Consider the following 144,179-nt stretch of genomic DNA (forward strand, 5'->3'; position numbering starts at 1 on the left):
TTAACTTAATATTGTCATCAGGAATGTTTATTTCATAGATACTCTCAATATTAGGATCATTATTGCTTTCTTTTGGTAAAAAAAAAAAAAAAATTTAAAAAAAGTATTTACTTTTAAATTGGTTGAATATAATTATACCAATGTGTGTACCTAAGTTAGAAACAGCAAGTTGTTCTTCACAAATTAAATTAATATTGTCATCATGGGTGTTTAGTTCATAGACATTTTCATTATCAGGGCCATTATTGTTTTCTTTTGGTAAAAAAAAATAAAAAACATTATGGAAAGGTTAAAATAAATTTAAAATTATGACATCTTTACCTAAACTGAATACTGGTGGTATAAGTTCAGTATATGTAGTTTCATTAAACATATCATGGTCATTATTAATATGAATTTCTAAAATAAAGTAGAATTTTATTAGAGGTTAAAAGTAAAATATTTTATACAGACTAGAAAAGAAATAGTAGGTACCTGATTCTAATCCTAAATTTGAGCAAAACTCTGTGTTAATGTTATAGGTTCTTTCCAAAATATTTTCATCATTATTATAACCAGTGTCAGAAATATTATTTAGATATAAATTACACTAAAAAAAATTAATTACAATTTATTAAAAATAAGTAGTATAATAACAGAATTATTTAATTTTACCTGAAATTCATTTTGTGTTGAATTAAGCCAATTAAGTACTTTATTATGATCATTATAATATACAGGCTTAACTTTTTTTCTCTGATACTGTCTCTGCAATATTATTATTATATCATTATATTATACTATTTTTTTTTCTTTTATTATAAAGCAAAATGTTTCAGCACATTTTAAAATACATGCAATAACAACTATTTAAATTATTTTTAGTTTCATCAAAATAGCTTAGTTTTTATTATACTTACTGAAGGGTTTGCATTATTGTGTTTTGTTGGAATATTTTTTAAAGATTTCAAAAAAGATGATCTAGAATTGAAGTACATTTTAAAAAATAACAGCTAATCACCAGTAAAACAATAAATTATAATATTAAATAATGAACATTTCTACTAGAAAAATCTATTGATATAATATAATATAATAAATTATTATAAAATGTTGTTTATATTAATATAATTCTCTAAAAATAACATAATAATATTATAAACATTGACATATCAAGTTTTGCCACCATGTGTTTTTTAAATATACCGACTTATCAATTATACTAAAGACATATCAATTTTTGGCATCACATAGATGATTATATAATGACTTATCAGTTTGGATACTTGCTCATAGATGGCGTAATATGCGAGAGAGACATATAATATTTTGCTATCATATAAAACACGTGATTTCTAAACAATTTCCATAATAATCTAAAAATCGACAAAAATGACATATCAGCTTCTGCCATCACACCACAGATTTCTTGTTATCATGTTAGATACCTAACCTAACCTATCTCACCCACAGCACAGTTAGATAATAATTTAATTGTACTTCCGATGTCTTATATTTTATTTAAACAATTTAATATAATCTTAAATATTATTCACGTATGTAACATAACAAAATAACCCATTTTATGCCAATTGGTACAAATGGTTAAAATTATAAAGCAATAAATAAAAATAAAAAACAAATAAGAATATAACAAGATCGTATACTATTATCATTATCTGTCATTGACAATGGATCGATCACACATTGTATATATTTATGAAACAAAATACAACGGTCAAATAACTGTGAAACGTATAACCCAGCATTTCCCAAAGTGAGCAATATCGCCACCTCGGGGGCGATAGTGCTGTTCAGTGGAGAGATGAAAGAACTATTTTTATTTGATGGTGATCATATAATAAAATTATAATTACATAAAATAATCAACTACATTTTCAATTTTAGTTTTTATACATCCCTATGTTTCTATCATTTATAGTTATGTAATATATAATAACAGGGGTGAATCGTGATTTTCCCGGTGGGCTTCCGTCCATACTAAATTATGGGACCCCCTGTTAAAACCTTAAAACCTTGTATTTTATATTTAAAAATGTTATTACTTATTAATAGGGCTCGTATTTTAAAGCATAATAAGCAACTAATAAATAAAATTGTTTTTTTAAAAAAATATATATATTTATTAAAAAAAAAAAAAGAGCATTACTAAAAATTAACATTAACTAGTTATAAAAATAAACAAAAATTTTTTAAAAATTAATTCAAGTAAAAAAAGAATTAACTCACGTGTATTACCCTCGATTTGCATTTTGCAGTAGTGAGACTGACTCTATTGTCCGACAGAATATTGAACATTTAATATAGAAAACGAACTCTACATCCATTGAAGTGATCGGTGTATACTTCATACAAGAAGTTTTAAATTAAAACACTAAATCTTAAATTTTGAAATGGTCGATATCGATGTTAAAGACATACTGACCGTATTGGTGAAACAGATTACCACTGGGCGCGCTGTAATCGTTTCAAAATGACTGATGTATTCGGGTACCAGATTATTAACATATTATCATGATTATGACAAAACATTTGAAATTTGAATTATTATTATTATAAATACGATATTATTATTATGATTACCTACTTTCCTTTGTACCTGTATTATGTATTTGTTTTATGTTAATTATTTTATAGTTAAATATTATTATTAACGTAGGTAGGTACCTAATAAGTAATTTTATATCTTAACGGCTATTAATACCATACTTATAACTTATATAGTTATATAGTTATATGAAATGGCATTACTTTTAAGTGATATTTTTTCCTATGCTAAATGCTCAGTCAACTCAAAAAATGCAATTGAGGGTGAACAAGTTTTAAATTCGAAACAAATTGTGCTTTGTGGAAAATTAGTGAAGGTAAGTTTTTAATTAAAAAAATATAAGTTGTATTGGAATTGGGTTCATATTTTTTATTGAATTTCATTAAAATAAATTATTGCTTAAGCATGAAATGAATGATGATTTATGACAATAGTATATTAATTTAAACAGCTTTAATGTAAATATATTATATATTATATCAATATATGCAATATGTATATTGTATATGTCTGTTAGCTACTTTATTTTTATATTAAAGTACATAGGTAGTATTTACTTTTTAATTAAATAATTTTATATTTTACTAGGAACAAATAATCACTATAAAAGCACTAATTATTCAAACATCTCATATTCGAGAAATGCCACACGAAGTGAGTGGTAATTTTAAATCAGGTGTTCAATTAGAAATAATTCAAGTAAAATGTACTTGTGCAGCTGGGGCATCAGAATGTTGTAAATATGTTGTAGCAATACTTTTATATTTAAATAGGTAAATTAATTTTATAATTTATTTAAATAAATAATTATTAGTCTTACAATGATAATTTTGAATGATTTTTGTTAGAACTCCAATATCTGATATTGATACATTATCATCGACCGATGTTAGATGTGAGTGGTCACGTTTAAAGGAACCATCTTTACAACAATATTCTCCTGTTCCCATTAAACAATTTTGTTGTTGCAAACCAATAATTGTTCCAACCTGTAATAGAGAACTATCAGGTGAAGACATTAGGTATGTAACTAAAAATAAAAAACTAACATAATAATGAGTACCTATTATTTTTTTTAGCTTTTTCTTTTGTGCATTGTAGATCAGCTTTTGTTTTTGCTTCGCCACTTTCAGCTTTAGCTTTACATACTAAAGGTAGAAATTTAATTTGTACTGAAGAAGGGAGATTAAAGAACATTGATGCTGATTCTAATATTGAAATTGTTTTGACACCTAATAGTTTGCTGGATATTGTTCATAATTTTTCTGTAAATGAACTTAAAAATTGCTGTTTAGCTAGATATTCCAAATTATTAGATAAGCCTACAGAGTATATAAGAAATAAGTCTCTTAAAGATAAAGTCTATTGGAAAGCTGTAAGACAGTTTAGGATTACAGGTAGCCGGTGTTATTCACTATACACCTATAATAAATCTCAAAAAACTGAAAAACAGTGGGCACTTAAGGCTAGTAGATATTTTTGGCCAAAAACATTTACCAATAAGTTTGTAAAGCATGGCATTGAGTTTGAAAGTATAGCAAGACAATTTTATTCAAAAACTAATAACATAAAAGTTTATGAATGTGGATTTATTACCCATTCAATAACACCTTGGTTAGGGTACTCACCTGATGGTGTAATTTTAGATGCAAACAATAATCCTATAAAACTAATTGAAATAAAATGTCCTTTTAAAGGATCATATCAGAGTCAATTAGATATGCTTAGTGACCTATCTTACATAATAAAAAAACCTAATGGTAAACTGGACTTAAAACAAAATCATGCATATTATGCACAAATACAGCTTGGGCTTGTAATGCTAAATGTAACACATTGTGATTTTATAATTTATAGTAGCTTTGATAACAACTATCATGTTATTCCTATAGATATTAATTATGACTACTGCAAACGTATGCTTTTAAGTTTAAAAAGTGTTTATTTTGACAAATTATTGCATGAAATATGCAAATTATCAAACAATAGATAATTTTATATATACAAATATACTATCCAATATACTGATTTGGTCAAAAATAAATCTTCTGTTGTACTTAAAAATCTACTTTAGTCACCTTACATCTGCAATATTTCTCAAGCTTTAATCAGCTTAATATTAATACTATTCTAGTAATATATTTATAATAATAACACTGTATTGCTGCTTAAAATTTTATTACATAAATAGTATATTAGTACATATCATTTAGATACACAAAAAATGATTCAAATAATATAAATACTTATTATTTACAGATGTATATATTATTATGTGTAATTTTCTGTGCCTAAATAATTTCAAATATATAGAAATTGATATAAGAAATGTGTAAATTATTGTGTATTTTTTCCAAATTACCTAACACATTTAATGCAAATACATTATACAAGACTATATTTATTGTACTTAGTCAACTGAAATATTACTAAATTTATCATTTGAGAAAATTGGCGGACTCAGATTACAAATGTCTCCAATTATAACCATAATATCTGAAGAGAGATGTGCATGAGCCCATGGAAACTTATTCTGGAGTATTTTAAATGTTTTTAGACGTTGGTTTATCCTCTCAATGTGAACTCTTGCACTTGCGATGTCTCTACTCCGTAACGCTTCATCCATGGAGAACTGTTTTTTGTTTTTTAAAAAGGGAGGACGAATAATTTCAATTGTTTTCTGTTTGCATAAATCATCTATCATAAATCCTTTATCCACCATAATAGCATCTGGATGTTCTAACTTATTCATCAATCCACTTTGTTCAAAAATTGCTTTATCTGATGCTCGCCCACCAAATGGCTCACTAATAAAGGTAATTAAACCACCAAGAGAAATACCAATTAAAAATTTCAAAGTAAATGTAGACTTATAATTACTGTATACTTTAATACGACAAGTTAAGCATTTTGGCCGTTGCACAGAAATTTCTGTGCAATCTAATACAACTCTAGTGTTCATAAATTTTTCAAAGCAATATGGAATATTATTTAAAATTTCATATCTTGATGGCCAGTAAATTATATGTTTTAAAATACTAGCTATTAAAGGAATATTTGTAACATAAATAAAACGACAAGTTTCCGCACTAAGATTTTTAAAAAAATTTGACAAGATTGCAAATGATAAATCTTGTTTTAGTTTTAAAAAAATTAGTATGATTCTTTCCTTAATACTGAGATTATGAGTTCTGGTGTCTGGATAATGCCTACTAAAAACCTCTACAATTTTTTCCAAAACTGAAAAAGAAGTTATTCCAGTCATAGTCACTAACTTTTTTTCAGAATCAATTAAGTTAATGAAAGGCACAAATATATCACCAACAGAAACTTGAACTTCCTTATCGTTCTTGTATTCCAGTATTCTTTGAACGTTTTCAATTTGGTGCTGATCATGGTCATTTATAGTTTCTACCAATAGAGGACTAGTAGACTTGACATTATGATGTGATGTGATACTGGATAAATCAAGTTTCTTTGGGCTCTAAACAAAATGTCTTTCATTTGATTTAAATGTAGGTACAGGTTTTAATACTTAAAAATATGTGTATAAAAATGTATGGCATATTATGATAAATTATATTAAAATGAATAGTTTACTCATTACACTTACTACTGATATTTTTTTTTTGGGAGAAGCAATATTTCTTGAAGATAATCTTTTCTTAGGAGAAATAAATGGAATAGATGACTTAGGTAAGTTCATATTTGGAACTGCATTTTTTTTTAGGCATTTTCTCTCTGCTTTTATTGAACTAATAGGTATTAAAAAATAAGATAATTACCTACATTAAACAAATTTAAATAAAGTTAGAGAGAACTTTCCTAATACTACTGTACTCACCTAGGACAGAAATAGTTATCTTCTGTAAAATGTCTTGAACATATTTGCAATCTTTTTTTTTGTAAAGTTTTTTTATCCATTCTTAGATTTATTGCCCATATTCTTCTTTTATCAACAAGTTCCTCAACTCCAAGTTTATTCAACCACATAATTTTTATTTCATTTTCTTTCGGAAATTGATGAAAACTAATGCCTTCACAAGTTGAATACCTTGAGTTACAACTAAACACAGAGCAAAAATTATGACTTTTCTTTTGTTGTGTCATAGTTAAGTCTGAAGAAAATAATTTAAATTCGGTAAACATACAGTTAATAATTATTATTGTGGCATTGACATAATATATTTGTCATGATATTTTAAAATATAATAATATAGGTAATATGTAAGTCCTAGTGGCTGGTACTAATACCTACTTAAAGTCTTGAACATAATAAAATATAAATTAATTTTAACCATTAACCATAATAATATCAATCTAACTATAGAAAATATACTCTACTATCATAAAATGTTACCCGAATAGGTTAGTTCAAATTTAATACACCAGAGCGCTCGTCGTTAATCTGTGATCCCAATAGGTATTGCAAGATATAAGGATGTGAAGATCGACAATCTATACAATTAATAAACAAACCGATAATGAAAACATATATACCTATACATATAATCCAATATAAAAATTTAGTTCACATTCTAGGTTTTTACGTTTCTTATTAATTCAATTTTTCTAGTATTACTATAGTTGTATAATAAATTTGTAAAAATTCTACAGCTGAAAAAAGCAAAAAAAAAAAAAACATTTACATAAAAATTGCAGGAAAAAGCAAAAATAATCGATTTATTTGCGATGAGATTATGAGAATGACGTGAAGCGAATTTATGTCCCTATAACCTAACCTTAGGTGAAGAATCCGGGGGTGTCCAGGCTTATCGTAACCCCCCCCCCCCTTCGTACGCTATGATAAAAATATAATGTTAGTTATGGTTAGAAACTTTTTCGTGGCTAAAAAAGCTATTATACAATTAAAATTGAATAGATTAAGTAATACTTACGTTCCAGTAGTGTCAAGTAATATCATAAAAAATTATGAACACGGTCAAGTAAGACTGGAGAGAGGAAAATACACCGTGGTAGTATACTGATTGTATAGAGCACGATTTAAGATATTTTTATTACTCTACGTGTCCATGATGCGAATCGTTATCAAATATCAACAGAGGTAAATCTCGCCATTACCACCACAGAATATGTTAAATTTAACCCGTTTTACGGTTTAAGCTGACGAGCGAGTTTCAACCTTCTAATGGCACTGTTCGTATCGATTTCATCATTAAAAAGTTATTATTCTGATGCAATTTGTGTAATTATTAATTGTAGTAGGTAATTATACTTATACCAGTGGCGGTTTTAATTGTATTTTTTTAGTAAGGCAACTTATGTATTTTACCCCCCCCCCTCCTTCATAAAAAAAATTAAACTAATATTGAAATTGGTTTCATTAGGCACTGTGACAATAAAAACGGTTTATGATTATCTATATCTATGTGTTGTTGTTGAACGTGCCGCGATCACATCTACGGGTTGGCCATAATACCTATCACATCTATTTTTAGTACTCAGAGGCGATGAAAAACGAGCCTCATGACGATCATTGCGCATGCACAATTTCGCTTGTTTAATAGTCGCCTACATTCGCGTACATACGCGCGCGTATGTGTGTGTAATTATAGTACAAAAATCGATCGGTCGATCGGACCGACGTTGGTGTCTGGTACACCGGCGATGTAGGGGTGGCAGGTCGAGACGACTGCTTCGGATCGTCCACTATATATTTTCGGAAGGGATTTGGGATCTCCGGTGTCTCCGGTGTACACCTTCATCCGTCCCATGATGCAAGGTCTGTAAATTCGAATAATCGACAGTTAATCCATATACTCTCAAACTTTTTTTTTTTTGCACCGCAGACCAAGAGGAAACTACGTTAGTATTCCGTCCTCCTGGCCGACATCGTTTATTAAACAAATACAACAGTTATTTAATCACGTAAAGGGACAATCTCCCTGTAGTGACCTCACACAGTTTATATTTTTTACAAAATGGAGAGCTCTATCCCTCCTACTTTGGCGTGTTGGCATACAAAAGAAAAAGACTTAACTACTTTTCAGCTTGCTTTGGTTGATGTTCATACTCCACCTTGCTGCATTCCCCTCTCCTCATCTTCTCTTAGCCTCGTGATTCTAGTGAAGAGCATGCAGATTCTCTATGAAGAACTATGAAGAATGATAATAACCTAAACACGATTCTCCTGTAACTTACGTCGTCCCAATAAGCGCCGACCTGCTTCCGGAAGACGCTCATTAGGACGAGCGTGATAGATCGTCGGGATTCAGTACCAAAAATTTTCCCGATTGCCGCAAGGGAGGCGTTCAATGGTTTTTGTATTTTTTCGGGGATTTTAATGCCAATGTGGAGCACCATTTTGTTATTATCAATTTGAAATGAGCAGAACGGGCAGTATTTAGTGAGTTGAAAAATGAAAGTTTTATCTCAACGCTACTCGCTTTAGCGTGTAAATATAACAATTACCCGTTGACTAATACTACATACGTCCCGGTCGGAGATATCCCGGAGTCGTCCCCAGGAATGCCTCATAACTTGATTGTCCTCGTCATTATCGTCATTGTCGGATAACCGCAGAGGAGTCCCGTCGCGCAAGATGGAATCGTCGGTTTCTGCGACAGCAAAACGAATACGCACGAACGTAAAAAGTTCGTTCGAGGGTTTCCTCCGGACAATCTGCTCCGGATGTTCGTCCATCGGCTCTCAAAACTCACCACTGGAGTTTTAACCGGACGATTTTGATTTTTTTTTTGGGCAATACTGATTTGCTCCGCACGGAGTTGGTAGGGGGGTGTTTCTACCGCATGCGCGGCTTCTTGCGCCACCTGTTCGGTTGACCTACGTTTTTCTTAGGCCAATTCCCGCTCTAAGCGTTCCACGCTCTTGCTAAGTGTAGCGATCGTAAGTTGCTGCTCGTCGACCGTCGCTTCTACCCCCTCCAACCTATCCAACATCTGTTCCATGAACTGATTTATCAAATCCTTTTCGGAGTTGACCTCATTACCGCTGTTCTGGATATCCGTTCTACTATCTTCTGGTACCTGGGCTGACAACGCGTCAGTAACCCCAAACCGTACTAATCTTGGATTCATGTTTTCCTTAGACCTAATATACTCCTCTAATGCTAGGAGCTTATCGGCCTTGGACTCCCCGGTCTCAACACCACGTATCGACAGTTCCCCGTTTAATATCTACAATATTTAATTCACCAATGCACTTGCCAGCCATAGTAGTAATTAAATTAATTGCTATTATCTACCTAATTAAATTACGATAGATACGAGATTAACATAAATCGGGCTATCGCTGGTGGTGGAGCTATGTAGGTACTTTCCAACCTATTAATAGTCTAACTCAATTTTAGCACTGTAGGAATTACACTAAATTTCGCAAATTCTGCCAAAATTTACCACCCTAGTTTAAATAAGTACTTAATATTCTATTACAACCAATTTTAAAAATATATATTAGGAACCGGTATGATCAGGACACCTATGTAGGTTCTTTTAACCCGATATGTGCTAATTTATTTTAATTTACGTAAAATAAATTGTGTAAAAAAAAATTTAGCACTTACTTTACTCCTTTTCCAACTGCACCAAATGTAGGTATCTGGTTGGGAATGTTAAAACACGTTGCGTTTCTTACAGATGACGGCACTTTATTATAAATATTAACACGTTCATGACCGCATGCAAATTGTGTATCCTTATAAATAACCAAAAATAAATTTTTGGAAAAATTATTTTTTTTTTTTACAGAAATAAATTAATTTCACTGCTTAAATAACAAAATTGATCATGTACAACTTTTAAAAGCTCTAATTTTCATGTCGACTTATGTTGACACCGGTTTTTTTTAAGGATACTCATTATAAAAACCCACTTGTCAACTATGATTGACATAGAAAATAATATAAAAATACCAACAAATAAATAAAATAATAGTTATAATAATTTAATTAGAAAATTAAAATTGATACAGTCCTCATAGTCTATGAGTTATAGTTTGAAATTATATAGTTTATATATAAATCTAAATTAAAACATTTAAAAAAAACATTAAAAAAACCAAAGCCTTTTTTATATTTATAAAGAAAAAAACTGCATAAAAATAAATTATTTATCAAACTAATTTGTATGATACATTTTGAAACAAGGATCTGCACATAAACCTATAGGTAGTATTTTCTTTTTCATCTTTACAAGTGTCACATATAAATAAAGTTGTGCTTCTTTTTTTGTGAGCATGGCATACCCTACATCTTTTTCGTTTTTGAACTTTTTGTATATTGTGTAATGGTTTACTTTGAGTTTCATATATTGTTAAAGATTTAGGGCTGCATGATGGTCTTTTATTTAATGAAACATCAAGTAAAGAACTTATAATACGTCTTCTAAATTCTAGATGGGAAGTTTTGATACTTGTAAATGATATAAGTAGTTGGAGTTCCATAAACAGATATCCACTAAATGAAAAAATACTTTGATATACCAACGCATACACTTTCTAGGCATTGGATAGTAGCTCATCATTTTATCAGCTCTATCTATTCCTGACATGTGATTATTATAGTCAACAATCACAGTAGGTTTGAATTTTTGTCTACCAAATTTATCAGTTACATTTTCAAAACCTAAATTGTGTTTTGTTGATATCAAACACATTTCCCTTTTATCAATCCATTTTTTTACATGTTCATTATTTTTTTGTGCATGGACTGCTTCACCTTTTTTTAATTTTTCAGCAGTAATACTAGGATTTTCTTTTCTTTTTTTCCTAAGGTTCCAACTACATGAGTTTTATTTTTATATAAATACCCAGCTAGTTGTACACTATTATAATAGTTATCCATGTACAGTGTATAACCTTTCTCCAAATAGTTCCTCATTAGTTTATCTACAATACCAAACGTCACTCCTCTTGAATCTGTTACTGCACCTTTACCCTTATAAATAATCAAATCTAAAATGAACCCATCATCAGTACAAAGTTCAAAAATTTTTATTCCATATTTATGTGCTTTACTAGGGATATACTGTCTAAAGCTTAACCTTCCTCTCTACAGAAGCATAGATTCATCTAATGACAAACTTTCTTTAGGATAGTATTTAGTTTGAATATTGGAAATTATACGATCAAGGACATTATTAATTTTGTGTAAACGATCAGACTTATCTGTTGTAAATGGATCATAAAAGCATAAGCATCTCAAAATAGTTTCATAACGATTTCGACTAAGAGTTTGGCCTTAAATTGGATGATAATCAACTTCTGATTGTGACCAATATAAACGTATAGCAGGGAGTTTATGAATACCCATAAGTAAACTAAGACCAATAAACTTTTTCAATTCATACGAGTATGAATGTAGATATATCAATATTTTACCAACTACTTAAATTTGAGTGTTTTTTTACACCTCGAGATCTTAAAATATTTACTTTCAAATTTACCCAAGTCACTATATTATTCATAATTCTATCATCAAAAAATAAAGAAAAATAATCATGAGGATTGTTACTTGATAAAGCGCATTGCAATCTAAAATTACCAGTAAAATATAACTTAGGAATAGTATTTATATCTGCAATTTCAACGTCTGTATCCGAATTTTCAATAATTTCATCACTATTATTGTTATCTGAATATTGTTGGACATACTCATCAGAACTATAATCATCGTCAAACGAATCTGAACTAGTCAAGTCCAGCAGATCTGAGATTTCATTAGTATTCATCGCGAAAAATGAAACTGTAGTACGATCTTTTGAAAAAATTCTATTTTATTTGAAAATGTATTCATGTAACATAATAATGTGTTATAATATTATAATAATATCAAAAATTCGTAATTGATTACAAACGTTATCAGACGTGTAAGCAAATTTGTGTACGATCGAGAAACCCAGAGTAACAGCTTGCATTTATTATTTTTGTGAATTAAATAAACGCGATCTAGTGGAGCTATTCAAAAACCAATGATACCGAATGATAAAGAAAAATGTGTTGAATAAAACCATACAATTTATATGGTTACAAAATAAAACCACGTATCAGGAAACCCTATTTACTTAAATAGGCCGCATGTCAACTATAGTTGACCGGTTATTTTAAAGAGACTCCATGTCAACAATAGTTGACATGCGGTCGTAAATATGTTAACAATAATATCACAATATATATATATAATACGAACGTTCGGCGACCGTCGTTCAGACTAGACTGCTCGTCCACGGTCGCCGGCCGGACCCAGTCCAGTTGAGTTATCGAGGACGAGAATAGAGCAGCCGCGGTCGTTGCGATAACGACCGCGACAAATCTATATAGTTTTCTTTAATATAATCCATAAATTCGTTGAATTTTTCATGTTTCGGCATTATAGATATAAAATCTTCAATAATACAGTTTTCTACATCTTTATTTAATAATGGTATACCAAATATACTTTCAATAATAAACCTATTTCTGATTGGTCTCAACTCCAAATTTTGAATGTAACGATACCAATCACCATGCTTGCCCCTAATAGAAACAACATTCTTTAATAATTGTAGTTGGCCAAACTTTTAATGCACCAAGATAAATAGATAATTCAAAATATTTCAAAAATATTCAAGGTCTAGAATAAACTTAAAAATTGAAGTTAATGATTGCTGCATTATCGTTATTTTGACGAAAAAATCAATGACAGTTCTTGATTTTGTGTTTGAAAACTCTTCATTTTAATCTACGATTAAAATTTTCTTTCAATTTTTCAATGTATGTTCGTGTACCCATGGTTTCGCAGAAGACCACAGATAATCGAAAGTATGCTGCAATCCAAATACTTTTAGGTAATAACTAAGTAGAGATAAATTGTTGATTATTATTTATTGGTAATTAACAATAATAATTAATAAGTAATAACTTATTACATTTGTTACAACAAAAACCTATACGTTCAAAATATTACCAGATAAGGTGAAAAATTCCAAAAAAATATTTTAGTCATTCGAGTCCACCTAGTCTCGACGTAAACGAGAATACCGAGGAATAATCGAATATTCGATAATCGAACAAAAAATTACTCATGTTGGAGCAAGTTACAATTTCTTTTTTTAACTCCCTGAGGGTGGTGCAAATTACAAGACCTTACTTTGGTGCAAATTACAAACACTACTTTCGACTACATTCAGTGGTGAAAATATCGTATCTTTATTTTGGTGCAAATTACAAACTCCCCCTAATGTTAGTAATATAGGTTAGGCCGTTCTATTAGTATAAGGTTTATGTTTATAATCATATAACCATACTGCATTAATCAATAGTATTGTGAGGACTGAGGATGACTTATTATTTGCATGTTTATTTCTTTGGGTTTGGTGGTTCGGAGTTATATTGGATTATAACAATTAGGTATGTAGTAGCCAAACGTATGAGCTGTAAAAAAAGAAAGTTAAATGTGTTTATCATATTATTATTAAGTATGTCAGAATATACCTTAACGTTTAATATATTAATAGGTAGGTACTTACTGCGTGAAAAAATGATAAATTTACTGAAAAAAAACCACTCGCCGAAACTTTAACTTCTCTGTTCGTGATTTGGTATGTGAATGAATTGATCTAAAAAAAATTATCTTTATGAAACATTTCATATTATTTAATTTTATATTATATTATAGGTATTAGGTAGGTATTCATAATTCGCAACAAACTAACACAACAGATGTTCATAAGTATGATTTATATTTATATATTTAGTAGTTTTACGATAACAATATATTATAATGATTATATAATTCAAAAAAATATTAATATGAAAATTAAGTAAAAAATAAATAAATAAATTTAAACGAAATTTAAAAAAAAAAACGATACTGAAGCATAGTGCTCTAGAGTGCAGTCTTGTACCATAGATATTCAAGCGATATTTTATAGAAACATGAACATCATATTTTAAGTTGAAGTCACGTAAATGTAATATGTACCTATGCGATTGCTAATGATTATAACTGCTGTCTTTCAGAAAAAATTGCTTATCTGTTACGTCATAGAAACATCCTAGTAACATTTTAAAAATACATTAATATAATATTTCATTGAAATGTATTGAAAACATTTAGGAAATTACATACCTTCTCAACAACCATGAAATATTACAGATCATTTGTAGGAACCTACTTTATTATTACACAACAAATATTCCTGTATAAATTTAATAGGATAATTATAATAAATTGCATAAGCTTAAAGAGAAGATCAATGAAATCTTAAGCACACCCAAAATATCCCCCGTCCTTCAATCTACTTTTCAAATTTCTCAATTATATAATTGGAATAATAATTGGAACTACCACCTCCAGAAATATTTTATAAGGAGTCATACCAGATGGTGTTTGTGAATTTAAGAACTCTGCAGGAAAATGTACGGATTCTTCACTATCAACAAATATATCGATAGAAAAGTAACCCATTTCTAGTGCTTGAAATCCATTAATCATTGGCGAGTTTATTGAGTCAGCTCGATTATTTGTGGTTGTCAAAATAACGCATTTGCATGACTATCCACTACTTGGATTTTTCAAATTTAAATGACTAGGCTTGCATTTATTTAATCAAATCGTGTTCCTCGTAATGTTTGTCAAATCTCCCGCAAATACTAATATAATGTCTTCCATAGTTTTATCTGATGACCAAATATCTCGTAGTGTTTGATCTAAAGCCTCTAAATCCCATTTATAAGCAATTGTGTACTCATCCCACACAATTATTACATAATCGGTTAATACTTTTGCTAATGGTGAATTTTTTTTATATTAGAAACTGGGGTTTTGGTAATGTGCAAGTCTAATGGTAGCTTTAACAAACCATGGTTACCGTATTTCCCGTTATTGGCCGACTGCTTGTTATTATTAAATGAATATATAATTATACAAATTACACGTAAAAATTTATTTTAAAATTAAAGTTTTGTAAATTGCGACGACGCGGTAACACCTAGAAAAATGTTTAAAACAATTCGGTTAAAAAAAGATTGGAAAAAAGTTAAATAGCGTCATCACAAAATAGATACATAAAAAAGGCCTGTTCTTTTATTTATATTAGGATAACATTTTATTATTAATGATCAAATCACAATCATTTTCATTAAACATAAACAAATAGACCAATATATATTTATAAATACATAGGTAGGTGTATGCATTTTAATTTTAATGATAAGTACTTGCCTTCAATTTCATTTTCAGAGTCTGGTATAACATTTTTTGAGAAAGGACTCAATACGATTTTTCAACTTAATAGGAAAATTGAACTAATTTAGTATGTTCCGAATGCTCTCTTGATGAATGGAATTGTAGGTTTTTTAAACTCCACAAATGAAATAGATACAATTTTATTAAATTCCCTTGACTTTTTTATAATCTGTCTTATACTAAAAATGTGATCAGTTATTGATATATTTAATAGATTCTATTAGGTCTGAAACCACCTTTGGTAATCTCCCAATATCTCCTCAGATAGTGTTTTAATTAATTATAACTGCATTTACTTCAAGTGCAGTTATATAGCCAGCTATAATTATGATCTATTTAGATTTTAGACTTAAACATAAATTATAGTTATGACTTCAGTACTCATTATATTCCCTGCTTTCATGCCCCATTAATACCCATTATTAAGCAATTACTTCTTATTTATTTCCAGAATTTTTCATTCAATGTCTGAAATTTTAGCTCTCGCGCTTACTCTTTATTATAACTTTCAAATTATGTTTACAAATTGTTATAATTACCAGCATGATAGTGGAAAAATCTAAATTGTTGTTTTTCAGTACATTTCTTAATGATATTAGAACTGCATTGACCGCCTGTTAAAAAAAAAATAAAAATATTTATATATTCCCAAATAAATAATGATAAGATTAATGTCATTATTTCTAGTTTACGAAAAAAAAATATGTTATAGAAGTGATTAATAATTCATTTTTATCTTAAATATATTAAACGAAAGCTCAGAAAAAAAAAGGAATCTACAGATATCTCTTATCGCCAGCCTATTGTAATTAATACTTATACATCCCGCGAAACACAATGTATCAATGAAGATAGGTATTGAAAATACTTGAGTTTCAAAGAAGATATAAATAAAATTTAATTGAATTCATAATGTAGATTAATATTCTTACCATAAATGATTATAAAATATTAATAATATTATAATAACTTATAAATATAATTGATAGTGTTCATTCGATAATGAAAATTAGTCGTGTAAATTTTTATTTTTAAAATAACACATAACATACATTTTAAGATAAATTTTCAAATAATAATTTAAAATTGATGGCAGAAGTTAAATGTTTAAAATCTCACTATATACTAGTAAAATAGTGCGGTTATGGGATAAAATTACTCCGGTGTGTACCGCTTACCACTTGCTTGATCCTCTCGGCCCGGTACGATATAAATACGATTCGGAACGAAACGCATAATAGTTGACACGCCAGAGCTATATTCCAGTAGATGACGCTTGTGGAGTTGTTGTGCTCTATAGTGTTGCCGTGATCTAATGAGTTAAATGACGCGTAAACCGAAATGAGCGTGACGTACGCGTACACGACAAAGTACAGCATACTGGCGGTCAAGTTCACTGCCAGGTCTAGCCCATAACACGCGGACAGGCCATCCACCAGCTGACAACCACGCCAGTGATCACGCCACGCAGCTTCCAGCTGCCAGTGTAGCGGCCGGTGGCCACCTCGACGATCGGCCACCGGTGGCCGTGCCGCATCGAGTGCTATCTTATGCAATCGGTGGACGACGTCGTGGCACGTGTCCTCTGCGGTCACGCACATGTACACGATCACGCATTCAACAACTACCGTCACTATGACCGCCGGTAGGCACAGCAACAGTACGTCGACGATCGCAAATCTGTCGGGTCGGGCTATCATTACGGCTACAGATCTCGCCAACACGACTGATCCGGCCACTGTGGCGTACACGCCAGCCATGGTAAATGCGTGCTGCTGCCGTAGTATTCCCCCACCTGTCATGCGTTTGTTCATGCCACGGCTCATCACGTTGTAGGCATTGTTTAACAGGTGTGCTGTGCTCGACTGACGGTGGGCAGCAGCCGTGGTCACAGACACCATCGCTTGCGCTGCGCCGGCAGTAGAGACGATCCACTCGACATTCGACGAACACGATACCGCGTCGCCACAAGACCAATCGCCCACCAGCGATGTGCATCGACGTACTGTCCAGTAGAACCACATTATTATCAGCGCACTATACGCCAGCCATCGTCGGTCTGGTGCAAACACACCATCAGACCGCAAACAACCTCTACCAACGTTGTTGGAACCGCCGTCTACAAGGACAAAATATAACTGTGACCTCTGTACTAATTATCCTACTCACTATTTCATCATCATTGATGTCGTCAACAATGTCTTTTAGTAATTAATTTCAATAAATTAACGTAACTCCTACTAATATATAACAAAACTAACAATAGATAGCTAATAACTATATTCAGTGGCGTACATATTTTTCATTAAGAGCAAACTTTATTTTATATCTATATTATATCCTATTATTAAAGATACTTAGAGACTGAATATACCTAATAAATACATTTTGTTTTTATCTCTATAGTTAATCGTTTAAAAATATTATATTTAACAGTTTTCTTGAAAAATAATTCTTACAAATCTAAAACGCCTATTTGATAATATTTTTCAAATAAATTTAAAAAATATTAAGTGGGCAGGTACCCCACCCTCTCACCCCTCCAGTTTACGCCTATGTATGTGTTAGAACTTATAATATTATAAGTTAGGTATAACTCTATATCAAACTCTGAGAACCTCAATAATGTTTAAAATAAATTTCAATCAAACGTTTCCATCCGTTTGCCATTTATATAGAAGTTTAATATAGATGAATAATTCATAAATTTAACTAAACAGTTTTTGATTCAGAAATTTATAACTAACCAAGCTAATTTAAAATTTCGCGAACTGCAGTTAATGGTTTACTAAAAAACTTAAAAATAAATTATTCTTTTAATTTTCTATCACTTGAAAAATTATTAAGTTATAATAATAATACCCATGTCAATTTTAAGTATTCCAATTTATAAATCTAAATAATTTCACTAAAAAATTTAAAATACCTTATATAATGCAACTCAATTTTTCTATGATTCTCTAAAAACGATTGTTTTTTCATAGATTTATCGAAGGCTTTTGATACTATTCAACATGCTATTCTATGACCAATTTTACCAAATGTTGGAATAAATAATAAAAGTCTCTTTTGATTTAAGAACTACCTCTCTAATAGACAACAAATGGTAAAATTAAATGATGTTATTTAATTCAAAATTATATTGAATATGGTATCCCGCAGTGTTGTGCTCTAGGTTCCATTTTGTTCATAGTATACATTAATACAGTTTGTGACTTAAATATTGATAGCAAAATAGCGACCGATGCTGATGATATTTATCTGTGATTATTTTTTTTTAGAAAAATCATGGGAAGTAGTGATGATCAAAACAAGACCAAGACTCTTGCAGGATTCTTGCTATTTTTAAATTTATAATAAACAAATAAATACCTGTTACAGATCTGTATAGGTTTTTTGCTACGACCAGGTAAGATGAAGTTAATTTGTTTTTTCGCACAATTTTTTAAAGCCCAGAAATTTCATTATTCAAATTTTAATTTCAAAATAATTCCTAAATTTGCTTTTAAAACGGTTTATGTCATATGTACATGATGAAGCCTTCTTTTATAATTTCATATAATCTAGGATATTATAATTGTTTTCTACTACACTACCACATTAAAATATCCAGCTGACGGCTGAGCAGGGTTTCACTCAAATACTTATCCAGTTCTACAATACTCGCTACCAAAAAATTTTTTTTACCTACAACTGAACTGACTAAATTATGAAATTTCTTCCAAATACTTAAAGACAATTGTACTAAAAGAGGTATTTAAATTTGCTTCATTCATATAATAATTTGGAATATCAGTATTTAAATTTTGTAATTTTCTTGGTAGAAAAGATATTCGGGTTTCAAATTTATCTTCACTTAAGAACCCGTACTTTTTGAACCTGGGCTTGAGAAATATTAAAACCTCTATTTTATGTACTGTTTAAAAGACAAATTTCATATCCATAATAGTAAACTTTCATCAATAGCTAAGTTAGGAAAAGGTATAAGAGCATTTTTAAAAGTTTTTTGAACTTCAGATATTACCATTTTTATTATTTTATTTAGTAGTTCACATAAATTTGTTAGTTATTATCTCAAAAATAAATTAATCGGAGAAGTAACAAATATCTACCTATCTTCATTCATTAGTTTACCTAATATATTTGGATGTAAGAGTTTATTAGTAGACCAATAATCTAGAATTTCTAATTTTTTATTTCTAGCCATTAACATATTATGTGCTAAAAATATAAACATTTTAACAATCGATGTATTTTTGAAATATCTAATCTGGAGTGCTCTGAAAAAGTTTGTTGTGCCATATCAATTGGTTTCAAATACAATATTTCCCATGAGCTTTGGTGTTATGAAAGTTTCAAAAAAGTCCAACACTGGAGAATTTTCATTTAAACCAAACTATTTTTTTTTCTGTATTTCAGCCTAAAGTATTGGATTTCATGAAAATTGATTAACTGGTATATAAAATAAAAATTACTTTATTTAGAGTAAATGGATGGATTTTTGGTTCAAAATTATGAACTCTCTTTTTCTATTTCAGTGGACCAAATTGTTTTAAAAAAATACAATATAATTACCTACAATACTAGACAAAATTGAATAGTACCAGTAGTCTATCATTCTTTTCTACATATTGCTGATATTGCTTTGTATGTTTTGTACTGTGCCTATAAACAACTATAGTTTATACTTGATACGAATTTCAAAAACTTGACTCTATAAACATATACAAATAATTTGAATAATTTAGAATAGTTTCATTTATTATTCTTAAAGTACCATGTTAAATGTTCGAAAAGAAATAATGGAAGACAAGTTCAATAACAATGAATGCAGTCATACCTAATGAATAACAGTTGGATGGTAGCTTTTCAGAGACATTACCTCCTATCAATCCTCCTACTTCTTCAACTCAAAATAAAAGCGTACGTACAGAAAGACAAAAAAAAGGTTTCTAATATTGACAAAGATATTAAGCATTTAAATAAGAATCAAAAAGTAATTGCTAGTTCACTTGAAGCTATTGAAATGATCATGATGAGTCTCGTAAAAACAGTTAAAACATTAATTTCTCCAAAAAGACAAGCTAACGCAAAACAACAAGTTTCAAATATCATTTACAATTTAGAAATAAATAAAATCGAAGAAAATGAAAATAACTATGGCTCCCATCCAACTAACCAGAATGTGGTTAATTATTTTAATTACCATTCAAATAATGATGTGATCCATCATGAGGACGATTACCCTGGTATGAAAAAAATATTTTTTTATGTGAACAATTGTTAATCATATGAGATTTTTTTTAACAGAATTTTCTAAATGTAGAAAATAAGAAAACAATTTTGACAAAAAAAAAATAACAAATCAAAACATATACACAAATGTAATATTGGCCTTAAGAAAAAAAAATATAAGTAATACGTATATTATAAATAACGAAATAAATGAATATAAAGGTTGATCAAGTTGGTAAAGTTTTGCTGTACAGTAGGTATCGAGCGTATCTTGGACATAGAGTAGGTGAATACAATTTATTATATATTAATGAAACTGAAAATAATGTAAGAATGAATTATGTAGAGGTTAATACTACATGCATTGAAGAAAATATACTATTACCTACAGAGATTGAAAACTGTAACATGGTTAAATACGGTAAAGAGAATTTAAATACTAAAGATAATTTATTATATATTGATATCAATGAGACTAAAAATAAAATTTCAAATGAAGAGACTGAAGATAATGTAATAGATCTAACAACAAATGACCAAAAACATTTAATTACCAACAAAAGTAGAAATTATAAATGTAAATCAATTGAAGAAGCTTGAGAAAAACATTTATTTTGGCCAAGGCCAGATACTATAGATTTAAACAAAAAAAAAAAAAAAAACAAACTAGAATTAAGCTACCCAGTGGAGAAAACATCACTTTAAGATATAACAAGCAAAATTACAAAAGGAAGGGAATTATGTCTCAAAAGATAAAAAAAAACCAAATCAGAAAAAAAAATTTCAAGAAATATTAAAAACATGCTGATAGTTTTGAAAATGATTCTAGTTATTTATATTGTAATAAGCTATATAGCTTAATATCTAAAAGTAGAGGGTCCTGGATAAAATGTTGTACCCGTACAAGATGGGCACATGCGCTTTGTACTGGGATTGAAATAACTGACAACTGTTACATTTATTTGTGATATATGCCGTTGAATCTTACCTTATAACTTATAAATCTCATCATTATGTATTAGTTTACTACTTATTTATTTATTTTTTTATTTTAAAGTGTTTATGCAGAGTTGTTTTTTAATTGTTAATATTGTTATAATGATATGCCTTACAATATTACCACGGTGGTGTAATATTTTTTTTTATTAAAAATATTTTACAATTTTAAACTATTTGTTTTAACTATTCAAATGTTTATTGCTATGAGTTATAATGACACTATGCTTTAAACTGTTACCGGGGTAATATTTTATAAATTATGTTTTTGTTGTGTTATTTGTTTTGTATTAAACCATAATTTGTTTTAAATATTTTAAACTTGTTATTTTTGTTCCCTAATAATTTATTTGCTTTTAAACATTTACAAAATCGTTTAGGCAGTGGCGTATTTACGGGGGGGGGGGGGGGTGGTTTCGGGTTCACCCCCCCCCCAGAACAAAAAAAATTAACTTGGTGTTAAATAAATATTTTATTACGGGTTTTCTAATAATTTAACGATGTAGATAGACATAGACTGTCTATATAACTATCTATGACAGGTTAGTGTGGTTATTTTGGTATGGATTATCTTAATTGTAATTTGTGTTACTCAGATGGGGTTTTTAAAATTTGACCCCCCCCCCCACTCCCAAGAATTTATTGAAAATACGCCATTGCTTGTAGGTTATACATTTTTATTGTTTTCGGCATAACTAATTATATAAATTCCAAGTGTTCAAATACTGCCTTTAAAATTTCAATGACTAGATGAGACTGTTCAATTACTAGTATTTTACAGATTTTTTTAAATTAACTAATTTTGCTGAAATGTTTTTAAGTTGTTAATCTAATAAATGGGTTTATTACAAAGAAGATAGATCAAGAAATTACTTTATCTGAATTAGTAGAATTAATTATAAAAACTGAATTTATCAATGAAATTTAAAGGTCACCGATTTCTAAATTATTCAATAATTGGATTGGTTACCCTAATATAATTGTATACGAAAAACGATTCTGAACGGAAATGATTTGTCAGCCTAGGGGTTTAGATATATATTTTCAATTCAGTGGTGAAAAAGGTAGTTTATGTTTTAATGACCCTAACACTCCAAATTTAAATCTTGTACAGAAAATGTCAATCTAAACAACTGGTGTATATTTCGAGTTTCTACGATTTAGTAATTTTGAACTATCACAAAAATCTAAAACTATTTGATAGTAAATAATTTTTATTTTACGTGTGATATGTGTGTTACTAACGATATATTTATTTTGAATTTACCAATCCTCAACTTTTAGAATTATTATAAGATAAACTTATGGAAAATCTTGTATTAAATTTTCAACTCTTAGCTACTTATACAAAATTTTTTTATAAATTTTTAACAACAAAATAATTTGCAAATTTTTACGATTTTAACATATATCGTAAAAATTGAACTTTAAACGCTTATAAAAAAGAATTGTGACGAACGATTTTTGATTTTTTTTTAACTACAATAAGAACAATTTATAAGAAACCTTTATTAAATTTTCAAATGTTGTTTATCGACATTTCAATAAAAAATACTTAGAAAAATCTAAAATTTCAGTTGTTTATAATTAACTCAAAAAACCCGAAGCATATTTTAAATTTAACCGTTTACAGATAACACTTATAGGTATATAAATATTTTGTGAAAATGTTAAGTTTTTAAAAATTAAACATTGATTTGTTATCGAGTTACTATTATAAACTGGTTTTGCGTGAAATTTCCTGTTTTCCGTTACCTTTTTGTCTTTTTGTAGTTTTTAGCGATTTTTTGTTTTTGAAAACTACTGGTAAGTTTTTACTTTTGATATCTATACAGCATTAAGGATATTCACTTTGCTATCGGACAAATAACATACACACAAAAAAAAAAAACACATCATTTTAAAATCAATATATTCGTCACTTCATTTATAATTTAAAATTACGTGAAGATTTTAATAATTGTTAAGGTACTTGATAATATTGATAATTTTATTATTATTATTTTTTTATTTTATTCGATTTGATCAAATTATATGAATCTTACAATTTTTTTGAAACGTATAACCTATCAGGACTTTTTTCGAAGCGGACTTTTTGCTCTCACGTGAGTTACTTTCCTAATTTAATTTATAATATAATACAATATAATATAATGTTATACAATAGTTTTAAATTGTTTTGATTTATCCTGTCCAATAAAATATAACATAATACAGCAAAATAAAAAATTGGTTTTTTTTTCATCTATCAGAATAAACAGTTGTAAAGAAATTACCTGACTTGTTGAGGTCTAAGTAGTACCTATATAACGTATATGAGCTAATTTGTTTTATAATACCTATAATCATTAGAACTCATCAACTTCAACTTACGAATCAACAACGTGTGGTTTATTTTATCGAATGCTTTAGTAAAGCAGCTTTACTATACATTACATTTTCCTAATTTATTTAATTACTTTTCCAACAGTACCCATCAAACATTTAAAGCGTGAAACTAATTTTGAAGTTATTGATTTATGCAGGTAAAATATAACATATTATGTTTGGAAAAATAGAAGTTTTTTTTCTTCATTTTTAAAGTCACTGTAAATGCTATTTTAATTTTAAATTCAATAATAAGTCGTCGCACATAAAAATTGATTCAGAATAGAGACATGTGTCTGCTTCTATTTCTAATCATGAATTATAATTATTTTAAATTACCAACAGTAATAATTATTATGCTAAATATTTTTTTCTAAGGTTACTGTTTGAAAATTGTTGTAAAAAATTGAACATAAAAATGTAATTTTAATATTTTATTTGCTTCATAAAAAAAATATGAAAAACTATAAATTTCTATTGAATATTTAATACTTATATAATATACATAAAGAAATGAACAAAAACTGTGAACACGTATTTATAATTTGAAATACCTATATATTGTTTGATCATTTAAGTTTAACTATATAATATAGGTATATAGGTAGGTATGTATATTATCATTAGTAGTAGTAGTACCTACATCAAATAAATAAATAAATAGTAAGGATTTAAATTGAATTAAAATAAAATGATGATTATTTTTTTAAAAAACTTGCCTTTTTTGGAACAAAACACTTTGTTATAAATTTCTTTGACCAACAATAACCCGAGCATCTGAGAAATAACGTAAAACGGACCCAACGTCTTGAATCCAAACGTTTTGTTCGTCGATACCATAATATTTTGATTGATCCCCAAATTTGTATAAACAATTAAATTCCTATTAAAGTACAAGTACTTAACTATGATGTTTGGCTAAAAATTTAAGTTGAGTTATAGCTTTTTTCGAAAATGCCGAGTTACTTATATATCGTATCGTGAAAGGCATTGACATTACTATTATATGTACCTACCTGTCAACAATAAAACAAACATGATTTTCGGCGATAACATATAATATTGTATTGATTCGGTATAGGTAGGTACTTATTATAATATCATAAAATGCTTAGTGAACGAAAAATATACATCATCTAGATAACGGGACACCTGTCATGTATTGATAAGCCGGTGGCAAACATAATTATTGGGTGCGATAAAATATTTTTTCCTCGACTCTTAAAAATGCATTAGTGAGAAGCGTTTTATTAAGTTTTATTAATTATTGATAAAGCGTATTTTAGTATAATACAAGTACATAAGTATAATAATATATAGGTACCAATATCAAAATGTTTTTTGAAACAATATACCTAATACTATTATTTGTAATAATAATAGGTAGGCACCTAAGTACTTTATATTCTACTAAACCATAAATAACACAGCTACAAGATAAGCTCAACTGAGTGAACAAAATAAAACACGTATATCATATAATTTTGATGTGCATACCGAGTAACATGACGTGTTTTTTTTTATTATAAAATTAGTTATAAAAGAAATCAATTTAGCGAACTGTACCGTCTTAAAGACGTTCATAAGATGATTTTAAATAGATATCTATCATAGGTATAATACACATTTACACATAATATACAGTGCTTAAGTAGTTCAGGATTTAGTCCAACAACCGTTTATTTAATCGTTAAGCATGGTTTTTAACTTCAGTTATAACTATGGGTCTATGCAATTATAAATTAATTATAATATTAAAATGAAAATGGGATCATTTTAATTCAGAAATACATAAAGACCCCGACATTTTTTAATAACAATGTGTTTTCAGTATAAATTAACAAAAAAGTGAGCAAGTGCCAAGTAGTTATGTATGTTGGTGTACGTAAGGCAGTGGTTCTTAACCGGTGCTCCGCGGAACACAGGTGTTCCGTGAACTTAATATAAGTGTTCCGACAAAATTTTAAAATCAGTAAAAAAAAAATTTACTTAGTATTTCTATTTTCATTCTCTTAACATTTTGACTTTTAAAACAAAACACAATAATATAAGTAAGATGTTTTACAAACATATTTGCAAACGGTTTTATGGTATACATTTATTGTTTAATATATTAAACAATTAAAAAATTAATATAATTACTGTTTTATTTTACGACCGTGTTCCGCAAAAACCTCATAAAATGTTAAGTATTCCATCATTCGAAAAAGGTTAAGAACTACTGGGTTAAGCAATAGATCATTATTTATCAAGGAATTTATTTATTATTGATGCATGTTCTATAAAGAATAATAAATATTTGAATAAACGTGTGCCTAAGTGTTTGAAAACGTAAACAAACTATGACAAGCACATTTTGGTATCCAATTCTGAAGAGCTGAAAGTTGTAGTAGTGTAGTATTATAATTTATAACCTAACTTGAGGGGCGACAATGTAAAACATACAATTTCCATTTTTTGCTTTTTTCAGAAACATTGATTTTCTAAAGTAGCTTATCAGAAAGTCATAGTAAAAACATTAAGTATTCAAAAAATACATAAAAAAAAACTGAACCTACTAATGATTTTTGTTTATATTTAAATTTAAGTTTTGGTAAATTTAAACGTCATTTCATAAAGTGGATCGTGCCAAAACGTACTATTTCCACCACTTAGTTCGTTTTGTCAAAATTCAATGGAAATAGTACGTTTTGGCCATATTTCATCATAACGTACTATTTCCATTAAATAGTACATTTTGATACAATTTAACGATTTAAGGTAGGTAGTAGGGTGGTCTTTAGTTGTAGATGATAAAAAAAAATATTATTGTTTTTATTGCTGGACCCTTCCATTTTTTTTAAAATCATATAAAAATTATATGTAAAAAAATTGAGCAAAATTACTCATCCCCTTCCCGTGCCCCAAGTGACTTAAAAATTGGACAGAGGGTAGTTAAACGGTTTTTTGTATTTTATTCAAAAACCATAAGATTTATCATAAAAATGTATTGAACTTAAATTGTAGAACAAATTAAGTACTATAAAAAATGTTATTACAAAATTTTCGTAAATCTATTATGCTATATAATAAATAATAAAATATAAAATATTTGATTTATTTGGGAAAATTCATCACCTTTTAACATTATTTATATATTATTATTAAATTTGGTCTGAAATAATTATTATCATGGGAATATTGTACATACCTTTTAGTTAATATCTATGTTATTGAGTCCATTAACTCAGTTATCTTATCGATTATTACATATTACGATTTATCTATGGTATAGTTTTCATAGAATTTATGAATATTATTTGTTTGTCAACCCGTGATCGTCGTAACGTCATGTGCTGTGTATGATATTATTGATATTTTATTGTTTCTATATAAAGTTAAAATTTTAAATTGTTTTTTATATTTATTAAAATAAAATTTTCGACGTTTGTTAAAAATGCCACGACGAAAGACAATATATTTGATTGGATCAATGGATAGTCAAATTCTCGGCAGTAAACTACCTACACTAAGAAACTGTATGAAAGTTTTATTTTTTAATATGCGAATTGTGAAAATGAATTTGTCAGAAAGTGCATATTTAGTTATTGATAAATGTATTATATTCTGGAAAAAAGCAAGAATTCCAATTAAAGATCGAGCAGATTGCATGAAGAAATTAAAAAAGTCGTATGAATTATAGCGAAATCTTGAAAAACATAAAGAACGGAAAAGCGAAACGTATACATCTCAAATTAAAGAGTTTGAAAAAAAATTAGACAACTTATTTGACATAGCACATGCAAATGCATTTAATATAATGAAAATTGAAATTGATAAAGAATTTTTACGTTCACAAAGAATGCCAGGTCGTCCGGGTTGTTTGCTAGGAGTTGACATGCAATTTATGAAAAAAGAAAAAAGACAAACTATTAGAAAAAATACAGAGGCAAGAAAACGACAAAAATATGAAGCTGAACTTTCAAATATTGAACTAGGTAATTAATACATTTTTAATACTGAAAAACATTCAATTACCTATTGTAGCTATCTATTCATTGATCATATTATAAATTATTTTACTATTATTTTATAGTTGAAACACCGGCATTCACTAGTTCCGAGGAAGAGGAGGACATGGAATGTAGTATTAATTCAGAATATGAAGAAATTGAAGATATACCCGGTTCATCTGAAGTTCAAAGAGCAACCAAATCAATCATGACATCTAGACTTTCGGCAGCTTTAGATAAGTGTAAGGTTAGTGACAGGGACGCAGTACATTTATTAACAGCATGTATAGAAAGTCTTTCTTTAAATCCGGCTAGTTATATTATTAATAGAACATCTATTAGAAATAGCCGAGAAAGTATTCGAAAATAAATCGCAGAAAAAGTTCATTCAGATTTTGTTAGTTTAAATGTAGATTTTGTTATTGTACATTGGGATACAAAATTACTTCCTAGCTTAACTAATCAAGAAAAAGTTGACCGTCTTCCAGTAATTGTCTCAACACCAAATGGAGAACAACTTCTTGGCGTTCCAGAAATCCCATCAGGAACAGGAAGTGAAATATCATCAGCCGTATATGATTCTTTAGAAAAATGGTCTTTGCTTGATAAGGTACAAGGTTTTGTATTTGATACTACTGCGTCAAATACCGGCAGACTAAATGGGGCATCTACACTTTTGGAGCAGAAATTGAACAGAGACATTATTTATTTTGCTTGTAGGCAGCGTTGCCATCCGTACGATAATTATCGTACACATACGATAATTTGGGCCAATTGTACGATGTACGATAGACACTTACAAGAAAATACGATAATTTTACCATGGTACAATAAAATTGATAATTTTTAAAATCACAGATCACAGATATGAGATTAATTCATAATCCTGTGCTAAAATATTATGCTTCATTTTTATCAGATTTTTTCATTCTGATATTGATAATATTATATTATATTTTTATTGATAATTGATATTTATAATTAATAGCATCGAGATAGTTAACAATTAAGTATAATCATATACCTTATACTAGTATAAGGTCTATGAGCATAGATATCTATGGTCTATGAGTATAATTTATATATTATACAGTAATCCCTCGTTATCCGCGGAGGTTACGTTCCAGTAAATCTGCGCGGATAACGAAACCGCGGATAACGAGACCATAAATTAATGTAAAAAAGGAGGTTATGTTAAATTTTTTTAATTTTAAAAATCAATTAATAATTTTTTATTCATAAAACTAATTTATTTATTATCTATTATTATTATTATTATTATTATCTATATCAACATATTAAGAAGGATGGAAAAAATTAGTAATAGATGTTTGTTTCCTTTTATTTTCTACGTCTTTGCGAATTTCTTCGTATGGCACCAACAGTTCTTGGATTCCCCTTTTGAACTTTAATGCTCTTTCAGTGAGTGGATCTGTCTCAAGAACTCGTTCAGTCAGTTGGTTTGCCAATGAAAAAATCTCATTGATTGATTTAGAGGAAAAATCCAGCTTCACAGGCTCTTCTTCCTCTTCTTCCTGGTTAAATTGTTTTGGTTCGTTTTGGATTGCGGTAATTTCTTCCAGCTCCTCCAACGTAAGTTCTTGATCATAGTTATTCATCATTTCTTCTATGTCGTCTCTATTTATCTCATCAAAACCTTCTACGTCTCGAGCAATTCCTACGATTTGATTCACAGTGGTGCTCAGATCGTCAATTTTATCGAAAAACACAACTTCCGGCCATAACTTTCGCCAACAAGCATTTATAGTGGAGTGTTGAACTTCGTCAAGTGATTCTTTGATGTTGACAAGACATTCGGCGATGTTATAATTTTTCCATCCTTGTGTGACAGTGAGTTTTGGATCTTCTTCCATGTTTTTTAATAAACGTTTAAAAGTTCTTCTTACGTAATAAGCCTTAAAAGCTGCGATCACCCCTTGATCTAATGGTTGAAGGAGTGAGGTGGTATTTGGAGGCAAAAACATGACTTTAATGTTAGAATGCTGAAGTTCTAATGAGGAAGGATGGCCTGGGGCATTGTCAGTCAGTAATAAAGCTTTAAAAGGGAGATTTTTTAATTTTAGGTACGTCTCCACTTGAGGAATAAAACAGTTCTTAAACCAATCACTAAAAATCTGTGCTGTAACCCAAGCTTTATTATTTGCTCTCCAAAACACAGGCAAGTGATTCATATCTTTACCTTTGAAGGCTCTTGGGTTAAGTGACTTATAAACGACCATTGGCTTCATCATAAAACCACAAGCATTGGCACAAAGCAATAAGGTTAGTCTATCTTTAGCAGCCTTAAATCCGGGTGCTGTTTTTTCATTTTTTGATAAAAAAGTTCTTGATGGCATTCTTTTCCAAAAAAGACCAGTTTCGTCTGCATTGAATACCTGTTCAGGTGTATAACCTCCCTGTTCAATAACATTTTTCAACTCTAACGGAAAATTCTTAGCTGCTAAATGATCTGCAGAGGCAGACTCGCCGACTAGCTTGACATTGTGAAGGTTACACCGATTTTTGAATTTTTCAAACCAGCCTTTGCTTGCAAGAAACGACGAGTTTTTGCCGTCTTCCTGCGATGAACTTGTAAAATGCTGATGAATTTGTTTAGCTTTTTCCCGTATAATTATAGAACTGAGAGGAACTTTTTTTTGGGTCTGGTCTTCAATCCAAATATTTAAGGCTTTTTCAGTTTTCTCCACCATAACATCACGCGTAATAAAACACGTTTTATTGGAAATAGGAGCACTTTCCATAACACTGCGTCGTATTGTTTCTTCATTTTTACGTATTTCTCGAACACTAGACTCATTCATTTTGTACGTTCTAGCAATTGACGCTACAGTATCACCATTTTTTAATTTGTCCAAAATTTCAATTTTTTGAACGAGTGATAAAACATTTCTTCTCCTTTTTATTGACATTTTACATTGAGAAGCCATTTAAAAATATTTTCGCTACTAAATTTATTAAACACTGTTGTACACGTGTCACGCACAAATATCACCTTACAACTGAGTAATTGACGATTATTAACGTGCATGTGTAGGTAACTTTTTGTGGTTTATCTGCAATAAGTATATATAATGTATATGTGTTATACCTTTAGCGATATAACAATAATTATCTACAATTGTCAAAAATAAATTTCTACAGTGTTCGTGGAATAATGATTATCGCATTATCGCAATCGCATTAATAATATGTTATCGTGGACCCAACCGCGGATAAAAAAACCGCGGATAACGAGGGGTTACTGTATATACTTTATTCTGTGTATATACAAGTAGTCTTATCTATCTCAATGATGAATAGTTATATTTGCACGGTTTGATCCACGGTTTATAGATACTAGATAGTATTATTTATATTTAATATTTATATCTTAAACCCGTGTTATTACAATTGGTTTACCCGTTTACCTCAGTATTAGACTTACTTCTTAGACACGATTTAAAAATCTTAAATCGTGCTCTTAGATCATATTATAATATATTTTAATCATATGTATATGATCTAAGATTAGACTGGACGATAAATTATAAAATACTGTGATAGGTATATTGTAGTTTTAATCTTAATTTTTTTTTGGTATTGCGTTAAACATATAGAATGCTTTTATTATTGTTGTCTCAAATCTGATAATTTCTAAGCATTGATTTAAATTATTTGATAGGATAAAAGTAGGACAAATGAGAAATTCAAAATTTTAAATATAACATTTATTAAGAGACGCTATTAGCAAAATATAATTTTTCTTTTTAAAATTTAACACTGAAGTTAACAATAATCACAATTTATCCAAATAATTTTGTATGAAAAAGTTGTAGTAGGTTAACAGTTTTAAAGGTGATTGATTAAATTGAAATAGATTCTTGAGATCTGAAATTGAAAAAATATAACAAAAAATTAACTTTACACTTTTTATTACATTTATAAGAATAACGTATATTATACAATATTTATCACATAACAACTATATAAATAAATAATTAATACTAAAAAAATAGTCAGTCTGTTTGATACTATAAATATATAAGTTTATAACATGAATCAAATTAACAAAAACATAAAAAAGAAAAACATTTAACTTATGGACAAAGCAACAAAATCTAAGTTAAAGAACCATATTAAACCATATAAAATAAAACAATAGAACTAGAAAAACTTAAAAATATAAACACATTAAAATTAATCTATCACAATGGTTTTCATTAGTCTTCTTCCTCATTATCATCAAATCTTAAAGCAATAAAAATATTGTCAGTGGTACCTTTGTTGTCATTAGTCTTAGGATATAAAATGTTTTTTGTCATTCGACTAAACATTTCATCGTTTGGTTGGAAGTTAACACACGTTTTACCACTTTCCCTTCCACCTTTTATGTGCTGCTTTGTATGAAGGGCCCCGTTTATGGTATCTGTGTTTAACTTATTTCTGAGTTTTGTCTTCATGCAGTTAACTGTTGAAAACACCCTTTCACAATCAGCGTTGGCATGTGGTAAACTTAAAACCGAAAGTGCGAAATCAGCTAACTCTCCATAGTCACCAATGTGTTTGACTGCTGACCTAAAAATGTAGTTATTTGTTTAGTATGTTAATACCAATAGGGATTTCATATTGTTATGAAAAAAAAAATTACCAAAAAAAATCAGGATACTTGATATCAATATAATCTTTTAAACCAACTAATGTAAGAGGCAGTCTACGCCACTGGCTGTCAATAGATTGCATAAGTTGTGTGTTATCCTCTGGTAAAATTCTTGGCATTAATGATGGTGTTTCATCTCTGAAGCTTAATGAAATAGCATTGATGGGTTTTAACATTTTTAACTTCGACAATACAGGGTCGCTCATGTTATATCGTTTTTTTATTTCTACAGTAGCCGACTGTAAAAATTGTCTACACCTGAAATGAACAAAGATTACATAAAAGAAAATGTAATAATTAATAAAAAAAAAATAAATAAATAAATTACTTTTCATAAAAATCTTTCAAACGAGATGGATCATTAACAATTTCTGCTTTTTCTTTATGTCTCAATACATTTATGCCCAAGTATAGTTGGCTATTTATCAGTTGGTATTGGCCGTTTTTAGGATTAATGTCATTTAGCGGAGTTCTAAATACATAATCTTTTTTAAGAAAACATTGAAGAATTTCAGTATACAGTTCAACTATCATCTCGTGTAAGTCATTCACAACAACTTCCTTGGTTTGGAAAAAACTATTAAATCTAAAAATGGAATAAATTTAAAGATAAAAATTAATCTTCAATACTTAAGTCACTGTTTACTTATACTAACTTATTGAACATCGGAAGAATCCAATCAAGGAAATAATAGAATAGTTTCATAAACGGATCATTAAGATTGTGGTAAATTTGCACCGTTGCTATTAACCGTTGTGCCAAGTATGCATCAGTAAAATACAACTTTAATGCTTCCCACTGCTCCAAAAGTCTTGACACTACAGCCCCAAGCGATAACCATCGTGTTTGCGATGGGTGAAGGATTTTGTGGGGTTCAATATCCATGAATCTTTGAAATTGAACAAGTTCACTTTGATGTTTGGAACTACTTTTAAGAAAATTGTAAATGTTTCTTGCCAAGTCTTCACAAGACCTTGGCAAATATTTGCAGGCTTCACTCACGCAGAGATGTGCAGAGTGACATACACACTTCATAATAAATATGCCTGGGCAAGAGTCTCGTAGTCTAGAAGCAACTGAGTTATGCTCTCCCATCATAACATTACAGCCATCGGAACCAAAACCAATAATATTTGTCAACGGTATATTAAAATCATGCAAAGTTTTTAATAACCCATTATATAAATGCTCAGCATTTGCCGAAGATGGATTATTTGAACTAAAGACATTATGCAGTAACCCTTTAGTATACTAGCAAGTTCATTCTTCTGTGTGGCGCCTATTACATTTTTGATGATTGCTGTGGTCTTTGTACGCTTCATCGATATTGATTTAGCAATATCTGTTATACATAATAGAATAATAATACTTAATCTAAAAAATAACTTATACATATAATGTTAGCAAATCCAATTATTAGAAAAATAAGTGAAATTTTCAATTTCAAAACCTTAGGTATGTTTAATGAAACAAATGCTTAAAAATATAATACCTGAATCGGGGAATAAGTCTTTCAACAAATCCGTCAAATGATCCGATGCTAGGAATGGAATATTATGTTCTGCGAAGTAACCAGCCAATTTAATTTCGGCTTGTTGCACAGACTTATTGATTTTATTTTGAACTATAGGGGTTTTAGATGTAAAACACATCATTGATTTTTGTTTTGACGCGTTACTTATAATGCTCGTGTGTTTTTTTCCTTTCCAATGGTTTTTGATTACAGTTAATTCGGCAACCATAGATACTTTGCAAAATTTACACCTTGCTTTAAGCTCGTCGGCGTCTTATTCAATCCAATCTCTAAGTCTACTATCAGTTTTCCATTCTGAACGGAATTTTTGAGTTCGATATTTGAAGATAAAACTACTTAGTACTTAGAAATACACCTTAAACTATTTCGTTTAATATTACATAAATATTATTAATATTATATGTATAAAATAAAACCACTGTAAAAAATTAAATTTTGTGAAAAAAATCAAAAGAATTCATTTTTAAGAGGGAAATATTAGATTTACGAAAAATGTTGTAAATATATTTTTTATAGAAAATAATTTGTTCTACAATTAAGTTTCCATACATTTTTATGATAAATCTAATATTTTTCGAAGAAAATATAAAAAACCATTAAACTACCCTTTGGCTAATATTCAACCCTCTTGGGGCAGGGGAAAGGGATGAGTAATTTTGCCCAAATTTCTACGATATAACTTTTATATGATAATAAAAAAAAATGGAGGGTCCAGCAATTAAAATTCAAAGGTGTGAAATTAAGGACCACCCTAGTAGGTAGATATATTTTTTTATTAGCTATTTGTTTAACAAAACGACCTAGAATTTTATTTTTCATAATCAAATATTTTATGAAAAAACAAATACTATATATTTTTTTTTACTGTTAAATTGCTACAATGGTTTGTATTATCTTTATAAATAATAAAACTTTATTTTATAATCATTAAAAACGAAGTTCATAATCATACAAATAAAAATAAAAACAACACATACTTTAATTTTAACATAGTTTATTTATTTTATAGTTTATAGTTTGAGTATCATTTTTTTTTTCAAACCACATGCGGTCATTTTAATGGTTCTTGAATTGAACATTTTAAATACCTAATTACTAAATTAACTTGTTGCAAATAAAACATTAATAAATAGTACATACAATTATTAGTAGGAAATTTAAACTATGAACCAGTAAAGAAAACAGTAAGTGAATTGTATTATTATAATACCATGATAGTCATCCTACAAACTTTTGGTGGGAAAAATTTGAGATAACCATTCCACACCAAAACATATACTGAATTTTATCAGTTGCATCAACTAATAAATAAAATAAAATAATGTAGTCCCATATTATATCACCATGAAATAATTAAAGAAATAATTAATTAAATTGAAATGTAAACTTCATTTTTTACTCTTGGAAATAGTACGTTTTGCAAATAATTAATTTAGAACAGCTACATTTTAACATGGGAAATATAACGTTTTGCTTCAATCTGGAAATAATACGTTTTGCACATAATTTAAAAAATAGTACGTTTTGCTTTAATAATTATTAAGTTAACACTAAATAGCATGGGAAATAGTACTTTTGATGTAATTTGGAAATAGTTCTTTTTGAAACGATTTTAGCGATGGAAATGGTGCATTTTGCAGAAATCATGAAACTCTAAGATTAAATATATACAGGAAATAGTACGTTTTGGCCAAATCTGAACACGCCATTCGATTCCACGTGGTTTTTACTATCAGAAATGATGTATAACTCAATTTTGATATTTTTTGCAATAGCACGTTTTGCATTGTCGCCCCTCACTTAACCTTTGATAAATAAATAAGTCTATAAATTGGTATAATCAAGACAATTTTTGTATGATAATAGTACTTAATTTAGAATTTTACCCAAACCAATTCCTTACATACAATAATAAGTGCTACAATATTTATTTTATATCTCGTGAATATCTTATTGCTAAGATTAAAGTTTTAAAAAGTATTCATTGTTCCAAGTACATCAACTAAATTAATGTATTCTGGCTAGATTTGTAAAAAAAAAATTTAGATTTTGCTACTATACCTGTTACAAGTTATTAATATGATAGTACTTTTTGTTTTGTCTTTAAAATAGTATAACTTGTAAAAAACTCATAATTACAAATAGGAACGACTGGTAAAATAGCAAAATCTTACAAAACTTAATAAAAAAAAAAAAAAAAAAAATAGTATACATGAGTATTTTTCATTCATGAACTTTAACATGAAAATAATTATTTAAGCCCTGGTTATAGGAAACCAGGGCTTCATCAGTTCAAACAAATAAATCCTAGGAAACAAAGATTACCGAAAAGAATTTTCTTTTCTATGTATTTGTTTAAACAAATCAATTATTATTTAGGTTGAAGTTTATTCTTTAGAAAAAATTAAAGATTATAATATTATGTTAAAATATTTTAGTACAAGTGTTTAACTTAAACATTAATTGTGAATGAGGCCAAATGACATTAATTAACATTACTTACATTTAATAATTACGTCAATTGGCAAAATTTTCCTCATTATTAAATTCACTATAATTTGGTAAGCAATATAAATAATTAATAAGATTTTGTTATTATCTACCATAATTATGTGAACGTTTTTTGTTAATATTTAATTAATTTCATTTTAAAATTTTTGAAAACTTGTATAATCATTTTTTCAGTATTAAGGCAAGTATACTCATATATGCTATGCAACTAACGTGTTAAAATGAAATATAATTAAACTATATTAGTATCAAGATCATTTAAACATTAAAAATTTACTGTAAATAATCATTATTTCATGTGAAATTATAAAATGAATAAAATTACTTATAATGTATCATGTACGTATAAACAGAAAATCAAGAAATTTGTATGTATTTACAAAATATTATTCCCTATTTGTAAAAGAGATTCTTTTCTCTGTTTAAAGTCTATACACTCCTATGATTTAGCATTTCTTAATTTATTAGTACAGTTTTTCTATTATTATTTTTTTTTATTTTATCATATGATTTCTTTAATCTAGATTAAAGAAATGGCGAAGACAGAAGATTTAAAAAAAAGCAGATATGGTCGAGTATCTAATAAGAGGAAGTTTAATGAAGAGCTCGATTTATCTTTGGGTGAGTCTTATAACACAATAAATTTAACATTGAACAAAAAAAGCAATGGAAAATCCTCTCCAACAGTCATAAATAATTCCAATAATTGAAAAAGAAATGGATTTAGTATTGGAGATATGGTGTGGGCTAAGACCGGAAAGTATCCGCTATGGCCAGGAATTGTAATTATGGTCCCAGAGACAAATAAGTTTACTACAAGTATGTTTAGTTTAAATTAAGTATTTAATTTAATTAAACAGTTGTAGCTTTAGTTATTTATGGTTATGTCTTAGATAACAATGTGGTTATAAAAAAATGGTTGTAGATAAGTTGAGTCCCGATAAAAAAAGGTATTAGGTAAGTTGAGTCCCAGAAAAAATATATAAATTAAAATATATGCGGTTTTTATAATATTATGTTCTAAATAAATAATATAATATGGTATAAATGATTAATTTAAAAAATGTTAATAACAATGTTAATGGTATAAAACATTATGCTGTAGGTAAAGACTTAAATGATAAACATTTAACAAATTCTAATCGAATTATTACATTATTATTATATTTCATCAATTTTTTTCTTAAGTATTTTTCTTTACCGAGCTCGATTTTCTTTTTTTGTATTGTACTTTGTAGTTTATAATATGTGTCTCAAATTGTACTTGTAATAGTTCGTACACAAAATCTAAAATATTAGGATGGGGACTATAAAATCTTCGGTTATGTACAGCATGATAGGATTCACGACTATTTGTTGTACGCACAGTGGTGGCTGCAAATTTAGACCAAATATCTTTTTGTTGTGCCTTATAATCTTTCCATTGAAACAAATCAAAATAACTCATTTTTTTAAGTGTACATTTCCTTTGTTAGACGCTCCTACTGCATCAGAAAAATCTTCAAAATCATAAGTTTTCTTTTAATGTTTTAAAGATAGTTCCACTTGATGATGACAATTATCGGCTGATATAAATGTGTGCCCTACTTCAAAATAATTATAAATAATTTCTTGGGCACAAATATTACTTGAGTTAACTATATGTATACAAAAAATGACAATAAACACCAAGCAAACCCAGCTGAATTGCTCCAAGAACAAGAGGAATTCGTCGAGCCAATAGAAAATCGAATGGATGATGAACAATTCAATCAAGCTCTCCGTGCCATGAATATTGTACAACAAGAAACCTTGAATCTCATCACAAGGAGTATTTTCGAACAGATGGGAGGAAGTAACAACCGGTTGCACCTGTTTATAACCGGTCAGGCAGCAACGGGTAAAACTTTCCTATTTAAACTGCTCAAGGACCAGGTTAACAGATGTTACGGTAAATCAGTAGTCAAGGTCGGTGCTTTATCAGGAGTCGCAGCGAGACTAGTAAGAGGATCGACTCTGCACAGTATGCTCAAATCACCTGCGTAGAAGGACTGTAGAATCGTACAAATGCCACTATTGTCTGGTCAATATCTTCAACACATGCTGCTAGAATGGAAAGATGTCGAGTTTATCTTCATTGACAAAATTTCTATGGTGCCATACGAAATGCTGTGCATGATCGAGTCTCGACTGCGACAATTGAAGAGTCCCGAAGTAATGTTCGGAGGAATTAATGTATTGCTGTTTGGCGATCTGATGCAGATACCGCCAGTGAAGGGACAACCAGTTTTCCGTCAGCCCAGACACATGATACCGGCTACACATTTGTGGGAATTATTCACTTTGATTGAGCTGACGCAAAATATGAGGCAGCACGGTGATACAACTTTCATTAAAGTTCTCAATGCGCTGCGAATTGGAGAGCTAATGACAAGTCACAGGTCCGTGTTGATGTGTCGGGTTAGTACAGAGACGGACGGGGAATTCTCTGTAGAGAAGGCTATGCGCATTTACCCGACCAACAAGCAAGTGGAGGCCCACAATAATAAAGTACTACAATACTTTCAAGAAAAAAAATGTCAAAATGTTTACTATTCGAGCTCAAGATTCTTTGGTCAATGCCACTAGGCCGTTAAAAAATTCAATCGACACCGTTATATCGGATGGCATCAACAAGACCGGAGGATTGCCGAAAGAGCTGGTAATATTTGTGGAAGCAAAAGTGATGCTCAGATCTAACATCAATGTATAAAAAGGCTTAGTCAATGGAGCAATAGGTATTGTAACGGAACTGAAATGGGCTGGTGGCTTCCACAGAGGTCAGATTTACAAGCAGGACATACCGGACGTAATAGTAGCGTGGATGGGATCCACCTGATCAAACCAAAATCAATACAATTTCCAGCAAAATTCAGTTACGGAACTGCCGAGCGCCGTATGCTGCCTTTAATAAAACAACCCGTAAAATGAAGGGCACCACAGTCGATTATGCTGTTGTTTACTTGGGACAGAAACTATTCGTACAAGGTCAAGCGTACGTCATTATTAGCAGAGTTCGTAGCCTCGATGGACTTCGTATCGAAGAATTGGACGCTTCAAAAATAACGGGAAAGATATCCTGTGACGTTGACGCGTTGGATGAAATCGAAAGAATGAAAAATATCAATTGCAAAAAAAATATCAATTAAAAATCTTTAAAACAAAAATATAATCAGTACAAATTTACTTTCAACTAAAAATTAGAAAATAAAAAAATAAAAAATAAAATTTTTAAAAACACACTTTTCTATAAAAACATATTAAAAAAAAATTTTAAAATTGCACTAAAAAGACACTTAAAATAATACTTAAAAATAATGAAAAATTTACTGATGACAAATTTAAAAGTGTGTGGTGCTCTTACACTTGACATATACTCCCAGTCTCTATCTTATAAATAGGATTGAACAAAGAAGTGTATGTGAGACTTTTCTCGGCTTTAAATGTTTTGTATGATGCACCACACACTTTTAAGGATCTGCAGCTTGAGCAGATATATTATTTTCGTACCTTGACTTCCTCGGAGATGACTTTGCACACCCGTTATCGCCTATCTGGAGGTCCGTGTCCCAAAATGACAACGGATTATTGTATAGTCATCCAAGACCAAGGTCTATACTAATTTTCAGAATTTTTCATCTTCAAAAAGTGCCTCAAATCGAGCGCACAAGATTTGATTACAGACAAACAAACGTGAAAGCGAACTTAACCCTTTCAGACGTTTAACGATAACGTGATCATGGATAATGTTATTATCTGTTGTTGTCAAATTTTTTCAACCGTTACAACGGGAACTACTTTTAGATTTATTTCCTCAATTTTCGGTAAGTAATTTATATTTTATTTTGCTTGCAATTACTTTTTCTTAAGTAAAACACGCAGATTATTCTAAAAGTGTCTTTAGTTTAATTGTTTTATTGTTATTTTGGCTGTTACGAGAATGTTATTTGATGATTCCAATTGGCATCATTGGTTCTATACGAGTATATTTGTTATTGTGCATATATTACTTTTATTTTTTTTAGTACATTTCTACTATGGCTCTAAATGATGCTGAAATAGAAAATCTCCTTAGAGGAGATATGTCTGATATAGAAGATTTTAATGATGATGATCTCAATGAAGAACAAATTATTACAAAACATATTGCTGAAAATTATATTATAGAGTTTATAGATTTGATTAATGCTGAAATGGACAATTTGGGAAATAAATTGTAATTTTTATAATGTTCATTTTTTCTTTAATATCTTTTAAACTTAAGGAAAGAGAACAATGCCTCTTAGATGGTGAAATATCTTTAACACAAGATTTATTAAACCAAAGTGACAATACTGAAGAAGCCGATGTTGAAAAAGAAAATGAAGAACAGTTACCAGCTAATTGGGTAACAGGTTCTTGGGAAAACCAAAAATATAATCCATTTAATAATATGATGTCTGCTCCCCCTGTAGAACCATATACTCCATTGGAATATTTTAAACAGTTATTCGATTCAAAAATTGTAGAAAATATTGTTTACCAAACTAATTTGTATTCTGTACAAAAAAATGGCAGTAGTATCAATACAAATTCTAATAAAATGGAACAGTTTTTTGGTATGCATATGTGTATGTCTGTAATTAAAATGCCTGCTTACAGAATGTATTGGGCACAGTATACAAAATATTCTATGATTAGTGATACAATGTCACGTAATCGATTCACTGCTTTACATACACATGTACATTTTAATGACAACACTAATTGTTTTCCATCACAGATATTAGACATGACAAACTTTTTAAAATTCGGCCATTTATTGATGCTATACAACATAATTTTAAATTAATAGAACCTGAAGAACATTTGGCAATAGATGAAATTATTATACCTTTTAAAGGTAGAAGTTCTATGAAGCAATACAACAAGTCAAAATCACATAAATGGGGCATCAAAATGTTTGCTTTGGCTTCAAAATCAGGTATAGTACATGATTTTGAAATTTATATTGGCAAAGGGACAGTGAAGTCAAATACTAATCTTGGGCTGATTGGAGATATTGTGATTCATTTATCTGAAATAATACCTAAGAACAAGAACTTCAAGCTGAGTTTTGACAATTGGTTTACTTCTTACAATTTGATAGTAAGTTTAAAAAGTCATGGGATTTTAGGTGTTGGAACTGTCAGATCGAACAGGTTCTCAGGGTATCAGTTTTAAAATGATAAAAACCTCAAAAAGTCAGGAAGAGGATCTTATGACACAAAAATCGATACCACAAATGCAATTGTTGCATGTAAATGGTTTGACAATAAAACTGTGCATTTAGTTTCGAACTACATTGGTTCAGAACCTCTTGGTCAGGTTCAACGCTGGTCAATGGCAGATAAGTTAAGAATACCAATTGAAAAATTACAGGAACTGCTCCTGCTTTTAATTTTATTGACTACCTATTCTATCATCTAAGATAGTCTCGTCAAAAAGTAGAATATCATTCTCCTCAAAATTCAATTCACACACAACACCTTTCTGTGACATAGGCGTGCGCAGGGGATATGCAGGGTATGAAGCTGCATACCCTGAAGCTCTTTGAGGGTCGAAAATCGACACAAGAAAAAAAACTTGTATGCACAAGAAAAGTAATAAGTACATATATTAAAATATTTATAATGATAAAAAAATGATAGAAATGATATCAGACTAACGGCAGTGACAACGTTTGATTCACGTATTAAAATCATAATAAGGCGATTGTTATGCTAAGTTCCGTCGGATGTATACCTATGGCCGGGTGCTATTAATAAATTGAAATATCTAGTTATTAATTATTATTTTATTAACTACCAAGTATTTGTGTAATACATACTTTTTATATTTTGTCATAGTATATGTTACAATATTTTTTTAATTAAACAGTAAGACTTTTCAATATTTGTGTATTGTGTAAGTATATAAATTATTAGAATTTTACATTCTTAAAATAACTTTTAGGGCACACCAGTGGCAGTGTTTTGCATACCCTGAAAAAGAGGCCTGAGCACGCCTTTGGAGAAGCATTTTATTTTTTCTGGGTATAACTCAAGCTCTGTATTTTAAATAACATAATACGTAACAAATAATCAAATAGGAATATGATAATCAAAAATTATATTGAGATTTAAAAAATATTTTTTTTTAATTTAGGTGCTTTAAATACACTTATTTTTTTTCCAATTTTTTTTTTTTTTTGTTGTATGACATAATTTAAAATAATTTTTATTACCTTTTATTTTGTATGTTTATTTAAATATAATAATTATAATCATAAAACTACAGTAATTTGTACTTTTGTATTTTTGTACCTACACATTAAAAACAACAAAAAACAATTTAATTAAAAAATAAAAGTTAATATAAAACACTCAAAGTAAAAAAAAAATAAACAAAACATCTTGACCTTATTTATGAATAATCGTTTTCTTATTTAATTATTAGTTACATAAGCACCGAAACATAATAATCAGTGCCGTCGCTATATTTTGCGAGGCCCTAGGCAACAATAAGTTATTTTTTGGTGTTAAGTGTATAATTTTTCACGATTTACATTAATATTTTTGATTATACATAATGTTATAAATATTACTTACTAAAAAAAGATCAACTCAAAAATATGTGATAAATTTATTTTACTTGTAATACAAAAATCATAAAAAAATCTTAATTTTATCAAAACTCAAAACATTCAAACATAATATTATATAGAAAACAAGAGTATAAAACTAATATACTTATACATTTTACACAACTTTTGAAATTATAATTTTATTATTTCAATATTTGTGTATTAATTAAAACGTTTTATTCTACTTTTTTTACTAGCAAATTCATCAATCAATGAATTATATTCTTCAGATACTGCTAATTTGTGTTCTATTGAGATAGTTGCCAATGAATTTAATCTGTTTTGAGACATCGTACTTCTTAAGTATGTTTTAATAAGCTTTAATTTAGAAAAGGATCTTTCTACCCCAGCGGAAGTAACGGGGATAGTCAAAAGAATTCGAAGAGCAATGGAAATGTTTTGAAAACTACCAGGTGATTTCTTTATCAACGTTAACGCTTGAAGAACTGTTGTATTATCATCAATAATATTTCGAAATATAATTAATTCTGAATACATATCAACTGAATCTAAATCTCTTGATGAACCATCAGTTAATAGAATTTGAAGATCCTTACAATGTTTCATTAGTAATTCGTCGTCCATATATTTTAATTTTCTAATATTATATAAAAAGCCAAAATTATTTTTGTACCAAGTAAATTGAGTAAATCGTTCTCTCATTGAAGAAATTGCGTGATCAATAAGTACATAAAAATAATCATATTTAAATACTAATTCAGCGTCATTAGTATTTTTGTCCTTTGTTTCTTCATATTCAAAAAAGGTCTTGGTTTTTCTTACTCTTTTTATTTTGAAAGTACACTCAATATTTATCGACAATGCAATTTCCTTAGCAGTTTTTTTCGCTTTTTCAAAACCATTTTCTCTATAATTTTCTAAAAAAGTCATTAATCCATCTAATAATTTTGTGCCTATTTCCAAATCTATATTCTCACTTTGTAAATGCTTACTAACTATGTTTACTTCCACAAGTATTTCGTACCAAATCACTAAACTCAAAATAAATTCATAACTTTCGAGTTCGTTTACAACAAGGGAATGTGCTTCATATTTAGTTTTTGGGTCATTTGTTGTTTCCGAAACTTCTTCTAATGCTTCAATTACTTCTGAAATTTGAAAACGAATAGCTTTGACGCTGTTTACTCGGCATTCCCATCTTGTTTCAGATAATGATTTTAATGTCAAATGTTTACAGTATTTTTTTAAAATGTCCCATCGGCTAGTTGATGATGAAAATACACAATAAATTTTTTGAATCACTCCAAAAAAACTGATAGCTTTTACAGAACTCTTAGCTATATCACCAAGTAATAAATTCAAATTATGAGTTGCACAAGGTGTAAAAAATGCTCTTGGATTCTTTTGTTTTATACGTGATTGAACGCCTTGATATTCACCTTTCATATTTGCCCCATTGTCATATCCTTGACCTCGGCAATCTCTTAACTCAATTTTGTACTCAGCTAGTTTTGAAATAAGAATATTTGACAAATTTAGCCCAGTGGTTGATGTACAGTGTATAAACTCTAAAAAATATTCTTCTACGCATGGTTCAATAGACTGATTTTCTGTATGTAAATTTACAATTCTCAACATAATGGATACTTGTTCTTTGTGACTTATATCTGGCGTACAATCTATCAACACTGAATAATATTTTGCATTCTGCACCAAACTAATAATTTTTTTTTTTATTTCATTAGCCATTAAATTAACCAATTCATTTTGTATTTCAGGTCCAAGATAGTGGTCAAAAGTCTCTTTACATTTTATTCTACGAACATGTTCAGAAATGATTGGATCGAATTTCTCCATCATTTCAATTAATCCTAAAAATTTCCCATTTTTTTCTGTATACAATTTATCAGATGATCCTCGAAAAGAATCATTATGTTGCGCCAAAAAATGTATAGCTGCTAAAATTCTTTTAAGAACACTTCTCCAATGTAACTTTTCTTTTTCAATTAAAGCTAAATGCGCTTTATCTATAACTTGATTAGTTTTTAAACGATATTTTAGGTCATTCCATTTTTTAAGGGCTTCATAATGAATCATAGAATTTTCATGATGCTTTAGACTTGTTGACAAATTTTTCCAATCTTGAATGCCATTAGAAATAAAATTACAATTTTTAACATAATGGTTAAAAAGCTTACAGCAAAAACAATACACACAATTGTGTCTTTTAGAGTAAATAAGCCACGGACGATTTACATTTTCTCCATTTGGCATTAGTCGATAATAGTATTTTTCAGTGAACCTTCTTGCTGGTTTTTCATCATTTTGGGGAAAATCGTAATTATTAATTTGAATTGGTCCTAAAGTTACAATAGTTGCTATAATATCATTAGAAATAATAGAAGGCCAATAACCAGGATCATCTAATTTACCATTCAATTCACTATTATTCATTTCTATATCTCTCACTTGGTCATTTTCATTCGTCAACATTTTCACTTTTACTTCTGTGAACATATCTACGCTTCTTATAACACTATCAGTTTGATTTTGAACGTTGTCGTTGTGATTAAAAATTTCGTCAGATGTCTGCACTACATCATTTTTAGTATTTATTTTTACTTCAATTTCTGCAGGATTTTTTATTTCACTAGATGAAACTTGTTGTAGTCGAGAGCAGTTAAAAAACCCTAATTTATCTAATGAGCCTCTTTGTTTTTTAATAAATTCTTCTCTTTTTTGTTTTTTTAATCTTTTTTGGTGACCTGAAGGGAACGATCTATACTGATCACGATCTCTACTCGCCATCTTGCAGTAAAACTATATTGAAAAAAAAGAATAGTCAAAAATCGTTTACTTGGGAAATATTATAGATTTTATTTCATAAATATTAAGCATATTAACAATGCCATTGTTTTGTTTTTATGTCATTAAAAAGGCTAATAATATGGCTATAATACCTATGCCTTAAAAAATATTAAAATATGCACTATAATATGTTTAATAAACAATCACTATATGTGATTGTATAGTCGATACTCGACGTACCACGAATAAAATATACTATTTTTTTATAAATACTAAATTCACAATATTTATTAACTACGTATTCGTTAAAGAATCAATTAAGATATGAGATACAATAAACATGATATCTCCCATATTACTGGAATATTTTTATCTATAAGTAGATAATCTTATATATAAAAATGAATCGCAAAATTTAGTAAGCGCATAACTCAACAACGCCTGGACCGATTTCGCTCATTCTTTTTTTGTTTGGGTCGTAATTGTCAGGAGAAGGTTCTTACGGACGAAAAATTTGAGAAAGTTATCGGGTTAGAGAAATATGACGAGGTGGTGATGAAAAAAGAGGCGCCATCTATCCAGCAAATAGTCAACTAAATTATTTTTGGTAGTCAATGGCAACCATTTAAATAAAATAAATCATTTATTTAAAATGTTTTTAAAAATGCATGCAAATAGACATACAAACAACGCAAATGTTCGCAAATGTTCGTTGAAGTCCAAGGATAGTTTTTACGGCTAGAAAAATTAGAATTATTGCTGGAAAAACCCTAAAAATAGCCCTTTTCTTTTTAAAATAGCCCTTCCTATAATATTTATAATATAATACTGATCGTATCCATGGCAACCAACAATCGTGTTTTGTGCAGAGTGTTTAGTTAGTTAGTGTTTGTTTAGTTCGTGATTAGTGAAAAAAAATTTATATTTGATATGCCTCCTATAAGACGAAGCAATTTAGGTAGAAGAACCAGAAATGCTACAAACCAAGCTAATTACCGATCTAATTCACAAACGCGTGAAGCGCGAGCAAGTTTGAATCGAGCTGCTTTTAGTTACGATGTGTCAATTGACTACAGTAACTACCAATGTGTTGTTATTGGTTCTATGAACTCGGTTTGCTCACACTGTAAGGCATTAAAATACAAAAACGAAGCCAATGGATTGTGTTGCGCAAATGGTAAAGTGAAATTGATACCATTGGATCCACCACCAGAACCATTGTACTCATTGGTTTCAGGAATAGGAACAGATTCTATACACTTTTTGACAAATATCCAACAATATAACAATTGCTTTCAAATGACTTCATTTGTGGCAACAAATGTAGTTCGGGAAAATTTTATGCCAACTTTCAAGGTATGTATTATAGCAGTTACTCATAATTATTTTAGCGAACAAAATTTTCTGTCACCAAAGTTAAGATGTGTCACTAATCTTCAATTTCTTAATCATTACGAAATATATCACTTAGTCATCATATTATATTATGGTGTTTCAGTTTCAGTGACACTTTTATTATATTTTATATTTGATAGATATTAGTTAAAACTAAATATATACTTTTTAAGATCAAAATTATTTAAGTTTGATCACCGACAATCCATTAATTTATACCACACCATAATATATTTTTTTTATTTACAGATACAAGGGCAAATATATCATAGAGCAGGTTCACTGTTACCAGTGTCAGATAGCGACAACAAATTCCTGCAAATTTATTTTATGGGCAATTCACCACAAGAAATTGATCTGCGTTGTGCACATAACAATTTAGTAAAGAGGTCTATTGTAGAACAATTACAAACTTTATTTCATCAGCACAATCAATTGATTATATTGTTTAAAACTGCCCTGGATCTGATGCCATCCGATAATCACAAAATTGTAATCAGAGCTGATAAAACACCTGCAGGTCAACATACAAGACGTTTTAATGCACCAACTATTGATGAAGTTGCTATCGTTGTAGTTGGAGAAAACTTGGAATCCCGTGATATTGTTTTACGTCGTCGGAATGATCAATTACAACGTATAAAGGAAACACACCGCTCATATGATGCACTGCAATATCCCATTATATTTTGGCAAGGTGAAGATGGCTACGATTTCTCAATAAAAATGATAAATCCCATTGCAGGTAACTAAAATATTAGTTTAGCTATGGCGATAATATCTCAGTCATTATATTATGTATTTTAATTTTATATTTGAATGTTATTAAAACAAAATCTATTTACAGGTTCTGAAACCAACAAAAAAGTCAGTTCAATGAACTATTATTCATACCGCCTAATGATTCGGGAAAATGAAGATAATCACATATTGAAATGTCGGCGATTATATCACAAATATGTTGTTGACATGTATGTTAAAATTGAAACGGAAAGATTAACATTCATCAGGTTGAATCAAACCAAACTCCGATCTGAAGAGTATATTCACCTTCGAGATGCGATTAATACTGATGGAAATGCACAGAATGTCGGTCGGATGACTATTCTTCCAGCAACATACATCGGAAGCCCTCGGCATATGCACGAATATGCTCAAGATGCCATGTCGTATGTTCGTCATTATGGTACAGCAGATTTGTTCATCACATTTACATGCAATCCGCAATGGATAGAAATCAATCAGGAGTTATTCTCTGGGCAATCACCCATTGATCGTCATGATATTACAGCCAGAGTCTTTAGACAAAAGTTGAAATCTTTAATGGATTTCATCGTAAAACATAATGTGTTTGGTGAGACACGCTGCTGGATGTATTCTGTGGAGTGGCAGAAACGAGGATTGCCACATGCACACATTTTGATTTGGTTGGTTGAAAATATAAGGCCAAATGAAGTTGATGCAGTGATATCAGCTGAAATCCCTAATGTACAAGTAGATCCTGGATTGCATGAGGTAGTTATCAAAAACATGATACATGGTCCCTGTGGAACTCTTAATCAAAATTCACCGTGTATGATGGATGGTAAATGTTCAAAACGATATCCACGGACATTAATATCGGAAACAATTACTGGTAATGACGGTTATCCATTGTATCGTCGCAGATCGACAGCAGACAATGGAAAATCAACAATTGTCAAATTAAATCAACAAGATATTGAAATAGATAATCGTTGGATTGTTCCATATTCACCCATTTTATCAAAGACATTCAAAGCACACATCAACGTTGAATCTTGCCATTCAGTGAAATCTATTAAATACATTTGCAAATATGTAGCCAAAGGGAGTGATATGGCTGTGATTGGAATTGGTGCAGAGAATTCCAATGATGAAGTTACCCAATACCAAATGGGCCGCTATGTCAGTAGTAATGAAGCAGTTTGGCGAATATTTTCTTTTCCTATTCATGAGAGACACCCTTCTGTTGTTCACTTAGCTGTGCATTTAGAAAATGGACAAAGAGTGTATTTTACAGCACAGAACGCAGTACAAAGAGCTGCTCAGCCACCATCTACTACATTAACCAGTTTTTTTGAGACATGCCAAAACGATGATTTCGCACAAACATTGCTATATTCTGAAATGCCAAAATATTATACCTGGAATCAATCCTCAAGGAGATTTATACGACGGAAACAAGGAAAACCAGTTCCAGGATATACAGATGTATATTCCACCGATGCGATTGGCCGGATTTATTCAGTACATCCAAGCAATGATGAATGTTTTTACTTACGACTGCTATTAGTCAATGTACGTGGCCCAACATCATTCCAACAGTTACGAACTGTTGATGGTGAATTGTGTGTATCCTACAGAGAAGCCTGTCAACGTTTGCAATTGCTTGAAAATGACGCTCATTGGGATCAAACTCTCAATGATGCTGTAATATCATCACACGCTCATCAAATACGAACATTGTTTTCTATAATCATATCTACATGCTTCCCATCAAGCCCAATTGATTTGTGGATCAAGTACAAAGATTATATGTGTGATGATATTTTGTATCAAATACAGAATAGAATGGGAAATCCAAATATACAAATCAGTGAAGAAATTTACAATGAAGCATTGATTTCAATTGAGGACATGTGCTTGATAATGTCAAACAAACTATTAATTCAATTAGGCCTGACCGCGCCCAATCGTCCAATGCATGACGCTTTTAACCAAGAGTTGCATCGAGAAAGACTGTATGATCTCAACGATTTGAAAGAATTAATTCAAACAAATCTTCCACTGTTAAATGAACAACAGAAGTATGTATTTGAAACTCTTATGAAAGTAACAAATGATGAAACTGGAGGGATTTACTTCTTAGATGCACCTGGTGGTACAGGAAAAACTTTTTTGATTTCATTAATATTAGCAACAATTCGCTCACAAAATAAAATTGCACTTGCACTCGCTTCGTCGGGAATCGCGCAGCAACTTTGCTTGAAGGTGGTCGAACAGCCCATTCAGCACTAAAATTGCCATTAAATATGCATAGCAATGAAACTCCAACCTGCAACGTTTCGAAGAACTCTGCAATGGCAAAGGTTTTGCAGCAATGTAAATTGATTGTTTGGGATGAATGCACGATGGCACATAAAAAATCTTTGGAGGCTTTGGACAGAACCTTAAAAGATCTACGGAGCAATAATAACCGATTTGGTGGTGCAATGATTTTATTAGCAGGAGATTTTCGTCAAACATTGCCGGTGATTCCACGATCAACGCCAGCTGATGAACTCAATGCATGTCTAAAGTCCTCCAGTTTGTGGAAACATGTCAAAGTACTTCATTTAAGCAAGAATATGCGTGTCGAGTTGCAAAATGACCAATCTGGAAACATATTCTCTAAACAACTCATTGACATTGGTAATGGCAAATTTCCTATAGACATGTTGACTGGCTGCATTAACTTTCCTCTAAGTTTTTGTCAGTTAACTCGATCAAAAGATGAACTTATTCAGAAGGTGTTTCCAGATGTTTCTCAAAATTACAGAAACCATGATTGGTTGAGCGAACGAGCTATACTGGCTGCAAAAAACATAGATGTAAATGAATTAAATTTCAAAATTCAAGAACAAATTACAGGCGAATTGATGATATATAAATCAGTTGATTCGGCTACTAATCAAGATGATGTAGTCAACTATCCACCGGAATTTTTAAACTCGCTGGATTTGCCAGGATTGCCACCTCACAATCTTCAATTAAAGGTTGGATCGGTGGTTATAATGTTGCGAAATATCAACCAACCGCGTCTTTGCAACGGTACACGGTTAGCGATAAAAAAATTACTAAACAATGTGATAGAAGCAACTATACTCAAAGGAAAGTATAAAGGAGAAGATGTTCTCATACCGCGCATCCCAATGATTCCGACTGATGTGCCATTTGAGTTTAAACGACTACAGTTTCCAGTGCGTCTTGCTTTTGCTATGACTATAAACAAGTCCCAGGGGCAATCATTAAGTGTTTGTGGTATTAATCTAGAAAACCCATGTTCTCACATGGTCAATTGTATGTTGCCTGTTCCCGTGTTGGAAAACCATCAGATTTGTTTATCTATGCGCCAGTAATCAAACAAGAAACATCGTATACCACAAAGTACTACAATGATAATAATAATAATTATGATTCACATGATTAACAATAAAGCGATTACTTACTTTTAAATCATGACAGAACCGTCACCCTGGTGATAGGGCGTTGTGAATAAAAAATAATTAAATAAAACTATAACAGTTAAAACTATAACTACTTACTTTTAAATCATTATATATGTTTTATTTAATTATTTTTTATTCACAACGCCCTATCACCAGGGTGACGGTTCTGTTCAGGAGAATTTTTTAAAATACGTAGGCACAAAAACTGCCACATTACAAATCTTTCGTCGTGAATTCAACGTAATATTAGCACTATCAATAAGATTAAATTAAAAATTAACACACGGCATACGAAAATGCAAAAAAAGAAAGTAACACACGGGCAACGCCGTGTCGGGTCAGCTAGTTAAATATAAAACACCTGGCGAGTTGCGGCGTGGTGTTGATAAACTTGGTTTATCCGTATGTAAAGCAGCGTTTACTTTATAAAAGCGAACTAACGAATGAAATAGTTTTAAGGTCGGATTGGCATCCGTACTGAACAGTCTTAAGAGGAAGTGATACCCGCATGTGTTGTCTCTGTCTTATACACGCGTAACATAGTTTTAAGTGTTTTGCGCGGGACAACATTACTCATTTAACTCAAAAAAAATGTTTAAATATCATTTAATATTAAAAATAAAGGCATAAATATTCCAATATTTTTTAAAATTATTGTTATATTATTATTATAAAATATATATAAAAACCACCAGTAAATAAATAAAATAAAATAAAATAAAAATATTAAAAATACTTGATAATATTATTGCTGCTAATGTTATCAACATAATATATAATTTTTATTAATAATTTAAATAATTTAATATTTACCCTTAATAAGTCTGAACATAAACAAAAATAAGTCCGCAAAGCTGTAGATATTAGTCAGGAGTTGTTAATTTGTTCGATGACAAAAGACAAATGCCTATTTAGTATTTTACGTCAAAACTTTGTTCAAAATAAATGATAAAAATAAAAGCAGAGGTTCGTCAGAAACAGATAAGCGTCATTTCATTATTATCCATTTAATCAAATCTATTTTAAACGCAGACTATATAGATTTTATGATTATTGACTATAATGTGTATTTAGTATAGGTGTGTTACCGATTAATTTAAAATAATATTTCGTTCCATATCATATAATACTATAGGAACATTTAATTTTATAACTTTTAAATTTTTAAATTTTTTTGGAAACTTAGCGAGGCCCCTAAATATTTTTACTTTCGCGAGGCCCTAGGCAATTGCCTAAGTTGCCTACCCGTTAACGACGGCACTGATAATAATAATAAAGAATCGTACCAAACGATTACAATTATTGCAACAATTACAATAATTACGATTACATAAATCGAGAAATTTCTAGAATTATAATAAAAACATATGAGACGTGCAAAATATGTACAGTAAGATTTCGTATTTGATACGAAAAAACAAAATCGGTTTTTATCCACGTATCGGCAGCAGCGCTAGTGTCGTCGATGCGCATTCTGTCGAAACGTTCACAGTTTCACACTCCATGTATCGTCGGCTGCGGTTATTTTACATTTATCATTGACCGATATTAGTGGTTAGTTTTATTACGTGCTTTTTCCGACGCTGTCGATGAGCAAAGTCAATGCTGTTACTGCAATAACATGCATTTTTACGGAGCACTCGTTGACCATCTTCGTTATTCACGTGTTTTAGAAATAAATTCGTTTGTGGTAAAATGAACATTAAAATTTGTCGACAGCATTCTCTGTGACGTTGCTGTATACCTGACGATTTTTTTTGGGTACACAGAATGACTATTGTCGCAAAATGCGTACTAATTTACGACCGTCGTGCACGGATTATAAACCAATTATTATTGTTGTTGGAATATATGTACGATAAACAAAAAAATTACGATCGATGCATAAATGCTGCGTTATTTTGTTTTTGGACGCCACTGACGTTTAAAAATGTCAATTAATTATTATCGGTCCACAACTGTCGATTGATATTGTGAATAGTTTGTCACGTCATGTTAAATATGCTTGTCAACTAGGTACCTACCTGCAATAGCTGTATTTTTCGCTCAGTACAACTTTAAAATATACGAGCGTCATGACATAAAAATATTATTTATTATTACCATAGGTAGGTACCGGGTAATTTGACGGAAACCATCGTAAACATTAATGTATGTGTTACAGTGTAACTGTTATTTATACACTTCGTACAAGTATAATTGAAGTATTTATTTCTTTAGTTTGGTCCTCGTTAACGTTTACTTTGAGTTAAGTGAACGCTACAGTTTCTTTTGTTAAAATAAAATTGTATTGTCATACAATAACGTGCAGATAACGTACTGTTGTTTTCCAAAGAACAGATATAGTTAAAGTTTTTAACTTTTATAAAAGTTATTTACTTCATAATAACATAATTGAAACTAAATAAAATATAAATATTCAGTCCTTATGAAAAAGATGAAATACTTACGAATAGTCACGAAATCGTGGAGCGATCCGGTGGATTGGAGGGTTGTGGAGCTTTACTTTTCGCTACTACACAACCTTTAGCCATACCGACAATTATTGTAGATCTCTTAGAAGGCATTTTGTCAATTTTAATGCAATAAAACAAATAAAATTATCGAATACAAAAGTAAATTGGAAGGAAAAAAATATTGCAGCGCAATCTACAGTGCGTTATGCAAATCAATCGTATAAAAATTAATTAATAATCGAATAATAGTGCGATCGACATGCTTGCACCATTAGGCCCATGGCTAAATATGCAGGCATGTTCTGCTGAATTCTAGAATCACTATCACTGCGTACTTGCCCAAGGTGACGTCACGTTCCCGTCGAAAACAGATCTTATCAATATTCAAAATGAAATTCAAATTATACATTATAATTAAAGACCGGATTTATATGTTTTTACACATTGTTACTGGGTCTATGCAGTCTTAATATGAGAGTAAAAATTTGGACGATTCGTTTAATTCTGAGTTCGTAGAAAAAGTTTTTTTTGCATATTTGAGTATATTTCATAGGTTAGAGAATATTAATTGCATTTAGCATATTTTAGAGTATTTAGTAAATTGTGAGAAAAATATTTATTTATTATTAATTTTAATGTACGGTACCGGAAAAATTGCTTTTGAACATATTTTACACATTTTTTTATCATTGTGACAAAAAACAAATTATTATTTGTTAATTCTGTAATAAAATTAAAATAATAATTCAAGTTTCTTTTTTATTCTTCAGAAAATAAATATTTGCCATTGCATACACCAAAGGAATATTGTTTTTTTTATACATATATTATATACCTTTAAATTGTAATTTTATACATTTAAATTGTAAAAAAAAAGAAATATATTATTATTAAAACAAGCAAGTTGTATTCTACAAGTAGTAATAATTTACTTCTTGCCCTTAAAGTTTTTGGTTTTTTTTTTATTGAAATAAATAATAGTTTTATTAAAACTAGTTTTTTATTATTCTATGCACATTAAAAAGTTTTGATACTGTATATTATTATATTTATCACAATATATGTGGATTAGGTTTCAATATTTTAAAGAGAGGCCAGAATAGTGTTTACAGTGTAGAAATACTACAATAATTTGATATCTATTAGTTTTTTTTTTTTGTAAAATCTTTTATTAATATTATTTATTAACTTTTGTGAGAGACTATGCATTTTTATTCCTACAATTAATGTATACACATCTTATGTATTTATAAAAAAAATAAATTAAATTAAGTCATTTATCACGGATATATCATTAAATTTTACACAAATTGTGCACAGTGCTGTGATTCATAACTGAACCTTTAAAACACCGATATTTTCACTGATAGTGCATGGTACGGATTAAGTTAATTTCTAGCTAAAACACGGTTATAGCACTGACCTCCACACCAATCGATCACAGTGTTATGCATATAAAAAATCGGTATTCAAACCTGAACCACATTTGCACGGAGTTCAACACTTACGTTTCAATGATATTTTAACCATCTCTGCACTTGAATTGCTACTCGGGTACCTATATAGTAAATTATTTGGAATGTTGAGTGTTATTGTTGAATATTGTAAAAAAAAAAAAAAATGTAAAAATGTATATTAAAGCATATGATATTCATTGATTATTTTTGCATATTTTTAAGAGAATATAATGAGAATATTTGAAAATTTTTTTAGAGATTATTAGCATCATATTTAAGGTATTTTAAGAGAATATAAATCCGGTCTTTAATTATAATATATTATAATAATATACATTGAATAAATTTTGACATTTGTATTTGAAGATAATTGTTAATTATACTTAATTCCAAAACATATATAGTACAAAATATTCCTCATTACTGTATTACATATTTACATATTATGTTTTTGTTACCTATTGAATAAAATTTTGCACCTAATAACATTTGATTTGTTTATTTTGATGACGAATTATTCATAGCCATTGCTAAATTTAGCTATTTAAATAAGTTTAATAACAATTCCCTGATAAGTCCTGACCACGTCCTGATACATGTTCTGTACTTCTGTATGAATGTAGAAAAATTTAAAAAAAAAAAAAATAAATAAGAATATGAGATAATAGAAATATAATAGGTACATAAAAGTTTGATGGGAGGAATCACCCTGTGGTAACAATGCCCTGCTTGTTTGATTTTTTATTTTTAATGTTTATTGTTATACTGAATTTACTTATTGAGAAGATCATGGCACCATTTTCTTTTGAGCCTCTCTTAAAAAATAAATTTAAATTTTTAAATTTTTGATATTAATATCTCAGTTCTTATACAAATAATTTAAAATTTTAAAATTTAAAACATTATTTTTTAATTTAATAATCATAATTTTTTTTTATACTTATAATTATAACAAATTTTTAAGAATGAACATTTGTATCATTAAATTGAAAAATGTATAAGATAATTTAATTTAACTTAAATAAGAAGTAATAAATAACATATTAATTTTGACATAATACAAGATTCTTTAATCCTTATTTTTAATTGAAACCAAAAAGAGGTTAATTACTGAATAATAATAATATTAAAAAAATGTCAATTAAAGATTCATAAACAATAGAAGCTGCTGAATACCTTTTAAAGCATTTTCAATTTTTCAATCTTTAATCTTTAAATATTTATTGGTTTAAAATAAAAAATTATATTTCTAGTTACATTTTAATATAAAAATTTGTAATATTTTGTTTAAAAATTAAAAAAAAGAAAAATGTTGATGCATTTTTTATTCAACTAAAATCTAATAAAATGTTTGTATTAAAATATGTAATATTTTTTAATTTAAAAATAAAAAAAAAAAATACAATTTTGAAGCTTTTTTATTCAAGTAAAATTTTTAGTTAAATTTTAATATTAAAATTTGTAATATTTTGTTTAAAAATCAAAAAAAAGAAAAATGTTGATGCATATTTTATTCAACTAAAGTCTAGTTAAATTTTAATATTAAAATTAATCATTACTTTAGTTAAACTTTTAAAAACTTTTAAAAAATTTTGAAATATCTGTATCCATTCTCACTAACCACTGCTTGCCAAGAACGATCAGCCAGATGCCCAGACATCGACAAGTTGAAGAACATCTACAACACAAAACAACTAATTATACCATCCACTTTTATTTAAATTAATTTATATTTATTTATTTTTTTGTTTTCTATAAATTTAAAATCCATTTGCTTTATTTATAGTAATATTCCTTACTTTTAATTAGTGATAGGTTGAAACGCATGCTTTTCACGCGTAACAATTTTTGACATAAAATAAAGTTGATTCGGTCCGTTTCCATTTCTTTCGCTTGACGGTTTATAAAAGACGACGATTTTCTTACAAAAGGCGCTGGCTTTTTTACTTTGTAGGTTCTCTCCGTATACAAATGTTTGATTTCTTTCTTCTGCATGATTCTAGCTTTTCTTGTCAATTTTTCAGTCTTTGTCGTTCAAATTTGTAACTATTGTAGTTGGTATCACCGGTGCAGGTTATACATCGGATTTTCGCATCGTCGTCTGATAAACTTACGTGATTTGTGTCACCATATGCATAATGGCATGGGTGGAATTTATTTGCATCACCATTACGAACTTTTAATGAACAATTTTTTATATTTTCTATAATTTTGTCATTCACGCCTTTTTGAAGTTTATGCTCGACAATTCTGACTGTAGTTTTTTTGACTACTGGTGTTTAAATGGAGTCTTTGTACAATGTGGCAGGTGTAGCCTTCGGGTAAAATGCATGACCGGACATGGCTTTTCTCGGGGTACATTAGACCCGACCACCAAATGATTTGGTATCCTTTGACAATTCTTTATATTCTCTATTATTTTGTCATTCACGCCTTTTCGAACTTTGGGCTCGAAGCTATTGCTCTCAAATCTTTGGTACAACGGTGTGATATCTTAAGGCTCTTTGATCACCGGTTTTAATGGGCGGCACAATATATTTTCAGTGTACTTAATTGGTTTTTTGCACATTTCAGTCAATGGGATATTTGATGTCCGGTCATGTATTTTACCGAAGGCTATACCTGCCACATTGTACAAAGACTCCATTTCAACACCAGTAGTCAAAAAAACTACAGTCAGAATTGTCGAGCCTAAACTTCAAAAAGGCGTGAATGACAAAATTATAGAAAATATAAAAAATTGTTCATTAAAAGTTCGTAATGGTGATGCAAATAAATTCCACCCATGCCATTATGCATATGGTGACACAAATCACCTGATCAAATCACCATCTAACGCCTTTGTAATGATAGAAGCTTTTTCAGGAAAAACTAGCATTTTATTTTCTAGAACATTAAATTGTTTCACAAGAATCCCAAATGCACATTCTACTATCCTTCTGGCTCTTGATAAACGATAATTAAAAATTCTTTTTTCATTTGTTAATTTTTTTCTTGGAAAAAGTCTCATAAAGTTGGTTTGTAAAGGATATGCTTCGTCTCCAACAAATACAAATGGAAGGTTTTCCTTTTTGACGGTTTGTTGAACGTAACTTAATTTTTCTCCCAAAAGGTTTATCAGAATTAACAATATGTTCATTAGCTTGTGTTACTATGTCATCTTCAGTATCTTAAAAAATGTAAAAATTCATTAAAATATTATAGTTTATAGTTTATTTAATTTTATAACCTAACCTGTAGTATTATGGGATGTTGCCTCTTGTAGTGAACCATCATGACTTCTACATTTGTACTTACTTCATAATCTGTTTTCTTCAGGTTTTTCTATTTTATCTTTAGTTTCAACTCTTTTCTTTTCTTCAGATATTTCTCTCAGTTTGTGATAGTCAGTTTTTACCTTTGCTTTTAAAGTTTTTTTCATTTTTTATTTAAATACTACGAAACTCTCAAGTATTTTAAGTATACTAAAATTTTAAACAAGAAATCAAAAAAAAAAGGTTGAAGTTAACTTTTATTACTTTAGACAACTATTCAAACACTTACTTTTATTATATTTGTTTATTATTTGATATATATAAATGTATTAATATGTTGTTTCAAGATATTCTTAGGTAGGTAATTAAAATTTATCACTCTAAACTATAAAATGTTTTATGATATGTTATTCAGTTCTGATTAATGACATAAACTGGGGCAAGTAACTATGTACATGATATTTAGTTTTATATATTTGTTTATTTTTGTTGCTCGGATAATTCCATCTGTTTTATATAATTCAAAACTATAATATGTTTATATAAATTTGAAAAAATATGAAAAAAAAAATAAAGTACATTTGAAAAATATGTTTTTACATTCAACATTGCACAAGAATAATTTAAGTACTTGTACAAGAATTTATGATTAACAATGTCAAAAAATTTTAATTTTTGAAAAAAAAAATATGTGTATTAAATATCTATAATATTCGTACATATGATTATATTATAATAATGCTTGCAGGTATACAATAATTTTTGTTTTTCCTTTTGGACTGTATATATAAAATAAATTTTGAGGATCTCCTCCCCGCGAACATGCTACTTACAATTTACCGTGTGAAAAGCATGGTTCTTCAAATAAAACTCCAGTACATTTTAATGATTGCCCTTGTGATTTACTTATTGTAAAAGCAAACGCAAATTCAATGGAAATTGTAATCTATCAAACTTAAATGGTAGATCCGTTGGCCTAATGGGTATTCTAGGAATATATACATTTATGCCTTTCCCATTTACAGTTAATACAGTTGTTCCCAGTACATTCTTATTTAATATTTTTATACATACACGTGTACCATTGCACAATATAGATGGTTGTAGATTTCTTAAAAGCATGACAGGAACTCCCATTTTCAAAATTAATTTATGAGGTGGCAAACCAGATATTTAAAAAGAATTTACAAACTCCATTGGATAATTAATAGCATTGTCTGGATCACTCATATTATCGATTGATTTATATTCTATATTTCTTCTTGCAGTGAATTTAATATATCTTCATTCAGTTTATTGAATTTTGTAATTTTTGGTGCAAGAATAGCCCTTTCACATAATCATTCCTGATTTACATGATTTTTTTGTATATCGGGAAATACTTTATTTATTAAAACATCAATTGTTTTTACAATATTACAAAAATTTAAGGGAAATGTAATGGATCCATCTGCCATACTAATTGGCCATTTTCCATCGCCAAGCTACAGCATTTGTTTAGAAAACATTTCCAATGCAGGATTAACAGTTAAAAATACTCTCATGTTTGTTTTTAAAGTAATTATTTTAATATTATTCCAAAGATATGAGTTTTTAAACATGCATCAACTTGATCCACTGGTGTTCCATGTGATATAATTGGTAACGTTTGACGAAAATCACCTGCTAATATTACTGGTACCTTACCCATATAATTATTATTTTTTTTTAATCTTGTAAAGTTTTATGTAAAGCTTCAGGTGCTTTTTATTTAGCATAGTACACTCATCCCAAATAATGACAACTTCAATGCCAACTTCTGAAGAAGTTACTGCTAAAGCAATATCTATCATGGAGAATTCAAATTGAGTTCACCGCAAGGACCGTGAATCATATTTTTCTTGACAACTTCAAATAATTCAGGATCAGTAATTTCATCTGGAATTTCAGCTGATATAATGCCTATCAATTTGATCCGGTGTTGTTTTAAGAACCAGCCATATCAATATATGTGCATGCGGCAGCCCTCTCTTTTACCATTCGATCGAGTACATCCAGCAACGCACCTCTCCAAATACTCGCAATTTAATAATCAAATCCATCAGCGCTTTCAATTTCTGTCGAAATACACGTGCTGTTATATCGTGGCGGTATGTTGGTGTCTAACCTTCAAACTGTGGATTGCATGTGAATGTTATGAAGAGGTCAGGGCGGCCGTATTTGCGAACGTACATTGCATCTTGTGTATATTGATGCACGTGACGCGGACTGCCAATATAAGTCGCTGGTAATATTTTTAAACGTCCAATATTATTGACATTGCCATCATTCACTATTGCATCTTGTAAGCGTATGTACTCTTCCGATTGATTGAATCTAAAGTAATTAAGACATTCTGATTCAATCTTCGCATACATGTCCACAGCATATTGATTGAATAATTTTCCAAACCACAAAATAAAGTTGTCTTCTTGTGGACGAACCATGAATTTGTATGAGTAATAGTTCATTGCACTAACTGTCTTGCCTGGTATGCCGCGACCTGTAATAAATACAATGATAGAAAATTTAAATGTCTGATTGTTTTAAAATTAATACATTTTCAATTTATATAAATATGTTACCGGTTCGTGGATCTATCATTGATATATTGAAATGATAGCCGTCGTCACCTTTCCAGTGCAATAATGGATACTGTAATGCATCATAGCTTTGATGAAGCTCTGATACACGCTGCAATTGCTCATTTCTTCGGTGTAGCACAATATCACGAGATAGAAACTGCTCTCCAACAATTACAATAGCCACTTCATCAATGGTTGGTGCATTGAAGCGTCTTGCATGCTCCCCAAAAGGCGTTTTGTCGGCTCTTATTACTATCCTATGATTATCGGATGGCATAAGATCAAGAGCGGTTTTGAACAATTGAACTAATCCATTGTGTTGATGGAAAAAAATTTGCAGGTCCAAAATAATTTGACGCCTTGCACTTGAAGCAATTGCACAACGCCGATTCAATTCATCATTGCTATTCCCAAAAAAATAGATTTGCACAAATTGAGATTCAGTGTCAGGGAATGGCAATAATGAACCAGCTCTATGATAAATCTGGCCTTGAATCTGTAATATATGAGAAATACAATTTGACATTGGATCAGAATTCGTGAAAATATCAAAATAATTGCTGGTCAGGTTGCATTTTTCGAAAGATAGTCCTTATAAAATAATTACCTTGAACTTCGGCATAAAACTGTCTCTTATAACTTTCGTCGCACCAAAAGAAGTAATTTGAAATAGCGTATTATATTCTTGAATGTAATGAAATGCAGCAAATTCCATGGCGTGTGCACGACGTGAAATTCGTGACGTTCGTCTTGATGCTGGATTTGTTGACGGACCTGCAGATATAGTTTGACGTGGGTTTCGTACTTGTTGAAACACAATTCGTTGTGATAGTGCCTCTTCACTTTCAGATCTAAATATCTTAATTATATTATATTTTATTTACACTACAATAAAATTATAATATTTTATAAGTTATACTGACATTTTTGGTAATTGGTGTATAAATAAGAAGTGCAGCACTGGACTTACATAATACAATTTTATATATTGTGAGTTCCAACTATCCAACTACCATATTGTAATTTTAATTATCGCCTCTGTAATTTCATCACCACCTCGTCATATTTTTCTAACCCGATAACTTTCTCAAATTTTTCGTCCGTAAGAACCTTCTCCTGGCAATTACGTCCCAAACAAAAAAAGAATGAGCGAAATCGGTCCAGGTGTTTCGAAGCTAACCCGTAACAAAGATTTCCACTTTGACTTTTATATATATATACTAGCTGGCTCCGTGCACTTCGTTGCCCGTTAAAAATGCCAATTCTATATAATATGATTCGAATTTTGATTAATTTGTTATTTAATATTCGGTTTAACGGTGTTCAAAACTTATATACTTTCATTGACCGTTTTGATTCTCAAAAATCTTGTGAAACCACCACTTTAATATGCGAATTTTGTAAAATGCTTTCTTATTGCACACTAAATTTGTGGTACGATTTTACGAATGTACCGTGTAAATTTTAAGCATCGATCTATCATTGTTCAGGCTCTACGTTTATTAGTCAGTGAGTTACTCAAGTCATAATATTATAGTCATTCTGCTTGCCGTTGCCGTGAGACTCTCTTATGATTATGCGAGCAGTATATTATCATGTAGGCAATCTACACATGGTGGATTGCGGACCCCGCGAGATGTGTACGTAAGCTTATAATTTCTAACACTTAAGTTTCAAAGTTATATCGTTTTTTTATTTTACTACGGTGGGTAAAATACAATAATGTGCCATCTCGTAATTTTTATATTGTTGCCTGTTGGTAAAACAATAAAACTTGGTATAACTTGTTATGTTAGTTTATTGCTGTGAATTTGAAATTTACTGTAGACATTGACTTATTTTGCTAATTCTTATTTTTGTTGTTTTGGTTTTAACAAAATATAACAACAGGTCTATAATTATTATATTCAATCATAATCAATAGTGACCTTAATATAGTTTATTTTCTTGCTGGACTGCAGTGACAGTTGTTGTTTTTTTACATCCAGATTCCGAAGTTTTCTGGTGGATTTTACTAAAATTGTACTACATAACTACATAAGCACCTTCTCTTGCGATCAATAGGAGCGAATCATCAGTGAAAAATGTTACAAAAATGGGGAAAATAAATAATAATAACAAAAAAATTGTTACCATGATTACCGAAAATAAAATAGTAATAATAATAATAATAGTAATAGTAGTCATCGGTATTTTTTATTTTTCATTGTATTTTTTTTTTAATTTTCCGTGCAATTTTCTTAACTTTTTCTTACATAAGAACCTTCTCCTGGAAATTACGACCCAAACAAAATAAGAATGAGCGAAATCGATCCAGCCGTTCTCAATTGATGAAATGTTATACATTTTTGTCTCTATTTTTATATATATAGAAGATAGAAGATAGATAGATTATCGTGAACTAAAAAAAAATTCACTCAACAAATTTCAAATTTCCAAACTAAAATAACTATAGAAACCATAGACTATATTGATTGTACATCGAGCTGATGTTTAGATGTCTACCATAGAGTAAATAAAGACAATGGTATCGAGTTCAAATCCCAGACATCAATGAATAGATTTTGCACTTTTTCTGCTTATTCGGTTGACTTTTTAAAAATTTTCTTTCGTAAAAAAAACCTTCTCCAGACAATAACAAATACTCCTAAAAAATAATTAGCGAAATCGGTTCAGCTGTTCTCAATTGATGAATTTTTATATATTTTTGTCTCCATTTTTATGTATAACGATTTTTAATTTCTTTTTTTACTATGACAACGATTTAAGTTTGTATGTCTATTTGCATGCATTTTTAAAAACATTTTAAATAAATGATTTATTTTATTTAAATGGTTGCCATTGACTACCAAAAATAATTTAGTTGACTATTTGCTGGATAGATGGCGCTTCTGTAATTTCATCACCACCTCGTCATATTTCTCTAACCCGATAACTTTCTCAAATTTTTCATCCGTAAAAACCTTCTCCTGGCAATTACGACCCAAACAAAAAAAGAATGAGCGAAATCGGTCCAGGCGTTGTTGAGTTATGCGCTTACAACACTTTTGCGATTCATTTTTATATTATAGATATAAAGATAACTAAACGAAAATTTACTTATTTAATAAATACAATATATTTTAATATTAAATACATGGAGTTTGTTTTACTTATATACATTTTATTTATAATTATAATATTAGTGGCGCTAATTACAATTTTAGCAGGCACACGATGGCACAGATTAGATAATACCTTTTTATTTAATTTTATTTGGCGCAAATTACCAAAATAAATTTTTAGATGTAGCGCAAATGATATATAATTTTTTTTTTGGGGTGGAGGGGGTTGTTTTTGGCGCAAATTACATACACCCGAAAAAATTATTTACCTATAAATTTTTGTTAATTGATAACTTACTTTTATTACGCCAATTTCATGATAACTATTCCAATATCAGATATTTATTAGACAAGATTGTCATAATTCATACTTAAATACACACTACCTATTACTCCAATTATTAATATCGTTATGTCATTAATTATGATTTGATATGATTAGTATACAGACATACAGTATAAAACGTATTTTATTATGTGTTCTATACAAACGTATAATACGTATTTTATACTTAATATTTTATTTTATTAGAACGAAATACAAATATTAATATTACTTTGTCACTCGTTATGATGTGTGGTCTTTGTTACAGACCTGATATCTACAGAGCGTCACTGAGTCAAAAAGAAATAATATATTTTTTTTTGACGTTTACGTAGTATTGATCGGTTATTCAATCGAATAGAGCGGGTTATGCATTGGATGGTGTAAGATTCAAAATTATTCATTACAATGTTATCTATGTTATATCATTATACGGTTGCTGTGGGCAACACTGCACACAGCTACGCAGTTAGTTCACGACGGCGATGTGATGAACATCTCCCATCCCGTTTTAATAATTAATAAATATTATACTATAACGTCTGGTATTCTTTTATTTATTTACTTGGCGCTGTGAACAGGGTAAATAGCGCGAGTTGCTTTTACGGGAACATTCCTTGATCCAGTCGATAAGCATGTATCAGGGGTATCGAATGTCCTCTCCAAATCAGTATTGAAAATCTTATCGCCTCTCACAATACCAACAACAGCATTTGTAGTTCCCGTTAAAATATTATTGTTGCCAGTACTTCTACCTCCTTTTAATATATCTCGCGACCTAGTAGATGCAGACTTTGGAACACGTACTTTCTCCGCGGCACTAGTCGACTTCATAAACCCAATAACAGATGTCTCCCACTCTTCTCTTCTCAAAGGTTGATATCCATTTCCAATCGCATTATCATGCAATTGCTTAACGACATGCTTCATTTCAGTGCTAATATCACTTGACGAGTAATCCATATCTTTCTCGCTCTGCGTGGTCGCTAAATATTTATCAGGGCGACCATATCCACACATAACCGGAAGAGTGAGTAACATTGACAAGAAACGAACCTACTCTCTTGAAGTAGGATCAAACTCTAAATACATAAATATTTCCGATAATTCACTAAAATTCCTCATACCACGAAACGACTCAAACATCTCTTTTCTTATATCGGATAGAATTTTACTATCCTTATACGCTAAATTAGGATTGTATGAAACTTTTAAATTCCTAGTTCTTATAAACATCTCTTTTGCAGTTTTGTTTAAGTTGTCACAATAATATATTGAGACGAATTCTGAAGAAAAGCATGCAAAATACTTTACTAAATTAGTCATATGTGATCGCAATAGTCCGTTTTTCATTTTTGGCCAAGGCAGAAGGAAACGAAAGTACTCTAATGAAAGCCAAAAAATTCACTTTACATTCCTTTTTTGCAAATTTCTCTGAGTTTTCACCTAACAATTGGAATCTAGCTTCAAAAGAGAGCAACGACGCTTCAATCAAGCTTTCTTGTAAACAACATTCAATCTGTGTCGTGATAATGTAGTTACTTCTCAGAATAGAGAAATTATATACCTCTTTCAACTTTCTCTCCTCTTTACATAACACAGTCGTGGGTGGTTGGGTTGTGCAGCCTGATGGGTGTTCCAATTCCCTCTGTTTTTTAAATAGGTGATCTATATATTGTTAACTCAACATAACTGCCCTCAAGACCGGCGGTGTGGAATACAAAGGCGAGTTCGCGGGACCCAAACCGGTTTTATAAAATGCCGTATTTGTTTTTGATTGTGTTGAACAATAATGCGGCTACACAGTTAATATTTATAAAAAATAAATAAATCGCAACTCGTAAATGTTATAAAATTTTACATGAGTGTAAAAGGATGTCATCGATTGAAACTATAATAGTCAAGAGTTAACATAATTTTACTTGCACTAACCAAAATGTTTAAAAAACATTTTATATAATTTGATATTTTTTTATAAATGCTAACCAAAAAAATAACATTTATAACAATAGTACATAAATTTAGATTTTATAAATAAGACTCGAGCCACATCTGACTATGACGTGATCAACATGCGGTTTGCGAGCAACAATTTGGACGTTCTCGCTATATATAATGTGATGTAAGTTAATATTATTTAGGTAAAGTATATAATATACTATTATGATATGATTATTATAATCAACTTATAGAAGCATACAAATAAGTGACGTTCTTTATCATTTATAATATTTTAGGAAATGTAGTTAGTGTATATCTATAGGTACTTATTATTTATAAATAATAGTAATTTGACATATATAGTATTGTGGAACTGCGTATCATATACGTTACATTTTAATGACTAAACAATGACGTTTTAAGAGTTACATTTTTAAGTACGATAGACCCAACTATACCTATCATAGTTCATTTAAAGTTAAAACGTTTCATTAGTAGGTAGTATTATTTGGTAATATTATAAGTTATAATTTATAGACTATAACTATAATCAACAATTATTGTTACAGACTGCAAAAGGAAAAAATAAAAGGGTTGTCATACAAATGTTTACCAATTACTTAATTTAATACTTATTTTTTAATCATAAGCAACATGTTTTAACATACCTACCAATATTAATACAATTATACTGTAAATCTTGTCTACAAATTGAAAGGAAAATATTGATTTTGCAAAAAAATCTCCCTAGACCTAATTGAAATACGAATGAAAACTATAATACCATGTATTACGTAATAAAACCAATATCAAATACTTAAATATTTAGGCCGCAATTAACGTAATTCACATCGCTCCGTGGCACTAACATAATTATCAACGACCTGACAAATCAATATTTGGCGCCGTTTGTGGTTCTTTATGTTAAAAAGGAACAAAAAAAAGACCCCTATGACCTCCCGCTGTTCTATACTCATCTGCTTTTAGATAGCAGCTGGACGTCGGCGCCATCGAACCCAATCACCTAGTGTCCAAATAATAAAAGGGAACAGTCGTGTATTATTCGCCATAACATTTTGTATAAATATTCAATAATACTGCGCAGTATTTTTCTCCAAGTGTTATTATTTATGTCGTCTATAGAATATGAATATAATATTATATTTCAAATTTACCATACCACAATAATATTTTACCAGATCTACGCTGACTGACGTTAGTCAAATTCGATTTTAGTGAAAATCGCAAACGTCAAAATCTAAAATATTATTTAATATGCGTTATCAAAATCCAAAACGATGTTATTATGAACTCTTAAGTCTTAATCACAAACGTATACGATGTATGTTATTGTTATTAATACAATATTACATCCACGACAGTCGCTACACAATTATCATTGTGATGTATACATCGGATCGTCTCTGGTGTGACGATATTTCTAAAAGGATTAAAAATGAAAATGATTTAATCTAGACTACGTAGGAGTGATGTTCTGGTCACCGAGTCTTCACAAGTATTTTGCGTATGGGTAAAATGTAATACATAACACCAGGTACGTAGAGACAACGCTTGTCACATTTTTGCGTCTCTCTGTAGATTTCGTACGTGAATTTTTTTTTTTCAATTTCGAGCATCGAACGCGCGTTTAAACGCTCTGCGGGTAATATGACGCATTATAAGAAATATGCGTTGTACAATATTATACCGCGACCGCCAAGAATTCGGGTTCCAGAAAATATCCGAAAACCACGCCCTGCCGGCCATCGACTTCCCCACCATCGGTCCCAAACCGTCACTTCAAACACTCGCACTCGGCGCCCCGACGATTACCCGCCCGTCGTCGCATTCAGCCCGTGCGGGCGTCCGTTCGTCTCCAGGTTTCTGACGGCTCGGTCGGTCGTTCCCGCGTGCACTGCTTGAGCGGCCCGTACGTTTTATGTTATACCTACTCGTACAATGGACCAACAATACCCTCCGAAGACCCTGCGGTCGTCATTTCGCCGCCATCTCATGTGCAGTTTGGTCTTGTGTTTGTGCGCTACGAAAACATCGCTCGCGTCTCGTACGCGTTTACTCTTTCGTTTCGCGAAATAATATTATTGTTGTACAACGATTATATTAGTACGCGCGCCGGATCACGGTCAATCGTCGTCTGCACGTCTTCGTGTTAACGACGAATAGTGTACGGTTAGTCGGTTTGGATGAACGGCTAAGTGCGCGTCACACAACGTCCGTTCGATGTTCTGAATCATATTATATCTATATCACTTATTTTGTCGTCGATTCGTTCGCATCCGCGCACATTCTTCTGCTACGACGTCATCAGGCTCGTTAAAATCTTTTTTTTTCATCGTTAATCAGGTAAGCCGCGGTTGCGTTGTTTATTTATTACTATTTATTAGATAGGAATGTATACAATAATAATAGTACACCGGGGTTTGTACTACCTACCTATGCACGATATTGCACAGCTACACATACATATTGTAACTAGTATAATACAGTTTATATTATTTTATAGACATCGGTTTTCTTTAAATGCAGATTTAAATTTTAACTAAACAGTAAACATACTACTACTATATTGTTATATTGTCGATAAATTATTTGAAAAATGTTATGAATATTACAAGTTTTAATCTTTCGATTGTATTTTAGTCTAGTTAGCAGTTTGTTTACTTAGTACCCACGCCTGTACGATTTTTACTGTATAATAGTGGCGCCGCAGGCGATTGCGGCGGCCCACTCGTTTAACAATCCATCTTCACTAAACACAATAATAACTCTATCATATTTATACTACTTATGTAAACAGCTTTAAATTATCAAAAAAAAAAAAAAATACACTGGAGTATGGGCTCATATACCCACACATATAAATAATACGAACCGCGTCGGTTATCTTACTATGCAGACGATTTTTTTGTATCTACTTACTCAATGAGCATTTAAATAACAAAAAAATAATACGTTTTTGTAAAATGTATTTATTAGGATCAACTAGATCAAGCAAAAAAAGCGGGCAAGTGAGTACCGCTCTGCTGTACATTAGGTGCCGTATGAATCATTATTATATATTATAGGAGTGTTAAATTTGAATCCAATGATAGTTATCATTGTATACGAAAAACGATTCTGAACGAAGATGATTTGTCAGCCTAGGATATAATTTCTAGTGGTTGGTGGAAAAGGTGGTTTATGTATTATGTTTTAATGGCCTGAATACAACAAAATTTAAGTTCTTTTATAATAATTGTAAGTTAAACTTATGAAAAACCTTGTATTAAATTTTCAACTCTTAGCTACTTATACAAAAATTTTTATGAAATATACCTACAAAATAATTTGCAAATATTCATGGTTTTGGCGAATTTTTGTCAATATTTGAGCTTCAAATGCTAATAGAAAAAAATTGTGCCTACGTATTCTTATAATTTTTTAATCACTATAATAATAACTTATGAGGAACTTTGCATTAAATTTTCAAGTATTTTGATAGGGCCAAAAAGATTTTATCGACACATAAAAAAACAATTTTCAGAAAAATTGAAAATTTCAGTTGTCTATAAATAGCTCAAAAAAAGTCAAAATATTTTGAAAATTAAATCACGTAAAGAAAACGCTAATCTTAATAACTGGTAAAATTTTCAAGTATCTACGACTTATACTTTTTGAATAATAACAAATATTTAATATCGTTTGGGGATAAATCGTTATTTAGCGCGGTTTTGTAAAAATTTAAATTTCCAACACTCATAAAAATTTTTTGTCTGAATCCGGTAGAGTTTTTTTTACAGATATTTGAAGAAAAATGTATGGAGAACCTTGTACTAAATTTTCAAAACTTAGTTATAAAAGAAAAAAATTTTATGATTTTTCAACTTCAAAATTACTTGCACATTTTCGCGTTTTCGACAGATTTCGTAAAAATTTGAATTATAAACTTTTATAAAAAAAAATTGTGAGACACTTTAAAAAAAATTTCTCAAAAAAATCGAAAATTTCAGTGGTCTATAAATAACTCAAAAAAAGTCAAAATTTTTTGAAAATTTAACTATATACAAATACCACTGACATTAACATTTGGTGAAAATTTCAAGTATTTTCAGAGATTATTTTTTGAATTACAACCATAAAAAAAAATCGATTTGGTCGAAAACTGGTTTTGCGTAAAAATTGCCCCGTTTTTCCGTCATTTTTTTTTTGTTTTTCTCGATTTTTTTGAAAACTGTTGGAAAATGTTAACTTTTTACCTCTATAATGCACCAAGGATATTCACTTTTACATCGGAAACCACCCCCATAGTTTGAAATTTGAGCATTATTTCGACTAGTTATGCTGTACACAGACACAAAAAAAAAAACACACACCATTGTAAAATCAATACATTCATCACTTCGTTCAGAATCTAAAACATCAAAATAGGTACATGACAGAAGTTATTTTCTTAAATTGAAATATAGGTACGACCTCTAATTTTGTGTAGAGGTACACATTATAATATAATGAATTTATGTATAATATACACCAAATAAAAAAAATTGAAAACGTAACATCCTTTATTGAATAAAAATAGTTGTATAGAGAATAGTAATAACTTATAATAAATAATAGTATTAACAACAAATTTGTTTGTTTGTTTTATTAGTTATACATTTGTCGTCAAAACAATTTTTGTAAATGTATGCTTGAGAGAAGAATGTTTTTTTTGAAAACTTCACGCATATTAAATTTCTTTTCAAGTCTCATTTTAACGTTAATACATTTTTGACAAATGCATTTAAATAATGATTATTTATTACTATGTGTGTCAAATTCAACATCAATAGGTTACGAGTTCGAAAAAAAATATTTTCATTCAATATACTTCTTCTAGTATAGTATTTTCGGTAATTGACAATTTTACGTCTTATGAAGATTTTTTTCCTTTGTAACTACAGTTTGAAAAGATTTTTCAAGTTGTTATAAAACTAATTATCTTTAAAAAATATTATTAATTTTCTTCGATTTACGGAAATTGTAAAAGATGAATTTTTACTGTATTCGTGATCTAGTCGATTTTCTATAAATAGCTGAACACTAAATTGTTTAAATGATACTTTCAATAATATGACCACCAATATAATCTAAAATATATTTAATATAATAACCCAAATTAACATCGTCAAGATAAATCAAATATTTTTAAAGATCTTTATCAGGAGTTATATTCAGTAATAAAAAAATATTACAAAACGAATGTTATTTTCTATGGTTGTTGTATAATATAGGTATATTAAATAATACATATTATAATAACCTAATTTCAATAATATTGACTTGTTGTTTTAGTTTTCAAACCTAACCTTACTGTAAAAAATACAAATTAAAATAATTTATTCTTGTTTGTAAATAAAGAAGATACAATTGTTTTGTTTTTTTTTTTATGTCCTGTGTAGCTATATAATTGGACGTACATATTTGTAATGATTTTTTTTTTAAGATATGCCTCACTGTTTGTTGTTTATAGTTATTACCACCAATTTTTGATAATATTTATTTATGAATTTATCTTATACATACACATTTATCTAATTTTTAGAATCAAAGAAATTATATATCTACAATAGAGCTTAATTATACATATGTATATATAAATTCACAGTAAAATATAACTGTTCGTGTTTAATAAGTAATTATTGAAATTACTTACAATTTGATTGTATAAATTGTTGTCGTCCATTAAAGCTTCTTTAAAATTGTGATTAGATCACAATGATGATCGACTAGTATGCGAATGCTAGCGATCGAACCAATGTAAACGGTTTACCCCAGCGGTTCCCAAACTTATTCAGTTCCGAAGCCTTTTTTTAAGCAGAAGTTTATTGTGGAGCCCCAAGAAATATTTAACGTTAATTTGTATTTGCCTATGTTCTATGAAGCATAATAAACACGAATTGTATACAGACGGGAGTCAAAATAAAATTATATTTATAAATAAAAGAAACAACAGTATTTAAAGAACTGGAGAAAATATTATTTATTTACTATTGAAATCTACAAAAAATTAAAATAAAACTAGTTAAAAACATTTAAAAATTAAGTTTAAATAACGAACAATTTAGAAATGTTTAAATTTTTTGTGGTGTAACGGACGGAGCCCTTGGGAAACCGTTGCGAAGCACCAAGGGCTCCGCGGAGCACAGTTTGGGAACCGCTGGTTTACCCAAACACGAAAAATCGTTCGCGTTCGGAAGCATTTGCCTTAAGCAGTGGCATATTTAGGAATTTGTCATGAGGAGGGTCAAGAAAATTTTCATAATACTGATCCGTGGGTGATTTCGCCCCCACACCCCCCCAATCAATATATTTTATTAAATAAATTTATCATATTTTTATGAAGAAATTCAATTTTTATGTTTATTATAGCAGAATTATTTTAAACCATGATAAATAGTCAAATTAAAAATTATTCAACATATTTTATATATAAAACGTAATTTAATTGGTACATCACAACTATATAATAAAATTATTATTATATACGTATATTAAAATAATGGTTTATTAGGTAAAAAGACCTACCTCCGGTATATCGGTGTCAAACAAAGCGCAGGTATCTCATATAAAATACTAAATATTCAAAAAACATTGCATTTTAATGTTTTAAACATTTTATAATGCTAATTACATAAAATATAAATGTTTCAAGTTGTATTTTAACGAGAGTAAATCATTGAAAAAGTGTTTTTTGTGTCTAATGAAAAACTACAAATACTGAGATACGCACTGTTGCAGTTTGTATGTCCGAATGAATAGTCATCATAGATATCCATTGAGTCTCGTCTACATAATAATAAAATTAAAAGTAAACAAAAACGAATATTTCAAATGCCTATAAATAGCATTAAAATAATTGAAATATTTTGAAAATTAAATCATGTAAAGAAAATGCTTTCAAACATCTACGACTTATACTTCTTGAATAATAATAAATATTTAAAATCATTTGCAGATATACGCGATTTTGTAAACATTTAAAGTTCAAACGTACATAACTTTTTTTCCTATTATGATGTTTCGAGTTTTTCTATAGCTATTTGAAGGAAAATTTATGAAAAACTTATACCCCGTTTCAAAAGAGAATATACTAAATTTACGTAACAAAACCGGTTTTTTCCGTGGCCTCCCGGTGTGTTTTCTATTGAAACGGGGTATGGTGTTGAATATTTTAACCTTAGATATAAACACAAACAATATTATGATTTGTCAACTACCTACATAATTACTTGCAAATTTTCGCGATTTTGACATATTTCGTAACATTTTGAACTATAAACGCTTATGAAAAAAAATTGTGACTAACGATTTTTGATTTTTTGAAGTGAAACTTCTATACGCACGCTGGGAGTAGAATTTCAAGGCCGCGATACACGAGTTATAAGACGAAAATCCATCCCGTCACGATTTATAATTTATTATTATTATCTGCGGTCGACGGCGTCGGTATATTATCAATGTAACTGTACTATCACAAAGGTATGAAATGTGATTTGACTTAAATAATGATAACGGCATATCGAGGAGCCACCGTGACACGATTTAAAATTTCGCCTCCGGTTCGACACAGAACACGGGACCCATAGACCTATTAATTAAATGGACTGCGCCTTCTACATCCCCTGCCTACCAAACAACTCAGACAACATCAGATAAGCAAAAAGGGGTATTGTGGAAGAAAATATTAATTATATCTTGTTTCTTCCATTTATTATATTTCCCGCCTATCCATTAAAAAAAACAACCATTTAGAATATATTTTATATTATTGTTATTATATTGTATTTATAATATTAATTATAACATTTATACAATCTCATGAACACAATTAACTAGGTGGGAATCAACTGGTTAAAAACTCATATTTACCTCATGTTTTTTATAATATTAATTGAAATAAAAATGAAATATACCTACATAAAATATTAGACTATCGTGATTATTAGGATTATAATTTTAGTTAAGTCAGTAGTTAATAGCTGAAGAAGTTCATCATCCAATAATGTGTTGAATTAAGTTCTCATAGTTTTTATTTGCGTGTTAAGTCTTCTTTTTTAATCAGGTGATATAATCACTCTATGACAATCTGCATTATTTCAAGTTGTACCTTAATTTATTGTGTGTGTGTGTAATAGACCTATATGACCAAGTGGCGCTTAAGATTATAATGCTCTACCGACTGAGCTAGCCAGTTAGGTTAGTTTATATTATTACAAACAAAGAAACACATTTTTATACACTAAACAATTATATATTGTTAAATTTGTTATATTATAAAACACATTGTTATAATAGATAATATAAAAAAAAATAGTAAAAATAATAATAATAACAAATATTTTAACTTTCATACATGTACATGTTAAATAAATATATGGGACCATCTATTAGCATACAAAATTTAATATTTATTGGTTTCTGAAATGTACGAGTTTGGTGAAATGAGAACGTATTCTCTCTTTTGGCTGACTTCTTGAGCTGTTAAAATGGTGTATCCGTATATTGAAGTAGGTTTTGAAAATGTCTCTGATTAACTGGATTAAATGATTATTTATTGGATTTTGATTGTATATGTGGTTAGAAATTTTTAAAAAGTATTTATTGATATTTATTTTAGAAAATGATTTGATAATGAATGTTTCTCTGATATTCGTTGCACCGCTGGTTGTATATACTGATTGTTGAGTTCGAAATACATTTTCAGCGATTCGACACAGCTCAGTCATATCACTACTTGGCTTAATTAGCCTACCTCGATTTTTTATTGATATTAATGGTGTAGGAGCTGTACTGGATTCAGATAAAACTTGAAGACATTCTGAACATTTTGTCAATTTTAGTAATGTTTTTGTTACAGCTCCACCAATGTATTGGGTCGTGTCCATTAAATATGATACACATGGTGAGTTCTTTAAGTCCATATACAAATTAGTATCCTCAGCTGTCCCAGCTACACAGGTCAGCTCTAAATGGTTAGAATTTTTTTTTTTTTTTGGTGCACTAGTGGTTGATAATGTTACAGTTGTGTCTTGTGATATACAATTTGCTTGAGAAGAAGTTACTAATTCATTGTGTATTAGTAATCTTTTGTATGCCGCTTCAAATTGGCTGGCTGTTGGGTTATCACAAAATCCACCACGAGATCTTATAGCAAAAAAAAACATTTCAATATGGTCTTGTGAAACTTTGTAAGTTAAAATAAATTCTAATTTATTTGATTTTAAAACATCATCAAATAACTCGCGAAGACTTCTGAGGCATACTATTAAGCCATTGAAACCAGTTTTTCTTCCAGAATTTATTATTGGAATAAAATTATGTGATTTCGACACTTTATTATATACTTTGGTCTGTAGGGATGATAGATATTCAATAGACGAAGAAATGAAAGGCTCATTTTTTAACTCATTATTTAAGTAAAGTGGTCTTTTAAATTGAGTTTTACCCAAATAATTTCTAGTGTTTAGAATATCAAAAATGTCATTTATTTTCTTGCAAAATTCTGAAGTAGCGTTGTTGTTTTGAAAATTAGAAAAATTTTGTTCACTACAATACGTCAGGGCTTTAGCAACAGATTCACTCAATGTTTGAGCCGCAAGCTTGACCTTCGTTTTTTCTTTGAAAAAATTGATATGTCTTGATCTTATTTTGGTGGCCAAGTGTAGTTCAGCATTTTCTTGTAAAATTACCAACTGCTTAAATAAGTCCAATTTAATCTCTAGGCCATCCTTATCGTACAATGTTTGCCAGTTACCAAGTGTATTCCGACATAGTTTCAACATGTGACATGGATCCAAAAATATAAATATTTTTCATCGGCGATTGGGTGCAAGATATATGTTTTTACATCTGGAGGATACAGTTTAGCTCCTAATGAAGTAGCCATTGAAATATTTGAAATATTTGAGGCGGCTCCATAAAATGTTAAGGTCTTCACCAGAACACCGGTATCGTGGACAATGGTTAAAGCAGTTTTAATTAAATTTGCTTTTTCTTCTCCAGATAAACCATTAAGTAAAAAATAGCCGATTGGAATTTTCCAATCAGAATTAATAGCAACTAGCATAATGACGAGTGCTTCTTTTGCTAATGGAAGAGCATCAGTATCATCATTTATACCGGTTCCTAAACTTATATAGCCTTGGTTACTTGTGCCATTAAAATGTGTACCCTGTTTAATACTGACTTCGTCCATCATCATACCACATACTAATATTTTGTTTTTTAATTTCATTTCCGCCACTTGAATTTCTAGAGCATTCATTGATTCTTTGGTAAAGCCAGGTGATCCATTGATTACAGCATACCATTTGCGTAACGTTGATGGATGTGGAAGACAATTGTTAAAAACTTGTCTTACATATTATTAAGCTGCAGATGAATAAAAATTAAGTGTTAATGCAAAAGTCCTAAGTTTAGGTGAAATTTTCCTTTCAGTGTGACGTTTCAATTGTTTCATAATCATTTCTCTCTGTGCAGTAGGAAGATTCTCCTAAAATAAATCTTAAGATATTGTACAATGTTAACAAAATATTTAATTAATTCGCTATTTCTACCTTAAGGATAGTGAAACAGTTATTTTCACTTAACAATTTTTTTCTCTTCCTTAAGATGATTAATCAACTGCGATAGATTTTTTATCTTCTTTCTTAGCTATGCATTTTTATTCTGCAGACTATTTGTTTTTATTTTGAAGTCTCTTACAGTTGCTTGAGATACATTCCAATATCGTTTGCGTTTTGTTGGAGTTCTTGATCTTCAACATTAAAATCACCAAATAAGCTTTTTCTTTTCCTAGAAAATTTTAAAATTAATTTTAATAAATAATATTACTAAATTAGAGAATAATTAGAAGGGCTTATACGTATTTTGGTTAAAAAATAGTAACTTTAATTATAATATCATACTATCAAAACATTTATTGTTAAGAATACAATGTTTAACTTCATAAATTAATAAATAAAACAATAAAATATACTGTATATTTTTATTTTTTATTGTATTCTTATAATGATTTATGTATTAACATTAATTATAAATACTATAATATTTATAATCAATGGTATTCATTTTTTAATGAAGAATGGCATATTTATTATTTTAATATTACAATTTATATTTACATAGTGCTGGCCATTTTTTTTGGAGTAACTTGAACATTTTCACTAGGTTCACAAAGTAAATCCAAACTGTCATCTATTGTTGGTATAATTTCTTTTACAGCTTTAATGTGAGATAGCCCTGTAATATTCAAACTATCACCTTGGAGATCTGATTGTGATAATGTAATAACACTATCGCTCATATTTTCTGTCGTATCTTGAACAACTATGTGGGATGGTTCATGTGTATTCGAACTATCATATTGTTCTTTGTTGAAAATATAAACACATTCTTCAACATCAAATAATGAGGGTACTGCGCTATTAATAAGTGAAAAGGATTGAGATCTTGCAGTTTTAATAAAATAAATTTCCCTAAAGTGTTTGCTACACACAAAACTGCTATGGTTAGTTTTAAAATTAGGGTAATATGATTTTATACACTTTGCCCATATATTTCTGAGTTTTTCGTCAGCTGGAAACCTTTTAACAAAAATCATAAATCTATGAATAACGATACAAGTGAAACATATATATTAATATCTTACTTGTGTAGTTTAATGTTGCATTGTTTTGATGCAGCACCTTTACAAAGTGGAAACGAGCAAATCTTAACCATTGTGATATACAACCAAAGACAATAATAACTAAAACTAAATATACTCTACACTAAAAGTAATTAGTACAGTTAAAAATTCAAATATTATGAAGTCAAAATTCAATTATCGCAAAATTAAGGACCAGTCACAACGACAGTAGAACACGAAGTCCCGAAGTGATAAATGAAAACAAACAAAATTTCAAAACAATAAACACTGCGCATAGCGCGTTATTACTTACTGTTTTTTTTTATCAGTCGTTATATTCATGGAATAAACGAAGTATATGTAATATTTTCTTCCCTGATACCCCTTTTTGCTTGTCTGATGTTGTCTTATTAACACGTTGACGGACATGACTGCTATAGCAGTCATGCACCTGGCTGTAGTTTCATCATCAGTTTTATATCTCATTAAAAGTTGCTTTATATAAAAAATGAGTCAGAGCTTTTTTTTTTTTTAATATAAAGAAACCAAAACAATGAAAATAGAAAAAAACTCAACTGCTATAGCAGTTGAAGCCCATAGAGGACTTTTTTTCTACGTGTAGGGTCATATGACTGCTATAGCAGTTAAGTAAATAACATTTATATTTTTGTTTTGCCATTAGTATAAATAACTACATAGTTTACGCAAATCCTTTTTATTATAACAATTAAAATTATATATAAAATATAAATTAAATCAAATAAGTTCTTTGAGTATTATATATAAATATTAGAAATAAAACATTATGTATAATAAGGGTAAAATATATACATTTATAAAATAAAATATTATAGGCATGTAATTTATGAGTGGTAATTTGTAAAGCATGGCCCTGGGTATAATAGAGGTTTTGATGGACAATCTTTGCACCTCCAAGACGTATTTTTTCTTATTTTTTGTTTATAACATTCACGACAACTCAAAAAGTATGTTTTTCTTGACCACCCTATAGTAAAATTAAGCAAAATAAAATACATAGTTAATTATTATAAAATGTAATATACTCATACTACCTTCAGGCAATGGTATTTTCTCTTGAGAGTGACTTGGAATGTTTGAATTAGTGCTACTTTTTCCTTTGTCTTTTTTGATCAATTGATGTCCATTTGTAATGTCAGTTGGTAAGTGAATAAGCTTTGTGACGATTTCCCGATGATAATCAATAAAGTGTCCTTTGTACTGCCGAAATTTTTTTTTATAGATGTAGAATGAGTTCCACAAAGCCATGTCTAGAAGATAAAACATTACTTTTTTATACCACCTGATGGTTTTTCTCGGACTTGAATAATACGATAGCATTTGATCACAGCGATCTATACCAGACATATTTGAGTTGTACTCAATTATTTGTTTAGGCTTTTGAATCTCTATCCCTCTTATATTTTTTATGGTGACCATTTGAGGCTGATATCCGGTAGTTATAGTAAAAATATCTCTTTTGTCTTTCCATCTACTTACATAAATAGGCCCTTTTCTCTTAAATATGTGGTCTCCTTTCTTAAGTCTTATATTTTTACCCGTTATTTGTTTAGGATTTAATTTTCTATTTGATCTTAAAGTTCCAGTTGTATGTGTTTTATTTTCTAGTAATATTTTCGATAAACCCACACTATTATAAAAATTATCCATAAAAAGGTGGTGATCCTTATTTAAAAATGGTTTCATTAATCGTATAACTAAATCATTTACTTTAGATGATGAAGTATTTTCTATATTTTTTCATTTATATATTACTGCAGAAAGTACATACCCATCAGGAGTGCAAAGCTCATAAAATTTTATTCCGTATTTATGTCTTTTGTTTTTGATGTACTGACGAAATATTAAACGGCCTCTCCAGAGCATCATAGATTCGTCAAGTGACAATTTTTTTGATGGGGAGTAGGATGATTGAAATTTTTTTATGATCATATTAAAAAGTGGAGATATTTTGACGAGTCTATCATTTGCTTCAACTGGAACACCTTCAGAACAATTTAGAGCCCCTAAGATTTGTTCAAACCTTCTCCCGCTCATTGTGAAGGAAAATATAGGATGATAATTTAATGGATCTTTTCCGAAACATTGCCTAAGTACAGGTATACCAAGTTCCGCTCTCAATAAACACAATCCAAAAAATTTTTGTAATTCGATCAATGAAATCTCTTTGAAATGTTGTATACGACAATTTTTTGTGTGGGTGCGTTTTAATTTTTTCAGTTTTTCTCCATATTTATTAGACGAATTCAAAATAAGTTGCATTACCTCATCGTCCCAGATCTTAATGAAAACGTCATACGGAGTAGCTTCATCGGTTATATCTAATTGCACACCAGCACCAAATTCATCAAAATTGAAATCTTCAATATCATTGAAGTCGTCTTCCCAATCACTGCTTATATCTTCGAAATCGATGGATAAGTTATCTATACTAGCATTATTTTGTCGCCCGTCACTATCCTTACTACTCGGTGAGTTAATTTCTTCATTTGAAGAAACGTCATTGTTCAAATTATAAGTAGGATCATCAGCTGAACCGATCGATTCTTCAAATGAGTCTATACAAATAAAAATATGTTTTAAAAAAAGTAAATTTATTTTTCAAAGAATAACATAGAGTATTATTGACGTGCTGGTATAGACAAACATTATTATAAATACCTGTATCAGATGAGTCATAAAAATCACTGTTTGATTCGTCCAAAATCTGACGAATATTTTCGTCATCATATTTTTTTCGTGTATCCATAGTGAGACCAAATAATTATAAAACAGAACGCAAGGACACACTATTACGAATAAATCTGAAGACATATTAATGTGTTTCTATACACGACGTATTGGTTGACAAGTAACAATAATATTGACAGATAAGATATTAATATTATGCATAATATAACTATACGAGTATATTTGTAATGTCTACAAAAAATTAGATAAAAAAAACATAAATATGTAAAATGGTAAAATGAAAAATCTATTTTTAAACTTCATTTGATTAATTTGCCTGACCAGATTTTAAGTCGTAAATGAACATTACACTTGTCTTAGTACGATAAACCCATAACTAACATGACTGCTATAGTGGTTATGCCACTTTACGACTTGCAACTGTATAACTGCTATAGCAGTGACTGTCCGTCAACGTGTTAATTATTGCCAAGGCGCAGTCCATTTAGTTAATAGGTCTATATAACATACGTTTATCTGATACAGCTATAAAAAATACGTCCCTATAAAGGGTACGTACTCCGCTACCCTGTGGATGAATTTAGGAGGGTAACAACTGCGATGGATGACGACAGGGAGCGCATTACCGCAGCAAGTCCGTGTAAACTGCACCATGCGGACACCGTATGCTAAACCTTAACTTTGAAAAAATATTAAAAAATAACCATAACCCCTACAGCTATAAAAAATACGTCCCTGTAAAGGGTACGTACTCCGCTAACCTGTGTGACCCTAAAAAAGTTGTGCATTTGGCCCTAATTTTATTAAATCGGGCCCTGTCTATATTAATGTAGCAGATAAGTGTAAATTTTGGTAATTACAATTGAAATGACACATTTTGGTAGGTATACAACAACAATTTATTGTGGATAAAATTGTAGATATAAAACATAACATTTAAACACCTTCTTATTTTACGTTTTTAACATAAAACATCGGTTCTACAAACAATGGTCCACTTGCCATATTAATACTAAGATATAATAATAATAATTATACAAAGAAAAAAAATTAATATAATAATAAAAATAAAATAATAAATAATAAAAATATTAAAAAACATAATGTTTTTTTATATAACTCCTTAGTTCAGTGTCGGTGGAATAAAAGTCTGATTGGTTTTTTTTTAAATTGTCTAAGTTATATGTCTGTATGTTATGTTGAATGTCACTGTTTGTATTAATTGTTGGTTGTTGGTTGTCGGGTTGTAGTACTAGGTCAGTAAGTTCTTCAATTGTAAAGGTTGAGTCATGTTTTTTTGTAGTTAATGTTTGTAATTGTGTCTGTAATAGTTGTTTGTAACTGTGTAAATGGTTAGTGTAGTCAAAGTTTATTTGTTCTGGAGTTGTTTCAAGTGTTATTGATATATTGTGAATTAATTTTTTTATAAACAGAAATTTCTTTAAAAATTGTTCAATAATGTTATTTTTATTACACGATGTCTTCATTTTATCTATTTTATAACATACTACTGTTGGAAGCTGAAACAGATGACAAAACATAATTAAATAAATTATTTGAATTTGTGAATCGTGATTATTGCCACTTACTCCATGAAACAAAGCAGTCCCAATATATGTTTCATGGGTTATATTTAGAATTTTTCTTGCCGTTGAATTTTTAATTGAATTTATATAAATAGTTATTTTGGGAATATCATCTATGTAATATATTGTTTTGTTAGATATTTGGTTTATTTTGATTAGCTGTTTTTGGTTTAATTGATTTAATATGACTTTAAGAGATGTTTTTGATGGTATGAATCGTATATTCAACAAAACCATTATAATTTTTATATGATTAAAAATGTTACCAATCTAAAATGAAAAAAAAGTGTTATAAAAGTGCTGTCAAGACGGTTCAGTTAGGACATAGCGTAAAAGTTTTAACAAGTACCGTATTGTCCTGATGTGAGACAGTAGAATGTGCGTTATACGTATATAATGCACAAACTACATACAATTCAATTTTTTCTTGTTGAAATAGATTGAATTCAATTACAGAATCGTTGTCAATTATCACATCGAATGATTCGTAATCTTTAATATCTGGATATCTGTTAAATTATACATTTTACGTTGATTATTAATTTTTTTTATTTTTTACTATTTTAAATTTAAGATTTTAATTAATTATTGTTTTAAAATATACGTCATACTTACAACACATGTGTATGGTAATCATTAATAGTTCCATAATGATGCCACCAATTATCCATTAAATTAATGAACTTCATAAATTCCACATCAAGAGATTTTATAACGTTGTAATTAAAGAACTCCTTCATATTAAATAAAAATTTATCATCCCTTATAAATGTTTTTGTTTGAATGAGAAATATATATACATAATTTTTAAGAATCGATAATTGCATTAATTTAGCTTTGCTATGAATAATTCGTTTGAAAGATCACTGTATAATAATAAAAATATATATTTTAATATATAATTATATTAATATAATTAATATTTTTATACTTACTCATCAGTAGATGGAACGGAGTTAAAATTAAATAAATTGGTTATTTTGAAATCCAAATCAGAAATTGAGGATGATCCTAGTCTGGAGAAATTAAAATTTAGTGAAAAAATATTATCTGGGGGGGTCCGAAAAAAATTTAAAAAGGGAGCCAGAAAAAAAGAATTGTTAGAATTTTGAAGATGTGAAGATTTTAAAAATTTACAAAAATAAAAAATTGAGTTTGAATGGCATAATTTTGAAGTTTCTTTTATGAAATGACTAATTTTTTTTGCCTAATTTTTTACTGTAAGATTTATTAACGAAATTTTTAGAAAGAATTAAAATGTTTTTATTATTCTTCTCCAGAATAGTATCAACCTCATCTGTCGACTTTATATATTCAATTAAATTATTAATATTTGTGTATCTTGATAAGCTCTGTAAATATTATTTGTATATTATTATTATTGTTACTTTTTTCAGAATTGTTACATACTTCAGAATTATTGGTAATTTGAAACTGTATGTCAAAAATTTGGTTCGTAATAATTTGTTTAAGGTGATTTGGGTCCACAAATTTGCAGCCAAAGCTATTCAAATAGTAACACAACTGATCAATATTACAATGTTTTAAGTCCTTTATGGCAATCGAAATTTTTGTAATCATGTCCTATAAATTATTAAGAAAAATTAATAACAAAAACCAATATTGTAAAAATAGTTAAGTATGATTAAAAAAGCAGTTTTACATTATTTGCAATATATTTTCTTTCCATTGGGGCTTTTTGGCAATGGTTAGTTCTCAAATGTAGTAAAAATGTGCCCTTTGTTGAAAATTTTTTTGAGCACAGCGGACAAATAATTAATAAAAATTTTGCATTTGAATTATCTATATAATTATATAGAATTTTTTTATCGAAACCAACTGTAAAAAATAAAAAACAAAAAAATAAAATTTCATTTTAAGCGGAAAGTAGGTAGATATACATCAGCCAGGAACAAAGTGGGCATGGAGAAAGCTTGACAAGGGAAAACTGGTACAATACATAAATTCAAGCAACGTCGGTGAAAAAGCAGTAGATCCTATAGCTGCATATACTGCGCTGGACAGGTACCTTGTGGGGGTGTGTGGAGTGGTGTATTGCTAAAAATATTTGTGGGTATACGCCTTCTAGATCTTAGGTTTATTTAAAAATATCTAAACCTAATCAAATACAATTCGACTCAAATAACACAACATTATATTTTGTAAAATTATATAACTGTTAAACTTGTAATAGCATGTGATATGCTGACACATTTTAATATATTAAAAAAAAAAAAAAAAAAAGATCTTAGGTGTCAATGATATTGTAACTATAAAAATAAATCAAAAAATTTTTTTTCTCGCTTCACTCGAATAAAGTAACAACCAAATTCTATTCTAATTATCAGCTTACAAATATACAAATACTAATATAATGATAGAAAAACTAATCTCATTGTGCATTGTTGGTACCGCGAAATCACCCGGTGTTTCATGCAAATACATTATAAATAAATTAATTAAAAATCGAATAATTGTTTTCTGGCGGAGAAGTTTAGCGGGCGGGGGGTCGTGCTTTGGAAAATCACGTTTACGAGCTGTTTGCCGGGAAAACCGTGGGAGATATGACGAAAATCAATAGAGATTAAATTGTTGTCCGTAGGAATCTGCATAAGTTCTATTATTTAGATTTTTCTAAAACGTGTTATTTAGGTTTTTTAAAAACATCGTATACGTCAAACGCCATTTAAAAAATAAATAATGACTTTTTGGAAAAACGAAAAACTGGTCCTAGTGAAGAATCCCTCGGAGAATAAATCGACCTCTATGCAAATTGTACGTCCGGCCATCGGTTTACCGGGAAAACGCGAATGAAAACTGACAATTTCGTGCTTTGGAAAATCACGTTTACGAGCTGTTTGCCGGGAAAACCGTGGGAGATATGACGAAAACCAATAGAGATTAAATTGTTCTCCGTAGGGATCTGCATACCTGGCATTATGCGGCAACCGTATGCTAAACCTTAACTTTGAAAAAATATTTTGATTTCAGGTATACTTGATTTCTGCAATACAACATTTGATTTTGCTAGGTCTACAAGAGATAAGCTACGTTTACTCATATTTAAAGCACAAAAAAAAACAAACAACTATAAACCAACGAATTCAAAAAGTTAGAGCTTCAAAAAATGTCAGCACAGAGATTGCGTAATTATAATACTTTCCCTTCAATTTTTTTTTGTACCTGATAATTTTATTTGTTATAGTTGGAATCAGAGTGCGTAACATAAATACATGGATCTGCATAAGTTCTATTATTTAGATTTTTCCTGTGAAAATATTTTTAGGGATAACATTTTAACTGATAAGTGATTTTCCAAATTATCATAATCATCATTATTATACGTTTATGTGATACAGAGTATAGCGACTCGTGCGTGCCGTGCCGGTCTGCAGGTTGTCCACGGCGCGTTATTCACGGACCCATTCTCACAGGTACTGGCCACCGCCCGGCGTCTTTGCCATGTTCTGTTCCTAACTTGGCTGCTACAATACCGCGGGAAACCACCGTTATTGCCACCTTACACCCGCAATAACCAATCACAAACAACCATGACAATTAAGCGGCCGAGATCAGGTTTATAAATACGAGTGCGGAGCACAAAATCATTTCGGTGTTCTACACAGCTATTCTGTGGCAAGACCCACTCGGTTCTTTTTCTTTTCGATCGCCGCGCTTAAAACGTGTAACTTGAATTTTATATCATACAAAAATAAATAGTTATAAATACACGATACATAGCTACACAAATGTGCCTTGGAAATTTTTTTACTTAATCCAAAATCTAAACATATATATATTATATTATTGTAATGAATGACGATTTAAAAATATTGTTAATTTATCATTTTGTATTTGAAATTTCAATGTAAATTTTGCATCAGACACTTCGTAAAATTTTTACAACAGCAACTTTATCTACAAATGAGTAATGACCGATATACTTCAACAACAAAATTATTAAACATTTCATATAAGACTTCCATAACTTTAGTTCTACATCCAGAATTCGTCATCCCTTTTAATCCTCTCTACTTAACACGTTGGCTACCATGAAGATCACGGGCGACTCTCACATGCACTATCCTAGCGTACCAGACGCGATAAGAAAGAACTGCTCTCATACACCATAGGAGTCACGGGTGTCTCACGTTGCACGATTCTCGATATACCATGTGAGTTACCTGTGACTCTCACATATTTTCCACTTTACGTGGTCACACTGGCAAATCCAAACAGCTGTTCTCAATAATTCTTGGACTAAATTATTGTTAAGTGTGTTATCATTATATGATTCACTTGGGGTATCACCAGTGACTCTCAAAATCAAGAAAACAAATTTAAAAGAAAAATTTTTTTTTTGTATTCAAATAAAATAAAATAACACTTCTTTCTCAAGTAATGATCAAACTACAAACAAAATTAACAAAAAAAAAATATTAAATGACTTGAAGTAACATTAAAATAAATACTATTCTTTGTGTATAGTTAACAGTTCATAAAAAGTATAATAAAACAACATAAAATAATTATGGAAAACACTATAACTTTTAGTGCTATATAATAAATTGAAACAACATAATAACTAACAATGTAAGATTATTTATGATTCTTTTGAAAATGTTCTAAACACAGGTATGGTTTGTCTTCACATGTAGAGCAATAAGTATATACTTGCTTACATTTTTTTGTGCCTCTTCTCTCCCAAATACTTTACTCAAATTGATATAGCATTTACCACATCTACGGCGTTTTTTTCCTATTGCCATTATTGACTTCTGATCCTATCAACTAAATAATGTTTTTTAGTTTGTGAAGATGGTGTACTTATGTCACTCAGCTGACTCAACTCTTGACTAATATTTTGAATGAATTCAGATATTTGAATATTCTTACCAGATACTTCTTTGTATAAAATTAAAGAATTAACCACTGCTGTACCTAACAATAAGTGAAAGGCTAGTTTATGGTACCACCTTATAGTTTTTCTTAATGGGGTATAGTAACTTGCCATTTGATCAGAAATATCAATACCTTGCTTGTTTTTATTATAAAATATAACTGCTTCTGGTTTTTTAATTTCTTCACCTTTTCTATTTTTTTTCCCAGTATTTAACATTTCAATTCCATGTCTTGTTGACAAAAATCTTACATCTCTTTTATCCTTCCATATACTGACAACAACACCTTTTTCATTTTCTTTTCCTTTTATTTCACCTACTCTCAGTTTTGCATTTAAAAAATCCTTAGGACAAAACTTAACATTTTTCTAAGGGTACCTACTATATGAGTATTATTGTCTAATAAAATGTGAGCAATATGAAGACCTGTGTAAAAATTATCTACTATTAAAGTTCTTCCTTCATTTAAATAATTTTCCATTAATGACAGAACAACTTTACCAGCACAAGAAATATTACTATTAGATCTGTTAGTATCTTTACCACTGTACACACTTAAGTTATATGTATAACCTATGTTGTCACATAATTTATATAATTAATTCCATATCTTGCTGCTTTATTTGGAATATATTGCCTGAATACAATGCGACCCCTAAATGGTACTAATGTTTCATCAATGACTACATTTTCTGCTGGGACTTTGCTTGTTTAAATGAATTATTTAATAAATCAACTAAAGGTTGAATTTTTCCTAACCTATTCCCTGGATTATAATCATTATTAGAAATATGAAAAAATCTAAGCAATGACTGAAAACGATTACGAGCCATAATTTGGTACATAACTATTTATGTAAAAAGTTTGTTGACTCCAGTAGTCAGATATCTTAGGATAACCAACCATACCTGTGTACATTACAATACTTAAAAATTTTTTAATTTCTAAACTGTCTGTGTCTATCCATTGTCTTTTGTACCTTTTAGCTTGCCTTTTGTCTCAGTTACAATCAAATTCAATACTTCATCATTCAAAAATATGGTTAAAAATATCAATAGGTTTAGATTCTTGGTCAATGTTACATTTGATACCATTGTCTCCAGTAAAAATAATATTTTTTCGAAAATCTCCTAAAAACGAATTACATTTTTACAATCATGTCATAGGCTGTTCAGAAACTGACTACTTTACTACTTAACTTAATACTATTTTACCTGTAACATTAAACCATTCATCAGATATGATACTATTTTCCTGTTGAGCTAAATTTTGGGTATTTTCAGTATCTGGTTCTACACTAATACTCTCATCAGAATCTGATTCGTATAAAACGTCATGGGACTGTACTCACTACCTGAGTCTTCAAAATCAGAGTCATCCAGAGCAGAAAGAATACCATCAGAGTCCATTATGCTTATTAAATGACTAAATTTTAGTCGTAAAAAACTATAATTTTTATTGCGATTTGCAATAATAATTAATATAAATATTATAGTGATATTATATTATCATGTACCTAACCAGTAACCATAGCATTAAAAGGATAATATCTATGTTGTTATGTAGGTAATATTTATTATCTATGAATTGCTTACAAAACTTAATTATTATTGACTAGATACTGGCAAATTATCACTAATAAATAAAAAAAGAAATCGAGAGTCACCAGTGATACTCAACGCATAATACACTTAATTATATTAACTAGGTACCATGAGTATCACCGGTGCTTCTCATGAAAAAAAATGGATAATCGTGATCTAACTGTTATTTAGAAAATTATTTATATAGAACATTTTTTTGTAAGATTTTTAGTTTCAAAGATATGGACTCGGTACACAGAGAAAGTTATTTGAAATTTCTATTGGTACACTAACAAAGTCCGTGTGAGAGACACCAGTGACTCTCATGGTACACACGATTAGATTTTTGAAAATAGGTCTAGTAGCCAACGTGTTAAGTCCTAATAAATTTTATAGGTAAGTCGTAGGTATACGTATTATTATAATTTAAAAACAAAATAATTGGTAGCTAGCAATTACGGTGCGGCGATACTGTAATAGGAGCATATTACTTGCGTCCGAAATTATTATCATTGGGTGAGATGCTTCCCACAAAAAAAGATTCAAAAAGGGACATAGCTTATTTGCGTCTCGGTATACTTTTTTTATAACCTAATTGAGTCCCAAAATTACCTATGTAATCGATATCAATGTAATATTAATAAAACACATTGATATTTATTTCAATTTATAATTAGGGATGGGCAATTCCCGGGAACGTTATTCGTTGCGAATTTACGGGAATCTTAAATAATTTGTGAGAACAAATTATAGTGTACTAATCATATGACTAAATGATAATGTATTACATATTATACATTATCATGATTTTTGTTAAATTTAGTTTAAATAATTACTTTACCTTATAACAAATAGCAAATATCAAATTAATAAAATACATAATATAACACCCTTTTTGCATATACAACTTCAAAAACTTATTAATTAACATTAATTAAATATGACAAAAAAAAAACCAAAGATATAATAGTAAATAGAAATATTTATTAAGCCAAATAAGCTACTCTTATTAGGTAGTTCAAATACATAAAAACAATTTATAACACTCACTGTTCACTTATATCAATATTTAAAGAAAATATATACATCATTTATTTATATATTTGATCATATGTTTTCTTTGGAAAATCAAGTTTGGAAATGATATCTGTAATTTTTACCACTGATACATCTCCATCAATAATTTTAAAATGTGTTTTAGATCCACCAACTGATTTTAGATCCTGAACTTTAAAACCAGTTTTAAGAATACTTTTAACTTTTTATGCAGTGATGCCAATATTGGTAACAGAAAATAACGTACAAAATTATTTTATTGATAATACCTAATAAAAATTTACACATATTTATATAATACAAATTTTGTTTTTTACTACTTTTTGTAAAGTGAAACAATGTGGATCGCGAAAGATTTTTCGGGGGAAATTTGGGCCGCGATACTTAAAAGATTGAGAACTACTGCAATATGGTATAAATTTAAACGAAACGTTTATTATGAAATTTGATGAGGAAATTTCGTTTTTTTTTTAAACTTAATTTGTTTTTTGAAGAATTCTAATTTTTAATGATTTGTTTCTATAATATGTGTTTGTAGTATTAATGCTATTAATTAAGACAGATGAATATGAAAAATATAATTTTAGAAGAATTAAAAATATTGCATTGATTCTAGAAAATTTAGTTGGATGGCCACTGAGGTCAATATTATTATTATTTTAAAATTCATAAAATTAAAATATGAATTAAAAGTGATCAATTTCAAGAGAGTAAACTCTCAACATCGGGAGACCCTTCTTTCAAAAAAATTTTGAGTCTGTTGAACGACTTACATTTATAAAGATCAATTGAAATATCCAGAGAAAAGCGGCGCTATATAAAGCATAGAATAACGAAAAAAAATACACTCTTATAAAGTCTACAAGTAAACTTAATGATGAACTCAAATATTATTTGATTATTTAATTCCAATTACTAGAATAGGCATTACAGTTGGCAAAATATAGGTGTATTTTGGTAGAAATCATAGTCAGGCGGAATCTCCTTTACATCAATACTTTCTCAGTAGAAATTCACATAAAAGTAATAGTCGTGGTGCGTTAAAAAAAAATAGTAATAATGGAACCATTATTCCCAGATTTATTTGATTACTGACTTCTGTCTAGTATTTATAGTATGATGGAAAATCAATTAAAATATAATAAAATAATAACCGTAATGACTAATACAACAACATTGCAATATTTTATTATAGATGATTACTTTAAAAAAAATATTATTTAAAAAGCAGTCTTTTATGGTTATATTTAAATTTTAACTAATAAGTTACATCTTACATGCGTATTTCATATTCAATTAATGTTAATAAACTAATCAATTGTCTTAAATTTAGAAACAATGATTGTTATACTACTGTTGTTGACTATACTACACACTGGATTGGCGGCAATCGCTGGATACGAGGAAGTGGAAAACAGTTTTCTTACAAAATTAGGTAAAATGTTTATAATATATTTATTGTTGCAATTTTTAATTCAAGAATGATTGAACAATACAAGTGATTTTATTGAAATATCTTTATATTACTAAGGTTTAAACCGAAGACCTGTGGTAGAGAAAAATTTGAAGATACCGTCTGCTACAATGGACCTATATAATTCAATGTCAAATGCGATGACAACACATTTTCCTCTTCCTGGTTTGCACACAACTTCCGCTAATACTGCCAAGACATATTACAATAAAGGTAATAGTTTTTTATTTATAGATACCTACATTTTATAAATTTATTCAAATCATAAATTACTTATCTACGTATATTACAAACAAGTTATAATATATGCTTTAAATTTTAAATTGTATACTAAAATAAAATAGATTTATACTAATTAATATTGAGTATTATATAATTTATTATACTGAGCTAATATACTTAAGTAGTATAGATTATACGGATAATGAGAATAATAATAATTTGATTATATTTGTATAGGTTCGGCTCCACTTAATACTAAGTCTAAAAAATATAGGCTACAGTTTGATATAGATTTTATCCCGGAAAAAGAACAAATAAAAGCTGCTGAAGTTCGTTTTACTATGTTAAACAATAAAGTTCAACGAAATGAAGAATTTATTCATGTTATTATACATGATATAATCCAACCTGGCACGAAAGGCGTATCAAAACCAATTCTCAGGTAATTATAAGTAAACAATTATATAAAGGTGTAATAGACTTTAAATTCATAAACTATTTATATTGTTAGAATTATCGATTCGAAATCAATTAATATGTCAAAAGTTTCAAAGTCAGAAAGTTTTGACGTAACACCTTTCATAGAAAGACTGTCGAAGAATAAGTTTAAAGAAAACCATGGTATACTAGTACAATGCGTTACATTGTCTGGTAGTCAGATACGTTTGCTCAGCGTGTTTGATTTTGTGTCACCTGAAAAGACTTTGCTACTTGTCTACACGGATGACGGAACAAGTAATAATAATATTACTCTAACTATATGGTTAACTGGATATTATATTTTATGTATAGATAAGTAAATAAAAAAATACCTAGTTTAAATGCAATACATTGATATGATGGGATTTCTCAAGCGCAAAGTTTCTCTATGTTTTTAAACGTGTTACGTGCTCTGATATCTTATATATTAAATATAATACATATAGGTACCCAAACGTAGATCCATCCTGATAGTCAAATATTTATAATGGATACTATTTAATTAAATTCATTAACAAGTGCGTTAGAAACATTAGAGTAGGTAATGACCAAGTACGAATCGGTGATTTTATGCCTAAAAGTGAAGGGTAGAACTACAAGTCGTATGGGAAACAAAATGTAATAACCACACCCAAATGAATGAATGGCTTATAATCACGGATAGCAAATATACAACTTTTCTTGGAAACGCTGGCGGAACTAGTAATATTACATTATATTATATTAGGTATAATATAAATGAGATCAATATCATCGCATGCACGCTTACGATCCGACAGGATGTCATAGATATATGTTTGACGCACATTATCGCGCGGATGACGCAAAGGCGAGAGAATAGCGGATGCGTGTGCACTGACCAGCAGGGACATACCAGTACCGCGGAAGTCTCTGGACGATATATAAGGGGGTCCCGAATAAGCACATTTTAGACGTGATTTACCAGAGTTACCAGAGTTAACCTTCACGTCTAGCAGTTTCATATTTATGTCTCCTTGACTTAGAATATTTTTCATAGTTTAATTAAATTAATTATTTGAACTTAGAATAATTTTTTAATAAAAAAAAAACTTAGCAATATTTCATCGGCATTTAAATTATTTCGAAATCTCTTCATACTAAATTTTTACGGTTGCTCATATGCGGCACGCTACAAACGCAATTCCTAATTGCATTAAATCCTAATTTGCACCGTTCAAGCGCATTGTTTCGTTAGTCGTCAATTAAGGACAAACATTTATCACGAAACATGACAATATATTGTCACGCTATAATGTGATAAATTATTAATTATAATTAATAATATGGCGTCTTCGAATGGCTTTGCAGGTGAGAAGAGCACACTGGAACGAATGATGCGGCGCAGCAAACGGTCGGTCGGCCATTCGCAGAAGAGAGCGAAAAAGATCTGCCAGCGATATTCGATGTATGTGGACTTCAAGGAGGTTGGTTTCAATGATTGGATCAAGGCGCCGCTGGGGTACGAAGCGTTCTACTGCCAGGGCAAGTGTTCATTCCCGCTGGCCAGTCACATTAACGCGTCCAACCACGCGGTCATGCAGACGTTGATGAACAACTACAACCCGGCGCTGGTTCCTCTGTCTTGCTGCGTACCGACCAAGCAGAGTTCGCAGACGTTGCTGTACGTGGACGTCGATGGAAAGTTGGTGGTGAAAAACTATCCGGACATGTCCGTGGACGAGTGCGGGTGCAGATAAGCTCATCGCGTATTTATTATAATATTATGTCAAACCTGCGTAGCACTAGGTACTCAATGGTATCGCTGTAACTGTGTACCTCTATGGTGTTGACTAACATTTCTTAAATACTACATTTCCAGCTATTTTATTAATTATCAGTCAATTATTCACGCTCGTCTAGTTTGCTAAGCGCATTTATATTAACGGCTACAATGTTCGTGTTTACTTTGTGTCTATAATTAAGCATATTCGTTTCGAAAAACAAAAACACTATAACGATAGCCGTACGACCCATCGTATTTATTTTGAATAATTCTTTGTTGGTATTTATCCAAACAAATAATTATCGTTTAAACATATCGCGTAAAAATTACCGAAATAAAAAAAAAAAGTTAGTCGTTTCATCAGACCACGCAAGGACATAGGTAACCCCCCGAAATTAAAGATCAAACAATTTTAAAATATATAATGTGAATTACATTTAATGTATATCTAGACGAAAACCCCCTCCGAAAATATTTCCTGTTAATTTGAGGAATTTGAAGTAAAAGAATACCTTTAAAGAGAGGAAAGAAAAATACTGATATATCTTTAGGTACTGCTTAGATTTATTTTATTTTAACCCATTAACGGCCAACATATTAAATATCAAGAAACCTACTATTATAATGATTGGTATTTGCTAAGTAACGTAATTTTATAACGGGGAAAAAAATAATTTTTTTGGTCTACCCAGTTTTGCGTAAGAAAATGTTGCGCTGACGCAACGTTGGCTTAATGTGTATTTAAAAAATAACTAAAAACAACGAATTTATTCAAAATGTTAAATTATTTATTTATTCTGAATTAATTATACATTTTTTTTTTTTTTTCTTTATTAATAAATACACAATCGGCACAATATGAGTATGAGCTTTAGACAATGGAGATGAAATTTTGATTGAAGAAGCCACCCACCGATGACACTTAAGTCTTTTAATTATATTGTTGTAACTTTTTTTTTTTTTTTTTTGTTAGGGATTAATTATACATTTAATAGTATTATTATTATATTGAAAAAAAAATGTAAGTTTACAAAAGTGTATTACGTAGTTATTAAAACATGAACAATAAATATTTGAAACTTTTTTTTACTTTTCATGGAAATCTTGAAAACAATCTGGATGTAGAAAAACATTGCACTTTTTGCATAAATAAATTGTTTGTGATTGACAATTGCGACATCTTCTTCTTATATTTTTTCGAATAATGAGATGACCAATATCGGCCTTTCTTATAGCTGTAGGTAGAGCATTTTTCGAAGGCCGACCCAAATTTGTGTTGGTAATGGATACTGCAGACTCATTGATAGTTACTTCATTTGATTTTTCAGATGATGATTTTAACAAACTCAAAACAAGTTTTGATCTGTAGTCAAATTGTGAACTTTTTTCACCATTTACCAAATTATAAAATTTCCATGAATTGTCCACTGCACTGTCTACTGCGTTGCTAAAAAGTGGCCACCACCATTTTTTCCCTTTGACTCTAATCCTGTAATTTGCTATAGCATTATCATGCAGATTAACGCCACCCATGTTTTTATTGTAATCCTGAATTACGTTAGGTTGCTGGACATTGACAGTTTTTTTTTCTTTTCTATTATAACGTTTTGCGATTACTAATGGATTAATTGTACCAACGTTCGTCAAGACCGTCACAACTGAATTGTCATTCCATCGAACTGCGCAAATTTCATTTTTTTTTTTCAAAAGCAAATTCAAATTTTCCTTTACATTCTTTTCCCAACATTTTGACAGATTTTAATTTACAATTACCAATGCGATTTTCTCTCACAGTGCCTGTTGCAAAGAATCCTTTTTCTTTTAGCATAGCCATTAGAGAATAACTAGTAAAAAAGTTGTTGAAAAATACTTTATGCAAGTTTGGATTTTCAACAGACTCCAAAAGATTGAATACAACTTCTGAGCCTAATGGCAAACCTTCTACTCGTTTGGTACTAGCACCACCATAAGGTGAAAACTGAAATAAGTAACCATTTTCAGAAGTTAAACACCAACCATAACTTAAAGCCAAAACGAACTGGTTTTCCTCTAATTAACATTTTACAGGAATGCCGACCAAAGTATGGGACCATTTCTTCGTCTATTGATAAACTATGAGCAAAAATACCAAACTGAACAAATTTTTGATTCAATAAATCGAAAAAAGGACGCAACTTTGAAAATTTATCTAAGGGGTCGAGATTATGATTATCAGCTAAATGCAAATTTTTTTTTATTAAACGAAATTTATTTCTCGACATTGTATTTCTTACTAAAGTTACTTCTTTATCTTCGTCTTTACTCCAGTAGCAGTCCATTTGAGGCAAAGTATGGTATCCTGTTAGTATCATAATACCTAGGAATTTTAAAAGTTCAGACTTTTCAATAAAAAAATCGTGTCTATTTTGATCTTTCGCATATTTCATACTGAAATCAATAATTAATTGCAAGACTGTGTCGTCGAAAAATAAAGAAAAACATTTGAGTGGATCAATTCCTTCATAAGTTTCAATTAGGTTTTTTATATTTTCTTTTTCGACGTTTTCGGGAAATGATGAATACACGGGATTTGCTTTAGATTTCCAGAATTGGCGTATAATTTTGTTTTATATCACCTATTTTTTTTCTTTTACTAGGATTTTCTGGCGGTTGTGAGTCTACATTTGAAGTTCCAGCTATTTCAAAATGATGATTTAAAACTTCAAATGTACCACATATGTCACTACTGAGTACATTTGTATCGTCATTTATTACAATTGCATTATCATCTACATTTTCCTCATCAGTGAGACAATCAACATCTGGGGGAATTATAATGATATCAGTGGGTTCATCATCACTCACGTCTACATTATCTAAAAACTCCAGTATCTCTTCCGATGTTTTTAACCTTTTGAACTCACTCATTCACTCATTTCTATAATAATAAATACTAAAATGTAAATAAACGTACCTACCAATGAATAATTCAAAAAAATAAAACTTACTTAGGCAGACTTATAGCGATTGACCAAACCAATTATTGTAGAAACAAAACAGATATAGAAAATAGAATTACAAAAATAAGTTGCAATGACCAAACAGATTTACGAACAAACGCGATAACGTCGTCAACGAAATCGTGTCTATAATCTCAATTACTCGGTATTGGATATTGGTATATTTATAAATTATTATAATAATAACTGTTGTCAGAAACAACAATGTACACGGGAAAACCGCGTTCTCGCGTCCGCCAAGGTCACAAAACGACTGGTACTGGAATTTATATGCTACACAAACCGCCACCGTTGCGTGTACGCAACATAAACTTTGAACTTCAAATTTTAGTATGAGAAATGAGCGAAAGTTAATACAAATGATCTAAACACATCGAATACCTTTTGAAAATAACGATTTTTACACAGTTTGAACTATTAAAACACAAATTTATATATTTTTAAATTTCTCAACAATTTATAATATTATACATCAAAAATGTCTAAATTCTATCGTTTATAATATCAATCATATACATGATAAACCGGTATTCATATTTTTTAATCAAATAGTATCACAGTTGGATTAAAAAAAAATTGTAATCCAGCACAGAAACAATTTTTTAAATTAATGTTGCGTATACGCAACTTTGACCGTTAATGGTTTAACAAAAGATGTATTATAGATTGTATATATATTATTTTTTCAAATAACATTTTATTCTTCTGAAATTTTATTCTATTATAAAATAAATAATTAAAATTATTTGCAACAAATTGGACACTCATGAAGATTCAATGGACTCGTTACTATCGATTTGACGACGATTCTTATACGCCAAACATACGATTACTATGATTTTATTGTTTATAAAATCCGTTTAAAATCGAAACTGGAGTCGATCGACTTGAAACTTCTACAATACTATACGTTCTAAATACTCAATGTTACCCTGCTTCTTAATTTGACAAATTTCTTAACAAAATTGTGACATTGACGACCCGATTGAGCATTTATCCATATTTGTCATTATATTAGTCGTTTCATCGGACCACGCGTGGGACGTAGGTAAGGGTGGTGTTTTGGGTGATAAAACACCCCCCGAAATTAAAGATCAACAATTTTAAAATGAATATATTATTGTGAATTATATATTATGTATATCTAGATCAAAACTCTCTCCGAAAATAATTCCTATCTATTTTAGGAATTTGAAGTAAAAGAATACATTTAAAGAAAGGAAAGAATATTGTGAATTATATATAATGTATATCTAGATCAAAACTCTCTCCGAAAATATTTCCTATCTATTTTAGGAATTTGAAGTAAAAGAATACGTTTAAAGAAAGGAAAGAAAAATACAGATATATCTTTAGGTACTGCTTAGATTTATTTTATTTTAACAAAAGATGCATTATAGATTGTATGTATATTATTTTTCAAATTACATTTAATTTTTCTGGAATTTTATTTTATTATAAAATAAATAATTATAATTATTTGCAATAAATTGGACACTGGTGAAGATCTATGGACTCGTTATTACCGGTTTGTCGACTTTGACGACGATTCATATACGCCTAACAGACGATTACTATAATTTTATTGTTTATAAAATCCGTTTAAAATCGAAACTGGAGTTGATCGACTTGAAACTTCTATAATACTATACGTTCTAAATACTCAATGTTACCCTGCTTCTGAATTTGACAAATTTCTTAGCAAAATTGTGGCATTAGTGTCCCAATTGAACATTCATCCATTAATCGTACGACCCAACCGACAAAAGCTAATAGTTAGAATAACTATATACCTGTCTTTAGTGTGGTGAAGCAATTAATAACCTCCTTGAGTTGTTACAATACATCTACCTCCCGGTTGGGGTAATTTTAGTTTAGTCGCTGTAGTTACTGTTTATTAAGGTAAATAATATATATATTCGACTCTCTTTCAAAATATGATTGCTGACTTTTTATAATTGATAATTCATACAGATAAGGCGTATGAGTACTGAGTAAAAACTATAATAAAACTAACCTTACCTAAAAAACATTGAATAAATGGAAAATTAATAAGTATTTCAATGAAAAATATTGTACCTACTTACAACGTTTGGGGGCGCAGAATAATCATCTAAATCGATAACAACATGAGCGGCAGATGTGCTCAGTTCGTTTATCTAAAAAAGATTTTCAAATAAAATTTTTTTAATTTTAATTTTAGAATTAGTCATCTTTTCCTTCATACTACCAGGCTATATACACTGTGTGATGTTGGCCAAATCGGGTAACTTTGGCCTTAAACACGGTCTCCAGGAAGAAGCGGCATACGTTATCATTTAAATAAATCATATAAATATTATCACAGAACTATACATTTTTATAATTTATAATATTATTTTTTTAAGAATAAACTAATATCAAATAACAATAATACAGTAAAATGCAACTATTGCAATTTCAAATTTGCCCATTTTTAGCGATATTAGGTGACGTAAGACATATTACCGGTGGTCAATGGATTGTTTCCGTTTTTATAATATCGTAACAAATAGAAATACACATTACCAACATCTAGTCAGATTACGGATATGGTTTTAATTTTTAGAATCCAATACTTCATACCGTAAGGATACAGTAGACCGATCACCTGATTGAGTGTCGCTTTTATTTTGTTCTGTGATACTACACTCCTTTGCACATTTTCTCTTCAATTTTTCTGATTCAGAAAATGAGAACTCAGGGGGTGGGGCAAAAAATTGCAAGTACCTAAAGTAAGTAAATATTTCTTATGGGAAGATTTAGGTACCGCTACATCTTTCATCTACTTATACTTAGTAATAGTGTCATTAATATTTTTTTTAAATCGAAACTAATTTAAGTTAATATATAATTATACTCTAATATTTATAAGAAAAACATAATAAAGTTTTAACAAAAACAACTTTATTTGATTGAATTCTGTTGAGATTATTGTGTTTTTAAATTTAGTTATAAGATAAATTATTTTTTTTGCCGATTTCTACAATAGAATTGGTTTTATTGTGTAAGATATTTTTAATTTTAATTTTTCTGTTGTACATTATAGTTGATAGGTTAAAGAAATTGTATTGTATTAACTTTAGTATCTTATTTATGATAGTTGTTTTTCAATTTTATAAATTAATGTTAATGTAGTTTTTACTACAAAGTATTTGTCAAGTGTGCGATTATCAACTTTTCATAAAAATTTTTTATTATTCTAGTAAATTGAATAATTTTCATTTTATAACTGTTGGATAATGCACTAGTAAGTGGTGTTTTGGTTTGAAGGTATCATTAAATAATTTAACATAATTATCATAGTTTATTTTTATTAACTGTTGCAGTTGTAAAATTTTATCTTCAGTAAAAGAGTGGACTAAAAGCAAATCAATCAGTTTTAAAAAATTTATAAAGAATATCCATACTTCATCATCTAGGGGTATTAGATCTCCTATCATTAATGAAAAGTAATGAATAAATGTCCACATTTCACGAGCAGACATTTTTAAACGAAATTTTTTTAAGTGTACATCGAGTATTGGTGGTGAATAATTACCAATTTCTAATGACCTATAATTAAATGTACTTTTTCTATTATTAATCTTTTTTAAAGTGAATAATTGTATTGTTTCTATATAGTAATTAATTATGTGACAAATATTATAATGACAAACTCCTTCGAATAAATCATGCATAATATCAACACTATAATTTTTAGTAACATGAAAATTAGTAATATTATTTAGAATGGATTCTTGATAAATACCAGTTTGTTTAAAATCAGATTGTAATACATCTAATGAATAATTTTCATTGGTACGCATTAAAGTACTATCCTCGATTGTCATTGATTGGGTAATTGATTTATAAGCTTTACAAAAACGGCAGAAATAGTTAGCTGAAAACGATTTGCTAAATTCTAAAATTGTATTCACACCTAAGTTATCACCTAATACTAATCCAAGTCCAAAATAAATTTGAAAATTTCCACTTTTAGTTTTAATTTGTATGCCCTCTCTCTCTCTAAGTAATTAATTTCATCTATTAGATTTTTTAAACACACATCATTTCTAAATTCTTTGAAATCTTTTGATTTTATTAATGACGCTAAGAATATATGAGACAATAAAGAATTATTTTCACCCAATGGAAAATTGTAGTATATTGCTGATATTGACTACCAAATTAGCATGGGAACCTAATGGATTGTTAATTTCTAGATCGTCAATATACAAAAAAAAAAAGGAAATGTAAGTTTTTGATTGTTTTGAGATATTTTATTTTTCCATAAATCACATTGAATAAAATTGGAAACAGTGTTGGAACTATTTTGGTTTAAAGCTATAGTTTTTTCATACATATTTTTTAATTGTCACCGTGTTCAAAAAACTTTCGAAATTGAAATCTCAATGGTAATAACACCCCTTTGTAATTGCTTCGTCATAAGTCACTATACTATCATGTTGGACAACACGAACCTCATTGTTAATAGTTAGTTGTTTCAAATTATCTAAATAATCATTTTGCATCAACCACTTATTCAAATTATATTTATTACTGCAGTGAATAAATGGATCTGATAAAGGTTCAGAAAAAGTGTGAAATTTACCTTTTATTATTGGATCTTGAATATTAATTTGAATTATTTCATTAAGCATAAGGAACATTGGTTTTAGTATTTTTTCTTTAAGTTCACTTTGAATTGTAATAATGTCTTTAAAATTAAAATTTTTGTTGTTGTGTAAACCCATTACAAAATCAATAGCTAGTTTATAAATATTATTAATGAATTCATTTTCTATTATTTCTTGTTCAGAATTATTTTCAATATCTACAGTGTCCATAGGGTTTTCATTATCATTATAACTGCTGGACTGTTCCAATAAGCATTGAGAACTTGATGAGGGATTAGTACTAGACATTTTATTTTGTTTTTCATGCTTATTAATAACATGTCTTTTAAATTTTGCTAATGATGAAAAAATATGTGAACAAGGACTTTTACAGATTGTTTTTCTCTGTCAAATCTAGTTTTTGCGGTTCTAAACCAACACTGGACATCTAATTCAAAGTTAGAATCTGAATATTGGAAATATTGGTTTTTGATTACACCTATAAACATTTTTTTTTTAGTACACAATTCTATAGCACAAAAATAACACTACACACTTTTCATTATAGCAATAATTGTTAACTCCTGAATTCTGAACTTTGTTACATCTTTCTCAAAAGCTCTTCCGGTCCATGAACATTCAATTGCAAATTTATTACTAAATAGTTTGGAGAGAATTCTCCTGATATTACTTTTTGCATCAACACCACCAACTTTTTCTATCAAATATAAGTTATGAATGCAAGAAAAACAGAAATAAATAAAAAATAAGATTATCTGATTTTTTCTACTTTTTTATCTAGGTACTTACAAATTTTTCATTAATATCGCTATCTGAATTTAATTTATTTTCAAATTCCAAAACGCTCACTTTGGAAGTAAAGGGAAATTGATCTATGAACTGTTTATCTGGAATGTTTGACAAAACTGGTACCATCTGAGAAGTTAGTGTTGATACTTCAGTTCTTAAGCTACTAATTTGATTCAGCATACGTTCGTTCATTAAGCGATTAGTTATCATCTCATCCAGGATCTTTTTTAAAATACTTTGCTGATTTTCTGATATATAATAGCAATTAAAATTATTTATTTATACCAGGGTATTTTACTATTTTATTTGGTGATAGCAATTTAGCATAGGGTAATTTTTCTCAAACTTTTTTTGTATAGTGACCCACAAATTATAACATAGGTATATAATTATTAAAATATACTATTACTCAGTTCTAATACTATGGTTATAGTCTGCAATCAAGATGAACAGAAATCTAATTTTTAATTGATGTCCACCCAAAATTTTTCAATAAAATTTTTAAATAAAATGTACTTATAGCCTAAAAAACCTGGCAAATACTTTTTGAATATGTTTTAATTAAGTACATTTATACAAATATACAACATTACATGGTATATAGCACCATACAATATACATACAACTTAGGTAAAATAAAATATTTAAGGTATATGAATAATGGATATACAGTATATGGGTAAACTTTTACCAAAAAAAATTGAATATGTTGTATAATGAAAAGAGTTTAAACCCACCTAAAGTTGTAGTATGTATTTAATGATAAAAAAATGTAGTAATAATTATTAGTTACTAGTTTATCAAATAATTATTTATATACCTAGTTATAAATTATAATTGATTTTTGTTTTACCTTCATAGTATGTTCTTGAACTTGTGTTGGTGTCATTTGAAGATATTAAGGGTTGTGAGGTGCTAAAATCATTTTGATATCTTTCAAAATTAGGAATCTGTTAAATAATAATAAATAACATTTTACAATAATAAGTAATAACATATTTTGTTACATAAATTAGGCATAATTTGTTTATTTATAGTAATTTATTACCTGTTCTAAGATGGACGCTTCTGCTGACTGTTGATTTGTCATTATAGATCTTACCTTTTTATTCACATCGGCCATAGTATTCGAAAATGTAATTGTTTATGCGATTATTTAATCGTAATAACTAATAACTATAGGTAATGACGATTCAAAACACTTTAAATAAAACAATTAAACAAATCGACGTCGTCGTTTACAGTTTTATTCGCACCAGTTAAGACTAACCACAGTTTAACGTAATAAAATATAAAACAAATATTAAGTAATTAGGTAAAATGATGGTGGAGACAGCGAAAAACCAAGAGTCCAAGACTGCGACAGTCAGAGTGGCAAGACCCATAGAGGCATAGTCTATGCCGCATAGACAACACTATTAAAAATGGCGAGACCGCGGACCATAGAATAGCATGCAATGACAAAATAATATGACGATGCCGCCCGCCAGTCACTGAGAGCCGCTGCCCGCTGTATTCCATGAATTACGTGTTTACTAATATTTATTTTAGATGAAGAATGTATTGATTTTACAATGATGTGTGTTTTTTTTGTTTTTTTTATTATTATTTTTTTATTTTTTTATTATTATTTTTTTTATAAACCAAAAAAAAATGACGGAAAAACGGGGCCATTTTTACGCAAAACCAGTTTTCGACCAAATCGATTTTTTTTTATGGTTGTAATTCAAAAACTAATCACTGAAAATACTTGAAATTTTCACCAAATGTTAATGTCAGTGGTATTTGTATATAGTTAAATTTTCAAAAAATTTTGACTTTTTTTGAGTTATTTATAGACTACTGAAATTTTCGATTTTTTTGAGAAATTTTTTTTAAAGTGTCGATAAAAAATTTTTGGATGACCAAAAAGTTTTGAAAATTTAATACAAGGTTCCTTATGAGTTGTTTTTAATGTAGCTAAAAAAAATTAAAAATCGTTAGTCACAATTTTTTTTTATAAGCGTTTTTAGTTCAAATTTTTACGAAATCTGTCGAAAACGCGAAAATTTGCAAGTAATTTTGAAGTTGAAAAATCATAAAATTTTTTTCTTTTATAACTAAGTTTTGAAAATTTGGTACAAGGTTCTCCATACATTTTTATTCAAATATCTGTAAAAAAAACTCTACCGGGTTCAGACAAAAAATTTTTATGAGTGTTTGAAATTTAAATTTTTACAAAACCGCGTTAAATAACGGTTTAGCCTCAAACGATTTTTGATATTTGTTATTATTCAAAAAGTATAAGTCGTAGATACTTGAAAATTTTACCAGTTATTTAGATTGGCGTTTTCTTTACGTGATTTAGTTTTTAAAATATTTTGAATCTTTTTGAGCTATTTATAGACAACTGAAATTTTCAATTTTTCTAAAAAAATATTTTTGAAGTATCGATAAAATTTTTTTGGCCCTATCAAAATACTTGAAAACTTAATACAAAGTTCCTCATAAGTTATTCTTATAGTGATTAAAAAATTATAAGAATACATAGGCACAATTTTTTTTTATTAGCATTTAAAGTTCAAAATTATGAATATTTTCAAATTATTTTGTATAAACCACCTTTTTCACCAACAACTGGAAATTATATCCTAGGCTGAAAAATCATCTTCGTTCAGAATCGTTTTTCGTATACAATGATACCTATCATTGCATTCAAATTTAACCTACCCTAGTCCGAGGTCAACCCCACCCCCTAATGTACAGCAGAACGGTACCCACTTGCCCGCTTTTTAGATATAAAACGATCAAAAATTACCCATCGTTATCGGATCGGCTGGAACTCGTGTTTTTCTGAAATATTCCCGTGACATATAGGGAAGCATTACACATATATTAAGCAACGTTTTTATAAAACCATAAATTTAGGTCTGCGGGGAATGTTTCAATGTAATGTTTACATTGGAACTTAAAATGTATAGAACTCATGTTTTTCTGGAACATTACAAATACTTTCAGTGAATGTACCATTATTATGTTAAAATTGGAACTTAAAATGTATATTCCTGTAATGTTTGTAACAGTTTCTTGCACGGTGGGGTAGGCAGTGGTGGTTCGTAGTAGATTAGCACAGTGTACGATGAAAAAATTCGACTATTTTAACAACCGATGAATTACTAACCATAAGTATTTAAATAATTTGAAAAATTATTAAAAAATAACCGTGGTCCCTACATATAATATATGTATATATATATATATATATATATTTTAATATTTACAAAATAAAATATAAATGAGCACCGGCGGCACTTTTCTCCAGGCAGACCGTGGGTCTACCGTGGGATGTTTTAAAAAATTCCAAAAATCGTATAAAACCAACCCTTTGACCGATCGTCTTGAAACTTACACTGTTTGATTGCAATTGTTCCTGGCTACTGTTCCTGCTAACTGCATGTAACAATACTAAAAACCCTAGAGTCAATGAGCTGACGACTGAAAGTTAGCCGCGCACCGCGCAATCACACGGTGTTTCATGCAAATCAATTGCTTAAAAATTAATTAAAAATCGAATGATTGTGCGATCGAAATGAGACTTGCACCATTACATTACACTCGTACTCGGCTATTGTAACTGTTAATTTTATTCAAAAAAACTAAAAACCCTAGAGTCACCGAGCTGACGACTGTTAGATGGCCGCGCACCGCGAAATCACCCGTGTGTCATGCAGATACATTAGAAGAGATCATGTAAAATCCCATGCCATTCACTGGGACTATTGTACATTTAGCAGGGGAGCACCTACGTGTTCCTTTTCGATAAATGTTACTTTAACACCTTAAAGTTGTAGAGCACGAGCCGCTGATTACGATTCCGCTTTCAAATTTTGAATGAAATGAAATGAATACCGTGGAAGTTTTCGGGCGGGGGGTCGTAAATATTACTTAAATTCGAGATGTGTAAATTTTAGCCTCCCACAACCCACTGATTTTTTCGACGAATCCTATGGAACGGCATCCGGGGAGTGTTTTTGGTCCTTTTGAAGGTGTTCGAAAAACCAATATTGACCGAGATATCGACCTTTTTGAAAAATTTAGCTCATTGTGCATTAGTGGTCTACTGATGTATTCACCCGGCAACAGCTAAACGCCCTTTCGAAAATCGTGTAAAATCAACCGTTTGACCGATCGTCTTGAAACATTCACAGATCGTAGCAAGTACCCCGGACTACCGTCCCTTCGAGTTTGGTGAGCTCCCTACAATTAAGGAACTCTAACCATTATTTCAGACTAAGAACTCTAACCATTGCAATTGTTCACGGCATGTTATTAATCTAGTATAGCTAAGTATTAATCAATTGACTACTGATATTTCTTTTGTTTTCTTAACTTTGTTTTTCTTATTTTTATTTGAAATAAATATAAATATACTTAAATATTTTTTTTTTTGTTTTTTAACAACTCATTTTTTTAATGACTAATTTACTGAGAGGATCTAAAACAAAAAAACATAAAAGTGTGAGCTTTCAGACTTTTTGGGGGCTTACTGACCACCCATCACATAAGGGGAACACTTATGTGATGACCCATAGACCGTACCGCGTGGTGTCTTAAGGACACATCAGTAGAGTCTATGGGCTTTAAACAAACTTAACGTTGAAATAATAAAAAATAAAATAATAATATTAAGTCTAGAGAAACCTTATGAAATAATAAGAGAAAATTAGGGTAATAGATATAAATATATATTGTACATGAGATACTCAACATGAGAATAAATAATATTAACAATAAAAATAATTTAAAAATGGAGCAATAGTTAAATGGCAAAAATGGCAATACAGATATAATATATAAAGCATTACAAGAATACATAATATAGTTGTCACATGGCAAATGTATAAAATATTTAAGTATACAGTTTTTTATTAAATGACAAATTGATGAAAATACTTATGACAAAATAATAGGTTAGAAAGAAAGAAAGAAAGAAATGAAATAAATAAATATGTATTTGAAAAGACAGTGGATTGGGGGGATAAATGAAGATAGAATAATACTAATATGGGCTGCGGCTCCGAAATTCGGTTACCGAGCTTGTTATATTAATTACAAAGAAATGGAAATAATATTTAATATAAAATATATATTAAAACGTTAATTATAATAATAATAATGGTAATAATTATGACGATGGCGATAATACCAATAACGATGAATTATTAAAAAGTGATAATCATAACAATAGATATAATGATGATGATAATAATGATAACAATAATAATTTTTCCCCCTTCAATATCTGACAGCACTCATGGACAGAGCAATACTAGTATCCTCATAAGCCTCTAAAAGCATTACAAATAAAGCTGACACTGGCTCATTCTCTCTAAAAACCTGTTGTTGCGCACTCAAACATTCGTCTAGACTAGAATATAATCGAGCATCAAATAACCTACATGTCTTAGCTCTTTCATAACCATTAGATGCTTTAGTAAAATTAGTAGCTGGATCCATTAAGTGTGGTGTGGTCGCTGAAAAAGTGAAAACTCTAGTTATACCCATTGGAATTACTATTCCGTAGGCTCCAGCTACGTCACTGTTTAAAAAGGCGCAGTTTGTTTGAGGTCGTAAAGGTTGACCCACAGCGTGATAGACAAAAGGAGTCGTGCATGATATCATCAAACTAGTTGGTCTATTATAATTAAAAACGAAGTCCTAAGCATCCACTAAGTTCTCATTACCCACAGTAACAATTAATGGTTTTCCACCATTCATTTCAACACTTAATCCAGCCACACCAATCGTCTGTACGCAAACTGTTTCAAGTAAGGCATCTGCTCGCGGAGCTGAAGCGTTCGTTTACAGTTTAGACCCAAGGCTCTGTAATTCCGAATTAGTAACCGTGGCTGCAGCCGCTTGATTATATGTTATACTTATCAATCTCTTCAAAACGTCAAATCTCGCACCACCATCGTTAGCCCCAACATTTGAAGGAGGCACACCAGCATACATTAAGTAAGCACTAGCAAATTCCATTTCATTACCTGTATTCAATGCTTCAATCGTACCTTTAAGCAATGTTGTCGCGGCCAATCGAGTAGTACGAGCAAATCTGCGTCCCACATCAGTGTTGTAATATGAATTGAATGCAGTTACTAAATTTAGATATGATGGTACAATCGCCGCCATCTTTGAATTTAAAAATTATAAATATATAATAATATTTGGAAATAGATAGTTGGTAGCTCATAGATGAATATTGTTTGTTATTTTTATTACTTTTATTTGTTGAAATTGGAGTCACATCCATGATGGTATTACAATTAAAATTATGTGTTTTTTTTAGTTCGTTATGATATAAGAAATTAACGAAACTGGTTAAATGTTTGCGGTAAAATAATAGATTGTTTTTAAAATGTTGGGTGAAAGTTAGATGATCGTTTATTTGAAATTCTGTTTTTATTAAATATTTTATTAAATTTTCCATCTGTATAATATGATTATTCATTTCTTCTTTATTGGTGTTATTAGAGGGTATTGATGAAGGGAATGTGAGGTTATTGTTAAAAAGTTTGGTTTTTAAATTTAAGTGTTTTGAGTAACTAACCTGTCGATGAAAAATCTTCTGACTATTGGATAATAGTATTACATAAAAAAACAAAAAACATTTGAGTTTGTTGATTCCAAGAACAAGTTATATATATTATCATTATATCACTTTGAATATAACTAAATAACTATAGTATTATTATATACTAGTAAATTATTAACAATATTATTCATATTAATATTTATTATTTACTATTATTTTTATATAAAAATTTTTTACAGATGGAAACATGCTAAATGTACAATGAGGGTTGCAATAACTGACCAGATAAAAGACCAAGCACTGATTAGTGGGCTGAACGATTTGATTCAAGCTTTTTTTGATCGCTTTATGAAAGATTCGAAGAAAAAAAATTAATTTGTAAATTATAAACCATTAGGTTAGTTAAATCTAAATTTAAGTTAAAATCTATTAGTGTATTTTATTATTTTTTACTAACTTCGTTTGTATATATTAAAAAAGAAAATTTTTAGTATTTATAATATTAAAAAAAAAAACCTTATGTTACGGTAAATGTGCAAATGACCAACAAAGGTATTATTTTGGCCTTATACTGTAAATCATTTTGAATTTACATTTAAATCATAATATACAATGTTTCTTAATATGTCATTAAAATTGCCTATATTAAACTCCTTTAAAAATGCCATTGAGACGTAATCTTCAGATAAAATATAAATAATATCTATTATATTTTTTTCATAACTTCAAACTGATCGTATAAAAGATAATTATACCTAACTATACAAATCAGTTGAAATATCGCATTGATATAATATTATATACATATTAATGATTATCTGAACACGTTTCGTTTAAAATCTCAAATTATAACGTTTATCGCGCCGTTGTCAGGTTACAATCAGAAATGTTTTTTTTCCGCAACAGATGGCGGTAAGAATACTGCTTTTATTAAGCCTACACGATACTGCTAATAAAAATGCACATAATGTTAAATTATTTTTCGTCATTATAGTATCGCCGCTATAAAATTAAAATTTAAAATTTAGCGCGCTGAATTCATTGTGCAGTATGCAGTAAGTATTGAGTTTGAAATTTATTGTTTCTTGCAAAAAATAAAAAAAGATATTTTAGTTATTTTACTTTAAAAGGTGTCGCACAAATCAACAGAATGACTCCCCAGCCATAACACATATACGTGTCAAAAAAAAAAAATAATAATAACATAAAGATGTGTAGTTAATTAATTCCATTACGGGCGAATGTTGCAAGAATATATTGATTCAGACTTCAGAACGGCGCGCATCACAATACCAACATATTAAAATCGTACATACACCGGATTTAGTTATGCAATAAATTCGTTTTTATATCGTGTCATCTAACCGCAGTTGAATTCAGACTTCAGATACACATTGATAGAAGATAATTTTCTCGCCATAAATGATAATGCTGATAAGATTTTTTTTTACTATTTAATGAGCTTGGCTTTTATACAAAGTATACACGGTTTTCATTCTCATATTAGTATACTAAATTATGTTTCGAGTTAGCGACTCATTACGATACATGGGACATTAATTAAATGCACTGTTATTGATATACATAATTTACATTGTGCACATGAATAAGTGCAATTTATATATCTGTAGGTAAAATAATATTTACAGTATTCTATTAAGTATACGTTTACACACTTTATATACTAGTTTGTATTATTCGTTTACCTCGTCAAATTAACTGTGAAAACATGATTAGTATCGTTTAATAGGTATGCATAATGTATATGTATACGATTATATCAAATTATAAAACATCAATTATCCAAGTGGGTAACTAATAGCTATCAACATAAATAATAACATAGGTACTTACACAGATCGATATCTGATAGGTAGGTATTATTTTTCAATGCGATTTTGACAATTTTTTTCCTTGTAGTTATTATTATTGTAATATTATAATTTATAGTATTACTTGTCCGTAATCCATATTTATATTATTAATCCCAAAGTACAATTTGGGAGCTGGAAAGACTTTTGGCCACCAAAATATTTTACGCTATCCACTTAATAGTTTAAAAAACATGACTTATACCATGAGTTTTTTTTCAACTTCATTAAAATCTAATCGTTATAAACTTAATATGTTAGGTATATATTAAATTTATTTTAGTTATCAGCTGTTAACTAATACATTTTAGTTTATCATTAAAAATGTATAAAATTAATTGAGATGATGTCAGAGCACGATGTCTGTGAACTACGTGAAATATAGCAAATTTTCGTTCAGCTGAATTAATTGTATGATGTGATTTAATAGTCGAGTGTTATTGGCTTCTTTATATAATATGACTACAATCCATTAATATTAATCACAAGTATGCTATTTAATAAAAGTAATATTTGTTTTTTCCTACTATTGAGTTGCCCAACGTCGGCAACTTACAGGTGTGACTGGTGACTGGTGAGTGTCGTGTGAGTCGCGAGAAAGGTGAATCACGAAACCGATTTAGATAATCGTTTCACAATTAAAGACAATACAAAAATCCTGAAAATAAAATACAGAGTTATTTATCATTTACATTATTATTATTATTTATCGTTTTATCAAATAGTATTAAAAAATGGTGTTCAAGTGGGTACAGTATGTATCGAGTCGACCTCGGAGTAGATTACTATAATCAATGGATGTGTTAAAAATTTGAATACAACGATAGGTATCATTGTAGGTATACGAAAAATGATTCTGAACGGAGATGATTTGTCAGTTAGGATATATATTTTCCACTGGGTGGTGAAAGAGGTAGCTTATGTTTTGATGACCTGAATTCCAAATAATTAAATCATGTACAGAAAATGCCAGTTTAAACAACTGGTGTATGTTTCAAGTTTCTACGACAAGAAATTTTTAACTACAACCAAAATCTAAAATTATTTAATTGTAAAAAATCGTACATGTAGGTATATATTGTATTGTAAATGTATATTTTTTGTATAATTTCTTAAACAAGGTCTCAGAAAATTTATAATAATACATTAATGATATTTAATTTATGTCTTATGAACTGTAAATAATATATAACAATACCGATGATTATTACTTTCTTTGTTTCTCCTTTTAGCGTTTGTTAGCAATTTATCAATATCATTTACAATTCGATCATAACTTGCAGTATACTTGGATTTTTTTACGGTTTTATAATTTTTACTTAGCTTATCTTTTTTCTTTAATCGACCAGACAAAAATGCGATTGCTATCTTCGGTGGTATACAAATAATATAATAAACCGTACAACTGTCGAGGCACCGTTACGACATACGACTCGCGATTCGTTCCGATCCGGTCGGCAACATTTCGACATTAACTGAAAGGGACGATAATACGAGAATACGTATATGACGGCGTGGGGTGTCGAACGCCCTAAAATGCGACGACACGGGTGATAGTATAGATAGACACATACCTTTTGCAACTCACGATCGCACTTTATTCCGACGCGGGTAATTGAAAACATCTCTTTGGCCACCCTCGAGTCTGGCAAAGGCCTCGCTGAAATCGGAGTTAATAATATTAGTACGCCGACAATAGAGCACGAGGGGTGTGCAACGCGTAAACGTATTCACTGCCAACACAAACAAACACATTCCGCGTGTGACTGTCGAATTTTAAGAAATCACCGAGAGTTTAATTATTCGTCTGTTAATAATGAACGAAGCGACTACAATCCACAATAATACATTAGTACCCATATTATAATGTTAATAAACTATTCTAAAAATAGTCATATATATCATATATTATGTACTTAATACCTACTTATGTATAGATATAATATGTAAGTACAAACAATGTGTAATAACGGCCGTAAAATCGAATGAATAATTGTCTACAAATCTACAAAGACTGACCAGCGGACAACGGATAGTACACTAGTATAGGTGACATACTGACATGATAGGTATATCTATTATTGTTATACACGGTGTATACCTCATGCGTCTATCGAGTCATTCTAGCAGTGACGATAAACCTTATCCTAATCAAAATTCGCCTCTAATTCAAAAATACAATATCTACCATTGCTTTGCAAAAATCGTGGTTATGAGAAATCAGTTGGTTACGGTTTAATTCGTGCTGTATAAACGTGATACGTTATTTGGTTTCATTATGTTGCCCAAAAGTTCTATTTAATCATTCAGTCGGAGGAAAATACTATAAAGTTTTACAACGGATTAATTCAAAATGACACATCAATATTTTTAGAATTAGATAATCAGATATAACGGTGTGCAATTTATACGTTTGTATATTATTGATTATTGAATAATGTTTTGTTGGATACTTAATATATAAATATTTTTTTTTATTATCTATTTAGCTATTTTGTATTTATTAATATTTTAATTACATTATTCGATTAATACAGTAAACTGAAACATGAGACGTGTATAAAAAAACATGTTGCGTTTATTGAAGCAAATCAAAGAACAAAATAATATTATTGGACATATTTTCTTTAAAAATATAGTTTAAATAATAATACATTTTTAAAATTAATATTTACCAATTAAAAGTTTAATTTTTTTTGTCAAATAGTTATTACAAAAATATTACTGTCTGAAGAAAATAGTATTTTTACGATACATTTACATATTTCAATATCGAAAGATTATAAATTAGTTTTTAAAATATATTTAAAAAAATTTAAGTTATATATAAATTATTTACAATTTAAAATGCAATCTAATTACTTTTTTATTTATTTATTTTTTTTATTTTTAGATGCAATCTACAATCTATACCACTTTGGCACTATAAGTATATGTGAAACAGATTAGTTATATACAAATTATTAAACAAAATACATCATATTCTTAATAATATTTATACATAATACGTGACATTTTTGAGGAAAGCAGCCACCCATTAGTAACATTTTCATTTGGTATTTAATTTTTTAATTTATATATTTTAAGGTTTTTTTTTTTCAATTTATATTAAGATTAGGTGCCAAAATATCACGACACCATTTCCGTTTTAATCGTCTCGAAGGGTTGCCATGGATTGTAGGATTAGCAAGGTTTCTGACAAGAGGATTGGGATGAGTTAAAGTGCGGCGATGGAAACGTTTATAATATGCTTTAGCTTCTTCTGAAACTAAAGTCATTTTAAGGTCTGTACGTATAGTACCTATAGTTAGAGGCATAGGTAGGGGCATTTAATAATCCAAATATTTCAAAACATCGCAATCTAATTACTTAAAAAATAATTTTGTTATAGTAACTTATAGTTGAAGTTGCTTTCCAACGCTGTAAAAGGTGATGATGGACATAAAAAAAAAAACATTAATTGCACCTCTCAGGAAAAAGAAAAAAATATTTTCTAGTGATGGTATTTTTTGAAAATTAATTTAAGCAAGAAAGACAGTGATCAATGGTAATAATGAAATGTAGGGGAGGGAAAAAAGGAGAATTGTATGTAGACCACAAGAGACCATATTATAGGGAGTAGTTTTGTCGGATAATAATAATATCAATTATTTTTATTTTGAACAGACATTTTAGCGTTAGTTTGAGGTTGAAATACTATTGTAGAACTCAAGTAATAAATTTATAATAAGGGCGTGTACCAGGGGTGATTATGGACGTTCACCCCCCTATTCCTGAAGGGAAAAATTGGCCATGTTTATATTACACAATATTGTCTTGATTGCTTATTTTATCCTATTGTTCCGTGGGGAACTAAAATTAGTGTATTTACTGCCACGCCTATTATTACTGTAGTTTCAGTTTTGTTTGCACGCCATGGGGTTCACGAGGATAATATAATTTTCGAAGTTTTTTTATTTCTTTTGTATATCATTGACCATTGCTTCAAAACTAGTTAACTATACGCGTGCAAAAAAAATCTTAAAATTTTCATTTGTTTTTTTTAAACATTTTAAAAAGAATATATAGGTATGTATAGATTGTTTAGTATAATTTAATTATTATTATTATTATTGATTTTTAAAAAAGTCGGTCGCAAAGACTATTAATCACAATTACTTAGACAATAATAATATTGTCATTAGTTACAGAATTCACTATAAATTAAATTGGAATTATAATTCTATTATATTTTGTGAATTTTATTAAAATTTAACAATTGACATAATATATTACAATATGTGATAGATTAATAAAAAATATAAATAATTATATTTTATTATTTTTATTAAATTATATATTATATATTTGTATAAGCATTTTAAACTTTATAATTTCTTTTAAATCAACAATACTTATACATAGATGAAGTAATAGTATCAATTTGAATTTTATTATTTTTACGGGATTGTATAATTTATATTCGTATATGACTAAATAATTTTATTTAATCATCTTAATCTCTCTATAGATACAAGACAGTCTAAATATATACTTCCTTGCGGACCGTTTATAACCAGCATTTTAAATTTAAATTATTATATTGAATTTAATGTAAAAAATATTGTTAACTTTATAATTTTAAATTAGATAAAAATAAAAATGTATTCTAAATCCTTGTCGAAAATATTTAATTATTTTTTTTTTTTGTGCAGGTACAAATTTAAAGTTTTAAAAGCGTCCCTTTAAAAATAATAAATCTTTTATTATATAATTATATTATATTTTATGTTTTTATGTTAAAGGCCGTAGAATTCGTGTATGCTATTCTATTTAATGTCGTAAACGGTATGAAGTGTAAATTTAATCAGTAAATGGTGTATATTTTACTCAAGAGCTAATGATCACGATGATCACGAGAAAAACGAGAGATCATTTTGCGGAGTGCGGTGAACATGCTCCAGTGAATACAAAACTACGGATGTGACCTACCCGATTTATTTAATCTGCCCGTTAGTGGTGTGAAAACCCACGTATCCTACTTTGTTTAATCTCTATTGTGTCGTTTTAATCCTTTGCATCAGTTGTGGCTTAGGGACGTGCATCTTTTACCTCGTAAAGGATTAAAGCACTAGTCTGAGATCGGCAGCAATTCAAACCGATGCAGAACCAACCGCGCAATAATTCACATTAAGAGGGAAGTGTCAAATAAAATAAACATAGGGTGAATTGTAATAAACCTAATCGCCTTCGCTCGATTTAAATATTATTAATTGTTACTTCCGTTATTTTGTGTGTGTCTGTAAGTGTGTGTGTGCGAGAGAATAATGTGTATTACTGTATCTGTAAAATTAATCTAAATAATGACTTAAACTGACTTAAAAAATAACGTTATTGTAAACTTCTGAGTACCTATACGTAAAATATATGATTAAGTAAGTGAATATAGAGTTTTAAAATATATTTTAGTACCTATAGGCACTTAACACATTTTAGTGTTTTTAAGCAAGTTCTTACATTTATAAAAAATATAGCTACTATGTTCCTTTATGGACTAAAATATATAGACTATATTAATATATTATAAATAGGTATCTATAATAATGCCCACTGTAAATCATTAGTTTTATAAAAATAATTTAATAGGTACCTACCTAAACTTTGAAAACCGATTAAGGCATACATTATATAAATACTACTTCTATAGTATAATATATTTACTACAAGTGCATTAAAAACAACGTTGTTCATAAATTATAACGTAACAATAAATGTTTTAAATTAAATTTTGACCGTTCGGCACCATATCTTAATACCCGATATATATTATTACTTTCGTTTATAAATAAATAACTACCTATAATATAATATTTAACTACCTACACGTACATAGTTAATAATAAATTATGGTTTTTAAAAAAAGTATAATAAATCTCTTTAATACATAATATTCTATTATATTTCGAAATAAAAAGTTATTATTGAAAATACATTGTCACATTTTTTTTTATGATAGTTTGAAAATCAATCTGTGACCAAATCAGATTTTTAAATGAAAAATAACTATTTTTCATAAAGGAATTTTAGTTATTTTGTTTCAATTAAAAAAATATTAGTCATAAAAACTTGGATCCTAATCATTTCTTATTATAAAATCATTTTCTATACAATATATAATTTAAAAATATTTAGACCCTTGACATTTTCTGATCTGCTTCTTTTTATGTTTTATATCATTTTGTAATCTCAGTATTAAGACTTTAAAATGTGATAGAACTATATTAGGATTTTCAGAAGTTTTTCTGACCTCAATATATTATATCAAAAACAATACATTTTTTTTTTCAAAAGCTTTCAGATTGTTCACCTTTTATTCTGCCTTTAGTCGTTTTTCATATATTATGATGATTTATCATTGCATTAAAATATAACATATGCAATATGCATATTATATAACATCTGCAGCTTATAATGAGCGAAATATATTCGAAACGTCGAAACATATTCGCTAGCAGAATTCTGTATTTCTGTTCCCCCTGCAGGTTATTTTTAAAATTATTATTAATTATTTATATTTCGTCGTTTTGATTAAAAATTATAACTATTTTTTAATATATTGTTTTACAGTGCCGATAATGTGGTATAATAATATAAAAATCATTCGAGGGGAAAATCACTAGAGGGTCTGTCATAGTCTTACATATCAATTTTTGTTATTATTAGGTTGGGCTCATGCTTGGAAATCATGTTACTACAATCATTTTAGACAGCGAGCCGATTTATCCAGGGTGTGTACAGCGTGCACTGTATTAGAGAGGAAGGTGTAAGACCAACAAATGTTTGATTTTGACATGAACGTTTTTATAACATCGTTTGCTTGTCAACTGTCATTTGACAAATTAATATGTTCAATTTCGGGCTGAATTTTATTGTTTGATTACACATTGTAGTGGAAAAATGTATACACTTATACAATACTGGTATACCATACTATATGTATCTAAACTCTTTTGGCGAGCAAGTTCTGATATGATAAATTCATTTTTAAAAAACCTTATTATTTTTAATCGATTTAAGGATGATTAAGTACTGCAGTATTCTGTGTTGTTGGTGATAATGATGTATTTTTTTTTGCCAGTTATTAAACGATGTGAAAACGTTTCAATATGCCTGTATATTTAGTTTTACATCTGTACCTATAGTTAAAACTTGAAACATGGACAAGTCAACCTACCTATAGTTTTCAAATGTCACTATGGTGTTTATCAAAATGTTTTTAAACAGCTTATTACTTTTTTTACATAGTAATTTCATAATATTAAAATTGATTAGTATTCATTTATTAGGTAATATTTACTATACAGTAAGAAGTATACCCATATAATAGTATTGTCTATATTATTTATTGTTGCCTTGTAAAAGTATGCAAATTTTAAAGTACAGCAAATATAAAACATAATATAGACTAAAAACGTCGTTGTTGTTCTCAGACGGAACTCGACTGTAAAATATATATTCCGTTCCTCGACTAAAAAATACACAATCAAAATAATTAGATATTGAACCAAAATACCTATAAATTAATAAAGACTCTATTGAGATCGTTTCAGACGGCAGCGGGCCCATCCGTAACGGCTATGACTTATGCGGCGACATTTTTATCATAATCTTAGGCGCATACCTAGCAATAATACACATGAGCGACGTCTCCGAATTCTTCTGCAAGTGCGTGTGAAAAAATATAAACGTTCACAACGATCCGCCGCCGCCACCGTGTGCAGTCTTCGTCCGTCGCATTATTTGATTACGGCCCATTGTACGACGACAACGACGAAATTATAACGCCAAACGGGCGACTTCGCGAGCTGTCTTTTGTAGTCGTCGATGTATTATTGTATATCCGTGCAAGCTATTACGACGACACGGCGAGCCGAGAAAAGAGAGTGGAAACGATAATGAAAAGAAGAAGAAAAAAAATGTTTTTATTATTTTCGCGCCCAGCGGGGCCGAGGGAAATAAGCGCATTATCCGTCGTGTGTGAAAGGAGGCGGGCGTGCGCGTCCGTCGGTAGCTGCTCGCGGCGGCGGCGGCGGCGGCGGCAGTGCCTGTCGTAATAATATTATGTATTTTATTATTATGGTTATTATTTGTCGCGGCCCGCGAAGGCGGTATTCTCTCTTGGTACGCGTACACAATTACACAAAATATATATTATTACGGGCAACAATAAAATAACAACATTGTGTAGTAGTCGCAGTAGTAAGATATTGTATGTATAGGCACCTACCCGTGTTTACCTGCGGTGTGGTATACACATAATATTATATTATACTATATGCGTGTTTAGGGGGGTAAATCGCACCGCCGCCGTAGCTTAAATATATATATATATGTGTGTGTGTGTGTAATATGTACGCTCGAAAAGACCAAAAACACCCTTACCCACACACACAAACGTATTACACGTCATATATAATGTAATATATGTGTCGGCGTCGGGTCCCGCGTGTTTTGACAGTGGGATATTGGTTGTTGTGTATCATATTATTATATTGTGCCGGGATACCGCTTTGCCCGGTGTCATTGTCGTAAACGGCCGTCTATTACCAAACGCGTTTGCCGCCGCCCCACGGTGGCGGCTCGATTTTGTATATAAGTATAATTTTTTCTCGTCCCCCTCCCGTCGACGTCGTATTACATTTTTCCGTGCGGTCTTCGGGGTGCGGTGGGCGGTGAGGATAAACATCGCGCGCGCGAGAGAGATGAATATCGCCTTAAAACGGCAGCACCCTCGTGTGTGTGTCTGTGTGCAATATCTGCCCGATCATTATTGTGTACGTTATTGTTGCGTTTATTATTATATTTTGCCGTTTATTGTCGTCAACGTGTGTACTGTGTATGCGTGTATATGAGAGAGAGAGAGAGAGAGAGAAGGTGCGCGCTACAGGAGATGCGCAAATGACGTTCACGGGGTTGATCGAGATGGAACCGATGGCGGTGGTGTAAGGGGAGAAGGGTGAGTTGTACGCGAGCGGCACGTCGTTTGACGTCGCTTATTTCGCCGAGCCCACCCAAGGTATACGGCGGCACCCTGCGCTCGATTTGTCCTCCGCCGACGACCGCAGTCGTGTTCGTTTTTTCTACATCGTATTATGTTTTCACAATGATATGATATTGTTATCGATTACGATTATTGACGACGAGGCCGTTGTGTGTCGGTATTACGTACCTACCTATATATATATAGTGCCTTTACGCGGTGTACACACATACCGCCTGCGAGCAAACACCTTTTTATTTTCCCTCCGCGTGTCCAAACACGCATAAATATTTTGTCGTCTCGCCCCGAATTAATAGTTACAATGATAATAGGTAATAACAACAGCCGCCGCGACGGTGCTCCCTTCTCGGCCTGTGTTAAGGGCTGTAACCTTTCTGCCGCCCCGTCGCGTCCAAGTATACACACATATGTATGTATATGGAGGTACATTGATTGCGAGCGGCCCCCGGCGACGAATACAAACAGAAGAGACGCCGCGACGAGCCGATGTCGTACACGCGTGTTACCATCGAAACGATTGTATTTTACGAAGCCCTTTTATTTTCGAATACGCGAGCGAAAAAGGAAAGTTTTGTGTGGTCGAAAGAAACACTATTTTTCGCACATTTATATTAATCGCAAATTGTATAGGTACAAGCGTATAAATGATAATTTACTAATAATTAAAATTTAAACATGGATTTTTATACATACCTATTAATTTACATAGTATTTTTTCAAAATATCAATCGTTATTAATTATTATTATATAGCTTACGGGTCTTGAACCGCACACATTAACACAAAATTCAGTAAAGTAACGTATTTTATCAATCCCAAATAATCCAAATGGATTGCTAATGGGTCAATGAAATACAATAACTATTATTCCCATATATGTTATTAAACCTCGAGATGAAATATTCCAATGATTAATGAGGAAGTAAAATACATTTTATGTTTATATACTTATTACTATTATCTTATGTATATTGATTGTTTATACATACTTACACAATAATTAAGTCGTTTGCTTATGTTTGCAGGACTACGATTTATAAAATAGTTATGATAAGTTTTAAAATAGTAAAACTTATAAAAGATATTATTTTTATTATATTCTAATAGGTAATCTATATAAATGTAAGTCATTTTCTATTTACAATGTTTTCGTCATCGCAAATCGCGTTTTTAGATATTTATATATATATATGCAGTATGCAATATATGCTGGACAGTGGACACTGTAAGTACCTACTACTGCAGCGCAGTGTATACCTATCATGCAAAATCGGAACAATTGACACGATTTGACGCAATTTTGTCGCTCGGGTAATCATTCCAATCTAAAGATTTGTCCGGTCATCGCATCTCGCAGGTGTTCTGATTGTTCTCTCGAAAAATGAACACTGGTACCTACATACTATAGTTGAACGCGTAAGTGTTAGTGTATGTTATGTCATTGTTGCAGTTCTTTTATGTGTATAAAATAAAAGTCAAAATTCACACAGAACGTTCGTATCAGCTGCATTATATATTGGGAAATGTTTGGTAGTACTATAAATACTTCTAATATTGCGCTGTTATACCCAGCCCTTAAAATTGTGTAGATTCAGCTAGTACACAAGACCCAACAAATAGAAATAGTAGAACGACGCACATTATGCAGTAGGTACGCAATTAACTAATAGTTGGTAAGTACTAACTTATGTACTGTGATAGTTATTCAAATATACCATTTTTTTTTTTTTATAAAACTATGATAATCACCAATACAATAACTAATAACTAAGTAAAACAATTGTAGGAGTTACATATTTTTTTTTTTTTTGTATATACTTTTGATTTATAGTTGACCGAGCTGGAAATTCATTCTATGCAGTGATGAGTTCAAAAATGAAAATTTAGAATGGATATTTTTGCATATTTCTTAATTTTTTTTAAAATTATTTTACGCATATTTAATATTTTCTAAACGATAACGTTTTTCTTTTATTATCTACCTACATATTTCATACTAAATTATTTTATTTTTCTACGGATTTGTGCAAATCGTAAAAAGTACCTAGTAATAAAAAAATGTTTCAACTATTTCTTTGAATTAGGTACCTAATAGGTATATTATATTTTATTAATTTTTTCTTCTATATCGGTGGTTGTCAACCTTTTTGGGTTCACGGCTCCTTTTGATTTTGAAATAAAATATACGGCTCTTATACGAGTCCCCTGCAATGGGCAAAATATGTGCTTCCAAGCTTGTATAGAACGAATGTTTAAGGTGTATTTTAGAATATAATTATTATAATTACGATTAAACCGTGTCTTCACGGAAGGTTTGAAATTCGCCTACAATTATTCTCTGCGTATTATGTATATATTATACAATAGTTATGTTCGACTATAAACAAAATAGTTTAGTCCAATTTATTTACCATTAGTTATTACCTGTGTAAATATTTTCGCGATGATGTATTACAATATAAATAGCGATACGAATCACACGAACGACTACGACACATACCTATATTATATTCATCGGCGCGTGCGTTCTTATATAATAATATATACATATACTCGTAGTATATATCATATACACCTGCAGCAGTGTCTTTTCACACGAGATCTTATTCTCTATTTCTCTCTCTCGATTTCTATACGTATACCTATAATAACGTTAATATACTATATCCATATACCTATATAATATTGTAATGTGCAGGCTGCATCGTGCACTGTCGCCGTGTCGGACACGGAACCTTCGCTCCGTACCTATTACCTACAAAACCCATGTGCGTATAATATAACAATATTGTGTGACACGAGTACAGCGTACCTATATATACCTACACGTTTGGTTTGGCGTGTGTGAACATTACGATTGTCGTGTACTGGCGGCAAAACGTTGTCGCGCGTGAGATTGAGCGCGCCGTATATACTATAAATACATATACTGGCGTACTTGGACGTACACCTATATATTATTATAGTTTAAATACCCTTCACTGCTGTAGTGGTGTACAGACATTATACAATCGAATGCGATGAAACCGCGTCGATGTTTATCGGTAAATCAAGTCGAGCTAGGTATAGGTACACGCGCGCATATTATGTAATATACATGCCTATATATTATATTCACGCTAGAATATTTTCCGTGATAATTTATGCACTCTTCTTCCTCCTACCACTTACCAAATTCGTAAGTATAATTTTTCAGATTTTAATTTAAACATTTTTCACGATTACTAATTTTGAAAATCGAAAATTCGCGGTATATCTGTAGTGCCTATACTAGAGTACCTACATACATTATATTATAGGTACCATTGGTAAAACAAAGTCATATTTCTGAATTTATAATGCTCGGTTCTACCCTTTTTTCGTAAAAATATTTCTAAATAGGCACTCCGTTTGTCCCAATCAGTAATTTTTTTAATTGAAATCTTTGTGATTATTCACAGATAATTATGATTATACATGACTATATAAAGTGCCTTGTATTTAATTATAATTCATATTTAAATAGTTTTTGTTCAAATAATTGATGGTTAAAGTTATAGATGCGATGTGGATTTTTTTAATTCCAATAATTACAATTGTATCGACATTTATAGAAAATATATAAACCAAAAATTTAAATGTTTGTAAATAATTCAAAAAGTGTTAAGATAATTTGAAAATTATGTCTAAATATAAAATTCAAATATTTAGTGAATATTTCTAATATGTAACGGTTATTCAATTTTTAATTACAACAGATACACCTACTCTTCATAAAAACTAGTTTTTTGTAAACATTATTGTTTTTCTAATTGTTTTGTTGTTTTCTCCAATTATTAAATAAAATACTAGGAATTTTTTTTTTTAATTCTCTAAAGTAATAATTAGATCTTATTCATTATTAAAAGCCATCCTAAAGTTGCGAATTTTTACTGCTCCAAAAGGTGATAATAAACACTAAAAAAAACATATCATTATAAAATGAATACATTCATTATTCCGATCAGAATGTAAAATGTAATTATTTTAAAAGTCAAATTACTATAATTAGATAAGTTTTAGAAAGATTTGAGTGTAGAAAGAAGTATTTTATGTATTTTATAATAAGTGGGCAGACGACCTAGAACAAACACGGTTTGACTGGATAAATAATATAATATGTAATTTACCCATTTTATATACATTTAATGTATTGAGAAATTATTTTTATTTTCTGAAAAACCTGATGTATGCCCACGCAAATTAACACTTAATAGACTGTACGATGAACAAAAAAATGGGTGGAGTTGTTTACGGAAAATAATCATATACGATATACACATTGTTTAAAACAATATAATTATTAATGTCGATGAAAATCTATTTAAAAAATAGATATTAAATTGAGATTATATGTTTGAGAACTGACGCGTGTGTACGGAAAAAATATATATACGACGAAGGGTAAGAAAATAGAAAGTGGATGTAATTATCCTCAAATAAATCACCAATCGACGCGTCGATTTTGAACATAAAATCGTTTATTTTTTTTCAAAACTATGGTTGTGTTGACAAGAACAAAAGGAACGACTGGGGTCTGAGATCAATTAATATAAGCAATGAGTCGAATCGTAAAGCAGTTTTATAAGGACGGAGCCATTACAATTATATAAAAAGTATCTTCGATGTATTATATACCTACGGGCTACAATTTATTTATACATCGAAACAAAGATTAAAAAGATATCAGTTTATATTCGATGAACCGATAACACACTCTTTGTATTGTTGTATAGAGACTCCTAGCTAGTATTCTTTCCACACTTGCTGGGTCATTATATATTGTATATAGGTAGGGTGGGTGGGTGGTACATACTCGAGTAAATAATGAATTATTAACGTGTATAAAAATGTTAAAAAGAAAAACGTACCTATTCCGAGCTAGTTTTCCATTACGTTTTCTCGTCGTACCTATACTTATACTAAATAATTTACCATAAAATGGGGTGAATAGAAACACTTAAAAATTTTAATGACATTTTTTATACATTCATTTTTGAATGAAAGAGATTTCTTTTTCAAACCGTCGAAACTAGAAATAACGGTTTTTGTCTTTATACCTACCTAAAATATATACTTAAATTTTTTATAAGTTAGATTCAATATATATTACTATTATTATTATTATTATTATGTATAATGTTTCTATTTCTATTTTTTTTATCGTTCAACAACGATGTAAGCATGAATTTTATAATCTGTTTAAAAAACATACTTCTTATAACTTACGAAACTTATCTTAAGATAGTATTAAAATATTTAACGCTATTCCGATGTTAAAAAATCTTGAACAAATAAAAACAAATGATACATTTTACCAAAACTATTAATCGTTTTAAAGCTCGTCAAATATAACAATTAAAACAGCTTTAAAATATCTGTCCTTAAACCTTAATTTATATTAACCCTCTTCCTTGTATTAGTGTTTTTTTTTTTTTTTAAACAATTTTCACTGTTTGGAAATAATAATAGGTATTCAATAATAACCATAGTGCATAATAATACAATACGACCTCGAATGTATGTAGAAACTAGACTACGAAACCGAAACTGTTGACATGGCAGGTACATATCATTATTATATTTACAATAACTTTTAATTATTTTGGCGGCCGTGGTAGCTGCCGTGATAATTGATTTACCATTTTTTTTGTACCTATACCTATATATAATATTGTGAATAAGTAATAACTAGCAATAACTACGATTTACGGCATTGTGTATACTCCGTATATATATATGTGAATTGAATAATATGTGTATATGTAGGTAGGTACTATAATATATACTCGCCTACTCAAAAAACATACAATATAGTTTATTAGTATCTTTATAATAGTATAGTAGCTAGGTACTTTTACTCAAAGTACTTACGTCTAACTCGTATGACGTATTTATCGTACGATCAGGTCATAACTTCAAAATATTTTATAACTTTACAATATATATATATATATTATACATTTATACAGTCGGTGGTAGATACTTAAAAGTTATGTGTACGGTAATACAAAACTAAAATGTAGATATACACATATACTGGTCTATATAAATTGCAAATGTGTTTATTTTTTTAATACTGTAAAGACAGGTCTTTGGAAAAAAATAACTCGCGCAAGTCATAAATCCGTCACATAAAAGTTCATCGTAATAGGTTAGCCAGGGAGGTATAGTTCACATATCGCGGTAAAATTTATATTCTCACAAAGATATTATTAGGTATATTATTATAAGATATAATAACACGTTGAGTTCAGAAGCCGGATGAAAACGTTTTACTGCGGCGGCCATATACTTAATATAATGATAAATTATTATGTCGACCGACGCTGTCAACTGCCATTGTTGATTGTGTAATATAATCTAAGTGTACAACGCAAATCATTATACACATGCACCGACTTTGAAATGTATTGTTACGATGCGTTAAACATTGTACAAACTATACTAAACATACACATTTTGCCTCATAACATATGAAGCATACCTTTAAAGTTTCAAAAGCAAAACACGTGATTATACTGTGACTTATATTTTTTGTTCGATGGGAGGCGCTTTTCGGTCTGATATAAAAAAAAAACAGTCTGAAGAGTGACGACTTGGACATGCCTGATAACAAATAGTTGTGACAGTGGCTTACATTTAGGGTTTTTGGGGCAGGGGACAAATGAAGGGAATTTTATCGATTTCACCGATTTCAAAATAATATTAAAAAAGACGGTTTTTGTACTTTTTATAAACAACTGTATACATATTACATACCTACAGCTAAAAATATTTTTTTAATAGTACAAACCCCGATAAGGTTATCTCCGAAATATTTAAATGTTTTTACTCTAAAAATATAATGTATTTCGTTTGTTTTGTGTTCACATATATTAGATTTAATTTTTTATATAACGCGTTGCACAAGTTCACACAATTTATTATAATATAGTAAAACACAATATATAATACAGCTAATATCATGATAGTTTTTTTTCTTGTAAACTTATATTTGCTTTAAGGACTTTTGCGTTTGGTGGAGGGAGGCTTGAGTCTTGCACCTAATAAAATAATTTATTTATAAATTCATTACCTTTTTTTCGGACATTATATAAGTACTTTAAAATACCTATGTTTTGAATAGGTACATATGTTAAATTTTCTGATCTGCTCCTATACAAATTCGGTGGATGTGGAATATTTAGAGACTAATGCCACTGATAACCCACGAGATGATTCGTGATTATATGATGACATTATATCTATAATAGGTACATACTACATAATATATATACTTTAAATATACAATTGAAAATATTTATGAGTCTAACTGTCCAATAGTAAGTAATATTAAGATTTAGATGGCTATATATACACGGAAAAAAATAATTAGTTGGTTTAACTAAAAATATATGTACACTAGCCATAAAATGTAGTTCCGTATGGCATAGCCCAACATTTAGTTGCAAGTACCAAACGGTTATAGTTGCAAGATTAATAGTTAATTTGACTACAATTTATAGTTGCTAATTTTTTTAACAATATTATTTAGTTAAGTCAACTATTAATCTATTGTAAATATATAGTTGATACAACCAAAAGATATATTAGTCTTACTATAGCATCAGTCAAATTAACCAAGTCAATTTTCTGAAACAACTAAACAATGCAGTTGACAATTTCTTTAACTAAATATTTAGTTAAACCAACTATTGTTATTTTTGAAATTTATAGTAAATATAACTAAACCTTTTATAGTCATTACTATAATTTTAGTTAAATTTACTAATCATTTTTGTTTGAAATTGCTAAAAAATATAGTAGATTTTTCCAAGTCTATTAGCTAGTTTAATTTAAACTACTAATATTTTTGGGGTGATCAAGAAGTAGGAAAAAGAAAGTACAAGGACCTGTAAATATAAACAACATAAATTTCAAAAAAAAAAAAAAAAAAACAGATTCATTAAGAATAATAAAATATTTATTAATAAAGAAATGTTTTTTTATACATAGTAGATAGTAGATACATAAAATTTTTGTATTACATATGTTTATGAAGATATATATAAGATAAACCATTTGATAAGACACAATGAACAGTGGGATGTACACAGTCTAATTGTTCAACTGAACAACAAATTAATTTTTCAGTTAATTGCACATTATATGCTTGGAAATGCTCATCAAAATATTTATTCTCATAAATCTTACAAATAAAAAATGGTATATTATTGGTTTGAATAAATATAGATAAAATTAGTCCAAAAATTGGTAAAATATTTGGATTATCACTGAAATTAATAAGAACAGACATATTATTGCTATTGTAAGTGGTTCCTTTAAAATCAACCCATGAAACAAATATTGCATTTTCTAAAAATTCAAAAGGAGAACATAAAAATTCAACTTTACTATACTCGTGCCTTGTAGTTTCCGAAAGAGTTATTTGACGACCAAACTGCATATCAATAATATTATTATTTGATGACAAAACTCTGTATGCCAAACTAAGTTGATGTTTCAATGCTAAAGTATAAGGAGAGTTCTTACGAGATGTAATTGATTTAGCAGTTTCCTTAAGCTGTTTATGTTTTGATTGAAATATTTACCTATAATAAAAATGTGTTTTAAGTTATATTATGCTGTCCATATTATAGTATAAGCCCTGACTATATTATTTATAATTAATAACAAGATAAGCATAAAAAAAAATATTAACTAACCTTTAAATTTTTCAATCATATCTTCAAATCCCCATTCGGATAAAATATTTTTAGTGAAGTCGTCCATTGAAATTTAAAGCAATACAATTTTACGAGTAACAATGTTTAACGGTTACGGATTAACGTCGGCAGACGGCTTTTGACTAGTTGTTGTGACGGGACTCGAAGGGACTACGGTAGACAGGCTGGCGACTGCAAAAGGCGCGAGCGGGGATCCAGGGATTAAACAAAATTAACTAAACGTATAGTAGATCCAACTAAACAATCTAGTGAAACTCTTAAATAACCACACCATTTTAGTTACTTCAACTAACTTTATCAGTAGAATAATTATATTTTTTAACTATAAAATTCTAGTTCAGTTTACTATACCATTTAAGTAAATCTAACTAAAAATTAATTACTTCAACTAAATTTCTGCCAACTAAAAATATTTAGTTTATATTTTTTTCCGTGTATGTATATATAATGACTAATAGAATTGGTTGTCAGTAATATATGTAATATATATTATATGCGTGTCATTAACAATATATCATAGAAGATAACATTCGTGTGATAGTTTTGAAAATTATGAATTAAAACGTAGGTACATTATTTCGTCGGCGTATAAGGCGTTCCCAGGAATCTTATTAAAAGAAAAAAGAAAAAAAGAAAAGACGACGACTACATAAATACGTTTTCCCACAGAATTTAATTTGTTTCATTTTTTAACGTAAAAAAGTTGAAATATAAACATTATACACGCGAAGGATGAAAAAAAATTAAAAACTTAGGTAAGCATCAAAATCAATAGCGGAAACTAGATCAGCTGTATATTATAGAAAAGAACCGACAGGTGAAGCAGAACGCGTTTCTTCAACGTTGAACATTATAATGGTCTCGCATGTTGATGACGTAGATTAACGAATTAGCGGCATATCTCTTTTATGTTGAAAAATTAATAAATGGGACGAGATTAAAAATTTCAGGGTTTCATCTGATACATGTTTTTGAGCTGAAAATAATAAGAGACGATAATACGTGTTACAAATTGTCACGTAATTCCACCTACCTCTATAAATTGATATAGTAAGTTATTTAACATACAGCTGACGTTGAACACGTAGGGTTATTATTGATCACTTATTACACAAACGTTGCATGGGCAATAAACGTATTAAATAGTTATAAACAGCGAAACAAAATGATTGTGAAAAACATCAATGAAATATTGAAGTGAAGAAATAAAAGCGATACGCAAACATGCACGAAAACGCTAATTGAATGTCCTTGTTATTTTCACAGTTGTATTCTTATAATTTACTGTAACTACAGCAGGTATGCTACTGTGAACCGTAAGCCTAACTTGGGGGGATAGGCGAAGCTTATACACTCCCATCCACTATAAAGGTATACATATATTATAAAAGAAAAAAAGAAAATCATTATTTTATACATAGGTATATATGTATATATATATAATACAATTACATAATATTATAATAAATTATAAATATGTATAGATCAATAATGTTATTAATCTTATTATTACCAATTTAAAATTAAATAATCTGGGGTATAAAAGCTTAAAATATACAAATATACATTTTAAAAAGATGAAATTTTGCTATTTATGCAGCAAAGTATATAAATGCAATAATATAAGTTGTAAAAAAGTAGTTAATCATGATTTTACTATTTTAGTATATTTTGGTTAATTTTACAAAAACTTTTATTTTGTATTAAGTAGTCAAGACACTCAAGTATATTTTTAAATAAATAGGTATATATATTTTTTTAATGTTGAGTATTTTTTTAAAAAAAGAAATTTTTGAACTAGGTATTTACAATATTGTAAAGACATCTACATCTAAAGAAAAAAAAACCATGCAAAACATGCACTAAAAGTTTTTAAATTTTAAAACCTGCACATTACGATACAAACGCGTATCGAGTAAGATTTTTCCTATATTTGCTTTCCAAAACACGTAGGAATGTATTAAGTCTCTGCACTGTAACTAACGACTAATGTACCTATATTATACTGTATTATACTGTATTATACGTATTATACTGTATATTAAACTATAGTTTAATTTCAAAACTTTAAAAAGAATAATTTTCCCAACACGTCATAATATTAACAATACATCAAAAGCCCCACCAATAATACTATTATAGATGTTAATATAATGGTTAACTACGACGGGCGGAGTAACGTACGAACGAGGCATTGGAAATTTCATCCGACGTTAATATTAATTCGCGGATGGACGGACGGCGCGCGGCGAGACAAGTGCGTTTATAATATTATTTAGATAGGTACGTTCACGGCGATAATAATAATTATACCCGCGGAACGGTGCCCCGAGCATAGGTACACAAATATAATATACCATGTTGGTAGGTAGGTGGTAGGTACACGTCACATACCTGGTATAAAATATTATATGAGAATAATGAGATATTATACGTGCGCGTCGCCGTCGGTGAATATCACGCGCGTCGTATCTATCCTTTATGCGCAATATGTGTCCTGCGGCTGCCCGTGTTAATACGCGATAATTTACATGTCACACAACTCGTGAATTGTATGTACGTGCACGGTTTCGGTTTTTTTTTTTTTTTTGGTTGTCTATGCACACTTATACTTGTAACGTTTTATTATTAAAAACGTGCACATCATGATTTATTCAGCCACGGATGAGAAAACCGAAAATCCGAGAGCAATTATTTCCAAAAATGTTTGCTATTTTCATTTTCGGTAACGCAAAGGGTGTCACCAATAGAGTGCCAGGGTCTTTCTCCATTGCACCACTTGCTCCTATCGACAATGTTATAATATACCTATTACTTTCGTCATCAGCTTTCTACAGCAAAGTGTGATTATAATATATATGAACTGTAAAAAAAAACCCAAATATGCAATAAAAAACCGTTACCCAACTTATGTTAACTATAAACTTTTTAATAAGCTATAAAATATGAAAAATGACACAAAGAATTAAATGTGTGGTAAACATTGTCAAACGTAAACTAAAACTAAATATGATTGAAATACGCAAATTAAAAAAGTTTCATATATTTTTAATCACAGTGTCATAATGCCAAAATACAAACACGTTGTGCTTAGTGTAACATACGACCAACTTGATTAAATATACAAATGCATACAAATCAGCGCTCTAGACTCATCACTAACTTTAAACAATATAAACATCCACACTACATAGTAACACAAACACTAACTATATTGCCGTTATCTTACACGGGCCAATAACTTACCATAATTATAGAAGTTTGTTTCCAGTTAAAGCGATAGCTGAACTACCAGTAAACTTGTAAATATAGGCTGAAAAAATATTTATCTTCGTACAATATTGGAGAAGAGCAAGTAAATTCAGTATCCATCAGCGAGATGTACTGAAACACAACAGTTGTACACTTGTCAGTTGTCGCTATAGTATAGGTACTTCAAGTGTTTAATTTTTTGGTATCGTAATCGTAGTATAAATAGCTGATATTATTTTATATTTCGTATAGATAATTTATAAATAAAAACAATTTTTTTAATAGTCAGTTGAGTATTGAACTATACTGAAAGTAGTGAAAGTTCCAATATTATTATAAAAATGACGAAAAATATGTTATAATACCTACTAGTAAACGCTAAAGTATTACTTACAATTAATATAGTTAAATTATATATTATTATTTATTTATACACACTACACAGGTACCTATAATAGATTTTTGGTGTTTAAACAAAAATAACTATTGTTTCTTTTAATATTAATATGATTAATTTAGTAAAAAATTATGCGTTTACACAAAAATAGGTACAGTGAAAACTTAGATGATTTATTATACATAGTATAAATTTACCATTACTATTTTACTATATGCATCAAGCACAAGTTTCCCGAAGACTGGATTCTGTTTACTGTAAATAATTGCAAATAAATGTAAATGTAAATAATTAAAAATGGTTACAGGTTTTTTATATAATATAAAAATAGTCTTACTCTTCATTATATGACAAACATTCTAAGATATTCGTTTGGTTAATAATTTGGTGAATATGATTTATTTTATTCTTTATAAACAAATAATTATCATCTAACTTTTGAAATTTGTCAAATATAAGTTCTGGAATAACATTAAACAATTTAAAATGTTTAATGTCTTCAAAACTTTGAATTCTCCAAGTTATTATTAGAGTTAAATTCTTAATTAGATCGTTACTCGGTATTTGCTTCTTGTTTATTATAAATATATGTATAATATATGTAAATATGTATTTATATATATTAAATTTATAATTAACTTACTTTATATTAAAATCGATAAAATTTGTCATTGTTTTGGAATCGATAGCATTACTAATTTTTTTTTTACATATTTCAATATTTTTTTTTTATTTTTTTTTATATGCTTATCTTGACTGATTATTGTTGATATTAATAAATTTTTATTGGAATAGTGTGAATCGAAAATATTATTTTGTTGGATGACTGCTAAATTTTTTTTATAAAGGATCTGATTCTTGAAAATAAATTTATGTTCTTAACTGAAGGAATTTTGTATGTTATGTTGTATTTCATTAAATAATCGATTACTTGCACTTTAAAAATTTTGCGCTTTTTTAAATACATATTTATTAACTTAAATGGGATAATAGCATAACCTATCTCATTTACATCTTTTCTAGCGTGTCCAATATATTGTATAACTTTCTAAAATTAATATAATTATTTTAATAGTACTTAAGTTTTTATTCCAGTTTTTATAAAATAACTTACTTCGTTGAAATACTTATTTTTTTTCCTTTTGAAGACATTTCTAGCTTTACGTATCTTCCAGATTACGGGCAAGTCATGAACAATGTCATAGCGAATATTTATTATATAGAATTAAATTGACTAAAAAATTTGAATTAAGGCAAAAAAAAATACAGTGTGTCTCACAAAGATCAGATCTTAAATTAAACTCATTGTGCATTGGTGTTCTACTGCTGGATTCATCCAGCAAACGCTATACTCCCTTTCAAAAATCGTATATAAACAAATAAGCAGTATACTGTATAGTATATACAGTGATTTGTGTTAAGATCAAGATATGTAATATAGTTATTTATTTGGGTACTTAATACTTTTTAACAATAATAATACAAATTAAAAAAATATTGTGGTCCAGCGGGGGTTTGTAATCATTTTATCTTTTCAAAATGGTCCTCGACTGCAGTTAGGGGTTGCTTTTATATTATATAGTAATATATGAATGATAAATTACACGTTTTATTGTTGTTGTAAGAAAAACGCGTGTGTAGGTATGGGTAGATATACAATAGTATACATATTATTATTAATTCGACAAGGACAAGCAGTAATTTATACTAAATACTGCTGCAGCGGTGGCGTCCGTCCCTCATCTGCAGGTGCTACGTACCTACTGGTAAGGTAACAATTTTAGTAGTTGTACTCGAAACACAAAAAATCGTGTGTAGTCGCAAAAAGGCTTTTTCATATTTATACTGAGCCATAACAATGTGTACCGCTTTTATTTATTGATAAATTGTGTTATGTGTTGTATTGAAGAAAATACCTAATATTAGGTACACCTTTCATTAAATACATTTTTTTTTATTTAAAAAATACTAGGGCTGAGCGCCCTATATAAAATGTGTTTCATAATATTGGTATAGTGTTACCCATATGATTATGTTGAGTATATAATGATATAATAAATATAGGTCTATGGAAAATAGCGAATCTTGTAACGGTAGTACGACGACAAATAGTTATTAAAATGATATCAATTGTATGACGTTTTACCTACCTAATTAAGAAAAAAATATCTATAGCAAAGACGTAACTTCCTTCTCAAAGAATTACATACTAACCACTATGATAACATGTGCAGGCTTTATAGTTTCACGACTATTATTTATATAATACAAACAAGAACAATCAATCAATGTATAAATAAGATCATAAATATTGGTATTCCGCATTGAAGAAATTCAAGAAGTATGTTGTTATCTATATTGCTATCTCAATATTGTTATTACATCTACACATCGACTCTTAATCGAATAATAGGTATATAAGCAAATCGACGAAACGGCACACGGATGGATCGATACATCTTATTTTTTTTCTGAAAACAATTTATTCAGCGTAAGAATCCTTTCTAACATTTCCAACAATTTATTTTTTTTTTTAATTCAAGTATTATGCAGCCACAGGTTATATAGGTACCAATAGATTTTTGAAAGCGTTTTTCTTCTGCTTAGGGTTATTTAAAGTTGTTAATTATTAAACAATTATACTTCCAAGCACGTGCAGAATGTTTTTCATACAAGGAGTCAAACATTTTAAGTTTCTCACCACTTTTGCCCCGTTGGATTTCTCTTCAACCTTTTACTTTATTTTTCTTCAAAAATGATGTAATATTCGCATTTACTGTATCTATTCGCTCATGAATAACATACAATTTAACATAAAAAATTAAGGCGCACTGTATTTAAAATTTAAATTGTGACTTGTATTTGAAGTTTAACCACGCATCATCCACGAAATTGTTGACATTATAAATATTAATTGTGTTTGAGTGGTGCTGTCTAAAAAATACATAGTGAAAATTGTTACTATGAATTTTTATTTTAAACGAAATAGTCGTACCTATTGAAAGGGAACTTTTAGAAAACAATATTTAAAGATGAATAAAAAATATGGACAAATATATGAATATGCTATTCGTAGCCCTTGTTTAAAATCATGATTATAAGCTTGTAAAGCTTCTCCCTGCTTTCTGTTCTTGTTATTAATTATCTTTCATATTTTTTAATAATTACTTATTACAAAACGATGATATAATATACATTAAAAATAAATACACGAATACCGCATTTTGATAGTCATTATATTATGGGTACGCATTTGTGATATAATTATTATAGTTATTACTTATTATTTCCGTAGGTAATCGGTGCATAAAGTACCCAAGACACATCATTTCTGAAATTATTAGATCAAATAGTTTCCAGTTTCGGTTTTAATATATTGAAAAAAATATGAATGGCCGAATCCAGAAACTCATTTAGCGAGTTTCCATGTATTATTAAGTATTTCATACTTCATATTTTTCATTACCAACCTAAATTCGTCGCTGGTGGTATACGCCGTGGTAATAAAACTTTAATAATATATTTTTTAGGATCCAGTACCCCGACCCTTGATCCCTCTATCACCCTGAATACGGGTAAGGGCGTAATTATTAGATAATTTAATAAATCTGTTCAAACGTCTGTTGGCACAAGATCAACAAATTGTAAATGTAATTTTAACGCGTCGATTGCAATGATTGAAGCCAGAATAAAGAATTCCAAACGATTCAAATAACTAATAAGGTATAGGTAGTTTTTAATTTGATTACCTATAGATCGACAGATTCGTTATTGAAACGTCTAAACGTGTATTTGTGTGTGTGTGTGTGTGTACTGTGTGGTGAATTTTTTCCAATCGTATGCACAGTATCTATACGTTTATTTTATTTTATTTTTTTGTTTCGCCGAGACTTGTTTAATGCTTGGGCGATAATTCAAATCAGAGGAGTTGTCCGGCAAACGCAGCAGTGTAAAATTAATTCTATATGTGTACACAGAATACGCCCGGATTTTCTATAGCTATTACTTTGCCCGCAACATATAATATATTATAATATCTTTATTCTAAAGTGTGTACCTACGCGCCCGCACGACGACCTCTCCCCCCGCCTCAATCTCTCTCGCTCTCTAAAAAGCCCATTGCATTATATTATAGACGAACACGTATATAATTTCGGATGGTGATTATTTTTCGTGCGCGTTTTTTTTTTATTTTATTCTCGTTTACACGAACCGCTAAACAGGATACCACTTTATATATATGTAGGTACACATCACATACCGCGCCACAGCGGGGAAACTAAACAATATAATATATACCTATACGGAGTGATCCATTTGACTGTACACGCCTATACACTAATTTTCCAAGTAGATTTTTATGTTTTCTAGTTTTGTAGTATTTATCATAGTGGATTTTATTACTTTTTTAATTTTGTAATCGGAACAGAATACTTATAAAAACGTTGTTTTGTACGCATAAATAAATAATTGTATCAAACCTTTTCTAAAATCGCAGTTGGATACTTCGATGTTATATAAAATAAACATGGAAATAAAAGTTAATTTACCGATGAGAATCTCTGCATGACAATCTTGACTATTCCAACGCGTTCATAATCTAGAACACGAGAGTATAATATAATTATGGAATGTATAGTTAAAGTTAATTTGGGGGGAAATAAGGATCAAAATATTCGAGATAGCGGATCCTATATAGTGAGTCCACATCAATAGGCATATATTATAACGACTTAAATCGAAATGGAAAATTTGGCGCTGATCATCGACCAACTGGTAGTTTACCCGTAGTGATCTAAAAGCGATATAGCGCATAAAACATATCGTTAGACAGATGATTGAAACTCGCAAACTCATCATACCTTTATTATCCATCCCCTATCATGGACAACCGTCTAATGGATTTGAAACGAATATGAAAACTCCATACATACCGCGGTGCAGGCGTTTTATTGATTGGTATTTTTAATAGAACAAAATCGTGGGTAAATAAAGTATTAAGCTCTCGGTACCTAAATGAGTGGCATCAATAAATTTTCCGTTAAATTTACTTTGTACAACTGCGATTGGTCAACGTAAACCATAATATTCGTTATAATATATAATATTATATATTATGATGCCTGTATACCCACAGCACAACGCGCGTTTACAGATATATTTTTCCGTCGTGTACTGCCGTGTCGAGCAGTTGATAAATGGATCATCCCGTATAATAATAATACCACGCAATACGATATAGGTATATTACGCGTACGTTATAATATCCAACAATCACGACGTTAATAAAGAAATTATAATATATATGCGCACACGTTTTCCCGTGTATATCTATATATATACCTATGATATTATAATACGGCTATAGCGTAGATATATATTATAATAATAATAATAACAATCTTTCCACGTACGAACGGTCCCACAGACACACGTGAGTCTCACATTATTATTATACCTGTGTAACGGAGAGATGATGGTTTGGACACGCATATTTAGATTAATAACCGGCGGTGGCGGCGGCGTACTATATAGGCCTCGTATTATATATATATATATAGCTGCAGCATCATGGGCGTACTTGTACACATAAATACACGACGTATATACGGTGTGTGTGTGTGTGTGTGTGTAATATACGATTTGAGGAGGATTTTCGTTCTTAAGCGATCGGTCGGGTAGGTACACACACATAATATATAATAACTATATAATAACGTTACAACGCGCCTGTGTGTGTGTGTGTGAACGCGTAATGACCGGGGCCGACGGACGTGCGGAGAACCTCGATGATTTCCAAAATGGCGTCGAGGCCATGTCTGCGTAGTAGTCCGCTCGCCGCGGTCGTCCCGACAGACTTACGCACGTACAAGACCCGTCGTCGTCGTCGTCGTCGTATATACGAAATAGGTGTACGGTGCAGTGTGTACAGTCGTCTGCGCAGTCATCGTTTCGGGTGTTACTCGTCGTTATGATATTATTATTATTATTATTATTATCATCATTTACTAGCGTATACGTGTACGACCGTGTGCGATGGGTGTAGGATAGAGGTACCCACCTTGGCATTTCTATCTCCATCAACCATCGCCGCGTATGCGACCTACCACCGTTGGATATATATATATATATTTATTATTGTTAAATTAGTGTGCGTTGTATTTTTTTTCCTTTTCTTCTCGTTTCTCCGTCATCCGATGACTGAGCTCGGTCTCTGCGAGCCGCCTCGATCGGTATAACAAAAAAAAAAAAAAAAAAAATGCATTGTACACATTGTCGCTTTATGTAATATATTAAAAATATATTATTATGTAATGTCGTTGCGGTACACCGGCCGGTATACAGGGTGGTCTGTTCAACGAAAACCTAAGCTAATTTTCGAAAATGATTTTATAATACCTATCTAATTAAAACGCGATAGGCGATACAAATAGTAAATTACATAAATAATAATTTTTATTATATTGTAACATTGCGAGATTTCGTCGCCTCGACATTTCCTGCTATACTACTTGAGTAAAGTCCAATGATCTAAGTATGTCACTCTCGATACTTGACGATACAATGTCTAATTGTCGACTTTGTGTCGAAATACTAAAATAATGTCAACATTTAATTTTTCTTGCACGAATTTTTAACTTTTTTCACATACTTGCAGTAAAAAATGTTAAAATGAAGAATTTTATGACTATAATATAGTTAAAGATATTTAAATTATCTCATTAGTTATTTTTCAGCAGTTTATTCAAAAGCAGTTTTTAAATTAAGTAAATATTTTAATAATATATAATAATTACGTTTTCATAATAAAATGTACCTCAATCATCGACGACTGCGAAGAGATTTTACAGGATTTGATAGTGTACAAATTATATAAAATATGAGGCACAAATTCCATTAAATCGTTTCGAATTCATTTAAAATATCTACCTAATGCTCATAAAGTATTAAGAGAACGTTTCAATCCGGTAGGAATATTATTTAAAAAATAACTAGTTCATAATAATCGATTTTAAATTTATATTTTAAACTCGCTACCTATATACTCACTTGTATACATTTATAATATTTAAATAAATATTATGAGGTAGTTATTAATAATAACATTTATTTATAAACTTATGACAATATCAATAATAGAACATTTTTATTCAAGTTATGATTTAAATTTTTTTGCAAATATTATATTGTGTTTTATACTTGGGTACAAAAAAATCCTATTAAGAGGAAGCCTGGAGCTAAATCCAGCCCTGATTACATTCTACCTCTATATTATTATCAAGTATTGAGTATGAGGTTTTATTTTTGTTATTTAATTTAAGCTCTCATATTGTGTTTCATTTATCTTATATGATACAGATATTGTGTGTTATCTTATAAGAATTCTGTCTATGTTCTTTATGATTTTATGTTTATAATATACATTTTACATTGAAATCAAACGAAATACAAATTCAATATAACTATTTAAAAATTGAAGAAGTCGATTAATGTGTAATATAGAGATGTCGATGGGAAGATCTCCATAGTAGTTGTATTTAAAAAAAAACCTAATTCCTCCCCTGCCTGCAAGTTGTTGGTAAGGTATACGTAATTATCGTCCTTGTAGATCATATCATGTCATAACCTACCCCGAGTTTGAAGTTTCTATTGCTGGATATATAGCCTCGTCCTTCGTTGTAGTTATCATTCAGCAAATTTACTTAATACTACATATTATACTATATGCAAATTGTAAATACTCTTTGAAATATAATAAAAATTAAACACGCTATTGGTGGTCGTACTAATTTTTTCGGACTCCGCGTTACATAATTAATACATTGGGGCCGAGTGTAGGTATAAATACTTAATATTTTTTGGGATCGACGACCATTATTGCTGGCATGTTTGTTATAAAGATACTTATATATATATATATATATGACTTGGATTACATTACTGCGGCCGATAGGAGGCAATCGCTCGTTTGTCTCCGTGCAGGCCAGTCCGCCCACGGGTCTTATGTTACATGTATATAAATAATTTAAACGCAGCGAGTACTCACAATAATAATAATAATTTAGCTGGTGATTCATTGTTGTAGCGGGAACTAATTCGTGGCAGACTATAATGAGTTTTCAATCGCCCTGTATAGGTACCATCGTCCTAACGTCACATACACAGACGCGCAATGTGTAATATATTACCTTCGTACCTATATATGTAGGTACCCGTGCAGTAAAGGAGTTGTGAGCATATTATAGATATGTTTTTCAACATGTAATATCATGATAGCATATATAATACACTTGCAACGTATGAACGGGCGCGACCTAGCTCGGGCCAACCGAATTCCTTCAAGTTATACATATATATAATATTATAAGGTGTACGCGCATTAAAATATAATATATATAATATATATATATGCGTGTCAAATGCGATTGCTCTATCATAATAATAATATTATACACGTACCTATGTGTACGAAAGATAGAGAGACGTTCATGGATTTCAATCGCCGCCGTCACTGTCTTCATAATAATATTATATGTTCCATACCTTTATAGGTATATACCTATATAGGTGACCTCGTCTATATATATCCACCTGGTACCTATATAATATATTAAGAAATAAAAACTATTCAATACAGAATGCGTTTTATACATTGTAATAAATTACAATGTAATATAGGCTTATGAATCAAGAGTTAACGCGCACTATATATTATTATAAGAGTCTCGAGTCAGTAAATAATATATGAGTATGTAATATGTATGTAGGTATACACCCATATATTCACCATTCACTCTTCACCATTGGGTCTGCACGAAGGTATAGGTACCTACGGTAATAAAAATAATAATACATAATATATGCTATATTTCAAATGGGCAGGTATTTATGTATTTATATTTGTGTACTTAACTCATAAGTAAGCGCACCAGTCCACTAAATTTTAATGACATGAATTTTATTGTTGAAAACATATAACACTGTTATGTTTTTTTCTTTTTTAATTGAACCGATGACCCTCCCTCCCTCTAGACCCTTGTGAAAACAATTCTCATACTGCTTGCTTTCTCTTATAGAGACGTAAACGTATTCAGAGTTTTGACGCTCTAGTTAAAACTTTGACACAGCCCTTATGAAACAGGTTATATAGGATGCCTTTGTACGGTCACATAGAAACACTAAAAAACGCGGACAATTTATTTGTATAATATTTTTGATAATAACAACATTGAATATGGTAGATATAGTTTGTAATTTTCGGGTTAAAAAAATATATACAATATTTTATATAATAATTATTACAAATTTATATAGATATAAGGTTAGCAGTTACCTATGGTTTGATTGAAGATTTCAAACACAAATAGGTTAATAGTCATTATCATTAATTCATTGCATATAAATACTTAAAATTATTATTATTTTTTTTAATTATGATGTATATAAACATAAAAGTTAAATATATAGTAAATTATCTCAAATAATTGTCTTATTATTTTCACGTTGAGTATAAACACACATGATACACTATACATGATGTTTTTAATATATTTTACTATTTTTTTTTCAGATGGCACTAAACATTCGTCTAGTTGCACAAATCACAAGACTGAGATGATTGATCCAATTAATTTATTGGATGAACTACTCTCCGTCCCTCGATTGTTCTGGGACACTTTTACATCGTGGTCAATAGTCTGACCTATAGAATCAATATTTCTAATTTTACTATAATATGTATTTTACTATACGTACATCGTATGTAATAAAATAAAAATAATTTAATAAAATATTGTATATAAGATTTTAATATATTGCTATACTACAGTAGGTAGTAGGTACATCAAATCATCATTATTATTTGTATTGCCTATATTTACAATACTGGATAAATTGATAGATAATAATATAGTCATTAGTCTTAAATAGTAGATAGTATATTAACTACAATAATAATGTACCTAGATTTTATTATATTTTCTTGATAATTTTTAGATTAAATACAATATTTTAAATTCGAAGGTTTAAAATCAAGATTCGGATTTAAATGTTCTAAAAATAACAAGAAATTCACACATTGAATGTATTCTAAAAAAAATCACTAATAAATAAAATGGTTTTATAAGTAGGTATATTGTAAATGTTAGTTTGCACGTGTGACTGAGATTTATATTCTCATCTTTGTGGATAAACGACATATGGCACTTTTGTGCAAAATCATAAATTGATAATGGGAACATATATATACAGTATACATAAAGTATAATATTGTTCACGCGCGTGTTTCTATATATTTATCTACAGCAGACAAACGTTACCGTACGTTATATTTTTTTTAACCACCTGCGACTATTTGCGCGACAGTGCACAAAGTATCGAGAACAATAACCAAACATTTTCCAGTTTTTATTAAAATCTGCACGCACACATAAATCTCAATACGTATATGCCATGGCCCCATGGTTTTATAGTGGACTCAGTGGACTGATGATGCGGATAATATGGAGTTGTCAATAAAATATGATTTTCGTATAAATACTATGTTACTTTCTTTTTCACTGCAGGACGTAAAATAAATAAATACATATCTTTATTTCATACATAAAATATATTTTTATATGAAGAATAATAATCTTCTTTATTTTTTACGACTGATGACCATGTCGCGTTATCAGAATTTTTTAATAATATATACAATACAATTTGTTTTTATGACTTTTTAATAAATAGTAATAAAAAAATATTTGATTATAAAAATAACAAATTTATTATAAATAAATATTATTGATAAAAATATATACGAATTAAATAATATACCAAGTATATGCCTGATGTCTCAATGTATCATTTGTATATATAATTACAATATTATTAATTATCATATATTATTACCGTTAATGATAAAACCAGTCATTTACCTTTAAATCTCAAACATTATATTATACTTAGAAATTATTATTATTATTATTTTTTAATGAAATATGTGTATTTTTTTATGATACTCAAATAAATAAACATTATTATGAAAACGCTTTTATACAAATAAAATAATTAAAAAAAAAAACAACAAACTTAGTTTCAAAAGCTTTTTAATTTTTTTTATTGTTAATCTTTCAAAATATATAACTAAACTATGAATCAATATAGTTGTGTATAATCTAATACACATTAGTATATATATATTAT

General features: G+C 29.5%; 9 protein-coding genes and 1 pseudogene across 9 annotated transcripts; 5 read left to right on the plus strand and 5 right to left on the minus strand.

Moving 5' to 3' along the window:
- Positions 1 to 2,741: 2,741 nt before the first annotated feature.
- LOC126552452 (uncharacterized) lies at positions 2,742 to 4,511 on the plus strand (the record flags this gene model as incomplete). The annotated part of the gene is made up of 4 exons (XM_050207148.1): positions 2,742 to 2,864; positions 3,137 to 3,321; positions 3,397 to 3,570; positions 3,650 to 4,511. Coding segments are annotated over exons 1-4 (1,344 nt in total), but the record flags the coding sequence as incomplete, so codon positions are not given.
- An 8,879-nt stretch (positions 4,512 to 13,390) lies between these two features.
- Positions 13,391 to 17,867, minus strand: LOC126552015 (uncharacterized). The gene is made up of 4 exons (XM_050206483.1): positions 16,931 to 17,867; positions 16,292 to 16,366; positions 14,032 to 14,121; positions 13,391 to 13,936 (listed from the first exon to the last, which is right to left on the minus strand). The coding sequence occupies exons 1-4, from the start codon at positions 17,774 to 17,776 to the stop codon at positions 13,862 to 13,864; spliced, it is 1,086 nt and encodes a 361-aa protein (XP_050062440.1). The 5' UTR covers positions 17,777 to 17,867; the 3' UTR covers positions 13,391 to 13,861.
- A 2,663-nt stretch (positions 17,868 to 20,530) lies between these two features.
- Positions 20,531 to 21,039, plus strand: LOC126552453 (uncharacterized; annotated as a pseudogene).
- An 8,601-nt stretch (positions 21,040 to 29,640) lies between these two features.
- On the minus strand, positions 29,641 to 31,053 carry LOC126552454 (tigger transposable element-derived protein 1-like). The gene has a single exon (XM_050207149.1). It carries the CDS (start codon positions 31,051 to 31,053, stop codon positions 29,641 to 29,643), a length of 1,413 nt encoding a protein of 470 aa, XP_050063106.1.
- Positions 31,054 to 32,562: 1,509 nt separating this feature from the next.
- LOC114121778 (uncharacterized) lies at positions 32,563 to 34,327 on the minus strand. Its single transcript, XM_050207150.1, has 4 exons — positions 33,656 to 34,327; positions 33,328 to 33,585; positions 32,991 to 33,257; positions 32,563 to 32,917 (listed from the first exon to the last, which is right to left on the minus strand). Exons 1-4 carry the CDS (start codon positions 34,096 to 34,098, stop codon positions 32,563 to 32,565), a joined length of 1,323 nt encoding a protein of 440 aa, XP_050063107.1. The 5' UTR covers positions 34,099 to 34,327.
- Positions 34,328 to 43,032: 8,705 nt separating this feature from the next.
- On the minus strand, positions 43,033 to 46,184 carry LOC114126534 (uncharacterized). Its single transcript, XM_050207151.1, has 6 exons — positions 45,866 to 46,184; positions 45,476 to 45,808; positions 45,107 to 45,355; positions 44,421 to 44,815; positions 43,901 to 44,258; positions 43,033 to 43,130 (listed from the first exon to the last, which is right to left on the minus strand). Exons 1-6 carry the CDS (start codon positions 46,182 to 46,184, stop codon positions 43,033 to 43,035), a joined length of 1,752 nt encoding a protein of 583 aa, XP_050063108.1.
- A 1,221-nt stretch (positions 46,185 to 47,405) lies between these two features.
- LOC126552455 (uncharacterized) lies at positions 47,406 to 50,909 on the plus strand. The gene is made up of 3 exons (XM_050207152.1): positions 47,406 to 47,831; positions 48,060 to 48,615; positions 48,718 to 50,909. Exons 1-3 carry the CDS (start codon positions 47,406 to 47,408, stop codon positions 50,907 to 50,909), a joined length of 3,174 nt encoding a protein of 1,057 aa, XP_050063109.1.
- A 14-nt stretch (positions 50,910 to 50,923) lies between these two features.
- On the plus strand, positions 50,924 to 52,009 carry LOC126552456 (ATP-dependent DNA helicase PIF1-like). The gene has a single exon (XM_050207153.1). It carries the CDS (start codon positions 50,924 to 50,926, stop codon positions 52,007 to 52,009), a length of 1,086 nt encoding a protein of 361 aa, XP_050063110.1.
- A 9,085-nt stretch (positions 52,010 to 61,094) lies between these two features.
- LOC126552457 (uncharacterized) lies at positions 61,095 to 66,318 on the minus strand. Its single transcript, XM_050207154.1, has 5 exons — positions 65,864 to 66,318; positions 62,477 to 62,720; positions 61,870 to 62,365; positions 61,548 to 61,787; positions 61,095 to 61,207 (listed from the first exon to the last, which is right to left on the minus strand). Exons 1-5 carry the CDS (start codon positions 66,316 to 66,318, stop codon positions 61,095 to 61,097), a joined length of 1,548 nt encoding a protein of 515 aa, XP_050063111.1.
- Positions 66,319 to 68,353: 2,035 nt separating this feature from the next.
- Positions 68,354 to 96,245, plus strand: LOC114128049 (protein decapentaplegic-like). The gene is made up of 6 exons (XM_050207705.1): positions 68,354 to 69,603; positions 92,100 to 92,201; positions 92,298 to 92,453; positions 92,700 to 92,904; positions 92,974 to 93,197; positions 94,272 to 96,245. The coding sequence occupies exons 2-6, from the start codon at positions 92,105 to 92,107 to the stop codon at positions 94,658 to 94,660; spliced, it is 1,071 nt and encodes a 356-aa protein (XP_050063662.1). The 5' UTR covers positions 68,354 to 69,603; positions 92,100 to 92,104; the 3' UTR covers positions 94,661 to 96,245.
- The last annotated feature ends 47,934 nt before the right edge of the window (positions 96,246 to 144,179 follow it).

This window comes from Aphis gossypii, chromosome X (genome assembly GCF_020184175.1).
Source record: "Aphis gossypii isolate Hap1 chromosome X, ASM2018417v2, whole genome shotgun sequence".
NCBI lineage: Eukaryota > Metazoa > Arthropoda > Insecta > Hemiptera > Aphididae > Aphis > Aphis gossypii.

Excerpts from the sequence above, each read along its gene's own strand:
- LOC126552015 (XM_050206483.1), bottom strand. The coding sequence starts at position 17,776 with ATGTGGTTCTACTGGACAGTACGTCGATGCACATCGCTGGTGGGCGAT. Across the intron at positions 14,122-16,291 it reads ATTTTTCCACTATCATGCTG|ATCAATTCATTCACATACCA; the intron begins GTAATTATAACA and ends AATTTTTTTTAG. Across the intron at positions 13,937-14,031 it reads ATTTATCATTTTTTCACGCA|CTCATACGTTTGGCTACTAC; the intron begins GTAAGTACCTAC and ends CTTTTTTTACAG.
- LOC126552454 (XM_050207149.1), bottom strand. The coding sequence starts at position 31,053 with ATGGTGGAGAAAACTGAAAAAGCCTTAAATATTTGGATTGAAGACCAG.
- LOC114121778 (XM_050207150.1), bottom strand. The coding sequence starts at position 34,098 with ATGATGGGAGAGCATAACTCAGTTGCTTCTAGACTACGAGACTCTTGC. Across the intron at positions 33,586-33,655 it reads ATTCTTCCGATGTTCAATAA|ATTTAATAGTTTTTTCCAAA; the intron begins GTTAGTATAAGT and ends TTCCATTTTTAG. Across the intron at positions 33,258-33,327 it reads TTGAAAGATTTTTATGAAAA|GTGTAGACAATTTTTACAGT; the intron begins GTAATTTATTTA and ends TGTTCATTTCAG.
- LOC114126534 (XM_050207151.1), bottom strand. The coding sequence starts at position 46,184 with ATGTTCACAGAAGTAAAAGTGAAAATGTTGACGAATGAAAATGACCAA. Across the intron at positions 45,809-45,865 it reads TTGTGTGTATTGTTTTTGCT|ATTGGAAAAATTTGTCAACA; the intron begins GTAAGCTTTTTA and ends ATGGCATTCAAG. Across the intron at positions 45,356-45,475 it reads ACATGTTCGTAGAATAAAAT|TGTTGATAGATTGTACGCCA; the intron begins GTAAAGAGACTT and ends AATATTATTCAG.
- LOC126552455 (XM_050207152.1), top strand. The coding sequence starts at position 47,406 with ATGCCTCCTATAAGACGAAGCAATTTAGGTAGAAGAACCAGAAATGCT. Across the intron at positions 47,832-48,059 it reads ATTTTATGCCAACTTTCAAG|TTTGATCACCGACAATCCAT; the intron begins GTATGTATTATA and ends AAATTATTTAAG. Across the intron at positions 48,616-48,717 it reads AATGATAAATCCCATTGCAG|GTTCTGAAACCAACAAAAAA; the intron begins GTAACTAAAATA and ends ATCTATTTACAG.
- LOC126552456 (XM_050207153.1), top strand. The coding sequence starts at position 50,924 with ATGCATAGCAATGAAACTCCAACCTGCAACGTTTCGAAGAACTCTGCA.
- LOC126552457 (XM_050207154.1), bottom strand. The coding sequence starts at position 66,318 with ATGTGTGGATATGGTCGCCCTGATAAATATTTAGCGACCACGCAGAGC. Across the intron at positions 62,366-62,476 it reads GTTTTATGCCGAAGTTCAAG|ATTCAAGGCCAGATTTATCA; the intron begins GTAATTATTTTA and ends CATATATTACAG. Across the intron at positions 61,788-61,869 it reads AATGATAGATCCACGAACCG|GTCGCGGCATACCAGGCAAG; the intron begins GTAACATATTTA and ends TATTTATTACAG.
- LOC114128049 (XM_050207705.1), top strand. The coding sequence starts at position 92,105 with ATGATTGTTATACTACTGTTGTTGACTATACTACACACTGGATTGGCG. Across the intron at positions 92,454-92,699 it reads CAAGACATATTACAATAAAG|GTTCGGCTCCACTTAATACT; the intron begins GTAATAGTTTTT and ends ATATTTGTATAG. Across the intron at positions 92,905-92,973 it reads GTATCAAAACCAATTCTCAG|AATTATCGATTCGAAATCAA; the intron begins GTAATTATAAGT and ends TTATATTGTTAG.